Source organism: Magnolia sinica, chromosome 1 (assembly GCF_029962835.1).
Source record: "Magnolia sinica isolate HGM2019 chromosome 1, MsV1, whole genome shotgun sequence".
Classification (NCBI taxonomy): domain Eukaryota; kingdom Viridiplantae; phylum Streptophyta; class Magnoliopsida; order Magnoliales; family Magnoliaceae; genus Magnolia; species Magnolia sinica.
In genome coordinates, this window is record NC_080573.1 from 14637490 (window position 1) to 14740501 (window position 103012).

Below are 103012 nucleotides of genomic sequence, written 5' to 3' on the forward strand. Positions count from 1 at the left end.
GGTTGCCTGACTCAACCCAACCCAACCCGAACCCAATCGACATATAAGTTACTTATAATTATAATTGAGTGTGGATTGTTTATGTTGAAGGCACAGGAAATTATAGTGCCGCCAGGTCTAATTGGTTTACGCCATTTATAATGACTCAAGCTAACAATATATGCCGAATTTCTCTCTCCCAAATAGTATGGGTGCTACACATTGCGACTTTTAAAGGAGTTTTGTCCTATATTTTAGCTTGTTTGTTTAAAACAATAAAGTTCTTTAAGATAAGTAAAAACATATATAATTAATAAAATTATAAGTATAAAAAATAAGATGTGTATTAAAATATAATAAACTAATGTAATAACGAAAATATTAGCATGAATCCACCCGACCAACCTAACTAACCCGACCGAACCCGCTTGGGTTGAGAATTCCCAACTCGAGGTTAGGTTGGGTTGGGTTGGGTTATGGTTGAGGCATAGGAACCTTGGGTTGGACTAGGGTTAAGCACTAACCCGATCCAACCCGCCAGACTTTCAGCCCTAGGTAGCACCCAATCCGCAGCCCCCGTCCAATCGGGGTTGAGCTGGGGCGGTAGATTACCGGACGTGGATTTCCTGCTAAAGCCTTTCTAGGGGAGTTTTTGCGCAAGGATGCTAGATAGGGTCCACCTAGATGTTTGTGAGAAATCCACCCTATCCATCCGTTTTTCGAGATCATTTTAGGACATTAGACCAAAAATGAGGTGTATCAAATAACCAAGTGAGCCATATGAGAGGAAATAGTGGGAATTTAGTGAGCACCGTTGAAGTATTCTTATGGCCGTTAAAGTTTTGTATCAGGCTATCTTTCTGGTTTTTTCACTTCATCTCATTTGTAATGACCTTATAAACAGTTGGGATAGTGTATACACATCAAGGTGGAGCCCAGGAAGGTTTCAACGGTGGGAATTTCTTTTCCCAATTTTCCCTCTCGTGTGATCCGTTTGAGGTTTTTTATCCACCTCATTTTTGGTTGCATTTCCTAAAATAATCTCGTAAAATGGATGGACGGAATGGATTTCTCACATACATTGCAGTGAGCTTCTGCTAAAGGCTTTAGCAAGAAATCTGCGTAGATTACCTGAGCCGGGTTGTGTTCTGGGCTTTGCTAGATTCGGGTTCGGGTCCTTTCTTAATTCAGGTACTTTTCGAACTCGGACCCGGATTGGATTGGGTTGGTGCACATGGATTTTCGGGCCTTGGTTTCTAGTTGAATCAGGTTGGGCCCATTCAATGCATGGGCTTGAACACACGTGTGCCGCATATGCAGGCCTATCCGATTGGGTCCGCACTTGAGACGTAGTCTTGGATCCCCAGCCTTCTACTTGATGGCCTAGGACTTTGCCATCCAGAAGATTAATGGGTCGTGGCATATACGGTTGGAGCCCAATAGACCGCTGGTAATGGGCCCCACTAGTACAAAACTGAAATGGCGTGCGTATTCTGCTATCTTTATGGAAGAAAGGAACAAGGATGACGTGTCGAACGGATGTTTCTCTCATGCTTAGATCAGAAAAACTTTAATACTCTGGGAGAGGGTGATGGATGATACGTACGCACTTTGAACGAACTTACAAATAGCGTATGTTGTATACAAGTTTGTTGTTGCTTGAATTTGGATTGTCAGGGACCCCACTTTCTTGATATACAGGTAGTATACGAAGGACAGTGGGGGTGTTGGTCGTGGCTGAGGATCCTCCGATGCCTAAGTGAGGCGAGTTGAATTGAATTAAAGTAGAAACAGGATTTGAATTAGGATTTTTCGTGTGTACCTCCTCCCATTAACAGTAGACGTATTTATAGGATGCTTAGGCGGCTCTTGAGCTCGCGTATCTTAGAGGGATACGGTAATCTCGCATATCCAGGTAGGATACGTCATGTATGTTGAAGGGTCCCCATTTGGATGGGGATCTTCTTCCAAAAGTATCACCCAGCTCGCCTCGGCTGGTGTGATCTTCAGCTAGGATCTTGTCAGATCTCTCCTTCCTCGGTACGAGGTGGGATTCTTTCTGAATATTCTGCTTCTTAAGTCAGGATTCATTAGGTCAACTCAGCAAGTAAATCATGTTGTTGAGCTTTGCCTTTGAATAGTTCAGCTCAATGTCAGTCCTTCGAAATCAGCTCATCTCGTAGTTGACGCCTCGATAACTTTAAGGAGTTCGTTCAGGTAACTCTTTGCCAGTTCCGGTCTCATACAACATAATCGGTCGCACGTTTTGTATAATAAGTCAATTTGATTTTTCTCATGATATATATATATATATATATACACACACACACACACAGACGCGGAAACGCTCACATGCGAACCAATTCGTACGTAGTACGTATGAACTTTTCTGAGAACCCATCCTATGTAATGTAGATCCAAAATCTGAACCGTTCATGTGAAGCAACACCTCGTGAAACCCTCCAGGCCCAAGTTTTACTTTGATCTAAAACTTTGATGGCCCATGAAAAATGAAAACATTTTCCTCCCTTGATTTGCATTTCTCTTTTCTATGGCCCAACAGAATTTTAGATCAGGGTGAAAATTTGTCACATGAGGTTTCATGGAATTCCGCATCACATGGACCGTTCAGATTAGACACCCATGACACGTGTGCAAAGGTGCGCACGTTGGTAGGTGCACAGGGGAGCATGACTATATATATATACATGTCTTATGGAGAGAAATCCCAGGGGGCCTTCCTTTCGGGGGCTGTCGGGCCTTTCATGGGGAGTCTGTGCAGCACAGACTCCCTATTAGCTTTGTCTCCAGGGGAGCCGTCGCCGGTGATGGCCCCTTGTGTTTGGGAGGCTTCTTCGCCTCAGGTGGAGGCGGCTTACTTGTCTTCTCAGGGGGTGGCCTTATTGGCCAATATTTTTGTGTCATGTCCGCAGCCAGAGGACTTGCAATCCATTCGGTTGGAGTTCAGGATCCCGAGCTCAGTGGGGCTACAGTTTCCACGAGCAGGGTAGCTTCCGGGTTGAAAAAAAACATGAAATAATGCATGCCCTCCTTGCCTCTGGTGAAGAAAAAAACCCGCAAAAAAAATGCAACAAGGCACATCCTGATTGAGCACGACCTGACCATGCTGAGCTAGGGCTCAGGGACTTTTTGGCCTGATTGGAACCAGGGCTCAGTGGGCCGGGGCCTCGCCCATTGCCCCTACCAATTAATGGCAATCCATTTGTGAACTCAAATGCTTGACCATTTTTTTATTTTTTTTTGAACCATCGTTTGAATGGTCGCTTAGGTGTAATTTTTTAAATAGCTTAGACTCATGATTTGGACCGTTTATGTTGAAGTACATGCATGATATGTGTCTGCCATATGTGAATGCGGAAAGACCAACATGTTCCTTCCAAGCGAGGGCGGTATTGGGCCGGGTTTAGGCTAGGCTAGTCTAGGTTTGTGCCTACACATGAGGCCCAAGTCTTTTAAGCTCCGTCAAACCTAACATGGGGTTAAGCACATCAAGGCCAACTTCAAGCTCAAAAAAATTGGTTGGGCTAAAATGATTTGAGCCCAAGCCGGGGCCCATGGGCCCAACTTTAGTGGGAACATTTTCACCTCTTGTTTTACGTGAAGGGATTTGAATTTGAATTTTGAATAGAAGAAACATGTGGACAAATGATCCTAGAAATCAGGAAGTAGACTTTACTCCCTCTGTAACAGTTCCGCATAGCATTTTCCTCTGCATAAATCTAGAAACACTCCTAATTGCAATGGCGTGAGGTAAAAAAAACAATGATCTAATGGGTGAATGTCACTTGGAGGGTGTGGGACAGAGTGATGTTTCATGCCGTACAAACCATACATCAGGCCATTCTTACAAGGTGTAAGTCTCAATGTAGTCCACGTAATAAAATGGAATGTCACATGATCGTCGCACAAATGGCACGTGTGACCAAGCAACGTGCTTAACAAGCTTATAAAGCCCTACTGAGACTGAAAATCTTGTGACACGAGATACATATGGCATGGTTGTCTCACACAATTATGCTAAAAATGATTTTTTTAAAAGACAATTAATGTTTTCATAGAAACTACAACGGGTTAAGAAAACAGGTTCTTCCGAAATTAGAAGGAGACTAGGGCACGCGATGAAAATTTTGGGTTTGGCTAGGATACAGCCTCGCGCCTTTGAGGATAAAATCACATATCAACAAGAAAACCTCGATGCTGCCAGCACCTATCCAAGTTTATACAAACAACACCCGACGAAGAGTTTCCAACCCTTGCCAACACACAATTTTTCTACATAGTGCAATGTTGTCTATTTTGATTTTAGCCTTCCTCCACTTTTGTCCAACCATACTGTAGTAAGTTTGAAGTTTAGTATAACTTAGATCTATCAGCACAATATGCTATGGGAGTAGTGTAAATATCCGTTACTATTATTGTCAAATTCCCAATTAACCGACACCATACTTGGAAGATTAGATAGGTCACATCTTGTTATCCGCACACTTTTGTTTGTGCACATGGATAGTCCACACACTTTTGTTTGTGCACATGGATAGCCGTAGGTAATTTATCTTTTATTTTCTTTGCTTAATTTGACTTTCTTCGCTGATTGTATTGATCTTACTTATATATATATATATATGTGTGTGTGTGTGTGTGTGTGTGTGTGTGTGTGTGTGTGTGTAATTGACTGTTGATAACTAATCTAGGCGGCTCTCCACTCCGACCCAAGAACTTCGAACCGCTTCGACGTCTCAAACCTGCATAGTCATAATGAGCAAAGGAGACCCTGGTTTAGGCAGGGGACCCTTCGATGCCTAAGTCAGGTCAAGGGAAACTGGGTCTAAGTTTGGGTGTAGAGAGAGTGTCAGATGTTGCGTACCTGAAGCAATGAAGTCTCATTGTATTTATACCTGCCTATCAGACGGTTTGGGTCTGTTAATCTTGGCATGATTCACTCAATTAGTGAGATATTATGATCGTAGAGATATTATCCGTATTCTAGGGATTATGTAGCGTATCACGCGTATCTGCAGACGAAACGATCGGTCGTGTCCGCTTAAGGTAGTTTCTTATTTAGCGCATGGAGCGTCCACATCCCACCTCGGCCTCGGCTCGGGATCCTAAGCCAAAGAGGCCCTGACTCCAAGCCTTGGACTTAGACCAGCATACACATGGGCTTTTCCCATTGAGTTGTTAAGCGAGGATCGTGTCCTGAGTCCGAGCTAAGCTCCAGCCTGGACTTATGATGGACCCGGCCCTACTTGTCCGTCGGGTATTCTGGAGGTCTCCCCTCCAAGCTCCGAGGTGAGCGGCGGGCTTAACCCCTTGAGTTGAGTCTCCCCGCTACAAGTGACACAGTTGTGAGTGGTCGAATGATTCATCTCTGGTTGAGCAAGTGGGACGGTCCAAGGTCTCGCAAGTAAGTTCCGGTATGATCTTCATACCGACTGCCTTGATCTCGGATTACTCCGAACAGACAACCTCAGTGCTAAAGCGCAACTGAGGCCGAGCCGAACATCATCCTTCAGATCAATCCAGTTTTATTCTTATGTATCTGATCCGGTTAGTGTGGTGTCGGACCTTGGAACTAAAGGGGCTCAGATCTTCTCATAATAGAAGCCCCTTACTCTCCAAGTTCAGACACGGGCTCGGAGAGTAAATACATATGGTTAGTGTGGCGTACAGTTGCAATTATGATTTCTACATTTGAAGAGATACATCTTCGGGGTTTCTTGTCCACGGGCTAACCTCCAGGGGACACGCAGTGACGGTTAAGATCTCGAATCATTGCTGAACTTATGGCTGACTGCCACTAATGCCATGGGAGACGTTCGAGCGACGTTTCCCCTGCCCGAGCGCTGCTTCCACTACTCTGAGCTCTAATCCAATACCAGAAGCACACAGCCTGGCAGAGCTTGAACCAGTGATCTGCAGCCACGTATGTCCCGGAGTAAGCTCGCGACAATTCGGCTGCGGCCATCATGCCTCGCCATTAATGCGGAGATCCTTCCTAAGCTATATAATTCCTAGCATTTTGGAAACGCTTCTCACTTCTGCATTCTGAATTTGTGTGGCTGCCAGTTCCCTGAGGAGACGATTTTCGGCGAAGGCGATTCCGGCCGATTTGAAGCTTTCGGCGAGACGATTCCAACCGATCAGGGGTTTTCGGCAGAGGCGATTTTCGGTGACCATCCGGTTAGTCTTTCCTTCTTCTAGCGTTTTTCTATCTCTCGTGAGATGTCGTCTGATTTGGATATGTTCCGAGAGGATTATGACGAGTCCAAGCCGGGGAGCTCGGATGATAGGAGAGGGGCATCCAAAGGCCCCTTGGAAGCAGTGCCTCTCTTTCCCCAGCCAAGAAGAGACAAAGAAGTGGGGGCTCCAACGCGCCACACAGGCAAAAAGAGGGTCGCCCGAGCCCCCCGAGACTCTGTGACGGGCGGTGCCGAGATGCCCGCGAGTAAGCGGGCCTCGGAGGTCATCCCGAGAGGCTCCGTGCTGGCGGAGTCCTAGATGGGATGGATCTGATTGGAGTTCGAGATTCTAGACTCTGTGCAGATAAGGGCGCCAAAGCCCCTTGAGACTGCCGGTGCTCCTGCTGATGGGGAAGTCACAATTTTCCTTTACGCTCTGCAGTGCGGACTCTGACTCCCTATGCACTCCTTTGTCCGGGCCCTGATGGCCTACTTGGGACTTGCTCCTGGTCAATTCACCCCCAATGCCTAGAGGGTTTTGATCTCTTCCTTCATCATCTGGCATCAAGTTAAGTCCTTTAGAAGAAAACTTACCTTAGCTATCTTGCACAAATCTGATCTATCTCAGTCTCTCCCCGGCAACGGCGCCAAAAAATTGATTGCTTGCCTCCAAGTGCAGAGGTTCGTAAGCAGTATCCCGTGAATATAGGGTCGATCCCACAGGGAGATGAATTATGAGAAGGAAAAAAATCAAATGCAAAACAAACTAAATTGATGATTTGATTTTGGGATTTTTGAATGGATGTAATTCAACTGAATAAAATAACACCCAAGCTTCAAAGTTCCACATATAGGTTAATGTTCCAAAATCATGATGACTTGGATAACACAACTAAGATCTAAGCACTCTGGTTAGCCTAATCAGAAAATAAAACAATTTAAATATTTTAATAAATGATATAAAATATTAGAAAATTATTGCATTATTGATATATATTCTCAAGCGTCGGTGATTTTAAGAATTCAATATCAATGAGATAATAAAAATCAAATAAATATAACAGGTTGAGAACCTCTCCTATCTAGGAAATCTAATAGATTTATGGTAAGTCTATCCATCAATGTGGATCTCATATGATGGAAACGTATGAATCTCACAAGAGGATAAAAATAAAACCTAAATAATAGATAACATGCATACACCATTCTTCTCATCATTAAAACAATCAATCATCATAATCTTAAAGAATTATTAAACCCATATGCTTCCCTTCTAGCTTGGGCTAGAAGGAACTTAGAAAAACAAAAATAAAATAAGAAATAAATAAATAAGAATAAAGAAATAAATGCAAATAGAAAAGATCTAAAAAAAATAATTTATAAAACTCTAATTAAATTTAAAACTCTTTAAAAATCCTAAATTTTACTTTGGGATGCCTTGAATGATGCTTAGGAATGCCCTACGAAGCCTATTTATAAGTAGGGAACTCCAATTTTCGTACAAAGTTGAAAAACCCTAGAAATCGCTTCAAATATACGCAGTTTTCCAAAATAGACTTATCGCTGCATAGTTTATTTAAAATAGATTCCTGCTGTGCAGTTTTCCAAAATAGACTTCAGAACTTCAGAATACATTTTTTCAGAACGATTTCAGGATTCTTCACTTCAAATATTCGATTTTCTTCATTTTTCACTTAGTTTTCTTGGATCTTTTGGTATGTGAATTCTTTAATTTTGGTCTCCTAAGATCCATCACTTGCCTTGGTGATTTTTTTGCATCAAAATCATGCTCTTAACACCCTTTTTTCAATCTAAGCTCTTAAATTCACCTTGTAACACATACATGAGTAAAATAGAATATTAAGCTGATTCATGTTCATAAAACCAAGATGTAAATGGAGAAAATTATGCAATATTTAAGTCTCAACATTAGCCTCGGCCCACTTGATGAAGTAGTCGACCACGACAATGGCGAACTTGACTTGCCCTTTCCCTGTGGGCAGGGGTCCAATGATGTTAATCCCCCACTGAGTGAACGGCCATAGACCGCTCATGGGACTCATTTCTTCTGCGGGTTGTCTCGGCACAGCCGCGTATCATTAACATTTGTTGCACCTTTGAACGTAGTTCTTTGAGTCTTCCTTGATGGTCGGCCAAAAATATCCTTGTCGAAGTATTTTCAGAGCCAGGGCTCGACCACCAGAGTGATTCCTGTAGATTCCTTCGTGAATCTCTCGAATTAAATAATTTGCCTCATTGGATCGGAGACACCTGAGATAGGGCTTTGAGTGCCCTTTCTTATACAAGATCCCGTCTAGGATTACGTATGGTGCCGCTCTGACTCTCAAGCGCCTTGCCTCCAACTTATCCGAGGGGACCTCACCAGATGTTAGGTAGTTGTAAATCGGGTCCATCCACCTCGGAGTACTGTCTATTGGATTGACCGTTTTCTTCTCAGCCTGGTCGATGCTCGGATTTTGTATGAATTCCATGGGAATGATTCGTGGGATCTTCCCTTCTTTGGCTGATGCTAGCTTCACCAGGGAGTCAACCTAGGAATTTTCTGCTCTAGGAATCTGGCGGATAGTGCAGCTCCAAAATCTTTCTATCAATTTCCTCACCTCGTCTAGGTAAGCAACCATCCTAGTCTCCTTGGCCTCGTATTTGGAGGAGATGTGATTCACTACTAGTTGAGAATCACATTGTACCTGGAGGGACTGAACCCCCAGACTGGCCGCCAGCCTGAGTCTAGCCAGTAGAGCCTCGTACTCCACCTCATTGTTAGAGGCCTTAAAACCAAGTCTAATCGCATACTGGATGGGTGTAGAATCAACAGCGACCAGGACAACTCCCGCTCCGACACGCTTGGCGTTGGATGTCCCGTTTGCATAGAGAATCCATTCGGGTCCCGACTTCGGTACCGATCTGTTCTTCGTCCAGGGTGGTGAATTCTGTAATAAAGTTAGTCATAGCTTGGCCCTTAATGGTTGTCCTTGGTAAGAATTGGATGTCGAACTCCCCAAGCTTAATGGCTCACTTGGTTAGCTAACTTGACACTTCGGGCCTCTGGAGGACCTGTTTAAGCGGAGAATTGGTCAAGATGATGATGGAATGAGCTTGGAAGTACGGGCATAATCTCCGAGCCGAGACAATGAGGCAGAGTACTAACTTCTCCAAAGCCGGATATCTCATCTCGGCAGGTACCATGGCCTTGCTCATATAGTACACGGGATGTTGCTTACCCCCTACTTCTCTAATCAGGGCCGAGTTGACGGCTGAAGCTGAAATCGCCAGGTATAAGAATAGGTGCTCGCCTTCTTTGGGTTTAGACAGTAGAAGCGGCAAGCCTAAATATCGCTTTAGCTGATGAAAAGTCTGCTCGCATTCCAGTGTCCACTCTGCCTTCTTATGACCCTTCAATTGCTGAAAGAAGGGGAGGCATTTATCAATGGCTCTGGATATGAACCGTCTGAGCGATGCTACTCGTCCAGTGAGGCATTGTTTCTCCTTAACAGTCCGAAGTGAACTCATATCGAAGAGTGCTTTGATCTTGTCGGGGTTCGCCTTGATGCCCCTTTGGCTGACTTGAAACTCGAGAAATTTGCTAGAGCCAACTCCGAAGGCACATTTCGCGGCATTCAGCTTCATCTGGTATTCTCGGAGGATGACATTTCTCCGAGATCTGTCAAGTGATCTGACGCCTTGATGCTCTTCACAAGCATGTCGTCGATGTACACTTCCATCGTATGCCCGATCTGTTTGGCGACCATTTGATTTACCAGCATTTGATATGTGGCCCCAACGTTCTTCAGGCCAAATGGCATGACCCGGTAACAGTAGAGTCCCTTATCAGTGACGAAAGTAGTCTTTTGCCTGTCTGGGAGATGCATTGCAATCTAATTATACCCGGAATAGGCGTCCAGGAAAGAGAGTAGTTCATGCCCCGTTGTGTTGTCTACCAGCTGATTAATCCGAGCTAATGGGAAGTTATTTTTCAGACATGCCTTGTTTAGATCCGAGTAATCCACATAAACCCGTCATTTTCCGTTAGCTTTCTTGATGAGGACCACGTTTGCGATCCAATCGGGATACTGTACTTCTTCTATAAAGCTAATGTCGAGCAAAATGGAGACTTCGTCGGTTATGGCTTTGTATCGAATGGTCTCCTCTTCTGTTTCACAGGTCTGTGATCTGGGTCCACATTCAACCTGTGGACTATGGTATCCGGGGAGATCCCAGGCATATCTCCGTGCGACCATGCAAAGACATCCCTATGCTGCCGCAGGAAAGCAACCATTTCGGACCACTGCTCAAAATTTAACGACGTTTCGAGCTAAACGGTCTTACTTGGGTCAGCCTCGTCGAGTGGGACTTTCTCCAAGTCTTCCATAGATGAGTCATCTATAGGTCCTTTGGGATTTAGGACATTGACGGTGAGTGCTTGCTTCACAGACCCCTTCTTTACCGCTATTGCGTAACACCTCCGTGCTTCGCGCTGATCGCCTTGGAGGTAACCTCTTTCGCCCCTAGTGGGAAACTTCATTAGTAGATGATTGGTGGAGATGACTGCCCTCATTACATTGAGAGAAGGCCTGTCTAAAATGACGTTATGCACTGATGGCATATTGACAACGAGAAAATCTACCATAAGAGTGGCTTGGTGTTGTCCTTCTCCCGCGGTCACGGGGAGGGAAATGACTCCTTCAGAGATTACCCTTTTTCCGGTAAAGCCGTACAGGGGGGTCTTCACAGGTCTAAGGCACGACCTTGGAATCTCGATTCTTTCAAAAGCCTCGGAGTAGATCACATCGGCTGAGCTTACGATGTCGACTAGGATGTGGTAAATCTTATAGTTGGCTATAGTCACAATAATCACTAGGGCATCGTCGTGCGGATGCTGGATTCTACACGTATCGTCTTCCGTGAAGGTCAAACTACATGGGGTAACTCGGAGTTTCTTGCTTGGCCGCTCGATCATGTGGATGTAGTGCTCCAGATCGGACTTCTGAGAGTAGGCTTTTCGAGCATGGTTCAAATCTCCTCCACCGGACGAGCCACCGAAGATAGTGCGAATTTCGGCTAGCTCTTCTGGGGTGTTATTCGGCTGATCTCGTTCTTCTTCTTGAGCTGTTTTCTCTTCCTTGGTGTACCGGTGCAAATGACCTTTACGAATAAAGGCCTCAATCTCATCCTTGAGGTCCACACAGTCGGCTGTGTTGTGGCCGTGATCTCAGTGGAAATGAAAATATTTGCATTTGTCTTGATGATCCGGATCGGCTTTCATACAAACAGGCCAATTCAGAAGCCTCTGCTCTCGGATGTCCAGTAGAATCTGCTCGGTGGATGTGTTGAGGGGGGTGTATGAATGGAATTTACCCTCTAGTTTTCTTCTTGAACGACTATCACGGGGGGCGCGGTCATCTGGCCCTTTGCTAGGTGTCTGAGGTTCTTCGTTCCTTGGCCTATTCCCTTTACCAGTCGGCTCTGCCACTTGAATATTTTTGCAGGCATTGGAGAATTCCTCGACGTTAGGATACTTTTGAGCTCTAGTGATGAGTTCGGCTAACATCTTCGGAGATTCTTTCCAATAGAGAAGGTGAACTTCCCCTCTTTTAGACCACTGAACACGGCAGAGAGAGATATCTTATCATCATAGTCCTCCACCTGTAATGCTTCTTCATTGAAACGAGCGATGTAGTCTTTCAATGATTCCTGAAGCCCTTGCTTGATGGTGAATAGATAAGTATTCAATTTCTTATTCTTCTTACCACTTATGAATTGGGTAAGGAATGATCGGTTAAGCTCCGCGAAGGACCCAATGGAGTTGGGTTTGAGCTGGCGGTACCAACTCCGAGCGGACCTCGTGAGCGTGATCGAAAACCCTCTGCACATTATCACGTCCGTTGTTGTTTGGATCTGCATCCACAAAGGATAAGCTTCCACATGCTCGGACGGGTCACCAAACCCTGAGTGTTAGATGACGGGAGGTATTCAGAACCTCTGAAGCATTAGCTCGCTCATGATCGTAGGGGTGAAGGAGGCTCGGTCTCTTCCATCATCGCTTGGACAGCGGCGGGAACTAAAGACGGCTGCTGATTCTTTTCTAATGTCAGGATTTTATTGTTGAGCTCTGCGAACCGTCTTTCCCAGGGATCTTTGTTTTCAGCCACCATCTCTTGGGCGTCTTCTATTTTGGGAGTTCTCCTTCCCCTCCTTCTTTCTAACTCATGGCGTAGATTTGTCGGCGCCAGGGCCAAGGTGACCGAGGCATTCAATGGAACTCGAGTCGTTGCATTCCGGGTCGGAACTCAGACTTAGGTCGGGGGAGGGTTCTGAACCAAAGTTGGTGCCTGACCAGGTTGCCGCTGAGAACCCTTAGGTCTAACACTCCTCGGCGTGGATTGGGCTTCTACTACTGGACCAACCGTTTCCTGAACAGGGTTTTCCTGAACAGGATGTGGCCGCGGCTCCTGTTACTGCTTCATCTGGTTGATTTCGTCACGTAGGGCTTCTATCGCATTTTGCATTCCTCGATACTTACTCGCCCGATTGTGAGAACACTGGGAAGGCCCCGGGGCCGATTTGGCATGAAGTAGTGAAGAGGATCGGGTCTGATCATTTTGCTCTGGATCTATAGTGGTCACCTTCTTCTTCCCTCTTGCCATAATGCTTAAAGATAGGAACCTGACCTTTCGTATCAGTTTCCCATAGATGGTGCTAAAAATGTTGATGACTAAATCTGGGCTGCTCTTCACTTCGACCCATGAACTCTGAACCGCTTCGACGTCTCAAACCTGCACACTCACAATTAGCAAAGGAGACCCTTATCTACGCAGGGGACCCTCCGATGCTTATGTCACGTCAAGAAAAACTAGGTCTAAGTTCGGGTTTAGAGAGAGTGCCAGATGTTGCGTACCTATAACAATGGAGTCTCATTGTATTTATACCTGACTATCGGATGGTTTAGGTCCATTAATCTCGGCACGATTCACTCAATTAGTGAGATATTATGATCGTGGAGATATTATCCATATTCCAGGGATCGTGTAGCGTATCGTGCGTATCTGCGAGTGAAACAATCAGTCATGTCCACTTAAGGTAGTTTCTTAATTTAGCTCATGGAGCGTCCACATCCCACCTCGGCCTCAGCTCGGGATCCTAAGCCATAGAGGCCCTGACTCCGAGTCTTGGACTTAGACCAGCATACACATGGAATTTTCCCATTGAGTTATTAAGCGAGGACCGCGTCATGAGTCTGAGTAGAGCTCCGGCTTGGACTTATGATGGACCCGGCCTTACTTGTCCGTCGGGTTTTCTAGAGGTCTCCCCTCCAAGCTTCGAGGTGAGTAGTTGGCTTAACCCCTTGAGTTGAGTCTCCCCGCTACAAGTGACATGATTGTGAGTGGTCGAATGATTTGTCTCTGGTCAAGCAAGTGGGACAGTCCAAGGTCTCGCAAGTAAGTTCCGGTATGATCTTCATACCGACTGCCTTGATATCGGATTACTCCAAACCAACAACCTCAATGCTAAAGTGCAACTGAGGTCAAGCCGAACATCATCCTTCAAATTAGCCTAGTTTTACTCTTATGTATCTGATCCGGTTAGTGTGGCGTCGGACCTTAGAACTGAAGGGGCTCGGATCTTCCCATAGCATCAATGAATAACCTTTATTTTTAGTCTTATTCGTCCTAGGTCGCATTAATAAGAAACTTGAAGACTGCAATTACTGTTGGATTAAAAAAAAAGTTATAGCTAAAGGTAAAAGGATCCCATTAAAGGACTAAACATCCACTTCTAAATCACTTGATAGGTGCAACATTGGTGGTTGGACAATTAGATAAACCTCCGTAAATAAGATCCTAAGATTGATTTTGCGCCTAAGGTTGCAAGCCTTCAATTAAATTTGAACTGAGTATGAGTCTTGTACACCCAACACTATCCTAATCGCATATGTTTAATTGAATGCAGGTTGTTCGTTAACACTCGTGGTATCATGTCTAATTGAATTATAATAAGATGAGCTGAAAAAGAAAAAGAAAAAAAGATTGATCCAAACTTCTAAAGCCCGACAAACCCTTTAAAGGTGGGCATCCAATCCCACTGTTTCCTGTCGTGTGGCCCAATTGAGTTTTTGGATCTGATTCAGTTTTTTTGGCTAATGCTCTAACATGAGCCAAAAAAATGAATGGATGGGATGGATTTCTCACAAATATCACCATGGCTCTTGTGGTCAGGGTAGTAGGCAATCCACATCCTTGACTTTCACAAATATCATTATGGTAGAGATAGATTATAATATCAACCTACCATAAGAGTGGATTAGTTGCGCCTGGGCCTCACCAAAGAAGGTGCGGACCTTACATTGGGGCTATCCAACATTTTGATAAGGTCACACAAACCTAAATAAAAATAAAAGACAAATATCACCTTAATCCAAAACCTTTGTGGCCCGCAGGAAATTTTTAACGGTCAATCACCATTGTTTCCTATGGTATGGCCCACTTGAGATTTGGATCTACTTCATTTTTTAGATTAGGCCGTAAAATGATTTGGAAATATAGATGGACATGGATATAGAATATATACATCAAGATGAGCTTAGGTAAGGGCCATGACCGCACCTAATCCAATCTGTTTCCCGTGGTGTGGTCCACTTGAGATCTGGATATGATTTGATTTTGAGATCATGCCCTAAAATGATCTAGAAAAATGGATGTACGGAGTGTATAAGACATTCATCCATGGTGGCCCCACAGAGTTTATTCAGTATGCATTCCGCTTCCCTGCTTTGGATGGTTAGGACCCGTTTGGCACACGTCATTGCATCATGTGAATGTGAATGAGATACATCCACCTTTGTTATGTGTTTGGCACTTAACACACTACCCTTGTAGCAAAGTAGAATAGTACTTAGGGGTGCACAAGGAACCGGTAAACCAGATCAAAACCAACTAAACCACACGGTTTAGTTTGATTCTGAAGTGCACCGGTTTCAGCTCCGAAAATCAAAGAATTAGTTAGTTCAATTCGGTTCTTAGTTTGGGGTTCCGTAGAGCCAAACCGGATCGTGAACCGGACTGTAGAACCGAACCCAAGAACTAGACCCCTTAATCAATAAATATTTAAATTTTAATTTTTAAAACATAAAAAACTACCCCATTCATCAAATGTATCACAACACGGATAAACGTAGGCAACAAAATCATTTTGGAAACAAGAGACGGTCGTAAAAACAAACCATAACGAGATTACTCTATGTGAAAATTTTCAGTAGAGGAGCTTGGGATAAATTATATATTAAAAAAATCATGCAATTATATTGGATTATATATAATAATAAAAAACCATGCAATTGGGCTGGATTATAAAAAGCTCATAACCATAGAACTGCACTGAACCGAATCGGTTTTTTACGATCCGGTTCTAATTTGGTTCTTAGGTGCACACGGTCCGATTCTAGTTCTAATTTTCCTGTTGGAAAAAGTTTGGTTTCAGTTTTACCCTAGAACTGGTGATGCGAACACTAAGTCATTCAAAGTATATCACCGCAGGAAGAGTGTGTTACCCTTGTCAATGTGGTTAGATGACGAGTATAAGTTGGGTATCTAGAAGTTGAAGACCTTACACATGTGTTTGTGACATGTGTAAGTTGCTTAAAGGATATATTTAGACCATTGGATTGCGAGGATGGTGTGATCAGACCGTTGGATCGTCACGGCCCACCTTCATTACACCACCTTCACAACGCTACCATTGGGGCCCATCGGACATCTTAAATTTGCATTTAGTTTATGAACATTTGATTTATTTAAGTTTTGAGACAGTTTGCACACAATTTTATGCGAATTTCTTTTTTTTAAAATAAAATTTTTTGTTTTAGTAGGGGTATTTTAATAATTTCATGTAATTACGAATTTATAAGGGTTAAACTTATAGCATGTTATATTATGTTTATGAAAGAAAAAGAGAGCTTTTTTGCTTCTAACGATTTCGTCTTCGACTTCTAGTGATTGGAAGAGAGCGTGAGGCCCAGGGAAGTTATTTCTCATCTCCTACTTCTTTCTCCTTCTTTCTTTTCTCAAGTACTCCTTTTCTTTTACCCTTCCTTTTCTTATAAAATCTTTAGATCTAGAAGCCGATCTTATTTCTTTTTATCTAAATCATTATATATCAAAAGATTTCCATCCCCATATAAAAACCCTTCACCCAAATCTAAATTTGAAAAACCACTAATTCAGACCTATTGCAAGATGAAAGTTCTATCTTTCACCGGATCCAACTAAACTCAGATCTTAAGATTCAATAATTCGTGTTTGTGATAGTTGTCAATAATCAATGTTATACTAATCTTATTTCTTTCTTATGTTTATGATGTATATGACTGATATTTTATTTGTTTTTTAAGATTGCATAAACCTACCCCTTTGAAATACCATGCTCATTTAAAGTTGAATAAAGCTGGCCTACATCAACTGGACCCAACCGAACCGTATGTACTCCTAAATTATTGGCTTCGTTATGCAATATTTCTTGAAATCAAGCTATTTTGATAAGAAAGAGTCTGCTGTGCCCCCACACAGCATGTGGAGGGAGGGAACATGAGTGTGATCCAGACTGTCCATCAGGTGCAACGCCTCATTTTATTTAATAAGCCCAAAAATTAGGCACATCCTAAACCCAGATGGGCCACACCATAGGGAAGGGTCAGAATAGGGGCACCTACCATTATGTTATGGGGCCACGTGGTTTGTATATGACACCCAGTCTATTCATTTGATGCGTCCTACCTGGATGAAGGGACTTTCCAATAATTAAGCCAGGTCCGAAATCAGGTAGGCCCCACCACATGAATTTAGATGGGCATTATTTTCAAGTTGTTACCTATTTTTTGGCCCGCCTGAGTTTTAGGTCAGTCTAGTTCTTGAGATCTTGGTTTAAATGGCTCGGTCCATCTATTGAACCGTGCAGATCATTCCCTCAATATTAGTGCTAAGTGCACCCCTTCTACACGCACCCCGTCTCCCATCTTGTCGAGGGGTTGTTTGGTGCATGGTAATGGATGGGACTGTGCAGCATGAAATTGTATTTGGCCCATGCAAATTCCATCCCATATTTGATAACAATACAAAGGATTGAATTAATCCTGGTATCACTGGTATCACATATTCCAATGGTGGATATTGTAGAATTGTTTATGAATTTCAAATTCTACTACAATTGCAGGCCACACATTGAAGTGTATGTTTTATCCACAATGTCTATCCATATATACCTTTTTGCATGTGACGTTCAAGTTGCATATGTACTTGGGAGACCGACCTAAGTTGTGAAATGTGGACTATTGATTACAATTTCATGGTACTTCATGTATCTTTTAAAGGAAGAATTTGATCGCAAACATTGCATTGGATGGTGAAAATATCATGGTATTTCCGGGCAAGTAATCATTATGTAAGTAACAATATTAATTCCATCTAATACAATATTCCAAACTTATTTTATCTATATAATACCATATACACAAGTATAACATGTACTCCAAATAGGCCCTTGGAGGACCATTCGGGAGCGTGTATTTGAATCGGGATTCATGTGCATTGGAATCACCATGGAATCTATGTGAATTATAGTCACTAATTTGCTTAGTAGCTTACAATCAGAGTCCACTAGAATATGACAATTTGGTAATCGAAATCACTCAATTACATTTCGCAGCCTATGTTTAAAAGAAAGACAATTGTGACTTGTAAATTGGTGGTAATCAAATTTCATGTAAAATAAAATCAAAATAATTTTAAAAAATATCTTTTTAATATATTTAATATAATATAATTTAAAATCCAATTAACATCAACTACACTCCTAAACATCGCAATTTGGACGGATTCAAGTTTCCAAACGACCTACCGTTAGCATCATGTTGCTATGTGGCAACACCCACCGAGTGACTATGTCAAATATCCAATTTTCGGATAAAAAGACTCAAATGTCAATGGACGAGAGTCACAGTCATAAGGGTATTAGGTGATTTTATCTTATTTTAATATTTATTTAGCTGGGTTGTTGGGCACTTGTTTAGTTGACTTTTGGTTCTCCGGAATGTGTCAACCCAACCCATTCAAATCATGGCCTAAAAATCATCCTGATCTGGACCATTGGATTGATGGCCTGATGGACAGTAAATGAAAGTAGTAACAGGTGCATATTGTTGAAATACTCTATTGCCCATTTCTTGGGTCATCTATAATGGGCCAATGGAAGGATCATACAGATTTGTGCCGATTTTGATGAGCCCAGTTACCTAAATGGTCCACATCTAATGTAGAAATCCCTTAGTCGGCCGAGGCCATCTACGGTGGAGAGTGATCTTGAAAATGAAGAACAAACTACGAATCACGTGTACGCTGGGCTGAGCTTGGGTCTACCGTGTTAGTCATATGACATCCGCTCTGTTCATCAGGTACGTTCGATCCAAGACGCAGGTGCGGAACAAACACGAGCAACATAAAGTCAGATGTGAAACAAGCTGCAACGGGTCGAAAGAATATACGGGCCCAACACATGAACCTATGGTTGGCGTCTCTGTATATTATTCTGTGTGGTGTGACCCACCTAAATTTTGCGTGGGATGATTGTAAAAAAATGGTCTAACACGAGAATACACGTGTGGATGGAGTGGATGTCACATGGACGACAGCAAAGTGGAGCACAAGGAACTCAGCTGTCATGTCCTGAGCAAGTTTTAAGAATCTATAATATTATGTTATTAGTGACTGCTTTCCTAAGCATATGACACACATTTAAATAGTTGATCTTGACCCCTTTATTATTATTATAATTAAGTTGATCTTGACCCGGCTAATTTGTTATTTTTATCGGTTTAAGTCACGAAATATATCATCATGGATGTTGGTTTAAGTCACGAAATGTATCATCATGGATGTTGATGCGGAGAACTGGTTGTCCCTGCTATACTCTCGAGTACCTGCAAAACCAAGTGACAATGGGGGCTATGGTTGTAGTCAGGAACCTTCCGATGCCTAAGTCAAAATAAGTACTCTAGATCTAGTCGAATTAGAGTAATAGTGCATACTTCTTTCTGTGGGGTTGAGTCCTTATTTATAACCTTGTTGATGCCCTCTATGTATATGGCAATGCCTCCATTAGCTAGATACATATCATAGAAGGGATCTTCTCCCGAATATGTATGATTATCTCGGCGGGATCCTCGGCGAAAATTTTGAAAAGGTAACCATTTTTGAATGGAATCTTCCAATGGTCGGTATCCGAGAAGGTCGAAGTTGATAATTTACGCCGACCTCTAAGTCTTATTGGCTGAGGTTTTGCATGTTGACCTTGATTAACGATCGTGGTTGATCGGGGTCGAAATTCAAGGTTAGGGCTTTTAATCAGGGTTAAGTCGGTAGTTATAGTTATTCCTTTGTCACGATAGTGAAATGTTAGATAGGAGACTGAGGTAGTCGTCTATGGTTGGTGCTCGAATTAGTCGCGGAGGTCGTTCTCGGTGGTAAAGGCTGAGCTTTTACTGAATCTCTCATCCGAGCTATTTGCCTTGCTGTTTTCATTGAATTCTTGCTATTTGGTTAGTCCTATTTTTATCCATTGTTCAATGGATATAAGTATTTGGTATCAAGTCCGACTTAAAAGCCTAGTCTATAAAGTGGAAGCAGATTGCGTACTACCTCACAAGGACTTAGCTAGAGATGGATGGTCCTATCAGGGGCTCTATGGGCCCACCATGATTTATATGTTTTATCCATGCCATCTATTTTATTTTTTTTTCTGACAGATCATCTTAGGGCTCAAATGAACAACACCACATGAGATAGTGGGATTGAACTCCTACCATTTGCAATGTTAAGACTAGGTTTGAAGACAAAACCCTCACTTTAATCCAAAACCCGATTTTGTGGCCTGTGTTGGCCACCTGCAATAGTTAGTTAAGGTCTTAGTTGACAATTTTAAGGGGACATTTGGATCTGAGATAAGTTACTTATACCTTTAAATAGCTTATCTTGATTTCTACCTATTTAAATTGAAGTGATTAAGTATTTTTAAATAAACAAGTAATTTATAATTGGTCATAAACCAAATGTACTTATCTCAAATAAGTTACTTATTATTACATTAATTAGAAAAAGTAATTTATTTGGTGATATACAACCGGACCCAAAACTGGCCGTTTATTTATTTAAAATTTTTAAACAGCAATTGTGGTATCAACCGTCGACAATTGACACAACTTCCAAATGGGCCCTATCCTCATATTTCATTCACGGACATAATTTGGGTCTTGATGGTAGCGTTGGTTCAGTTGAGTCAGACCCATTTACATTAAATGAGTCACGTTAGGTCTTGCTTGACTAATTTTAGTGGTTGTGGCTAGGATTTGAGCTATAATTCTTTCACATTAGTAAGTGGGCAGGGCTTGGGCTGACCAGACTCACGGGAACCTCACCCATTGCCACTCTCCCAGCACCGAGGAAGGGTTTTTACGAAGAGCTGTACTGATGTAATGTTTTTTTAGAATGTAATCTTATTGTTTGAAGTATTTCTCAACGCTAATCTAGAAATTTTTCCTTGATTAGTACAGATAAAATAGATCCGAACCGTTCAATCAGTAGGTCACCTCATGGGCAAGTGCTGGCCTAAATTTCAAGGCTCCTGGAAATAGAAACCTGTCCGATTCCGATCCATCAAAGATCCTGAAAAAAAAAATAACTAAAATGTCGTAGGTCGTAAACAGTGCCTAATGCAATTTTTGGTCACTAACCCATGCCCAAGATGGCCTACCAACTGGACGGTCTGGATTGATCAAAATGCTAATGGCCCATGTGGGTTATATGGGCGGTAGCATTTTAAACATGTGCCTCACTTTGAGAAGGATCGTTTCAGGCACGCACCGCGCATGATGTGCCCCCGGCGAGCAATGTGTGCGTTCGCGCCATTTCCTAGGCGGTGGTGACTCGTCCACGGGAGATTTGTCACCATATCAGATAATCCAGACCGTCAAATACTATGGATCCCGTGTGGATTGAGCGCTAAGGAAACACACGTGGAGACAATGGTCAATGACATTAGCCAGCTGATGTTGCAAGGATAAAAAATTCACTTTTGCCATAAACTTTTATGGACATCAGGTATGGTTAGGATCATCAGATAATTGTAATGCTTATGATATACTTCATCTACGATGGGCCACACAATGTGGACGGTACAGATTTAATATAGTATGAGCCTAGTATGGTGGATGTGTCATCATTATTTAAGAAATGGTGCAGACGTAGTGGGAGTAATATACAGACAAAAGCGGACGCGGATTAGCTGCGATCCAGCCAGGTGGGTGCGATCCTGACCGTGGGGCCTACCTCGATGTATTTTTATATATATCAAATCCGATTATTAGTTCTGGAAGATCATTTTATGGGATGGTCCAAAAAATGAGGTTGATTCACAATCTCATGTGGATCATACAGTATGGATTGAATTCTCAGAATTAAAAACTTCTTGGGGCCACGAAAGTTTTGGATCAAGCTTCTATATATGTTTTCCCTTCATCCAGGTCTGTGTGACCTAATCAAAAGGTTGGATGGAAAATAAAAACTACGATGAGCCCTAAGAAGTTTTTAATGGTGGGTGTTCATTCACCACTCTTTTCTTGTGTTGTGGTCCATCTGAGATCTGGATCTGTCTCATTTTTAGGACCATACCCTAAAATGATCTATAAACACAGATGGACGCCGTGGATATACAGAAAAAAACCGTTGAGGTACGCCCACGTTCAGGGTATCACCTACCTGGCTAGATCCAAGGTCGCAACTAATCTGCGTCCGACATTCACATGCATTGCACTAAACGGTGGGACCCATTGCCTTACCAGCTACGGAGCGAATTAGGTGAGAACCCATACTCACACAAGACGGTGCGGCCCTTGGGGCCCACCTTGATGTATGAATTCTGTATCTACGCCGTCCATCCGTTTTTCCAGCTCTTTTCAGGGCATAGTCCCAAAAATGAAGCACATCCAATTATCAGGTGACAATAGTGTATGAAACAGTGGTGATTGTTCATTAATGGATCACAAAAGTTTTGGATCAAACTGATATTTGTTTGTTCCCTTATTCCAGGCTCATGTGACCTTATCAACAGATTGGATGGAAAATAAATACCACGGAAACATTAAGTTGTGCCCGATGAAATTTTTAATGGTAGGGCATTTTATCACCAAGCTTTCCTATGGCATGGTCCATCTGGTAATTGCACCTGCTTCATTTTTGGAATAATTATCCAAAATTACATGTAAAAACAAATGGACGGCGTGGATATAGAATACATGATACATCAAGGTGTGCCCCACAGTAAGGGCCGCACCGTCGTGGTGAGGCGATGGTCTCACCTATTCCGCGCCCTTCCTGCTTGTGCTTTCCCCGTGTGGCTGCGCCTGCCACGCGCTAAGTTACGCGCCGTGCGTATTGTTGAGAGTTGAGACGAGAGTGCATCACCGATCAGGCGATCAATATCGGGATGGGTCCATCAGTGGTCCATGTGGCTGCATCGATAGATGATCTTGACCGTCCTTAAGTTGGAATTATGAATGTACCAGCTTCATCTAAAAAAATCCCACTAATAGTATGATCAATAGAAAAATTCACTTCAGGCTGATGGCCCTTGATCCTTTACTGCTAACCATCCATGTAGAATATTTCTTTAGAGATCATGACCTTTCCCCGTTGGGACATTAAGATAGACGGTTTGGATCATGAACGGCTAGGAGCCCTGGTCAGAAAATCCCTTTACAAGTTATCGTGGAATTATTTGATACTCTGGATTGGTACAAGGCTTGATAAGCAGGCACTTGGATATTATATTCGAGTCATATGATAAGCCAAACTAAACCATCTGGATTGTGTCATCCAGTCTCTCCAAGTCATAGTTCCAATATCCCGTTGGTCGAACAATCGTAACCTTTGATTCATGTACTTTTGTTCATTGAAGTAGGACCGTTCAATATTTTTGGTTCTTAACCGCCCATTAAGGGTCCACCAATCTGATCATCAGACAATCAGATAAGCATAATTTTTAGTTCATGATACAATCAAAATCTGATATATAGTTTGGACTGTTTTATTTGAGAATTGAAGTAATCTAAGTGCATGCATATCATCCATCACATTCTACCGGAGTATCAAAGTTTTCCAAGTCATCGGACCAGAGAGTAACGCGTTTCTCGGAATTACCGCAAGCACGCAACTGCCGTCGTATCCGACGTCATTGCATTTTGATTTTCCAGCGCCAATGAGATGGGACGCGGTTTGGCTGACGACACCAGCCAGCCAACTAGTTGCGTCAGTGCTTTGTGGGCCCCACTATGATATATGTGTTTTATCCACACCATCCATCCATTTTTTCAGTTCATTTGAGAGGATGAGCCCAAAAAATAGGAAAATCCAAAGCTTAAGATGACCACACCACAGGAAACAGTAGGGATTGAACGCCAACCGTTGAAAGCTTCTCGGGGCTACGGAAGTTTTGGATTGAGTTTATATTTGTGTTTTCCCTTCATCCAGGGTTATGTGACTTTATGAACGGGTTGGATGAAAAATAAACATTGTGGTGGGCCCCAGAAGTTTTCAATGGTAAGCATTCAATATTTACTGTATCCGGTGGTGTGGTCCACTTGATCTTTAAATCTTCTTTATTTTTGGGATAATACCCTAAAATGAGCTGGAAAAATCGATGGACCGAGTGGATAAAACACATACACAATGGTGGGCCCACGGAGCACCAGCCAAAACGCCTCCTCCAGTTTGGTACTCTGGATAGTACTGATGGACAGTCCGTCGATTTCTCAGTGGCCCAAACAACACATGGGGGGTTCTGTCCTAATTCAGATTCTAACAGGAACCAACTATGTAATAATTCGATAGTTAAAGGATCGGAAGGCCCGCTAATCTGGCCGTCCTTCTTGTCTGATCAGCAGACATTTAATCATTGAATCTCGACCGCTGAAAACATTGAATCTGACCGCCGATTGAATTCTGTTAGGATTACCAACCTGATTTAATTCCACATCTGTGTGACTGTGTCCAAATTCCTACGGTTTGGATTGACACGAATATTTGCCCAGAGTTCAGTTGAGTAAGGATTGAAGGTGAGATTTGGTGCAAGTGCCGGAATAGATGCGTCAGATCTGGACCATTCCTCTGTTAGAGCAAAGATTGGACCAGCCCTGGTCTCAAAATCACATGGCCCACTCATCCACAGATAAGAGGAAAAATAGACGGTCTAAAAAATAGATGACCAACGGTATATTTTTAAGATAAAATGGCACAATCGGTGTATGGATCTTATATTTGGGCGAGGCAAGGAAGGGAAGTGGAGTAGGTGCGGCCGGTGCAGCTCTTACTACGGGGCCCATCTTGATATATGTATTCTATATCCACGCCGTCCATCCGTTTTTTATGATCATGTTAGGTAAAGATAAAAACATTTGAAGCAGATCCAAATCTCATATGTACCATACAATAGGAAACAGTGATGATTAAATGTTTCACCATTAAAACGTTTCTATAGCCTACCCTAATGTTTTTTTTCCCATACAACCTTTTTATAAGGTCACATAAATCTGTATGAATAAAAAAGCAAATATTAGTTTGATCGAAAACATTTGTGGTTCATTATAAGTTGTTAATGGTCAATCAACACTATTTCCTTTGATATGGTCTACCTGACATATGGATCTGCTTCATTTTTAGACTCATAACCTAAAATGATATGAAAGAACGGATGAACGGAGTGGATATAGAATACATGCATCAAGGTGGACCCCACACTAAGAACCGTACCGACTTGGGTGGGTCCGGGGCCGCACCTAATCCGCTCCCACTTCGCGGATCGGATGTAGGGGGGGTGTCAGAGGTCGGGCTCGGGCCTGAAAATAATAATTTAGAATAGCCCCGGCCCGAAACTGTTGAAAATAGGGGCCGAAACCTATACCAGGCGCGGCCCGTTAACAACCCTATTCAGATCCCAGCCATGCATGCTGCCGAGGAAAGGATTGAAGAGATGAATGAGCGATACATGTTTATTTGGCACACATATGAAAGATCTAGGCCATGTATCATGTGGGGCACAACATCAAAATGTTCTGTTCAAAAATACAGGTCGGAATCACGAGGAGATGGGTCACACATACAAATTGAGTAGGAAGATGGTAGTCTTGTTTCTGATCGTTGATTTTAAATACATTTTGTAGCCCAATAAATGGGTGGATTGGCATGATTTTTGGCCCATGGCATATCGTACGGCGGGACATACAGTTCAGATACTCTGGCAGTAGTATCCGTAATTGCCTGAACATGATACAAACTACTCCTCCAGAGCATCGTACAATTCATTCTTTTCTTTAATTAATAAAAAATTAATTACAGAGAAATAATCACATGCAACACCTTTCATGTAACGCTTTTCATTGGAACGTATGATCAGTGAGAAAGGTGGAACATACCATAAAGATCACCTGAAGCAAAATTCAAAACAATCCAATAATCAGGGGGGCCACACATGTTGAGTCAGCCATCGGATGTACATTGATTTTGACGGTGTAGCACGCCCGATGAACGGACCATCCTGATTTTTTCCCCAAATAATCTTTAAAATACACCCCGCCTTTTGCACGGCTCGGATGTTACAAATATGTGAAAGGTCAGGGTAAAATGAAAACGTTGTATGTTAAGTTAACATGCAACGTTATGTACGATCATCTCATTTCTAAATTAAAAAGCTTCTCTCCCTCACTCTCGCACCAGGCCTCGCATTTCGGTCATTCGTTTGCGTGCTCCTCCGCCTACGAACCCGGAACTCCGCTCATTTCTGTCCTATGGAGCCGGTGTCGTCGTCCTCCGCCTCTTCTCTTGTATCCAAAGCCAAAACCGCTTTCCATTCTGCTGCAGCCAGAGCAGAAAAGGTCCTTACAGATATCAAAGCCGATCTGAAGCACGATCGAGGTTTTTCTTTTTCCTATCTTCAACCTCTATCTGTTTCAAATTCGTTTAATTTCAAATTCAAGAGGATTTCATCTTCTGTTTTTGTTCGTTTGATTGAAAGCAGAAGTCGAGGGAGATTCTCACAAGGCTCCGAAGAAGCTTTCGGAGCATGAATGCAATGTCGCGGACAAAAGCCGAGCAGATGAGGTATTTTTGTAAATTTATTACTTTTGATGAAAATTTTAGATTGTTTTCTTCGAATTTATTGGTTTTGGTGTTCTTGTGTTTGGATTGAAAAGCGGCTGTGACTTGTTAATCGTTCAATCTGAACCGTCAGATGTATGGGGCCATTGTGGATGGAGGAGAAGCAAAGAATTGTTCTTAACAACGATACTTACCATCGAATTGTTGACTATTAATGGTCAGTGGTCCAAATTCAATGGGTGGAATAGGATGATTAAGACCGTTGAATCAATGTGATTATTGGGCTATGTGCCATCTACAATGGGGCCAAACGATTTGGACGACTTGGATCACTGTATGCCATGTCCATGGGAATGATTTAGAACCATTTTTATTATCACTGTTGTTTATCCCTTATTTTCTTCTCTCAGTTGGAAATATATTGTGTCGAGGAGGAACTTAAAGAATTTCATACTGGAAATAAAGAAAGATAGAAAGGGAGTTAAGGAATAGTTGGGATTTTCTTTGGAGGGAAGAACGGCCTCCTTGACACACTGTAATTGGGAAATTCAAGATGCTCATTACTGGAAAAGCAGCAAGACCATCCAAGGGCTACTATGCTGCCACGCTGGCAGTGTCCAAAATGGAATAGGATACTTTCCTAGGATACTAAATCTTGAAAATAATAATAAACCAAAACATAATCCCCAAATCAGGCTCTAAATATAACAGCCTAAATCTACCATCCTAGCAAGTCCATGCACCCTAAAAATGCATTTTTATCTTAAAATTATTACTGTAACATTCCTCCTGCCTTCAGACAATCTTGTTCTCGAGGTTGTAATTGATGAAATCTCTCTTGAAGCTGGGATAGGATTTCTCTACTAGTGTGATTTGGTCATTTCACCAATACTTCCGTAATTATTGGTTACCCCTTTTACCTTCCGACATGAAGGATATTATGGAGTCCCTGATAATCAACCCTTTCTTTCTTTCTTTCTTTCTTCTTCTTCTTCTTTTTTTTTTTTTTTTTTCGAAGGCCATTTATTTATTTTTTATTATTATTATTATTATTATTATTATTTTTTGAGAGACAACAGTCACTTTCATTAAAATTAGGAAAAAGAAAACAAAAGAGAGAAATCCCACTAAGATAGCGAGATATTAATTTCCCTCAGAGAACAGATTACACACTGAAGGATGAAAATTAAAAACAGCCCATTCAGTGATGTAATAGTGGATTCTGGTCACTACGGATCCCACCTAATTAGAAACTCCCTTGAAACATCTGTCGTTTCTTTCCGTCCAAACTGCCCACCAAACGGCCATAAGGGCCATTCTCCAAATGATAGTTTTTTGCTTTCCGATGGACACGCCATGCCAAGCTTTTAACAGCTTTCCTGTCAATTGAGGGAGAGACCAAGATAAATCGAACCAAGATAGCACTGTCGACCAAATCTGATTAAGGAAGGGACAGTGGATGAATAGATGATTTACAGATTCAACGTTTCCCATGCAGCAGAGACAGACATTCGTAATCGTCATTCCTTTTTTTTTTTCCTCAAGTTGTCAACTGTCAGCACTTTCTCCTTTCCAACCAACCAACCGAAAGCAGCGATCTTCGGGGGCAGCTTGTATTTCCAGACTGTATCAGTCATAATCTCTTCTGAATCAACACTTAATTTGCAGACTTTTTTTGAAGGCCATTAATTCTACAATTGGCACAACATGATACCTAACTTTTTGTCCTTAAGTCATGGTATGTGAAACACGGGACGTATCTTCCTCCCTTGAGGTAGTTTGAGGTTGTAATCCATGGCCCTTATCTTCTGTATGATCTTGTATGGTCTGTAGTATTTGGGTGCTAATTTTTGTGATTGTTGCTTAGCCACTGACTATTGTTTGTATGGTTGGGGCCTGAGGAAAACCATAACACCAGCCTCAAAAGTCCTCTTTCAGTCCTGTGTTTATCAACTTGTTGCTCCATCTTGTTTTTTTCATCAGATGGCACCATTTTTTTGTGGAAGAATGAAAGTGGTATTATACCACCACTTGGGCCCAGGGTAGCCACTTAATCTGTTGCTTGGCTTGATCACTAACAATGTAGATGTGTCTCTAGGAACCTGTTCACAATTTTAGGCTGTTTGTCAGACTGAGGATGATAAGTTGTGTTCATCTTGAATTGCCTTGTTATTCTAAATGTCTTGCCAATTGGAGAGTAAAAATGGGGAAATCGAGCAGTTATGGAAGTATTAGTGCAATCAATGAATTCAATGCTAGATGATGCTACTTGGGAAATCCCATAGAAGCTTCAAAAAGAGATTTCCTCAAATTCAACCTTGGGACAAGCTTGTGTCGAAGGGGGGATGGCATTTATGGTAATAACTTGAATAAATAAACATTGGAGGGTGTGCATGGAGTTGCTACGTAAGGTAGATTTAGGTTGCTATTTTTATAAACTTCCTTGGGATCAACAACCACTCTCTTTGCAGATGGTATGACCGAGGCATTCTTATGTATAACTTTTGTTCACACAAACAATCAAAAGTAAACTGCAAATGGAGTATGAAATCATCCCAAGATGAGCTATAAATTAGAATATCATCGAAGAAAACAAGAATGAATTTTTGGAGGAAGGAACGAAATTACCTCATTCATGACTCCTTGAAATGTCAAAGAGGCGTTGGCGAGACTGAAGGCCAGCAGAGGAACTCAATAGCACTCATCACGAGTTTTGAAGGCAGTCTTATGAATGTCGTCCGGACAGGCAAGAATTCGATGATAGTTGGACCTCAATATCTTTGAGAAGTATTGAGCACCATGCAACTCATTTAGTTATTCGTTGGCCTGAGTATTCCTACAACATGTATCGATTTCCTCCTTTAACTTGCTAATGTAGTAGTTGATGAAGAATGTTTCAAATATAATCACAGTCAGTGTTCGAAATATCAGTATCGCGTTAAGTATCACACCCTTGGGATACGGATATGTATCGGTTATCGCATGGGATATATCGGTTGTATCGCGTAATGTATCGTTGTTATTGGAAACATGGGGAAATTGGTCGAATTTTTCAATGAAACTTCAGTGATTGTTAAAAAGGACATCAACACACAATTATATATCAAAACATTACAAAAAATAAGTGCACATGATAGGTTTTCTTTGTATGGGGTCCTAATTTATGCGTTGTCTAACTAAATTGATGCAAGTATATTCGAAGTCTATTTATATAATTTATAAATGTAAGAAGATGTGTGGAAACACAAGCAATATATTCAAAAGCAAAAGAAGAATCACTAGATCAAGTTATGTACGTGTTTGATTTTATGTTTGGACATAAGAATTGCAACCGATTTGCAAGAAAGTGGGAAAATTTGATTTTTTTTCAATTTTCCGCCACTCGGCCCATCTCCTCAAAATCTTGAAATTTTATCCATGATTTTTCATGCAAAACATGAAAAACCATGGATTTGTAACAATTTGACACTAATTTAACATGATTTATAGAAAAAAAAGGATCGAAATCGAAAATGCTCGTCGGATCGAATATTTGAAACATATCACACTACTTGTGGATTTCGTATCTCACATGTGGGATACAAGATATATCGTGGGATACATCGGCCGATATCGTTGATATTTAAAACAATGATCACAGTTCAATTGGCTAGCTTCTCAAATTGTCTTTGATAATCTTGAATATCTTTGCTTTAGTTATGCTTCGTCAAAGCACCTATGAAGTCAACAAAATCATTTTGGCAGAATTTGATGCATGGTGTTTGTATAATCATTCCATGGGAGCATTCCCTTTATTTTGACCAACCATTGGTACTTGTGGATTGCTTTATTCTCAAGATGAAATGATGCCAATGTTACCCCTTGATTGTTTGAATTTGGTTTTAGTTGAACAACCGTTCGGTGTGATAGATCCAACTACTCGAATCTTCAATGTTGAATTTAGGGAATTATAGACGTGCCCAATCATCACCGAGATGAGCCAATACCTTCCTTGAAGCCTCCAACCACCCTCACTATGCTTTCTGTATCGTCCATGCTCTATGCTAAACCATCCTTGGCTTCATATTTGTTAATGGTTACTTCCTTCCATAGCCCACTCTTCTAGCCCAAACCTCCACAACCACTTACTGGAGGGGGCCAAATTCATTGATTTTAGCTCTCTAATACCCGCTTCTCCTTTGCTAATCAGCTTCCACACTTTGTTCCATTGTAAGAGATGGAATTTATACCTATCTTTTGCTCCTTTCCGTAATAACTCATGCTTGATTCTTTCCTATCTTGTCAAAACCAAGCCAGACAATTAAACAAGAATATGAAACACAATGGCATTAGACATTATTGCCTTAATGAAGTTATTCTTCCTCCTAATGAGAGGTGCCTAATCTTGACAGCTACCTTTTGATTCTTTCATTCATCTTATCCAACAAATGCTTTGCGAGCTTGTCAACACATAATGGAAGACCCAAATACGTAGAAGGAAGAGAATGGGCTTTACAATAAAAAACCCTTGCCAAATCTTCCACTTGGCCAAGAGCCTAATATAAATCTTCAAACTCAAGAAAGCTTCGAAACTCCTAATAATTTTCCTCAAGTTGTCCACTTGCTCAACCTCCGTACGACAAAATTGAAGAGTATTATTGGCAAATTGTAGGTGCGATATTTGAAATGGTGCATTTCCACTTTAGACCAAGGTATTCAATAGCGGTAACGGTAGCCGTACCTTATGGCCGTTATGATGCAGGCCATAATGGCTGTTATAGCCTTGTCGCAATCAATGTGTGTGTGTGTGTGTGTGTGTGTGTGTGTGTGTGTGTGTGTGTGTGTGTGTGCGTATTTTTTTTTCTTTTCTTTTTCCAGATGAAGAAAATTTATTGGTTTGCCGTTATAGGGCCATCATGGGCCCTTCTTTTTTCAGAATGGTCATTACAACCCTGTATCACGTAACGGCTCCCACTATTATCGTAGGTAATCGTTTTCGCATACTATGCTTTAAACCCATTAACAAGACCTACAACCTAAGGCCTCCACCACAACCACAAACAAGAATGGAGATGGTGGATCACATTGTTGAAGACCTCTTGATGCCTTGAAGAAACCTTTGGGCGACCATTCATAAAAAATGGAAACTTAGCCAACTTGGTGCACTCTTGGATTCACTTCCTCCATTTCTCCCCACAACCCAACCTATCCAACATATATTCTAAGAATTCTTAATCCACATGATCGTAATCTTTCTCCATTTTAAACTTATATATGATTACCTTTCCGCCTTGTGATGTGAGTCAATACACATGCTATCAAAGCTGCATCAAGATTTTGTTTGCCATAAATGAAATCTCCCTATGCGTAAGAGATGCTGTTTCCCAACACTTTTTGGAACCGTAATGCTAGAGCTTTAGCTAGTCTTGTGAGGAACCCAAATCAAAACGAATAGGCTTGTAGTCCTGTAGGCTTTTTGCCCCTTCTTTTTTCAGATTGAGAATGGTAAAGTTGTCCCCAATTTTGCAGAAAGTCGACCTCTATCACTACTATCACTAAACTTCGAAATGAATGCCATCAAGTCGTCCTTCACTTCTCCCAAAATGCCTGATAAAATGCGATGCGATCCCTGTCTGGACCCAGGGCCTTTTCCCTTCCTAGAGGTGAAATGGCATCTCTAAATTTGGACTTATCGATTGGCTTCTCTAAACTGTCTGCATCCTCACTTGATGTCGGATTAAACAACAGATTATCTAGCTTTGGGCAGATCCACTCCTTGTCGAGCAGCTTGCAATGGAAATTTTCAATAGATTCACGTAACTAACTCTTCTCCTCAACCCTTTCTCTATTCACCAACAGGCTAAAATCCTCGTGAAAGAATTTTGTATTGCTGTTCCCTTAAGGTAAACCACCCTAGATTGTTGTCTCCATTTGATTTCCTCTTGCTTGAGTTTATTTTTATAATCCAGAATGAATTGGGACTGCCAATTCTTTTACTCCTTAGAGAACATCCCTCCCTCCTCTTTAATGTCAAGCTTTTGGATGTTTTGGAGAATATTATCTTTCACCTTCTCTATTTCTCTTCCTGAAATGATCTTTTATTCATAGTTATTTTTTCTTTCTTTCTTTAAGACCTTTTAAGTTTCTGAAAAGAGTCTATGGCTGCCCACTTTTCCACCTAAAAAGATCTCGACCATTCCATCACTAGCCGAGTAAACCCCACAACCTCAAGCCTCATGACTTTAAATTGAAATGGATGTGGACCCCAATAATCTTCCTTCACTTCCAAGACAACAGGACAATGGGGGCAGGATTTCTCCATTCTAATTTTCCTTTGTGATCTATTCAAATCAACAAATCACCAAGAAACCTAGAAGAAATACTCAAGAACCAAAAGGAATATTCAAACGGCAATAAATTTCAAAGAAGGAATATTCAAATAAAAAAGATCACCAAGAAACTAAAAAAGGGAGCTTATGGTTGAATTACTAAAAGAGAACGAATCTGGGTTTACCATTGGGAGATTCTCGTAAATCTGGAAGAAACCCAAAAAATTGTCTAAATGATAATGACCAACCCTTATTATTGTTTTTGATTCAACCAAAGGGAACAAATCAGTCCAGAATTTCCAGCAAAACCCTATTGTTGTTTATGGTAAACAACCTTAAATTGTCAAAGACTAGATCAATCAAAGTTTCTAGTAAAAACTTTAATAAGATCTCCAAGAGACCATAGCCATAGGACCACATCTCACAAATCACATACAATAAGTGATTAAAAGGTTAAGACTCTCAAACCAAGAGAGATTATATGAAAAGAAAGCATAGAAGAGATTAGAAGAGAAGGGGAAGAGATCAAGAGATAAGACACCCTAGAGACCTTGCTTTGATACCATTTTAGAGGGATGAAAGAACTTGGGAAGAAAAGAAACTTAGAGAGACTTGGATGCCCACCCCTCTCTCTTTATATATATTAAGTGAATGGCAAAATTACATAAACTACCATTACAGAAAAGGGCAAAAAAGGAACAAAAATAAAAGAAAACTAATAAGAGGAAAATAAGAGGCCAGTGGCCCAAGACAGGGCCAAGTAAAGAGATTGGCCCATGGCCCAGAGGGATATGGCCCAATTATGTCAACATGATTGAGTAAAGTGTGAGGGTAAGTAGAAAAGGATTCCTAGGCTAGAGTAGGAAGCATTGATGTCAACAAGTATTAATGCCTAGCAAGCAGGAGTGCAAACATGAATCCGAAGTGGGGATGGGAGCGACACCCTTGGGTCGAAGGTTCCTACAACTAAGTATTTGACTATCATGCTCTCTAATTGTTTGTTTTCTTTTTGTTATTAAATTGATTTTGGAGCAATACTTCTCATCTTTCAAACCTACTTTCTTCCCTTTGATTAACACCGGAGTTACCCTATTATGACTGTTCTCTGTCCTAGATCATAGCATTATCTGATTTCAGGAAAAAAAAAAAAAACGAATAAAGAAAAAGAAAAAACTCTAGAAAGGTAATGCTTCAAAAAAATTCCTGAAAGGTGGAATTGAAATAAACAAGGTTTAGGGTAAACCACAAAACTTCGTCAACTTATGTCTTATCAAATAAGGTTACTTACGTATTCTTTTTGGCTAAGAATGTGTCATTCTTGTGGTTATTTCAGACCTTAAATCTCTTGGATTTGCATCATGATGGAAGCCCCAGAACTTGGTTCTTCAACTTTTTAATGCGACGATTTCAAATGACTTCAAAACTCACATTTGGATGCCTTAAAAGAATTGAAAAAAGGCCAGAGATCCTGATAGAAGATCTATGAAATGGTACAGAGGCTGAACCGAGACGATTGCATTAGATGTAAGAGTGATGAAATGTTTGACATCAACATTTTGTCAAACAAACAAGGGGGTGCTTCAGTGGAACTCCAGGCTACAATCGGAGATCCTTTTATTAGATCTGAAGTTCTATTGGCTTTGTGGTTAACAATTCAAAAGTTAGAAAATGAACACTGGTGAAATCTAGGGTTTAGGTGTTCTGTGACCATGGTGAAAGAACACAAGAATTTTGGGTTGTTAATCAGTCATTCCTGTTGGCTTATTTCCTCAGTGGGGGTCAAAGAATCATCTGGAGGAACTCATATAATTTTCTTAACATATGTAGAAGGGCTAGACCTTTTGAGTGAGAAAGAATAGAAATTAACTTCAAACACATGCCTCAGTCCTCACTAAAGTCTTGATGGAACATGGTTGTGGTAGGAGGAATAGGCAGCAGTGCCCAAGCAGAAAATTCCTGCTAGTGAAGTCCCTCCTCCTATGCTACTGGTATAATCTGGTAGGAAGCACCCATAGCAGTTTATCATTTTTTCCTATTTTAGTTATTGTTTTTGGACAATTTGTAGACTTTATATTTGAAGCCTTTGCATCACTCACCTACTTAGGGCATTACCTTTTCTGTTTTCTCTAATTCTTATATCTCACTTTAGTTCCTCTTTGCCTGTTGAAATGTAATCTCTCTTTTTATTAGCAAATTTCTTTGTTTATGAAGCAACCACATTATCTCTACATATGGTCGTTTTCATTGTGCTTACAATTGATTTCAAATGTGTTGGATGATTTATCTAGTGTTACAATGAATTCAAGCGTTCAAGATGGAAACCTCCACACTTGGGGATAAAGCAAGAATGGCAGCATCGCTTGAAGAACATAAAGAGAGGAAGAAAAGGTTTTGAAGAGAAGGAGAGACCTGAAAGCTTAACTCCAGATATTTTGGCACTTGATGAATATCTGAATCACATGGACCAGGTAAATATTTGTCAAGTGATGGTAAAAGATTTGCATTTTCAACAAAGAATATATTAAAAAACAATTCGATTGTTTTTTTAACATCCATCCACCTTTTTCTCATACTTGAAACTTATAACCTTAGTTGCAGGATCCTTCTAACCAGGTGCCGCTCCCACTTCAAATGTCTGCCTCAGACTCTTGTTCTTACTCCCATTTTGTACCTATTTATACCTGTTTATATTTTGAAAGAGAACCCTCCCTGCTACTGCACTGGAATTTGTTGCTGCTTCGCTTCACACTTGTGCAGCTATACTTACAACCACATGCATGTAATTTTGCTAATTTTACATGCCTCTTGACACCCCACATGCTGTTACATGTGCACACTCTGCAGGACACCCAAGCTATCCACCAGGTCGACCTTGCCTGTTGATGCTCAGCCTAAAAATTAGGCCGATTTCGTCATAAGGGGTTTACAGTGTGCAGAGCTAATGTGGTCAGTTTGGGTCTTGTTTGGCAAATGTGGAAGTGTATTGAGGGGCTGGGATCTAATATGCAAGGGAATTAGCAAACATCCACATGCATGACTAGTAGCATCACATGATACTTTCATATTAACATATATCCTTGCTAAAAAAAGAAAAAGAAAAAATCTTGCTTTGAAAATTTCATATTTACATGTCTTGCTAAAATGAGAGGACATTGAGTCACAGTCACTTTATCCCTGAGTTCAATTTTTTGCTGACTTTAATCAGGGCAAAGAAGTGAACAAAAATGCATATAGAAATTGCCAAATACTTTCACTAGTCTGTATGTTATGTGCATAATTGCAGTAACACAATGAGTGTTTTTTATAGTACTTCCTTCTAATAACTTTCTGTGCTAAAGCTGTAAACGCATTATTCCCTGACTATAAAACCAGAAAATGATGCCAAAGTCTCGAAAGAGTATTCTTCAACTGTAAATGCTTTCTGAAATGATAGAGGAAACATACAGGAAATTTATGTGAAGCTGAATAGAAGCATTTGGGATTTGTTATAAACATGGTTAAGAAACACATGGGATTTGCTTTAAGCAGATGAAAAATGTTTGGGGTATATTTTAGAATTGGAGATCAAATCTTTGGGTTGTATAACTGGATAAAAATGATTAAGTTTCATTATAGAAGGATAGGAAATGTATCGGATCTGTTTTAGTAGTAGAAGTTGAATGTTTGGTGCATCATATAAATGGTATGGGTCACTAAAACACGGGATCCACTTTTACAGAGTAAAAACTTGTAAAACTCATGCTCACATCATGACAGTGCATCATCAGCTGCGTATTTGTGATGTAGCGCATTGGATCTCTCTTGATAAAATGAGAAGCCATACACCAAACTTAACCCTTGAATACCCCATCAAACCTGTCCAAGTTTATTATATTTTTAGGATTTGTGACGGAAGTTATGGCATAAGTTTGATGCTGGCTGCCAACCCGACACAACCCTCGTTTATCTGGGCTTGGGACCAGCAATGAGGGCACAAAACTCCTGTGGTTGCCATGTATGATTATTACACAGGTTGATTACAATCAAGTGTAAACCTGTCCATGCGCGACCCCCCCCCCCCCCCCAAATAAATAAATAAATAATCTTATATTCCTTTGGCTGCTTCCGTTCTTGAATTTCAGAAGCATAGAGCCCTCTCTTATATTTCATTGGCAGATGACATAACGGGACATGGGAGGGTGTAAACACAAAGCTAAAACTATGGAGTGGTGCCTTAGAATCCCGTCATCATCATCATCAAAAGATTTTTACCAACTAATTGGGACTAGCTACATGAATCTTGTTATGCCATTCCACTATCACAGACCATATCCTCTGTTAAACTTTAATTCCTAAAATTTTTCGTGACTACCTCCACCCAGATCCTTTTGGGCCTTCTCATATTGTCAAGATTCGAGACAAAAGTTGTGGTAGAAGTTTCATGCTGACTGCCAACCTGTTGCAACCCCCTTTATCTGGGCTTGGGACGGGCAATGAGAGTATGAAACTACCACAGGCGCTATGTAACAATTAATTACATAGGTTGATTAAAATCAGTGAGTTCTAAATGTTTTAAAATTAGTAAAACTAAAACAGAGTACATACAGTGCAATTTTAGCAACAATATGAGTGGAAACGAAGAATTAGTTAAGATTGCTGACCAAGTACCCTAAAGGGACCATTTTCAATATCTTGGGTCGATAATTCTTGAGAGGGAGATATTGAGAGGGATGTTTGGTCATAGAATTCAAGATGGGTGGAACAAGGTGGTGATGTGCTTATGGAGTTTTATGTGATCATCACGTACCAATCAAACTGAAGGTAAAATTTGATAGGATAACTATAAGACCAACCATGCTTTATGGGCCAGAATTTTGGGTAGTTGAGGAAAAACATGCTCATAGGATAAGCTTAGCTGAAACGAGGTTGTTGAGATGGATGAGTGGCAAGATGAGGTAGGATGGGATCCAGACATGATGCATTTGAGGGAACTTAGGAGTAGCACCAATAGGTAATAAGATGAGGGAAAGTAAGCTAATTTGGTTTGGCCATGTTCAACGGAGTCCAAGAACTGCACAAGTTATGGGGAGTTGGTTCAAGTTGAAGTCTTTAGAAGGGCAAGGGAAAGGCCCATAAGGACGTGGGTGGAGGTAGTAAGAAAAGACCAGAGGACCAATTGTTGATTGGAATTGCAAAATTGGATTCATGTAGTGAACCCCAAATTAGTGGGGATAAGGCTTAGATGATGATGATGATGATAGAACTTTTTTTGTTGACAACTGATTGGATTTATTGTGTTCCGTGTTAATTACTGTATCTTGCTTGATTATTGAATCTCCAAAATTAGAACTTTCTATTAATTTTCTTAACTGATATTCTATTTTAACAAATTATGTAGAATTAGTTTTAGACGTGTTCTAAAGCTTTGACAATCTGTTAAGAGAACTTGGGACAATATGAGTAATTGTTATGCATTTATGAAAATTTTCTACTTCAATGCCATACCAAAATTTACAGTGGAAACATGGGTATCCCCAGTCGTAAAGATCTTTAAAAAAATTTGACAAATTTATTCTTATTATTTTTCTATCAACTAATAGTTTTGTTATCAATTTAGATAGAATGGTCTTATCTTCTTCTTTAGTTCCCTAGAAATTTAATACAGTAAAGTTGCTATATCATTTCCTATCAATTAAATTCAAAGCTTCATGTTGTGGAGTGTGCCTGACAGTTAAGTCTGTACCAATAAATGTGTAAAGAGAAAGAAAAGAAATCCTAAATCTATGTTCATGTTTTAGCACATAAAATGAAATCTTGAGATCGGACCAGGTCCAAGCTGAACTATGGGTTTATTCATGGACTCTTTCATTAGTATTATATTGATAGAAAGCCTCAACCTGAAGAAATGTACATGAGAAAGGGCACAGCTGGTGCAATTGCAAAGGCTAGTTTTCTTTTAGGGCCTGTTTGGTTTTCCAATTACAACGGTAAATGACTATAAATGGGTAATGATTATTTACTTTTGTAATTGTGTGGGGACATCACTTGCATTTGACTGCAATGATGATTTTGCTAGATTGTTTGTTTCACCCATAAATCGTAAGTGGTAGTTTTTATAATGTGAAAATGTAATAATGATTACAATTTACTTTACCTACTTCCTTTACAAGTGTACTTGACTTTCGTTTTACGAGCCATAATTCATGTTTAAACAGACATCTGAAAATTATAATGACAGCTCATTTACTTTGCATTTCATAGGAAATTGGAAAACGAAACAGGGTCAGGTCCTTAGACTTCTTTTACTAGTTCATTGTGTTGAGGTTATGTTAAATTGTTTCATCCAGGTGGTAACCTCTCCATGAGTGTTTTACCACTAACAATGCAGACCGGAGTTCAATGACAAACTGCTATCCACACACTCTTTGGCTGACTTGTTACTCTTTATCATCACTGGCTAGTTTATGGTGGATCTAAAAGACTTCATGGACTTTGAGGCCGCTTTGGATTCAGAATTTTCTGAAATGCCTTTGTTCAAATTCCATGATTTGCATGGGCCATGCACTGGGACATCAGTAGCACCCTTGTCAGTTTGCTGGTTTCTCCCTGTAGGATGTGAAATTTCGAAGGCAACTTAAGGATTTCTAAATATGCTGACATGCATCCTACTTTTTATCAGGTTGCAGTGAACATTTCTGATAAAGTTTTCATTGTACCTGCTTTTGAAAACTGGCATCCATACTTTTCCAGGGTTTGGAGCAGGGCTCCATTGGAGTAGAGGATGCTTCAATTGCTTCCAATGTGGTTTCTGTTCCTCCAACATCCATTATCAAACAGTTGGCAGTGGCTCTTGAGTAAGTTTGCTGATTAAGATTTTTTGGGACAAAAATGTTCTTTATTCATTTTCCTTCTCTTCCTCTGCATGCTACAATTTTCACATAACTTGCCAAATCTCCTTGTGGCCTACATCTTAACCAAAGAAAAGTTTGCTGATTAAGATTTTTTGCCCTTTGCTTGCTCGCTTGTTGCATAGTATTTTCATCCATTGGCGGGGGGTCCAGATTGCACTAGTTCCGAACTGAAACCATACAGGTTGTATGATGCTGAGTCGTAACACATGATATTTCAAATTATGTCACTAACACAATACGATTGCTATAGTTCCTCATGAAGCATTGCTTTATGAGGCCGTTGTGAACCATAATTCCTCGTGAAGCATTAGCCCTGTTTGGTGCACATGATTGCATCGTGAGCATATAATAATGCTAATTCAAATTATATATTTTCGGTTTGGTGTTTAATATGACATCCACAACAATTTTAGCAAAATAGTGCTATTCTAGCCATGTGGAGGGAGGAAACATGCATGAGATCCACACTTTCCTTAAGGTGCATCCCCTCGTGTTCATTGTGGAGCCTGAAACTCATCCCCATGCTAATGGAAATATTGAGAAAGGGACACCTACCATTAGTTGTTTTTAGGACCCACACGAGTTTGTTCAGTTCAAGTTTTGGGATCAAGGCAAAACATAGCGCAGTGCACCCGATGGACGGTGTGGATCCATGAAATAAGTCATTTTCCAAAGTTAATGGTAGCACATTCCACATGTGCGTGTTAACTCATTAAGTTGGTGGAATTTCCAATTTTACAAGGAAAGGTATTACATGGTTGGTGGAGTATAATGGTTGATATCCATGCACTTGAAAGATTGTACACTTCTCATGGTTATGAGAAGATCCGAACCATTAAATCATACTCAACTATGTTGGAGCATAACAAAAAAATTGCACCAGGCTCTTACACAAGTAGTGATTTGAGAAAGTAATCACCATTAGACATTGTGCACTATCAACACAAGGTTGTGCTGATAGATATTGTAGATAGCAAACACAATATAGCAAGTGTCATCACAACTGTAATCATATAATAGTCATATCCAAATGATGCTATGGACGTAGATGTATGATGTGTGCCAAACGGACCCTTAGTGTTCTACATTGTTAAGTTTTTCTTTTAAGTATTCTATTACTTGTTCTTATGTTCCTGATCCTGTTCATGTTCAACTCTATCCATATAATGCTTTTTCATTAATCATTTGACTACTATTGCTATAGGGCCGGGAAGAAGTTTAAGTCTCTAAAAGATCTTCTGGCTTCAACCAGAGGTTCTTCACCTGTCAAAGAGAGGTCAGGCTTAAGTTTTTCTGCAGTGAAGTCATTGGTGCTTCGTGAAAAGGAAGAGAAACCGGTTCCTGAGCCTGATGACAATGAGGAAGTCCTTTCTTTGATCCATTCTTTATTTGATGCATGTAGAGGTACACTTAGTGATTCAAGGAAATTATTACTTTGCCATGGGTGGATTTTTCTCCCTAACTTTCTACACCATCCCTTGGTGATCTTTCACTTTCATTGTAATATTTGCAAGATATTCGCAGAGGAACATATTCCCAAAATGGAGAATGGATCTTGTTCAACAATCCCTACAACGATGTATTTGCCAAGAGATATACATGGCGCACCCCCAGAAAGCTTTGTTGTTCGGCTCTCTGAAATCATTGGAAGCTTAAAGAGCCCTCAGAGAATGGCATCATTTTGGTACAATGTTGTTGCCGAAGTAAGTATATGGTTTCAAATTCATTATATACGAACTGTTGGAATTTGATTACAAAAGAGAACCAGTTTCTACTTTTCTTATTGTTGGTTCTATGTTCTTTTAACCAAAAGAAAGTAAAAGAAAAGAAAAAAAGTGCTTGCTATGAGTTATTGTAGTAAATTGGACAAGGATAGTGCCTCTGTTAGATTTGATGAGATTAAAAGTTGGTTTTGCCAAAACATCATTGCAAATATCTAAAACAATAAAATCATCATCATAACCTTGTCCTACGGTAAAGGAACGGTGGTGGTTGATTGGAGGGTAGAAAGGGGAGGGCAATGGAACATGGAGTACATGCCCTATCCAGCGGCAGGTGGTAGCAGAAGAGAAATCAACAAAGGAGAGAAGAAGAAATGAAAAAGGTGCTAATGGTAGAGACATTGAGCAAAGGGGAAGGAATGTCCTTAGATTTCAAGCTAGGGATTCCTCTCGACGAAGCATAGAAGAGCGAAGATCTAGAGAAAACCGAGATGCTATCAAATCCAAAGCTCAAACAGTCACTGAAATCCATCACTAGGAACATCTGTTCTGAGCCAAAGAGAGAAGTCTTGGAGGCCATTTCAATGGAGACCATCGTGGTATCCTGGGGAAAGCTCCTGCAGATTTGGCTAGTTTGGAGACATCGAAAGAAGATGGTTTGACACTTGGACTCTTGTCTCGAACAAAAAGAAGGCAGTTATTAAGAAGAGGCTCCCAACTTCCAGATCTGCCAATTTCCCCATGTTAATATCAGATGACCTCTCTAGGTACCGGGTCTGAATACTAGAGGATCGACGGGTGATCGTTGAGATGGTGAGCAATCGCCTGGCCGAGCATGTCCTGGGAACCCTAGAATCCCCTCGCTCCTCCCACATGCTGTCTACCCCCTTAGATTCAGAAGGTCATCACTCCTTCGGGCTGAAAGTTATAGTGGATGGATCCATCATCTCTGAGGCCTCTATATCGTACACTTATAGTTTGGTCATCCTTTGCTGGAAAGGGGCTTCTTTGGTTGACATCAATGAGTGACTGGTGGCAACTTGCAAGCTTCCAGAAGGTAACTTCGGCCTTGAGTCAATGGGAGATTCAGAAGTCCTGCTCAACCTCAAACCAGAGGCTAGCCTGGATCCCATTCTCTCGGTGGGAGCCATGGCCTAGTTTGGCCCAGTGATCTCCATTTGTAAATGGGAGGACTTCTCATTCTTTGGCTCGGTGGATGCCTAGTACCGCTTCAGAGGAATCCCCCTTGAGCTCTGGAATCTCTAATTCTGTTAGTGGGGTCCTGCATCGGAGAGGTCATTCAATTTGATCTGGTGACAGAAGCTGTAAGGGAACTTCGCTTAGCAAGAATTCAAATTCGCCAACGGAGGATTCAACCAACCATCTCCAGCATTTCTGTAGTAGTGGGTGTGGATTATTTGTCTATCTCTGTTTGGCCTGAACCAGAAATTCTAGTGGCGACCAAACCCCATGGCGGTTCCTTGCAACTGGCGGCGATTGAATTCCATGGTGGTTTCTTACTGGTAGTAAGGAGCGAAGGTGGAGGAGCACAGTTAGTAGGGTACTCCGGTGGAACTCCGACTTCGATGCATGGTGTTGATAGAGGACACGTGCAGGGATAGGTGTCAAATTTTTCAGCCCCATCTTTGATCTCAGCTGTTGATCCTCCTTCGAATATCAATTGCCTCGATCATCCCATCTCCTCTTCTTTGTCCTTGCCACATGGTTCTCCATCCAATGACAAAGATTCTGGACTGGACCTGGCGGATCATCCCTGTCGTTCATCCATTTGCATGAGATGCACGTGCCAACTACCATCCATCCCTCTCAATCAGAAGATATTTTGCCTTCTGTCTCAATCGATGCAGTCGATCTCAATGGGCTATGTGGTGAGGGGAGAAAGGAGCTCAATCCTCTCAAGCCAACCTCGTTTGCTAAGAACGATTCGATGGGATCTCTTGATGCTCCTCTCGAGGGGGACTCAGTCAATTCAACAGTTGACAATGACTCTTTGGAGTTGACATGCTGGTTCCTTGAGCAGAATCCCAAGGTGCCAGTTTCCTCTTCGTTTTTCGATCGGATAGTGACATCAGTGAGTTCGACAGTAGGGATGACGTGTCTCTATCTTATCCCTCAAACATGCAATCGTCTAATTAGGATGATCTCCCCCTAGTCTCTGCATGCACAATCCTAGCCCCTTTTCGGACACCAGGCATCTTATGGCAATTTTCTCCTGCACTTGGGCCAAGTAATCATTATATTTGTCTTTTGTTATATTGAACAAGCTATTGTTTCTGTCTTTTGATCAAGCTAAATTTGATGAAACTGGTAATGTTTACTTGGTCTTTACTATAAGACTTTTCATTCTAGAATTGAAATAAAAGACGAACCTAAATGTGATAGGATTCTGTCAAAGCATATCATAAGTATCCCATGAGTATTCAATATTATCATGACATGATAACACACATATACAAGTATCTGGGTCACATAGTCCATGATTGATCCCTTTTTTTTTTTTGGGAAGGGATAGTCCATCTTTGATCTTGAGCACATAATTATTAATGAGTTCCTTGCATGCATGCAGCTGAGAAGATTGTGGTCTGAAGGGCAGCCAGTACCTCACGTGCCATTGGATGAAATTCCAGACTTGAATTATTGTCTTCTGCATCAGCGGTTGCAGGTTATTAATTGCTGTATTGCCAGGAAAAGACGCCGCATAATCTCTGTTGAATCATTGGATTCTGTAATGAAAGAAACCAATACAAACACCGAAGGGTCAGGCGTTTCTGTGTCCAACCAGTCCTCAAGTCCAATCATCTACGCTAGAACTAGCACTGGTGATCTTGTTCTCCGACTTGGAGCTGATCATCCATCTCGAAGTTTAACCATGTTAGAAACTGATGAATCTGTGTACTCTCCAGTTACCCAGGTATGAGTCATACTTTGCAAGAAGATGGTTGCTTTTTTTTTTCTTTGAACTCATTATATTTTAATGTATGTACCTTCTTACATATTCAGGAGGGCCCAATTCTTACAGAAGACCTTATCAGAGAAACAGAGGAGTTTGTGCTGCGAACAGGGAGGTTGGTGTGTCCAATAGATGAAACTTCAATTAGATAGGTTATTTTTGAAAACCACACAGTATATCTTCTCGAGAGAATTCCTGATGAGTTTCTAGAAATTTCCTTTTGTCCTTGATATTCCCGTAAGCCTTTACTGCATTGAGATTTGAATGACAAGTTATCATATCTAAAGGGCTTGTCTGAACCGGTAACTGCTAACAGTAAACTTCGAAAATACTTGGTTTTATGAATCTCAACAACCAGAAAAGTTGACGTCATCAATTTGAGTAGAGGAAACATAGTGACTACCTGCTATATTAAAGGGTTCTTTTTTTTTTTTTTCCCCCAGAGTTGGGTATAATATAATATAATACTAAAATAATATAACAATATAATTATATATAAAAGCCAGATTGATATTTTTATGGATATTGAAAGTTTATTAGCAAGAATAAACATTACAACAGTGAAAGGAGAAATAGTTCCACGGTTTACAGATTTGGAGATTCAAGAAAGTGAGATATTGACCTTAGAGATTCTCTCTCTAATTTCATCGATGTCAGACGGTACTCTCCAAGATTCAGCATCTTCTGATTTCATCCAGTAAAAGTGAACGCAACTTCCTGTAATAATTGTTGGGCCAGGGTTCTGCGCAGAGAGAACATAGCGCAAAACAATTCGTCTTTGTATTGTCATCAAAAGTATCTTTCGCCCTGCAGTGTTGGAGAAACATAAGATGATACTACCATATGAGACTCCAACCATCCCGCTGATACCTGATCTAGTTGGGCTGCTACAAAGTTGCTTTCAAAATCGAACTTCTAGAAACCAGGAGGCTGAGCCAATAGATATTTTTCTCCTGATTGCTAACTGATCAGTCAGATATGATCTTTATGAACTTAACTAAGTCTGCAACCTGCATACCTGATAATATACTGTTTAATTATGGCCAGAAGGCCCTTGGAGAGAAAGACTTATCGAGTAATAAGATATGGTTGTTTCTTCTTCTTATAAAACCCATAAATCATGAAAGGCATAGTTTGCCTGAGATTGCTTCATTTGGAACCAGAATGTCCTCTAGATCAGCTCTCAAGACATGCTATCTTACAGAGGAGGAAAAGGTGATTTACAGATTCCTCAAGAACTATTTTGCTAAGGTGATTTACAGATTTCTCTGAAACTGTCAATTGGAAGAGAGAAATGTGAGATGTTTTAAAAATGAAAGTAAATTGGCAGAGGGCACTTCCCAAAGGGGCAGATTGCTTGTCATAGAGTGGGCTGTCAACGTTTCTAAGCTCAAGGGCTGTAATCTTGATTTTCTCAGGTTATAGCTGGGCCACATCTTGGCGGCTCTGCGTTGCTTTTGTTGTTTTCCTTTTGCTTCGACCTAATAAAAATTTTCATTCTCTCTCTCAAAAAAGAATGCTGTTGTTTTCCTAATAGAAAACAAGTTAAAAAGTTCATGTGTAATATTATAGTGCCACCGCCTAAGTGTAATCCTCGGGTAAAATGTTTTAACTGCTGAATAAGAGCAAGTCCACATCCATAGGGATGATACACTATTCTGTTGCATGGACTACTGAAACGAGTGTTGGATTCTGATAATGGTACAGGGTATTCATTTTGTCGAGCCCTGGTTACAAGATGACACTTGCAAAATTATTATTATTTCCTCTTGAAATGAGGGAGTAGCAGTCTTATAAATTTAATAGGAATTATTTTAAAAATAAAATAAATATAAAGGACAGACAAAAGACAAACATCTAACAAAATTTAAAGTCTTCTGATAGATGAAAGAGAGGAACACGAAAAAACCTTGCTATTTTATGTTTTATATAAATGGTCTAAGTGAATCTGTTAGAAGCTAAAGTTGTTTTATGTTCTAAATTCGAAGTACAAGATTTTATTTGTATTCCTTTAATGCAAAGAATCCTATTAACAAGTGTTTGGTGAGAGTTTTTATTTATTTATTTATATATTTTAACATTCAGGCTTCTAAACGGCTAGAATCAGTTGGTAGAAGAATCCTGGCATGTCACATAATCGATGCAGGATTTTACCGGTGCTTTGTTTTCCCTGCTTTGAAGAGTCCATATAACACAACACATAATGAACTCATTAATGAAGAGCAAGGTATTCCGTAACGGTGGCCACCATAGTTACCTTTACGATATGGGGCATAACGGCTGTTACGGCCCCATAACGGCCGTTACGGTCTCTTTTTTTTTTAATTTTTTAATTTTAATTTATTGAAAAAACCCCCGAAAACCTATATCTGCTCCGTAATGTTGATTAAAAAGTATGAAAAACCTATATATGTCCTATAATAGACCATTACGGGGCTATTATGGCCTTTATAGGGGGTGTAATGTGCCGTTAACGGCAATTACGGGTCATTTTTTTTCATAACAGCTGTTATGACCCCATAACGTGTAACGGTTGCCACCGTTACCTTTATATAACGGCCTTTACGGCGCACAATGTTCGAAGTATCGGTATCGCTACAAGTTTCGCTGGCCAGGAATACAGAAACAATATCGATATCGTCGATAATATCGTTGATAACAGGAAATGCGGGGAAACACGAGAAAAATGATGGAATTTTTAGCGAAACTTTATGAGATGTTAAAATGTACATACTTGCATATTTAGAAATTAAAAAATTGCAAGAAGGGCCTTAAAGGCATTTGTTGTTGTAAGAAATCAGTCCAACCATTCCATTCAGCCTATATAACCATCCAACCTTCTATTCAAACATCTATCAATGTTGCAAAATATCAACAATACTCAATACATGATATTTCGCCAAGAAATCATCAACAATTGGAAAGGAAACGAAAGATTGCGATCTAAATATCACGCATGTTGTGATATCGATAACATCAAAATATTATCAATGACAAATTGAACACTAAATACAACCATGTGCCTATGAAAAAAATTGAAATAACTTTTTTTTTTTCTTCTAATAAACCAAATTTTGATGATGTCAATACGTTGGCGATGTTATTGAAATATCGTCAATACACTTATGATACAAGCATTACCTAGAATTTACATAGTCAAAACTATTGGCGATACATTGGAGATATTGATGAATTGGCAATGCAAGCTACGCTTAGAATTTACATAGTTGAAAATATTGGCGATTACATTAGCGATATTGACACGTTGGCATACTTAGCGACATTGCTAATAACTGGAATTTTTTATACTACCATCGTTATCGGTATCGCTACCAGTGTTATTGATATCCCTGAGCTGGAGATAAAGATAATATCGGTGATAATTCGAACACTAACAGCACACCATGGTGAAGAGGGCCTAGGACTTTCTTTCTTTCTTTCTTTCTTTTCTTTTCTTCTTCTTCTTCTTCTTCTTCTTTTTTTTTTTTTTTTTTTTTTTTTTTGGACTTTAACACTACCAAGGTGTTGTCCGTGCTTCCTTGGCCTTTTCATTTGTGAGCATTTTGAAACAGATGCTTCCCTAAACCAGCACCATAATCTACTTATGGTTCATCTCAAGCTTTCTGCAATTATTAGCAGTCTAATACATTAAATGGGAGACATTATTTCCTGGGGCAAGGATAATCGATTTGGGTTGGTTTGTCATCAAGGGCATTAGCCACAAAATAAAATAATAATAAAAATAAATAAATAAAGACTGGGGAAAGAAAGTGTAGCTTAGTACAAAATTATAGTACCATGAGCATATTGTGTGTAATTGTTGGTGAACATACAACTTCTAAGATGCAAACAATGATAATTAGGAAATGATAGTTATTCCCTTATGAAAATATGCATGCTTTTCTCAACTCCTCTCTGACATGGAGTTAATGTGCTTCAGTCAACAAAATGTTTTTCTAATGTGGCGACTTTTTTAAATGCTCAGTCTTGGTGCTGGCTGTTCTCAACTCCTCTCCGACATGCAGGCTTTCAAGGTAAATTTCATTCATGAAAAAAAAAAAAATCCTTCGACATATATACTTGTTTGCATTTCTGTTCTAGTAACAATATTAAAACAGTCAGTTGATTGAAACTTTACATGACTCCATCCTATTAAATGTTATGTATTAGGCTGCAAATCCTGGGTGCATTTTAGAAGACTTTGTAAGATGGCACTCACCACCAGATTGGACAGAAGCCAAGTCAGACGATGAGACTAAAGATTCCTTTGATGGGGGAGAGCCATCATCTAGAAAAGGTCAACTAAGTAGTAGAATGCAAAAAGAAGGTCAGCTGTTTTTTTTTTTTCCTTTCCTATAATATGAAATGCATCATAAATCTAGAGTGTGTGTAATTTATAAACAATATATTAGGCAATGTCATTCTATCCCTTATTTGGAAAAACAGAACTCATCAAAAATATCATATGTCTATGTTCTACCATGCTCTCCTTTTCAGATATTATGAGGAGTTAGGGAAGATATATGTGTTTTTTCTCCAGTCATTCCCTTTATCCATAGCAGCCTTCTCCATTGGTTCCTTAGGGCCTGTTTGGATACGCGTTTTGGGATGTATTGTATCGTATTAGAAGTTATGATTTGATGTTTACCGTGTTTGGATTGGAGTGAATAGGAGTTGAATCCCATGCGTGTGAATACAAACTCCAACCAAATTTTCGAACCGACGGTAGAGTATTGTCAGTGGGTTCTGTTGCCATCAATACTTCTTATTCATTGCGCTGTATTCAGTAGCGGATGAAAGTTTGAAATTTGTACAATTACAAGATATCTGGTACCTATGTGGTGTAAGATCGGGACCGTTCATTTGGTACATTTCAATGTGAAAATCATCTGGGCTAGAAATCAGAAAGTTCCATACGTCAAACAGGCCACCCGACCCAATTAAGATTGTACAATACGCAGACATAATACGTCCTATCCAAACATTGATCTGTATAACGTATTGTATACTATGCCAAACAATACCTCCTATCCAAACATTGATTAGTATCTAATTGATTTGGATGTATTCTGAAAACCGTCCAATGTATACATGAACAGTACCCAAATACAATACAATACAATACTGTATGCGAATCCAAACAGGCCCTTAATATCTGATTCTGATAAAAATAAGGATGGCAATAGATTGACTGAGTGTTACAAGAAGTTGACATTCATGACTCAAAGTATACTGTTATCTTATATTATGCAATTTAGTGATGCAATGATTGTGTAAGAATTCCTACAGTGGCTTAAGAGTTAAGAGTGATTCGATGCCTCAAACTCAATTCTATTGTTACTTATTGTAGAGGATTTCCACAGTAAAGAAGAGAAAAGAGCAATGGAGAAAGAGAATGAAAGAAAGAGAGGTTGAAAGTTAGGGTTGGACATCCCCCATCCTCACTTTTATTAAGACTAGAACGAAAAGACATTCAGTACTCCCCCATACCACTGAAATACACGGTCATGCAGACGTGCCCACACACTTATTGGTTGATGATAACAGTAGTGGCATGACCGCAAATCAGGCAAGAAACTCCCCTGGGCAACTGAGCTGATGCAAATGGATGAGGTCCTAGTGGATACCATCCTTTGAAAAGAGCGAGCTAGGATTTGATATGAAGCAGAAGGGCCTGTGTGCCGAGACGAGGAAGCAGCAAAAAGCTTAGGCTATAGTCCATGTGGTTATATAGAAAGGAGAGATGATTAGACATGATTCCAAGGAGCATAGTAAGGTTGTTGATTTGAGTGATTAATAGAAAACTCATCTCCTGATTTTCCCCTTTCTCCTTTCACGTTCCAATTCATGTTGTTAACATAGAAAATATCATTTGTAGTGGTCAAAGGATGAAAAGATGAAGCCATGGTAGAAGAGTACATGACTTCTTGTTATAATAGCAAATGTAAATTGTCAGGGACAAAGGTGGATGCATTGTGACTTGTGAGTGATTTTCAAGATCTTAAAGTCTTCCCCAAGTCCACCAAGGACAAAGAGGGCTTTATCCGTATCACCAATAGGATAAGTAATTGTGGCTAGTCAATCAAAATGCCCTTGAATTTTTAACAAGTTGTCTTGAATGGTGGATGCATAAGAATTTAGGCATGCTTATGATTCCTTAGAGAAGGATGTCTCAACTTTTGGCCACAATCATTGTTTAAAATATCATTGACAACTTGATATTATCGCTGATATGATTCTATCGCATCTCTTCTGGAAATCGCTGACATCTTGACAATATTATTGTAGCTACTAATCATTGATCACTTTGCCATGTACCACGAAAATTATCGTTAAATATTTGATGAAAAATCGCCAAATATCGCCAATTGTTGGAAACAGGCCGTGTTTTGCATAAATAGGCTTAATTTTTTTATTTTTTATTTTTAAAAAGGAAGAGAAAAATGAGAGATCTTGTTGTTCTTTCTTTGGATATGAGTTAGAGACTCAATTTCAGTAACTCCTGTTAAAGGTCAATGGATTGGAGCAAATATTTAGGACCGAAATTGAAGATCGAGCGTTAAGTGGGCCCCAAATTTGAAGGTATGAAAAAATGGATAAAAAACCTTATTTTTTTATTTTATAGATTTAAACATGGTTTTCACTTGAAATTCATGTTTGTGCATGATTCCCATGCATTGACATGGATTTCAAGTCTAAAACAAGCGATTTTGAGATCAATTTTGTCCGATTTGGGGAAAAAGGGGAAAATACGATTTTTTTCTCAATTTCTTCTCTAAAATAACTAATTGGACCTCAACTAATTTGGTTTGATAGGTCCTGATAGGGTGATGATGCATCTTCACTGCCCCCTTCGTCGAGTTGTACTTAGTGGTGTGAGACAGGCACTGATATAGGTAGCACCAATAGGGGTGGAGGCGGCAATGGTGAGGGGGTATACGATGGGTCAAAGCCAACGATCTGTTGGCCAGTTCACCGAAGAATAATACTTTGGTCATATCATTCAAGACAATGCCATGGATCTTGTCCACCATCCTCGGTGAGTGCATCGGAGCCTAGTCAGTGTTTCGAGTGTCAAAGGAAGATTAAAATTGGATGTGTTGATTAATCGTTTTTGGGAGAAAATTGGGAAAAATCAGATTTTCCCCATTTTCCCAAAATTGGACTTTCTACCATCGTCATCATCGTACCCATAATAAGTGTTGAATGGGGCTAAAGTCTTATCGTCATCACTTAGTACGACTTAACAACAAGGAGGGTGTTGTGAAGATTCCTCCTCACCTCCAACAGGACGTACTATACCAAATTAGTTGAGGCCCAAATTAGTTGTTTTTGAGAAGAAATCAGGAAAAAAAAAAACCAGATTTTCCCCCTCATTTTCTCCAAATTGAACCAAATCGATCTTAAAATCTCTTGATTTTACATTTGAAATCCACGTTTAAATCTAAGTAAAAATAAGTTTTTAATTTAATATTTTATATCTTTAAATTCCCCACCGATGCTTCAATTTTCGATTTCATCCTTAAATATTTGATCTAATTCATTGATCTTTAATGGGAGTTGTCGAAATTGAGCCCCCAACTTAGATCCAAAGAGACAACAACCAGATCTCTTAGAGTTTTTTTATATTTATTTTAATTTAACCATATTTTTGCAAAACACAGTTTGTTTCCAACAATTGGTGATATTCGTCGATATGTAATGATATTTTCATGGGTAGGTGGCAACAATGACCAGTGGTTGCTAGCTACAAGGGTGATATTATCGTTGAAACTCAATATTATTGTTATCGTGATAATATCATTGGGATGTTGATGATTTCTGAAAGAGATGATAGAATAATATATCGGTATTATTTTATCGACGAGACCGATATTATTAGTGATAATATTAAATTGTTGACGATATTTCAAACAATGATGTGCATATCATAGTCCCAAATGTGGAGGTTCTGATTGTCGAGAACATAGGCTCTAGTGTGCAGCGACAGACGTTGTATTTGGAGTCATGATAGAGGTAAAATGAACTTACTTGTTGCTCAATATCTCTCCCGACTCTATTTATCTCTCCCAAAACCAGATCCCTCAACTCTGTCTATGCAAATCCGCTACTCCTATCCTTAACCTGACCAAATAATGAGACTTGGTCTATACGGGTTACAAACAAAAAGTGATGTTGAAGAAATGATCTTAATTGGTTCATTCTTGTATCATCTCATGGAAGGTCAAAATAAGAAAATTTAGTTTTCATGATTCAATAAATAAACATTTTAAGATGCTCTAATCGATATGATTTTGAGCGCTATACTTCCATCTCTTATGGTTTCAACTATTTCTACGGTTTGGATATCCGTTCACATGGCATGTATCTATGATACATGAGATTTGGAATTTTCATTTTCTAGGCCACACCATAATGGACCATAAACTGCATAACACACTAGTTAGATGATCCCCCTCCATTGATTGTCAATTGTTGAATGCACTTGTTTTCTAACCAACTGTATTTAATTCTCAAAAGTCCTTCAACTAGTGGCTTAGATCACCTCACCCATATGATTTTTTGGGTGTGTCCATTGGCTGTAGGGCCCAAAAGATGAGCTTCTTTTCTCTGGCTAGCCATTAAGAGATAAACTGCTAACCATTGATAATATGAAAAATGCAATCTTTAGATCCCTAACAGATATGTGCTATGCAAAGCCCATGAAGATCTTCCTTCATTGTTCCTTCATGTCAAGCGTTTGAAAATCCTCCTATGTTGATCTCCATCTGTGTTGGACCAAACAGCCGCCGCAGGCAGAGGAAGTGGTATCCTGGGATGGATGTCCATGTCATAAATAAGTAAGAGTGCTGTGGAATCTCATTGTAGCAGCAACCTGTTGGAATTTATGGAAAGAAGAATAGTCGCATTTTCAATGAGTTGTTTCAATTGGCATAATGGATATTCGAGAAGACAGCTTTTGTTTACAGAATGGGCATGGCTATTAAAGCTGGGCATCGAGTCGAGTCGGACTGAGTTAGGGCTGACTCGACTTGATCCGGTTTTGAAATAGGCCTGACTCGAACTTGATCCAACTCGATATCGAGTTCGATCTGGCTTGGACTGATTCGGACCGAGTCCGATCCGGTCAGAAGTATTAAGTCGGGTCGAGTTGACACCGAGTCGAATTGAGAGATGAGGGAGGGAGGGAGTGAAGAGGAGAGAGAGGAGGAGGAAGGTGATGGTGGTGGGTGGTTGTCGGGCTTGGAAGAGGGAGGGAGGGAGGGAGTGGAGAGGAGAGAGGAGAGAGAGGAGGAGGAGGAGGAGGGTGATGGTGGTGGGTGGTTGTCGTGCTTGGAAGAGGAGGATGAGGGAGGGAGAGAGAGAGAGAGGTTGGGATTGGGTTGGGGTAGGGTTAGAGAGTCGGGTCGAGTCGGGTTTTGTATTGAGTCAAGTCTAACTGGATCGAGTTTCAGGTCGAGTCAGATCGAGTTACTGGGTAACTTGAACTCGACTCGGTTTTAGTTCGGATTCGGTGAAGCTTACTAGGTTTGGACCGACTCACCCATTCGGTTCGGGTTGAGTCGGATTGGACTGAGTCGGACGAGTCCAGGTAGCTAGATTGGGTCGTCCTATGCCCACCTCTAATTGCTTTCTCCTAAATTTAGAGGTTGGAATATCCTGGATATATAGAGTCATTGGCACAGGATAGCGTCTCTGGCCGGTGAGGCCCTCTATTGCCCAACCCCCTGGATCCCTCCTCCCCTGGAAATGCTAAAATTTAGTCTGCTACTTGAATGGAACCCTTAATTTGGCTGGTATGGGGGCATTCTTAAGATTAAGACATGTGTTACAGTTTTTTCTTTTTTCCTTTTCCTCTGATCCTATAATTCGGGTAGCCAAATCCTAGCTGAGGCTATGACGTTGAAGGAAGCTATTTGCATCTCTATCTCCTAGAATCTTTGTCCAACAATGATTGAGGAACATGATCCTAATTTGTTGCATTGCATATGAGATAGAGAAGAACCATGGGTGTTGCATCACTCCTTTGATGAGATTAGATTCTATATTTTTAAAGGGGCCATTTGGTAGCAAGAAAAGTTCGAGTGCCTAGACTGCCTTGTCCAGGCTTACGACTATTAGGGTAGTCGAGCATTTATTGAGAAATATCCTAGCTAAGATCCTGAGAAAAACGAGGGCAACTCATCTCTTTTTGAGAGTTTGCCTCCTAGTCTGTTGTCTCTACAAGGAATATGTTCCTAGCAAGCCCAGGCGAAATTCTCTCCTTCTCTCTCATTGACTCCTTTGTTTGCCCATGTGTGGTGACATCCAATCCGTCAATCACATTCGAATCGTGATTTTAAGCCCTCGAATCAAATATAAGCTTGATTCACAACTTGGGTGGGTCACATGACAAGCGACGGTGGAGATGGAGACACATACCTAACATTGTGCATTGGGCCTATAATATTGTCTGGATATTGAATCCAACCCATTAATCAGATTCCTCCCACCATATGATGAAGAGACATACCAACTATTTTGATGATTAAAAACTCATGTGGGTTGATTTAAGGATTCACCTATGATTTTACATTTTTTTTTCTATTGTATAAGCCAACTAAGTTTTTTATTTTTTATTTATTTATTTATTGAGCTGATGTTTTTGTATGGGGAATGTCAGGGGAGAAACCCGATGGATGGAGTGGATTTCACTCTGATAGGTTGATGGGCCCCATAGAGCTTTGAGTGTTTTGAAGGAGAAAATAAGACCTTGCTAGGCCTCAAACAACTAACAAACAAGCTTGTTCTTGCCACACCGAACAGGTTCCAACAAATGGCAGACATGCCCATCTAGGACGGACGACATTGGCCTAGCCAGACAAGAACAAGATAGGCTCGACCTATCCAGGCTATCCAGGCTTGAATTTTTGCTGCTGCCAAATGGGCCATAAGTTAAACATTTTGTTTAATCTTGCTTCTGATGCATCCATGGTTTTGGCTTAGGAAGGCTCCAATTGCCCTTCTATTACTTTGAAACTTAGGTTCCTTTTCTTTTAAGACAAATCTGTTGCTGGTTGCAAAAAAAGAGAGAAAAAAAAAAGAAAATAGATGAAGGGAATGGATCTCATGCTTGCCACATGTATGATTATGGGTGACACAAGGACGGTCTAATTAATTGATATGGACTGTCCAGATTGGACCATCCAATAGGCTCCAGTCTGCACTTCATGGGCCAGTGCACAGAAATTTTCACAGATTGAACACTTCTAACCACTAGATCAATGTCTCGTGAAATAGACGTTCAATATATTTTTTTTTTTATAGAAAAAAGGTCAAGTCAACATTTTGAACTATCCATATGGTGGGTCTCATCATGGTAGTTCACATTCATTAAGATAGTCCTCTTAATATATGGTTAGGATAGCCCGATCAAGGCAACGTTCAGTAAATGGCAAATCAATAGTCGTTGCCTACAGATCCAACACACTTGGATCATCGCATTCACATATGCATCAACTTGAGAGAGGAGCGGCGTTTTTCCTTGACACTCGTTTTTTAAAATTTGAAACGGCATTTTTATGTTAATGAGGTAGCTTAAGGAAAACCTTTAAAAAAAAGTACCAGAGCATAAATTCCATGATAACTATTACAAGAAGGAGATAATCTCCAAATCATTCTTTATCATCTATAGATTTAAAAAAGGCCAAAATGAGGCTAATGTGTCACACATACCACCATCCATCCCTCTCACCCCCCCCCCTTCCCAAACAACAACAACCACGCCCAAAGTAACCCAAGCGTGCCAATGTGCACAAGTGACACCTAGCTTCATGTGATGTGCCAATGAGTCTATTGTGCTATATGTGCCACTATAAAACTTCAATCACCTCACATGTGCCACGTGTGCTGATTCAGGATCAAGTGCCCCACATATGTTCTATATGCCACATTTGCTACTGCCCCATTTCTAGCGTTCCATGCGTGCCAAATGTGCTAATCTAGCACATGCCAATAACTATTGGAAAAAAATTTCCAAGAATTTTCGTCTCGCCACAACAAATTTGAAAATAGGTCCAAATTTTAGGAAAACATTGTTGAAAAAATACAAGAAAAACAATGTTTCCTTTCCCAAAGTTTCCTGGGATATAAGTTTTCCCTACCTGTACTATTTCCATTCCCATGGCCTTCACAAATCTGCCCCTGGAGAGAGATTATTCTCTTACCGGTATATCGCCATTTGTGTGTGTGTGTTTGTGTGTGTTGTGCCATTGTGTGTTTGTATCCTCATGTCTGACACTCCTGGCCATGGGTCATACAAAGAACCCATTTTTTAATTTTAGTTATTATTATCATTTTCCTTGGGGTTCCTTCTTTTACATGTGGTTAATCTAGTTTAGGTCTATTATTCTTATTATTCCTTTTCTTTTTTTGGGTTCTTTTACATATACATAGGTAAAATACAGTGTTCGAGTTGTTGGTATCGCTACAAGTTTCGCTGGCCAGAGATAAAGATATAATATCGTTATCGCCGATAACCGGAAATGCAGGGAAAAAGGGGGAAACATGGAGAAAATGGTGGAATTTTTCAGTGAAACTTCAGGACATGCCTAAATGCGCATATTTACACATCCAGGAATGAAAAAATTGCAAAATAATGCATTAAATAATAAGTTTCCATTTAATTGGGGCCAAAAGGCATATGTTGTCGTAAGAAATCACTCAAATAGTAATCAAAATGAGTTTATATAATACAAATGCAAACTTACAAGAATAATGAGAAAAATTTAAAAATCAAGTGGACCCACCACAGAAAACCGTGGGATCAATCAACCCATCGTTGAAACATTTATAGGGCCCACCATGATGTATTTTTTAGATTCAGCCTATTTAGTTGAAACATTTATAGGGCTCACCATGATGTATTTTTTAGATCTAGCCTATTCACAAGTTAACATAGAGATAGATGAAGTGAAAACAAAAATATAAGCTTGACTGGAAACTTCTGTGGCCCCTAAGAAGTTTTGAACGGTGGATGTCATTGTCTCCACTGTTTTCTACAGTGGAGTTCACTTAAGCTTTATATCTGTCTCATTATTTTTCTCATGTGATAAAACGATCTCTCCAAATGGATGGATGGTATGGATACAACACATGCATCATGGTTGTACGGAGGTGCGCAAAGCGGAAGCGGATTGGTTGGTGTACCACACAACAACTATATAGCTGCTGTAGGTATGTGTCGTGCGGAGACGAGCACTGACGCTCCTCTTGTACGGACGGTTCAAGGTAGATCAAAGTTACATGGGCCTACAGTGATGTATTTATTATATCTATACCGTTCATCTATTTTTATAGATCATTTTAGAGCATTATCTAAAAAATGAATCATATCCAAAGATCATCTAGACTACACCACAAGTAGCAGCAGAGATAATGATTTTCACCGTTAAACAATTCATAGGGCCTGCCATAACATTTATTTTCCATCTAATTTGTCCATAAGATCACAAAGGATAGAATGAAGAGGAAAAACAAATTTCATATTGATCCAAAACTTCTGTGACCCCAAAAACGGGTTTCAATGGTAGACATTTAATCTCCCACTACCTTTTTTTTTTTTTTTTTTAGTGTGGTCTACTTGATAGTTAGATCTATCTTATTTTTCGTCTGAAGCCTTAAGACGAGCAAGCCAAATGGATGGACGGTTTGGATATAACACATACCTCATGATCAGATCCACAGAACTTGTTGACGTCAATACACCAGATATATAGCTGGTGTGAGGTACACCAGCCAATCCGGTTCCGGTAGGAAGCGGATTGCTTACTGAGTTATTCAGTAACCTTAGTGCACTGAGTAAACACTGTGGGGTCCACCATATTTATTTATTTTATCCACTCTGTTCATCCATTTTAATACATAATTTTATGGCTTTACCACAAAACGAAAGAATATAAAATGCTCAAGTGGATCACATCACAGGAAACAATGTGATTGAACCTCTACCATTGAAAAATTCGTGGAGGCCACAAAAGCTTTTGCTCAAACTGATATTCGTGTTTTCGCTTCATCGAGGTCCGTTCAACCTTATGAACAGGTTGGATGACAAATAAACATAATCGTGGGCCCTAACAAGGTTTCAACGGTGGAAATCATTATTCCACACTGTTTCCCATGGTATGGTCCATTTGAGCTTTGGATTTACTTACAATTTTGGATCAACCACTAAAATTAGCAGAAAAAATGAATAGAAGGTGTGGATAAATCACATACATTAACAGTGGGCCCAAATGAGTTGACTCACTACCATAAAAGCATATTGAGTAGCTCAGTACGCAGTCCGATTTAAAGCCTCGCCACTGGTCCATGCTCTGTGGTCCCACCATGATGCATATGTTTAATCCATTCCATCGGTCCATTTTTCTAGATCATTTTATGATAACAGTCCAAAAATGAGATGGATCAAAATCTCAAGTGGACCACACAATGTTGATTGAACGTATATGGTCTACCATTAAAAACTTCTTGGGGGCTACAAAAGTTTTGGATCAAGCTGATATTTCTTTTTTCCCTTCACCCAGGTATTTAAGACCTAATCAACAGCTTGGATATCAAATAAACATTACAGTGGGCCCTAGGAGGTTTTAAATGGTGGACATTTAATGACTACTGTTTTCCTGTGGTGTGGTCCACCTGAGTTTTAGATCTACCTATTTTTTTGTATCAAGCTCTAAAATTATATTTAAAAATTAATGGACATAATGGATACAACAAATGCATCATGGTGGGGCCCATGGAGCACCGACCTGCACCGTCAAAACACAAACCCCCGATTTAAAATGAAATCCCATCCCCAATTTCCGTAAAAACCCTGAAAATCCTCTCCTTCCCACCAAAATCTCTGGATTTTCAACACGAAAATCCCTCTCCCTCATCCCAAAATTAAAAAAAAAAAAACTTTTATTTTCCAACAAAATCTCGAGATTTTCATAGCCCGCAAGCCGATTTTTTCTTGAGAAGCTGTCGGAGGACTTTTCGATGGAAAAACCAATTTTTTTGGGTTGAATCTTACCGGAAAGTTGCCGATCCGCACTCAACAACCGTGAAGCTCTTGAAATTCGTGTTTTCAACCAGATTCGGGCAAAAAACAGGTATTTTCTTGCGTTTTTTGTTTTTGATTTCGACGATTTTATCGCCGAAAACATCTCTTGTTGGCTACAATTCCCACCCTTCGAAAACATCGGCGATATTTGGCAGCGATTCGAATAAATGGGTTTTCAGTATCGCTGAGCTAGCGATACCGATATTATCGGCGACAATTCGATATTGTCGCCGATAATTTAAACACTGGTAAAATATATTATTAAAATGGAGAACTGATGCAGTCACAACTTTTGAATTAACTCCCCCCAATCGTATTTCTCCTGAGATGAAAGAAAAGATAGGCAATCTGTCTTTTCAGAGTTATCGCCCCACTAAAAGAAATATTCTTGTGGTAGGTCCTGTTCCTAGTCAGAAGTATAGTGAAATCGTCTTTCCCATTCTTTCCCCAGACCCTGTACTAAGAAAGACATTCACTTCTTAAAGTATCCCATATATGTAGGTGGGAACAGAGGAAGAGGTCAGATTTATCCTGATGGGAACTAGAGTAACAATACAGTCTATAATGCTATAGCAACATGTATAGTAAGCAGAATAGTACGTAAAGAAAAAGGGGACATAGTTCGTGCATTGGACGGACACGCTAACTTAGCCTGCAACCCATCTTTTCCCATTAATATGTCATTTTTAGGACATCCATCCTAGACAGTGGTGAACCCCGCAGTTGAGATCACCTATCTCAAATATCATTTTGACCGCTCATTAGGTGGCCACACCTGTACATCTAGTCAGACCATTAGCCATCCATTGATTTGATGATGTGGCCCACTTGATGAGTCGACCTGCATTGATTTTGTGTTAGGTGAGTTTCATTTGGGAGGTAATCTTCTCTTTGAAAGCATGAATCAGTGAGTTGTCGCTTTCTCATCTATGGTGGCAGAATATCTCTATATGGCTCATGGCTCCCATGAGATTGTGGATTGGATCCCTTCTTTGGAACATGGGAATCAAGTCTTCTACTCTAGCTCCACTGTACTGTGACAATCAGGCAACTATTCATATTTCATTTTATCTAGTTTTCATGAGATAACAAAGCATATTGAAGTTGATGTCACTTTATTCATGAGAAGATCTCTTTCCAGTTGCTCTGTACTTCTAATGTGTGGTTCAATGAATAATTAGCAGATATTCTGGCCATTCCTTCTTCTCAACTTCAGGTGATTGTGTGTGAGTTGGGCATGTGTGACATCTTTGCTCCAACTTGAGGGGTAGTTTAGGTGATTGTGTGTGGGTGTGCAGGTGTATGTGTGTACCTGTGTGGGGTAGTTGGTATTATTATGTGTGCACTTTTCCTTTGATGGTCCTACAGGACATCGTATCTTTTATGTTTCAGGCTTCACAATAAAAGGATATTAGATGAGAGCAGTCTAATCTCTCTACATCTTTTCTCCTGATGTTTTCTTCTTTTCCTTTACCTCTTGCTACATTACACCATGTGATGTTACAATGATCATTGCTTGTAAGCCTATTGAATTGACATTTTTGGGGCTGTTTCTAGTCAAACCTTTTCTTTCTTTAGACCTAACAAGATACAACTTTTATTCTACATCATGTTGTTGAAGTAGGTGTGAAACTGTATGGTAAATCTGGTTATTTCCAAAATAAATAAATAAATCTGGTAAATTAAGAGGATCTGTGCAATCGGTGTACATTTTCCAGTAATTAACTAATTATACATACAGGAATGGTCACCTACAACATATTGTTCACATACAAGCCAGCTCATGTTTCTCGTTAACGGACATCTGGGCTGTGCCTGGGCTTCATCAGTCATCATGAAGATCACCTGGTGGTCAACTCATCAGGTGGGCAACATCTGTACGTTGATTCAGACTAAACCATTCTCATACAATGGAGCTGGTTTGATGTGCGAACTGATCTGAGTTTTGTGCCAGGTGATCTTTATGGTGGGCACACCTTACACATGGTTCAGATGTCTGGCATATGTTGCACATTGGAACATGAGTTGGGTTGAATGTGAAAGTTACATGCAATGGTTTTAGGTAGTCCCTCTATAAAATACATGTAGTTAAAATTCACCCGTGCATATTTTGAATTTTTTTGGGGCCCCCTTCATTGGCGTCTGGCTGATCTACATTTACTTGATCATGACTAGGCAATTTGTGGCGTGAACTATGGGAAACAGCTAGACCGTTGCCTGCTGTTAAACAAACACCACTTTTTGATGAGGATTTAGCAGTGTAAGTTGGAAACCATTCTTCAGCTACCGTTGTCAGTCAAATATTTCATCTAACAAACACTTTGAATGGTTTAATTTTGTAGGGAAAGCATCTTAAATGTTTTAGAAGACATCTCACCTTCTGAGCTTTTTGAACAGCTATTTGTTTCTGTAGTAAGTTGTCTCTTCTTATCTATCTCCAATGTTGTCATCTCACCTCAAAGACATACTGGTATAACTCTCAAAACACTAACACCAACACTAAAAACACCACCACCAACAGCAGCAGCAGCAACAACAACAACGACAACAACAACAACAACAACATCCACCTCTACTATATATAGCGCGGGCATCTTTTGGACATTTTTGCTCCTGCAATTAGTACCCCGGTTGCGGAGAACTTTAAATATTTTAAGGATATAGGAGGATATTTAAAAAGTATATATAGGGGTATTTTGTGACTTGGAAAATGTGGCTGTTGTCATCTGACCCACCGTTTAGAATTCACTTAAAATCCTTTAAATGGCTTAGAATATACCCCCAAAAGCAAGGAGCAAGGACAATTTTACCCTCTCTATTAGTTTTAGGAGACGTTTAAAATTCTGGGATATGGGAAGGGTTTTTAGCAAAAAGAAAGGATATTTATGTAAATAGACAAACCTTCTCATGTGAGTAGCCTGCACCTCTTGTCCTTGTTGTGGTTATCCTGCGCCAAAAGCATGCATCAGGAGCCTGTGCTACCAAGCCTTATGTGGGACCCGCCATGGTGCATGCGTGACATGTGATCCATGCATCTCTTGCGCCCGATCATATTAAAACATCAGACTGAAAATGATGGAGATTAGGATCCATAGTGGGCCACAAAATCGGAAAAAGTTGGGATGGATCTTCTACTCTCTCTCTCTCTCTCTCTCTCTCTCTCTCTCTCTCTCTCTCTCTCTCTCTCTCTCTCTCTCTGCGTGTATACGACACATCTATGTAGAGGTGGGCATCGAGTCGAGTTGGACCGAGTTAGGGCTGATCTGACTTGATCCGGTTTTGAAATAGGCCTGACTCGAACTCGATCTAACTCGGTACCGAGTCTAACATGCCTGACCTGATTCGAGTTCGGGTCTGGCCTGGACTAATCCGGATTTGAGTCCGACCTGGTCACAAGTACCGAGTCGGGTCGGGTGCAGCGGGTATCCACAGGCTGAAATCACAACTCAAAACGTAGATTCACTTGACAAAATTGCAGCATCTCCATCAGCTACACGGCATCTCAGATCTGAAACATCAAATCTAAGTTTTTTTTTTTTTTTAAAATATATATGTACGAGTTGAGTTTCGGATCGAGTCGAGTCAGTACCGAGTTGGATTTGGGTCGAGTCAAGTTGAGTTATTGGGTGACTCAAACTCGACTCGGTTTGAGTTCGGATTGGGCAAAGTCAACTCGATTTGGATCGACTCACCCACTCGGTTTGGATCGAGTTGGACTAGTCGAGTCGTCCCGTGCCTAGCTCTACATCTACGTAGTCTCATCCTTTCCATCTGTTTCTCTTCTTCTTTTCTCTCACTCATAACCGTCTCTCTTGTTTCCTCTCTCCACGTGTTGTCTCTTGTCCAGCTCTACATCTATGTAGTCTCATCCTTACCCTCCATTTCTCTCCTTCTTTTCTCTCACTCATAATCGTCTCTCTTGTTTCCTCTCTCCACGTGTTGCATGTGCTACACCCCCTTGTAATGATGATGAAGATGATAGTAATTATATCTTTAAAAAAATGATAATGATAATAATAATCTCAAAAAAATTAATAATGATGAAAATGATAATTGTAATCATAATGATGATGATGATGTCAACAAACACCACAACAACAACAAAGTCGTAGATTACTTAAAAATATCTCGGATATTTCTATAGGGTCCTATTAGGATTCTTAGAAAGGAAAGAAAGGAAAGGAAACATTGTTTATCACGAAACTAACTTCATTATTTGTCAAGCCTTTCTTTGTTGAATTTGTGGGAAATATCGTTTCCCGCTTTTTATCTTTGTTGGAAAATAAATCTATTTATTTTCCTACCTCCACCCCTAAGAAAGGCATTTACTATAACGGAAGGAAAATGAGTTTCTCGACGGTTAAACCCAAACGTGTCACCATATATCTTTAATTGCTTCACACGTGCCAATGTGCCAAATGAACCATTGTCCATCATTCGTTATGCTCCACACATGCCACTATGCCACCTATGTGAATGTGCCACATCTGTCACCATCCATCTTCTCTTGCACCCCACAAATGCAAAGCGTCCCACATGTGCCACCATTCCATTTTCTCTTGCACTCCACGTGCTAATGTGCCACATGTACCACCATTCATCTTCCTGGCACTGCACATTTGCAAGGCACCCACATACACCAATGTACCAGATGTGCCATCGTCCATCTGCAATCACTCCCAATATGCAATATGTGCCAAATATGTCAACGTGCGCAAGTTCTGCCATCTAGCTTCACGTGCCCTACCTACGTGTCAAATGTGCCACCTTACAACTTTAAGCACCTCGCATGTGCCATGATTCAGCTTCAAGAACCCACATATGCCACGTATGCCACATGTTCATCGTCCATCTTCAAGCATACCACCTGTGCCACATGCTAATTTTGCACATGCCAGTGACTACCTAGAAAATTTTCCCTAGATTTTTTTTTTTTGAAGAACGACAAAATCCTTTTCTTCTTTTTTTTTTTTTTATAATTTTTTTTTATAAATAGAGGAAAATCCTGTTGAAAAGCAAACAAGGAAAATAATGTTTCCTTTTCCACAGTGGAAATAAGGTTTCTTGAGATACATTATTTCCTTTCCTACGTTTTCCACGAACCCAAACAGGCCCTTAGGAAATTGATTTCCACACCAATTCCTGATGATTTGCATACACCTATTACCACTTGGGAATGGAAACAATTTTGATTTTGGCATTAATGAGCATGTGCAAATAAAAACAGGAAGATGTTAGTGCTTCCCTTTTGGAACTATACCATTATCATAAGATATTTCGAGAAAATGACAATGTCGGGACTATTCACAAAAGCCAGTCATGTCATAATATTTTCTCCCAAATTTTGATGAGCAGTGGGCAGTCCAGTGTGCTCATGTGTAGTTACCCCAACGAAGAGACATCCATAAAATCTTCCTTCCTGTGATTTCTTGCATGCGGATGCCATTTTTTGTTTCTGAAAACGAATATCAATTGTTTTCAAAATTCCTTCTATTGAAGACAATACTAATGTGGAAGTTGTGTCCTTTTTCAATAAAATCCGTACCACATTCTATTTGATATTATGCGTACTAGGACATTTGTCTAGATGGAAATTCATCTTGTTCTTTAAGTTCAAAATTGTGCACCACGTGCATTTAGCTCTAAGTTTCTTTATGCTCTTTGCTTTCTTTCTTTCTTTCTTTTCTTTAAATTTTGCTTTCTTCAATAAAATTTGTTACCATCTAAAAAAAAAAGAAAGAAAGAAAATGTACTGTGAGCATTTTACTCTTTAAATTTAAGAGTAGACCGACTTTAATTCTTTCCCTTTTTCCATTTGTTGGCACAAGTATCCGATGCGTACATCAAGCATTTAGCTTTCCCGTTGTTTTATGATTTTTGACTTGCAGACATTTTCTATTTTATGATGCTGATGGAGCCTGTTTCTTTGAAATTTTCAGCTAAGCTCAAGCTTCGCAATTGCAGAAGCTGCGCTTCCTAGTAATAGTGACTTATCCAAGCTATTCTATGATTGCAAAGACTACTTGATCGCCATATGTCAGGGCGACTTGTGCAGTGACTACATTGATGATCTCTGCCAGGTATGCATTGTACGGAATGGCTATCCACTTTCCAACTGTATGAAAAGATTATGTTGAACTGTTGTTATTAGTCATCCATCAAATAAATAAATAAATAAATAAAAAGAAGAAAAAGAAAGAAATACCTTTGTTACTGTGAACCTCATCGCCTTCTGATCAAATAACAAACAGAGAAAAGAAGCTCACTGCTTTTTCTGACTTATTAGGTGTTGTGAACAAGAGGCCCTGCTTAAAATGGATTCTGATACATAAATAGCGACGGCTAGCTACATGCCAACTTGGTTTGTGCAGGACATATGATCATTACATCAGGTTAGCTGACTATGTAGATGGCAGGGCCTGATAATCGGGGTTATAGACTCATCAGACGGGGCCACTCATACAAAAACAACTATCAGTTATAAAACTTGTCCCCTGATTTGATATACTTGTGTCATGCCTGATGAATGGAGTGGTCTAGTTTTTAGATTAGGTAATCACCCAGTACCATACACCTGATGCATGGCTCGGATGTCCCACACCGGTACCAGATTAGCATGTGTGACTGCATGGAGAGATGTATGTGGGCTTTATTACAACTCTTTTCTAGCTGTTAAACTCTAGATCACTACAATGAAAGAAATGATGATAATTCACCCTTGCATTTTCTTTAAATATGTTTGATTTGATGATGATTTAGCAAAATCCTATTTTACAATACATGTTGCAGGTGTATGAAACGGTAGAGACAATTTTACTTGACCCAGAAGGCCTGACAGTCACAAAACCATCTGAAGAAACAGTCGCTGATGAACCTAGGCGCCGATTTATGAGAATTAGCCTCAACTTTGCTGGTAATGATAAACAAATTCCATCCAAACCAGCCCCGAAAGAACAAAAGAAATCAGACGAGCAACAAACACATGTATTCTCTCAGTTCTTTGATGGGAAATCGTCGCTATTTGGCAAGAAGATGCCAAAACCCAACATGTCGGAGGCTGCTGCACCATCATGTCTGGATGATAATGATTGGACAATAATTGATTAAAGTCGTTTGGATGGATATTATTTATAAAATATTGTATGAAAATTGAGATGTAATCTGTAAATAATTGTCTGCCGGAAATCTCATTAGTTTGTTCATTGATTCGTTGCCCTGTCCAGAAAAAAAAGAAAAAAGAAGAAAAAAAAAGGGAAAGTGGAATTGAAGAGATTTCTGGCTCTGGTGGAATGGCTGAGAGCCAGTCAATGTGGTGGGACATTCTGCTGGTAGTTCATATCATGACAATAAAACTCTACCAAGATTAAAGAAAATTGAAGAATACAGTCTTTTGTTTTATCACAATTTGGAGCTTTTCTTCCTAGCATTCCTCTTTCTTGTACGTCCACTTGAATCAATGCCGTCGGGTTTGTTTCCTTTCTCAGCTTGGGAGGCAATCAACTCCTCGAGCGTCTGTTTTTCGCTGGGCTTCTCTGACTCAAAATCCTTGGAAATCATGTCCGGAACTACGAAATTGGCAATCCAGTAGATAAAAAAAAGCACCGCGCTGAGCCAAAACAGAGAGAATATAAGACTTTGCAAGATTTGAACTGAAATGATAACTTGTTGCCATGGGTACAGGCATGCATGTGGGCCCCATCGTGTACGATGCTATGCATGTGGACCCTGATAGAAGAATTTTAACCGTTCGCGCCAAATGGATTGATGGAAGAGGAATGCCATGCCAACGGTAGATGAGTGCTCTATGTGGTTACTCGCCTCACATTATGGATGATTTGGTACATGGGAGAAAGATCTGAGCCTGCTGATCATGTGGGCCCCATTGTGTAAGATGCTTATAGCCCGTTGTCATTGGATTTTGAACTGTTTGGTCTGGGCTTTTTCTGGGCCTATTTGAAAATTTTGAATTTTCTGGGCCCGAGCATGGCCCATCGACAGCGTTTGTTGAAGACAGAAGGTCAGTTTCTGTCCAAACCTCTAGATGCTGCAGCACGATCTGAGCCATCATTGTAATGGCCACCTACATCTAGATGCCCCACTCTAAAAATCATGCCAGTTGACTCGTTAGGTGGGCCATGGTGTTTTAAACAAACGGATTGCTAAGGCAGGATTCTTTTAGCATTATGTCTGTTTCAAACACAGTGCAGCACCTGATGGGTGGTCTGGATGGTTTTTTGGGCCAATACATCTGCGCCTCATTGATGGCTTGGATGTTCATGCCATCTATTTTATTGGCGCGTTCTCAAGCGTGCACACAAGTCGGGTCTGTACACATGTGGACCGTTGTGGGTAAGATGGTGAAGGGCTCCATTGCGTTCTTGCTAGCTTGCTACATGTGTAAAGAACTTGGACATCCATAAGGTGGACCGTACGCAGGCTCAAATCCACGACCGTCCACTCATCCGATGGGACACAGTTGTAGTCGACGGTGGCAATTCTCATACAATTGTGGCCCACCTGATGATCAGACAAGCCTAATTTTTAAACCAGTGCATGTTTAGGAAGATGTTGCACAAGAAGTGTGCCCTTACATCTCAACCGTCCTCAGTCCCTTATCAAAGAACACAGAGAAGGGCATGATGTTAGAAAAAGAGCGTACCTGATGGGAAGGAAGGCAGAGTAATCCCCAGAAGAGGCAGGGGATTTTAGTGCAATGAAGAGAGAATAAGAGCCGTTGATAGCTTGGAGCTTATGCGAGTGTACCAGAGCTTGTACACCTCTTCTTTGTAGTAGTAGCTGGAGATGGTTGGTCGACCAAAGCACCTGTGCTGTTCTTTTGGTGCAGGAGTGCATGGGAACAACTGGGGTGTACGGAACATTGGTGTTGCACCACCCCATAACTCTCTCTCTCTCTCTCTCTCTCTCTCTCTCAATCCTCCGATTGCCTTTTGATTGGGCAGGGAATGAATAATGATAGGATGTTATGCTTTCGAGCCACTTATATTATTGTGAACATGGCATGTGCCTCTAATCTGACCCGTCCAAATGGTAGGACACACAGTAGATTGTGATATTCATAAATCAATTTGATTGGACTACCCCGAACCTCTGATTACTGGACATTTTCTTGGCTGATTTTGGACGGTCTACTACTTTCCTGTATTAGCGTTGATTATCGGTCAGCCAGTGGGCTAGTTACAATTATACTCTCGGTGTAAAATTTTTTGGGTTTCGTCCATTTACAGTGGTCCAGTGTTTGGACCGTTCTGATTTGAGTAGTGCGCCACGTGTACGGAGGAGGTGCCCGAGCATGGTAAGTGCATTTCAATGCTCCGCACCTACGGCTCGACCATTAGTTTCTTTTTTCTTCGAAGGGTTTTCCTCTGGTTGGTTTCCCATCCACAAATGTTGTGGATAACGTCTGATACATGAGAGGATACATTCCCATGAGCGGAGTTTCATACAACTGTTGTAGGGAGCCCGTCCAACAAAAAGCCCTGTTAAGCCCTATTAGGAGGCGAGCCTAAAATTAGTCAGATCCAAAACTCAAATGGACTGATGATGGTACGTTCACCGTTGAAATCTTCTGAGATCTGAAATTCAAGTGGGCCATACCTGAGGGTGCTTATAAGATAATAACTGCCTGCATTTTGGGTTATGGATTGAGAACCTTTTATTTTTAAACTATTTCTATAAAATCACTATTTTCAATCCAAAATCTCAACTCAGAGACCTTTAATGTTCTCGTGCAACCAATGAAGGTAAGTGGGGCTCACCTTTGTGATGTTTATGATAAATCCATCCCATATATTAGTTTTGCCAAGTCATTTTAGGGTGTGGACTCAAAATTGAGGTAAATCTAAAACTTAAATAAGTCCTACGGCTGGAAAAAAATGGGACTACAGTCGAAACCTTCCAAAGTCCTGGGATGTTTATATACCATCTAAATCATTTGATAATGCTTACCAAACCATTAACAAAGTCATTCTCTCTTATATGAACTTAAAATACAAAAATAATAGCTTGATCCAAAACTTCAAGTCATTCTCTCTTATATGAACTTAAAATATAAAAATAATAGCCTGATCCAAAACTTCAATCCCCTCACTAGTGTATTAATGGTTGGCATTAATTATGCACTTTTCTTGCATTGTGGCCCACTTTGTTGAACAGCATCAACTGTTTGTTTTTGTGTGGCCTGCTTAAGCTTTGAATCTACCTCATTTTAGGCTCCTGTTCTAAAATAGCCTGATCCAAAACTTCAATCCCCTCACTAGTGTATTAATGGTTGGCATTAATTATGCACTTTTCTTGCATTGTGGCCCACTTTGTTGAACAGCATCAACTGTTTGTTTTTGTGTGGCCTGCTTAAGCTTTGAATCTACCTCATTTTAGGCTCCTGTTCTAAAATAGCCTGATCCAAAACTTCAGTCCCCTCACTAATGTATTAATGGTTGGCATTAATTATGCACTTTTCTTGCATTGTGGCCCACTTTGTTGAACAGCATCAACTGTTTGTTTTTGTGTGGCCTGCTTAAGCTTTGAATCTACCTCATTTTAGGCTCCTGTTCTAAAATAGCCTGATCCAAAACTTCAATCCCCTCACTAGTGTATTAATGGTTGGCATTAATTATGCACTTTTCTTGCATTGTGGCCCACTTTGTTGAACAGCATCGACTGTTTGTTTTTGTGTGGCCTGCTTAAGCTTTGAATCTACCTCATTTTAGGCTCTTGCTCTAAAATAGTCCCGTGAAAATGTTCTCAAACTTTACCATGGCCTAGGATTGTTTGAACAGTGGGCATTTAATATCTATTGTTTTCGCAGCATAGCCCACTTAAATTTTGAATCTCCATCCTCTTAGTTATATCAAGCGATTTCGAAATATTAACCATCAAGATTGAAAACTGACGAAGAAGGTTTTAGACTATTGTACGGTATTAATCACGTAACTCCTGTTACATTTGAAAGCTTGTCAAGTTAAACTTACTGGAGATTCCCGTGGATAAAGTGGATTTATCTCAAACATCATGGTCAGCCCACGATCTTGTCAAACATCTACTTTTAATAATGAACGGCTTCCGATACAACCGATTGAGATAGAGAGGTGACTCCAACGGTGAGTGTTCACTTTCCTGCTGTGTGGCCCACTATAGTATTTGATATGGCTTAATTTTTGTTCCACACCCTAAAATGATCTGACTAATGATGGATGGAGTAGATTTCTCACAAAAATCACGGTTGCGAGAATGTTTCAACAGTGGGTGTTGAATATCCATAGCTTCCTTCTGTGTGGCCCACTTGAGCTTTAGAGCTGCCTAATTTTTTGGCCCTCATCCTAAAATGATCCCACAAAAGTGATGGGTGGGATGGATTTCTTACAAACATCATGGAGGGCCGCAGACTGTTTAATGGTTTGGGTTCCGCACAGCACCCATTGTAAGAAACATCATGGTCAGCCCCGGAAGTGGATTGGCTACTCCCCCTGCCACCAGCCTGGTGGCCGGTGGTCGGTGCTCTGTGGTCCCCACAATGACGCATGTGTTTCATCCATTTTTACCTATCATTTTAGGGCTTGATCCCAATAATGAGAGGGATATAAATCTCAGGTGGAACACACCACATGAAAACAATAGTGATCGGATATTCATCATTAAAATCCTACTAAGGCTCACTGTAATGTTTATTTTACATCCAATCTGTTGATTGGGTCATACAGTCCCAGATGAAGGGAAAAAACAAAGATCAGATTGATCCAAAACTTTTATGGCCTCCAAAAGGTTTTTAATAGTCAACGCTCATTAAACACTGTTTCATGTAATATGGTCCACTTGAGATTGGGATATACTTCATTTTTGGTCTCATACCATAAAATGATCTGGAAAAATAGATGGACGGCATGGATGAAACACATACATCATGGTGGTGTCCACAGAGCACCGACCACCAGCCATTGGCTGGTGGCAAGGGGAGTAGCCAATCCGTTTCCGTCAGATCTTGTCAACGGCGTGTCTTTAATAGGCACTGCTATACAACAGACAGAGAGACAGAGACTTCAACGGCTAGCGTTCACTTTCCTCCTGTGTGACCCACTAGAGTATTGGATCTGGCTCAATCCACACCCTCAAATGATCTGGTTAAACCGATGGACGGGGTAGATTTGTGTCCAAAAATCACAGTCAACCACAAGTGTTTCAACGTTTGGTGTTCAACAACCGCAGTTTACTTCCGTGCGGCCCACTTGAGCTTTGTAGCTGCCTCAATTTTGGGCCCACGCCCTACAATGGTCCGGCTAAAGTGATGGACTGGGTGGATGTTTCACACACATTATGGTGGTTCGCACGACTGGTGAGCATTCAATACCCACTGTTTCTAGCCATGTGGCCCGCCTGACTTTTGGATCTGCCTTATATTCGGGCCCATGCCTTAAAACATGACGGTATGCGGACGATCTTGTCAACTGACAGAGATACAGAGGTGAATTCAACGTGACCGTTCACTTTTCTCTTGCACGGCCTATTTGAGTATTGGATACGGCTCCATTTTTTGGCCCGTTCTTAAAATGATCAAGCCGAACTGGTGGACGGGTCAGATATGTCAATCACAGCTGTCTGCAAGTGTTTCAATGGTGGGCATTCCATGCTCCAGTTTTTTTCTCGTGTGGGCCACTTGAGCTTCTGATCTACCTCATTTTTTTGGCTCACTACCTATAATGACCTGTTGAAATTGGTGGATGGGTGGATTTGTCTCAAACATCATAGTAGGCCCCACCAAAGAAATACGTGTTGTCCCATTAAACGCCCACTTATCAAGCAGGCATCTTTTTAGGTTTTCCCTTCATCCCGGTTGGTGTCACGTAGTGAACGGTTCGGATTCATCCTAAACGTCAAGGTGGGCCTTGGGAAGGGTTTAATGGTGGGCTTTTCCACCATCCGTTCCCGGTCATGAGGCCCATATCTAACTCATTTTTGGGCTCATGTCATGACATGAGCTGCCGAAATTGAAGATTCGATTGGATGCCATACGGACATTGAGGTGGGCCCACAGGGCTCTTGGTTGGATGAAGATTGCCTGCCAGGCCTGCCTACAAATATATCCCTGCATGGGACTCACCATGTCCGTGTTTCATCTATGCCATCCATCTGTTTTGCCAGCTGCATGAGCACTAAAAGAGAGAGACCCTAAGCTCAAGTGGGCCACAACGTAAGAAATAGTGGGGATAATGATACCACCGTTGAAATCGTCGTAGGCCTCACCCCGATGTGTTTTTCCGCCGTCCGATCTGTTCATAAGGTCACGCAGACTTGGCTTGAAGGGAAAACACAAATACCACCTTGATCCAAAACCTTTGTGATTACTCACAGGTTTTCATCGGTAGGCATTCAATATTTACTATTTCTATGGTGTGGTCCATCATATTGATGCTTTTATGACATCCACTGCACCCATCAAATTCATGAGCTGATGGAATGGCGTGGGCCCAACAATTAAACAGATCCCTTGCAATAAAAGATGAACTGAGTGCGCCCTGCGAAAGTAGCCCGTACTGGTTGTTTTCCTCTGTCACCACCAACGTGTGAAAGTGCCGTGCAGAACGAGTTAGCTCGGTTAACTCAGCTCAATTCAACTCAGAAAAGACCAGTTCGACTTGACTCGAAATTGGGTTGGAGACGAGTTGAGCTAAAATTTCTGAGTCGAGTCCGATCTAGACTGAACTTGACTCGGTTCAAATCAATTCGACTCAGATACGTGCATTATGGTTGCCAGCTTATCTTAGGGCATGGTTTCAAAAAAAAATAAAACAAATAAAATTGATACGAGTATTAAGTGGACCTTACAACAGGCAACAATGGTCATTAAAATGCTCACCACTAAAAATTTCCTTCACCATAATGTTATTTTCTATCCAACATCCGTGAAGGGAAAAAACAAATATCAACTTGATCCCGAACTTTCGTATTCCACAAAAAGTTTCCAATGATTGATGAACATGAAACTTTCGTAGTACACAAAAAGTTTCCAATGATTGATGACCACTGTTCATGGTGCGGTCCATCTGCAATTTGTAACTGCTACATTTTTGGGACCATACCTTAAAATAAATTGAAAAAATGGATGGACGGCATTGATATACTAGGCATATATCAAGGTGGGCCCCACATAGCACCCCTTGAATGGATTATCTTCAAGCGGGGCAAGACTAGATCTACTTGCCGAATATCGATTGGCTACTGACGGCGTCGGTAGCTATGAAGTGAGGTCACCAAGTTTTGTTGGCCCCACCATGATGTATGTGTTGTATTCACATTGTCCATCCATTTAAAGATATCATTTAAAGGTGGCCTCACCATGATGTATGTGTTGTATTCACATTGTCCATCTATTTAAAGATATTATTTAAAGGCATGATCGATAAAATAAGATAGATCTAAAGCTCAATTGTACCCTGCCATAGAAAACAATAGGGATTGAACCCATGCTATTAAAAACTTCCTCGAGACTACAAAAGTTTTAGATCAAGTTTATATTTGTGTTTTTCCTTCTTTCGTATGTCTGTTAACTTATGAATAAATTGGATCTCAAGGAAGTGGATTGGCTTGTGTACCTCACACCAGCTATATAGCTGCTGTATTGACGTTGGTAAGTTCTGTGGGTCTAATCATGAGGTATGTGTTATATCCAAACCGTCCATCCATTTAGTGGGCTCAACTCAAGGCTTGAGACAAAAAATACCACAGATCTAACAATCAAGTGGACCACACTACAAAAAGCAGTGGGGGATTGAACGTCTACCATTGAAACCCTTTTTGGGGTTACAGAAGTTTTGGATCAATATGAAATTTTTTGTCCTCTTCATTCATGTCTTTGTGACCTTATGAACAGATTAGATGGAAAATAACTGTTATGGTGGGCCCTTCTAATTGTTTAACGGTAAAAATCATTATCTCCACTGCTATTTGTGGTGTGGTCCAAATGATCTTTGGATATGATTCATTTTTTAGGATGATGCTCTAAAATGATCTCTAAAAATAGATGAACAATGTAGATATAATAAACACATCACTGTGGGGCCATTTAACTTTGATCTCCTTTGAACCGTTCCTACAACTCGAGCTCGAGGAGCGTCAGTGCTCGTCTTCGCACGACACGTACCTACAGCACCTATATAGCTGGGGTGTGGTACACCAGCCAATCCACTTCCGGATCTCAAATAAACATGATGCTAGGCCCTTGGAAGGTTTCATTCGTTGTGTCGGTACCCTATTTTCTGGGATGGGTTCAGTTGAGCTTTGGATCTACTTCATTCTCTTGTTCATGCCCAAAAATGATCTCTTTAAGTAGATGGACGGTGTAGATACAACACATACGTCATAATAGGGCTTAAGAATTAGTGACGTCATTTCAACGGGTTGAGTACTAATATGCGTCCTTCTTGAAGCAGATTGGCCGCTGGTGTACCACACACCACCAACCTGACTGGTATGGTTGTGTTGTGTGAAGATGACTGCTAATGCATCTCGATCTCCGAGTTGTACTAATGATTCGAAGAAGATCAAAGTTACATGGGTCTTACAATGATGTATCTATTATATTTAGATTGCTCAACCATCCGGCGAGATCATTTTAGTGCACGAGCCCAAAAATGAGTCGTATTCAAATCTCATGACCCTGGTCCATAGCTCAAGTGGTAGATTGAGTGAAGGATACCTCGTTTCAACACCGAGGTCATCGATTCCCTAGTGGCGGTGGCTAACGGTGAAGTGTGAACGACAGTGGGTGTATTATTAAGCCAACAGAAAAAGAATAAAAAATAATAATAATAAATCCAAATTTCATGTGGACTACACTCTACATAGCTCCAGAGACAATGATTATCACCGTTGAAACATCCTAGGACACGCCATATCATTTATTTTCTAGAAAATATGTTCATAAGGTCATAATGACGTGGAAAAAGATATCATATTTATCCAAAAGTTCTGTGAACCCAAAAGGGTTTCAATGGTAGATGTTCAATCCTCAACTACAATTTTTGCAATGTGGTCCACTTGATCTTTTAATCTATCAAATTTTTTGGCTCAAGTCTTATGATGAAGTTGCCAAGTAGATAGACGATTTGGATATAACACATACCTAATGATGGGACCCACAGAACTTGGTGACATCAAAGGACCAGCCAGGTAGACACACCACCTACCTTTTTCTTTTTTACACACGCGCACACACCCCACACACTCACACCTTAGTGGGATTTCACCACCTATGATACTTGAACCCTTAACCTGGTGTTGAAACTCCTGAGAGTCTACCACCATAGCAAGAGTAAGGATCCAACACACTACCTACCTAGCTGTTGAGGTCACCAAGTTCTACGAGTCCATCATGAGGTATGTGTTATATACCAATTGTCTTTTTATTTGGCAAGCTCGTCTAATGGCTTAACCTAAAAATAAGACTGACCAAAGATTAAGTGAACCACATTGCATTAAAAAAAGTAGGTATTGAATGTCTACCATGGAAACTCTTTCAGGGTCGTGGAAGTTTTGAATCAATATGATGTTTGTTTTTCTTCTTCATCCAGTTAGTCCTGTGTAGCCTTATGAATAGATTGGATGGAAAATAAATGCTATGATGGGCCTTACGTATGCTTTAATGGTGCAGATCATTGTCCCCACTACTATTTGGTGTGGTACAATTAAGCTTTAAATGTGAATCATTTTTGGTATCATGCTATAAAATCATCTCACAAAATGGATGAATAAGTGTGGATATGATAAATACATTATCTTGGGGCATGTAGCTTTAATCTTCTTTTGAGCCTTTGGTACAACTCGAGCTCGAGGGCTCAATGCTTGTCTTCCTCTTCTCATGGGGCATACCCACACCAGCTATGTGGCTGGTGTGTGGTACAACAGCCAATTCGCTTCCCTTGGTTTGGAAACGGATTGGCTACTCCCCCTCCACTAGCCTGGTGTGTGGAGGTTGGTGCTTCGTGGGCCCCACGATGATGTATGTGTTTCATCCACACTGTTTATCCATTTTCACAAATCATTTTAGGGATTGATCCCAAAAATTAGAGGGATATAAATCTCAGGTGGACCACACCATAGGAAAACAATAGTGATTGGATATCCACTATTAAAATCCTCCTAGAGTTCACTGTATTGTTTATTTGTCATTATCCAATCTGTTGATTAGGTCATACATAATGATTGACATTCATTCAACACTGTTTCCTATAATGTGGTCCACTTGAAATTGAAATATACCTAATTTTTGGTCTCATACCCTAAAATGACCTAGAAAAATATATAGATAGAAGGCATTGATGGAACACATACATCATGGTGGGGCCCACAAAGCACTGACCACGGATTGGCTACTCCCCTCTACAGCCAATGGCTAGTGGTCAGTGCTTTGTGGGCCCCACCATGATGTATGTCTTTCATCCATGCCATCCATCTATTTTTCTAGATCAATTTATGGTATGAGACCAAAAACGAGATATATCCCAATCTCAAGCGGACCACATTACAGGAAACATTAAATGAACATCAACCATTAAAAACTTTTTGGGAGCCATAAAAGTTTTGGATCAAGCTGATCTTTATTTTTTTCCTTCGTATGGGTCTATATGACCTAATCAACAGATTGGATGTCAAATAAATAGTACAGTGGGCCTTAAGGGGATTTTAATGGTGGATATCCAATCACTATTGTTTTCCTGTGGTGTGGTCCACCTAAGATTTATATCCCTCTCATTTTTTGGATCAAGTTGTAGAATGATTTGTAAAAATGGATTAACATCGTAGATGAAACAAATACATTATAGTGTGCCCACATAGCTCTGACCACTACCCATCGGACTACAAGAAAACCCACTCTTAATGAAGAAATTATATCTCACTAGATTTTTACCGACGAATATTTTCGTCGGTAATAAATCGGTCATTACCTCAATCGGCGATTCTTTTTAATAGGTAAAAATATGTACAAAATGTTGACCGGCGAAGTTTTTTCGTCGGTAAAAAATTAGTAAAAAACTTTTATAGCAATTTTTTATCCCCACCCATGGCATACGGCGACGACAGTGGCTGTCACGCGGTCTTTTAACAGCTTGTGTACTGGATAAAAGACTCGTGCTGTACCACATGAGAACTCTGATTGAAAGGACAACCCCAAAAGTGATGGTCCACCTTCACGTGATGTTGACCGTTCCTTCTGTACTTCACATGGATGCATCAAAATTTCAACCATTCAAACAGTAGGCCCATTGTTGCTGGATAATAGATAAAAAGGTCATAACAAACTGACGGTCTCAACCATTTGATCATGACAACATACCAATTCTTAACCATCCAGATTATAGACACCTAATAGATGGTTGAGATTGATGAAAAATCTGTTAAACGTTGATGGCAGGCTGCCCAAGTTTTGTTCAGCCGCACCGATCGATGGTGTGGCCCACCACATAAAAAAGGTTAGATGATCATCGTGACATGGACAACAAGAAAGACAGTACTCCAGCAAATACCTCCGGTTGGTTAGCACTCTATGTATAATAAATTTAAGCTTAAAATTTCCGTTCAAACCGTAATTTATTTAAATAGTTTTTGTATTTTCTACTCTATAAATACAAAAGATTTATGCGATCCATTTCAAGGTGAATTTTATTTTAACAGTATACTTCCTTAAAAGTGTATTTCTTTAGTCACCCGAGCTCCGTGGGCCATCATGTTTTATATGTCCACCCATCATTTGAGAATCCTTCTTTGAAGGGTAAATAGTAAATATCAGAATGATGGACTTACATCAATGTTAACAATGTAAAATGTCTACTTGCATCATACTGATTTATCTCTCATTCAAATAAAAGAATTGGATTGTACGTAGAACAGAACATGAAATTATAGTTTCATTAGACTTTTCATGGAAGATGGGTAGATGGCCGGATTTAAAGCGTAAAAGAAGGGACTCAGATGGGCTAGTACTGCACATAGTACCTATGTCCCTGTGCTGGAACAGCTGCATGGGTCCTATCATGATGAGGTATGAATCAAAAAATGAGGTAAATTCAAATTTCAAGTGAACGGCACCACAGGAATCCATGGTGATTAAACGTCCACCATTAAAAACTTCCCGGGGGCTACACAAGTTTTGAAGTTGATATTTGTGTTTTCCTTTTGTCTACTTTTGTATGACCTAATCAACAGGTTGGATGGTAAATGGATATTATAGTGGGCCCTAATAAGTTCTCAATGGCCGCGGTTGAACCGGCATGGTTTTCTATGGTGTGGTATGAGAACGGATGTCAAAGGAGAGTATGCTTCTCATACTCTACCGCAGCCCTATTCACTCCATCCTGCAACCCTCCGACAACACCCGGCCACGCACCCTTTGCATTCTCTCTATTGCAGCCATCGCTAGCCCCTGCTGCTGTTGAGAAACTGAAATTGTACCACCTCACTCCACATCACTCTCTAAGCCCCACTCTCTATCGGTCACTCTCTCTCAAACTCCTTTCGAAACCCCTCTCCGTCTCTCTATCTCTCAAACCCCCTTTCAAAAGCAACAAAAATAACTTACCTTTTCGAGTAGTTTGCGCATACACGTATATCTATGCTCCTCTCTTTGTTTTGGTAATCTGCAAGAGTACTTAATTTCATATTCCTTTATACTTCTTTTTCTCCCTATAATGGCAGCTTCATCCTTATCGTCCTTATCCATTTCTTTATCGATACATTCCTTTTATCATTTAATCGATATTATGTTGATCAAATTAAATATTTCAAATTATCTTATATGGAAGACATAGATTCTTTTATTAATTCAAAGCTTTAAAGTTGAAAGTCTTCTCACTGATGACCTGCCACCCGAACTCATATAGAATGACAAAGGAGAAATGGTGTTAAATCCATTAATCATGACATAGAAGAACTGTGATCTTTTTCTGTGCAGTTGGATTACAGGGACATTAGTCAAAGCTCTTTACCTTATGGTTGAATTTACTACAATATGTGAAGTTTGGAAGGTGTTAGAAGATAATTTCTCACAGGCCACAAAAGATTGTGAGGTCTAATTAAAGCAACATATGCAAGAACTGAAATCGGGTACCCAATCATTATCTGATTACATCAAGGCTTTTAAGATTTTTTTTTTTAAATGGGCTAACTACTATTCAGAAACCCGTAGTAGATGATGACAAAGTTATCTACATGTCTCGTAAACTTGAAAAAATATAATATTATGGTAATTTCTATGCTTATAAAAACTTCATTTAAAAAAAAAATAAAAATCTTAGTCTTAATTTTCACTACAATATAAAGCTATTATCTCCAATTACAAAACATGGAACTTTGATTCACACCTGGTAGATCACAATATGGCCTTTTCGCTTAATGACCTAACGGTGAAGGTCATGGCAGAGGCACCGATAGAGACAGATGAAATTTTAGATATTAGTCCAACTCCAAAGGCAATGGTTTTGCTCTAACCGGGCAGAATTCTAACTATCCAGGGTATCCACCAGGAAATACAGTCCTATTCTCCAGTTCAGAATTTTTAACAAAGTGTTATGCATCCATGAGAGTCATTAAACTAAGGACATAATTCTGGAATTTGACTTCTTCCAAATTGTCCAAACCATAACAATCCTCAACCCAGACGCAGGCTACTAGATATAACAGGAAGGACTAATAAGGACCAATGCAAGATTTGTAGCTGTAGGGGTCAAGCGACCTTAAAATGTTGGCATGGGTTGGGTATGTCGTATCAAGCTCAAGAAGATTTGTCTCTCAAGCTGTTGTACTTCGACAATCAAAGGACCACGAGACTAAAATATGTATGTTGATATTGGAGCAAGCGATCGCATGACTAATGATCTAGGTACGTTAACTTAGTCCCCTAAAGCGGTCCTGATAAGGTGATAGTAACAAATGGTTCTTGGCTAAATATCTTTCACATTGGTTATTTTTTAGTTGTGGCAGCATTAAGCTAAAAGATGTTCTAGTTCTCAAAATTAAGAAAAACATAATATTTGTTTCTTAGTTAGCAAAAGATAATTCCAATATTTTTGAATTTATTGACTCTGACTTTGTGATAAAAATTCTAAAAAGGGGCAAGGTTCTGAAGATAGAGAGTAAATGATGAAATTTATAATATGCCCAGATAAAAATACAGTTGTATCCTTAGAAGCAGTGAGACTAGGAAAAACCCAAGAAGAGATTTGGTATCGGTGTTTGGGACATCCAAACTCTAAGGTACTGAGTAGTTAGTCGAAAAGACTATGTATCTATAGTACTTGATGAAAAAGAACTATAGACTTCCTTTTAATTTAAATAACAAAATTGCAACTACTCTTGTTAAGATTCATTGTGATCTCTGGGGTCCTACATATGTTACTTCTTTTCAGAACATAAGATATTATATGATTTTTATTGATGACTACAATAGATTTATATCAAATAGCTTCCTCAGAAGTACTCTTCAAATAATGAAGGATTCACTTCACAATATTCTAATGATCTTTCCCTGAGTTTGACATATATTTATTAATTGCTCCCACTACTTGCGTAATGTTTGGTCTGGTGTATATATAAAACATAAGACTCCCTACCACCGATGAATATAGTACTTAAGATATATCTACCTTCTCCACCTCTGTACTAGGACACTGATTTGAAGAAAGCTTGTAACCAACATGGAATGGAGTACTGGCTGGGCTAGAATCCTACATGTTGAAGTGGCACAGTACTCTTTTAACATAACCCTTCTGGGTTATCCAAACTTTCCTGTTATTCTCGTCTCTAGCTAAGTATAGTCATCCTATGAATCTAATTAAGGATATGCAAATCCTTCATATCAAATTCTCTAGCCAAACAAGCTTTTAATGTTGCAATAGTATCTCTATTAGTACTTGCAATAAATATGTCATCTATATATAATCACAAGATAATAAAGCTACCAAAGTTATGAATATAGGCATAATGATTTAACTCATATATCTGAAATTTCAAACTCACAATGAATGAATTAAACTGCTTGTACCAACATCGTAGCGCTTGCTTTAAATCGTAAAGCAATTTGTTCACCTGACAAACTAGATTCTTCTTATATTTTTCAATAAAGCCTTCGTGTTGAATTATATAAATTTCTTCATCATGATTCATATATAGAGAAAGAGTTTTTACATTTAACTTCTCAAGCTCTAAGTCAAGCACTACTGTCGTACTTAACACAATGCGAATAATGCTTAAATGAACAACTAGAGAGAAAATTTCATTAGAGTCAATACCTGATTTCTAAACATAATCTTTTACAACTAATCACATTTTGTATCTTTCAACATTCCCTTTAGTATCTTTTTTCAGTTTGTAAACTTATTTGCAATTAAGAGCATTCCACTCCTTAGGTAATTCAACCAATTTTCAAGTCTTATTTTTATGCAAAGCTTCTTGTATAGACACTCTTCATTAGCTAGCATCTATAGATTCACATGCTTCTCGGTTTGAACAAGGCTCGCGCTCTTGTGTCGTACAAATGTAAGCGGTAACATAATCCTTGAGCTAAACAAAAGGTTTTGTAGCTCTCTTTGGTCAACCTTTAGTATTTTGAATTTCATCACCAGGTATCTCATCTGCATGTTTTTCATTAATTTCATTTTTAATGATATCATCAACTTATTGATAATTTGAATTAACGGATTGATTTTGAACATTGTTTAATGATTCTAATTCAAATATCTGTCACGAATCTGAGCTTCGCAATTTTATATCTTTCTGTAATGAATCTTCATTAAAAACCACATCTTGGCTACAATAATTTTTAGGCAATAAGGCCCCACATTTTGTATCCTTTTATTTCATCTACATATCCAAGAAAAATATACTTTATGAACCTTGTATCCAGCTTAGTCCCATGCTCTTTGGGAATCCATACATAAGCGTCATAACCAAAACTACAAATGAACGAATAATTAATAGGTTTTTCAAACCATACCTCTTTAGGGATCTTGCATTCAAGTATAGTCATAAGAGAACAATTTATTAACTTATAAGTTATATTAACAGATTCTATCTGAAAATACTGCTCAAGCATATCCGAATTCAGCATACTCATAGCACAATTAATACATAAGCGTACGATTTATATTTATGTTCTGCAATTCATTTTCACTATGTAGTATCATGGACCATGTAGTGCCTCTCAATTTCATGATCACCATAAAAATTCTTAAATTCTTTCGAGGTATATTTTTCTAAATTATCAATTTTTAAACACTTAATTTTATTTTTATTTTTATTTTTAACCAATACTTTAAACTTAGTAAAACAAGTAAAAGCATTACTTTTCCTTATCAACATGTAAATCCATACTTTTCTGGAGAAATCGTCAATAAAGAAATAAAATACTTCGAACCTCCCAAGGATTCGACTAGAGCCTCTCAAGTATCAGAATGGATAAGATTTAAAACATCCTTACTTTTGGTAATGGATAAGGTAAAACAAGATCCAAGGAAATTTTCAAATAGACAATAGTTATAATAAAAATCTAAATTAATAGACTTTAAACTACAAAGTAAATTTCAATTAAGAAGTACCCTTAGTCCTTACTTACTTATGTGGCCTAACCACCTATGCCAGATTGTAGCAGAGTCTGTCATGGCATTTGCAACAACAATAACACCAACCATGACATCTCGAATCAAATGATATAAGCCGCAAATTAAATCTCCCTTTTCCACCACCATCGCCCCCTTTAAAAATTTTCAATCGACTCATCAAACTTTTCCAATGATATAGGACTCTTCAGCAAGTTCGGTACATGCCGCATACCAAAAATTGTATGTTTGATACCATCAAATATAGTAATTCTGATATCTCTAATCCTCACAATTTTACATGTACCATTATCACCCATATAAACTATACCACTATCATATAACTGATATATGTAGAAACTGTCTCTTTGTCGAGTCATATGGAATGAAGCGCATGAATCTAAGATCCATTGATAACTCGGATTCTCTCATGGAATCACTATAGACAACACTTTCCTCCTCAAATGAATTGTCTTTCTTGACTAGATTTTTTTGGGAACCCTTTGAATTTGATACTTTGTCATGCAAATTAGGTTTGTAATTTTCCTAATTTACTTTCTTGAGTTTATAATTTTTACGTAAGTGACTATTTTTTCGCAATTCCAAACTTACTTGTTTTGTGCCTTTCGACTTAGATCTCATCTGATCTTTTCCACTAATACCCTTCTCAGTAGATCTTCCTCTAACCATCATAGCCTCACTAACAGATTTTTTTTTTTTCCATGTGTTTCTTTACGAGATTCTTCATTGAGTAACGTGGACATGACTAAATCCATAGTGAGATCTGAATTATTTTTAAGATTTATAATCAAACCATTGTATAAATTTTAAATCGGACAAAGCAAAAGTGTGATATTTTTCTTATTGTTAATTTTCACATCAGCCATTGCTAAAGTACTAATAAGGGTGTTAAGCCCATCAAAGTATTCTTGTAAAGAGAACCCTTCATTCATCTTTAAGTTATATAGTTATCATTGGAGAAATGTCTTTTTCGGCATTAATTTTCCTTCGTATTGTTTTGCAATTTGTCCCACGAACCTTTTGTAGTAGTTTAATCAGATACATTGAACAAAACGGAATCATATGATGCAAGAAGGTCTGCCATAAGTAATTGATTTTTCTCCTCAAATACCCCAATTTCATCTCTTAAGGTCTCTTTTCATTTCATTGAATTGCAATTGCACATCCTTCCACCATCAATATTACGTTCATTTTCAATTTTCACAATGCGTAATTTGATTCGTTGAACTTTGATACCTCCAATTTGATAGAACTTGATCTAGCAATTTGAACCACAATTGCAAAATCAAACACCAACATCGATCTTGTCCTAAAACGGTTTTTAACCTTTGGCTCCGATACCAATTGTTGTGTAAAAATACTACACTTGATCAATGTCAACTAATTGAAGTCATAACACAAAAAGAAATGTGCTAAACAAAAGCCAAAAGCATCAAACCAAAACAAAATGATAAGAGAGAGAGAAATTTATGTGTAGTAAAATGGAGCTTTATTCTTCGCTTAAAAAAAGAAAAAGAGGAAAAAAAGTAGAAGGCTTAATTACTTCTTTCCTGCCCATATAAAGAATATCACAGAAGATTAATACTATAAAATATCTCTTTAGACAAGTGTTCTCTTTATCCAGAGAAATATGCCTCGGATAGTAACTATAGGAACGTACACAAGAGCCAGAGAAGAATTAGAGTAAGACGGGAAAGGAGTAAGAGACGTCTTCCATTGTTAGACTCGAACGGCGTTCTCAAGTCCGTGGAGTTCCACCGCCACAACAGAGATTTCGGTGCCATGGACCATTCACGACTTGGGCATTATCATATCAATATCCCAGATAACCAATCGATGGGACTCGCTTGTTCGATCTCAAGGCTCGAGGACGCTATGCATATCTTCTACGTGATCATCATGCCATTCCTTTCTAGAGACACCCACATTATCTGTACTGACTACTGATACGTGTGGTCCAGATCAACCCAAGTGAACTTTCATGGAAGGGCTGTAAGAAAACTCCACTGCTTCCTCAAAAGTCAAAAAAAACCTATCCCTTCACACCATCAAGAGGATCAAGTTGAGTCGGTGGGCCGCTCTTGTCAAATCAGGTGGTTGGCTCTAATAACTCTTCAAACACGGATTGTAGTTGAGAAGTCCCTAACAATTAAAACATTTATTCTCCAATGCTCGACCCAAGAATATAAATCCAACCCTTGATCTAGTGGGCCACATGGTCAATAGACCATAAACTAAAAAACTTCCTAAATGGAGGACCTCAAGAAGTTAGATATTTTACCTTTTTTCTTCAAAATTTGGACGGTTTCTGTATTTTCTTTCTTAACCGTCTATATCCTTGCCGTTAACTGAATGGTTGTGATTTTCCCCTATATAAGAGGGCCATCTACAGTTAGCCTCATCGTATCAAAAGCTTGGATTAGTAAATCATGGGCCCCACTCGTATATAATGAAAACCATGGATACTGTAGATATTCTCTGCCCGAGCATTGTAGAGTATCCGACAATTAAAACCATCCCAACTGTCCCTCTCCATGAGATGTCCTTCCAAATCTATATATAATCCATTCCTCGAACCCGACCTTCATCATCAACGGCTACTCTTCCTACTGGCAAAGATGACTAAGCTTCTTCTCCTTGTTCTTCTCGTGGTTGTCTTCTGCAATGCAAGTGCAAGGCAGCTTGTGAACAAGGGAGCCTTGGAGGAAGAGAAGTGGTGGCACCATGGAGTCGGCGGTGGGCTCGGTGGCGGTGGCGGTGGCGGTTTTGGAGGTGGGGCCGGAGGAGGCCTAGGTGGTGGCGCTGGAGCTGGCGGCGGGGCTGGCTTCGGAGGTGGGGCTGGGGCTGGTGGTGGTGGTGGGCTCGGAGGTGGCGGCGGTGGAGGGTTTGGAGGCGGTGGTGGTGGTGGCGTTGGAGGAGGTGCTGGCGGAGGGTTCGGAGGTGGAGCTGGTGCTGGAGGTGGCGCTGGGCTAGGCGGTGGAGCTGGAGGCGGTGGTGGGGGAGGGTTTGGAGGTGGTGGAGGCGGTGGGCTCGGTGGTGGTGCAGGTGGTGGATTTGGAGGAGGAGCTGGTGGTGGGTTCCCATGAGATCTTGCTTGTTCCACCATTCCTAGCAGTGTGGCTCTAGGATTTGCGTTACTATCTATTTCTGTGTACCCTTTTTTCTTTTTTCTTTTTTTTATCATTCTGTGTGTCCTTTTCTTTGTATCGCTATCTCATGTCTGTCCCAACGAACAAATAAACGGATTCACGTTCCGGGCATTTTTCATGCACACGCCATGCATAATATAGTCGAGGGTGTATGAATAATTTACATGCCGCATTGTCTTTCATGCCAACATGTCAGTTGCATAGGATATCCCATCCGTGCAAGCATTTATCCCCTCAGGGAATATCCTTTGACGTAGAAACCAGGCATATCCACTCATCAGGCTGGCCATGCCATTGAAATCAATGAATGGACGATGGTCTGATATAGAGTAAAGGCATGGCCCATCCAATGAGTGGATGGGCTTAATTTTCGAGATGTATGATAATAAAGGTGTCCACTATTTACATGGCTTGATCGTTCTTTATAGAGATGACATGTTGGTGGGGAACATGGGGCTGCATGCTAAGTTTTGATGCAGCTGGCTGTATGTGATCTTATTGTATGGAAATACCAGTTTTGTCCGAAAGGCTTTAGGTTCAGTGTGGCATCCCACGTGGTGGGTGGTGCCAATTCTAGAATCCTTGATTTGGTTGGCAGTGGCTCAAGACAATCCGATTAGTGGACCACCTCTAAGATGAGCTGTTGTCTGAGTGTGGTGTTTCAGGACAGAAGACTAAAATCATGTGGTTAGAAATGGCCAATTTCTGCAGTTTTGATTATTTTCCCATCTTTGATGTGGTCTACGAGAGGCACTCGTGAATTTTAGAGCACGCGTGAAGATAGAAAATTCTTCTTCTTCTTGTTATTATTATTAAACACGCTCACACCCCACATATACTCACGCACTCACACTACAATCCGTACTTGAACCCATGATGTTGTGTTGAAACTCTTGTGAGTCTGCCAATGCGGTATGAGCAAGGACCCTGTACACGGGCACTTACAAATAGCTTAGAAATTACATGTGGCATACAAGTATATCAAATTAAACCATCTAAATTACGTCGTAATTTAGATCTAAAACAAACAAAAACTTACCATTAAGATTATTTGACCATTGGATTGGTGGACATCTATTGGACACTTAAGATATAAACTACCCAATGGTTAAACAAGCGGCCATGAAGCAAAGTTAGGATTGTCCAACTAATCTCATTTTGTGACAGATACTCAGGGACTAGCTTCCATGAATCAAAGGTTAGGATTGTTTGAATTACTGTAATGTAAAGAAAAAGCACCGTCATTGCCATTTTATTACTGCCCAACTAAACATAGCAATCGTTGGTAGGTTAAATGCAAATGTTTTTGAGGATTATTAAAGAAATTTGTAATTAGTGAAAATTTCTCACATCAAACCAGTTCACAACGGACTCCCCTTTGGTAGTGATCCCTCCAATACACTGGAAAAGCTTTGTGGGCCCCACCATGATGAATGTGTGGTATCCACGCCTTATGCCATGAGCCCAAAAATAAGGCAGATCCAAATCTCAGGCGGACCCCACAACAGGAAAGAGTGGTGATTGAATGCCTACTATTAAAAACTTCGTTTATTTGTTATCCAATTTGTCGATTAGGTGATCACATGGACCTGGGTAAAGCAAAAACACAAATATAAGCTTGATCCAAAACTTTTGTGATTTTGAAGAAGTTTTCAATGATGAGCCTTCCATCACCTGTGTTTTCTATAGTGTGATTAACTGGAGATTTGAAACTGCCTCATTTTTCAAAATCATTTCATAGATGAATGGAGTTGATAAAATACACATTTTGAGTCTTTCACGGCAAGCAACTTGTAATCATTTAACAACTTACGTTTCCTTTTCGTTACAGAGGTAATTGACAATCCAAACAGTACTCTAGTAATGTCTGGGTCGCCTTTAAATTCATCACCTATCAATGTACCACACTCCCGAGGTAGTTTTACACCATTTAAAAAATGGTGTTGATTCATCCTCCTCACATGTAGCATTAATGTACAACTACTCTAGGCCTACCAAATTGTGGGTCTTTTATTTATTTATTTATTTCGTTTTTTATTTTCATTTTCTCCTTGTAGATAGAGCGTATCTCTAAAATTAACTACACTGATCGAGCAATCCTAACTATCCAATTAACGGATGGTACAGATTGCCATCCATGCGATATGTACAGTGAACAGTCACCACTATTTTTTATATGGTGCAAAACATACCGAACCCATCCATGATACGTTCTAAATCTGTGCTTGTGCATCCTTAAGTATGTATTGATAGGGTGCAAATGATTCATTTAGATGCATTGCCGTATTGAGATGCAACCATTTGCATTGCCACGGTCGAGCCTGCAACTTCTGCAAGGACGAATGAATTCATGTGGATGAGATTCATACAGTCCGTCAGGTGCGCTGCCTGTTGTTTGGCCTTGACTACGAAATCACACAGATCCACCATAGTGTACAATCATTTCTCAAACTGACTGAGAACATCATGATTTTTTTGGAAATGGCGACTTCTGAATGGATCGGATGACTTAAATAATCCATAGTGGGCCCCACATTCAACTAATGGAGAGTGTCCCATCCAAACTCTTTCCGTCGGTGTGCCCCCCTTGAGCATTTTACTAGCGTGATTTTTGGTATGTAAAGTAAATATGAGGCAACACCCTGATGGACGGAGCGGATCTCATACACGTTGGCCCGCACGTGCCACACAGTTGGTAGTAGCACGCACCTGCCCGAGCTAGACGTGTACTGAACCTTTAAAATAAAGGGTTTTGCTGAGGGTACGGTGGTAGCTGGTTTTGACTACCTGAGTGCATTTTAAACGATGATTTGAGGGACGCAGATTACCTACCGACAGGTTCAGTAGCGAGGCTCGCTATTGAAGTGACGTCACCAAGCTCTGTGGACCCCACTATTATTTATGTTTTGTATCCACACCGTCAATCCATTTGGAGAGTTCATATTAGAGCATTAGCCAAAAAATGAGTCCAATACAAAGCTCAAGTGGACCCCACCACAGAAAATAGGAGGGAGAGTGACGACTACTATTAAAAACTTGAGGTTTTTCCTACCGTACGGCTCACTTATGAGCCATGCACCTTTCTAATCCCTCCCATACTTAACTTCCAAAAGTACTCCCGTACTTTATGGACGGATATTTACTAAACCAAAATGCCCCTACTTTATTAGAAATGTGATTTCTGAAAGCCGAGATTCCCTATGACTACGGATTATAACTGTAGCCATTGACATTGACCACGGAGTAAATGGTATTAACCACGAAGTGAAGGAAATTCACCGCGAAGTGAATGGAATTGACCGCGAAGTGAAGGAAATTCACCATGAAATGAAAGAAATTTACCGCGAAGTGAAAAAAATTCACTGCGAAGTGAATGAAATTGACCTCGAAGTGAAGAAAATTCACCGCGAAGTGAATGAAGTAAATGAAATTGGCCGCAAAGTGAAGAAAATTCACCACAAAGTGAAGAAAATTGACCGCGAAATGAATGAAATTGACCATGAAATGAATGAAATTCACCGTGAAGTGAATGGAATTGACCGCGAGGTAAAAGAAATTCACTACAAAGTGAATGAAATTGACCGTGAAGTGAATGGAATTGACCGTGAATTGAAGGAAATTCACCACGAAGTGAATGGAATTAACCATGAAGTGAAGAAAATTCATCATGAAGTAGATGAATTGAATGAAATTCACCACGAAGTGAAGGAAATTCATCGCGAATTGAAGGGAATTGATCGTGAAGTGAAGTAAATTCACCATGAAGTGAAGGAATTTGACTGTGAAGTGAATAAAGTTAATATAATTGACCGCGAAGTAAATGAAATTCACCATGAAGTAGATGAATTGAATGGAATTCACTGCGAAATGGGTAAAATTCACCGCGAAGTGAAAGAAATTCACCGCGAATTGAATGAAGTGATGGAATTGATCGCGAAGTGAAGGAAATTTACCCCGAAGTGAATGAAATTCACAGCGAAGTGAAGGAAATTCACCGCGAATTGAATGGAATTGACCACGAAGTGAATGAAATTCACCATGAATTGAATGAAGTGAATGTAATTGACTGCGAAGTAAAGAAAATTCACCACAAATTGAATGAAATTTACCGCGAAGTGAAAGAAATTCACTGCGAATTGAATGAAGTGAATGTAATTGACTGCGAAATGAAGAAAATTCACCGCAAAGTGAATGGAATTGACCGCGAAGTGAATGGAATTCACCGCGAAGTAGATGAATTGAATGAAATTCACCGCGAATTGAATGTAATTGACCGCAAAGTGAAGGAAATTCCCCGCGAAGTGAAGGGAATTCACTGTGAAGTAAATGAAGTGAACAAAATTTACCGCGAAGTGAACGAAATTGACCGTGAAGTGAGTGAAATTGACTGCGAAGTTAATCAAATTGACCGCGAAGTTTATTAGCCATCCAACATGTTGATAGGGTCACACGGACATGGATGAAAGCAAAACATAACTATCGGCTTGACCCAAAACTTTTGTGGCCCATAAAAAGTTTTTAATGGTCATTGATCATTGTTTCCTGTGGTGTGGTCCACCTAGAATTTCATTCACTTCGCAATGAATTTCATTCACTTCACGATAAAGTTCACTCACTTCGTGATAAATTTCATTCACTTAGTGATGAAGTTCACTCACTTCATGGTGAATTTTAGTCAATTTGTAGGAATGTTGATGGACCTTAATGAGTTACATGTTGACTAGGAGGAATGTTGATATTTCGTAGCCAGAATCCTTCTCCTTACCTTTGTGTAAGTTATCATACCCTTATAAGGCCAATGAAGGCCAACGATGGAAAGCACCACCCTGTAGTGGAACTCATCGCTAATTTCGACCCTGGGCATGCTTCCGAAGATTAGTTTGTCAATGTTCACACACTTGTTCGCTTCCTTGAGAAGCTTACTAGTAGCCAGGCTGATTCGCCTAATGGCCTTCCCTTGTCCACTCTTTGTTTCCTTTATCACCGCAAATCTAATGAAATTGACCGCGAAATGAATGAAATTGACCGCTAAGTGAACAGAATTCACCGTGAAGTAAACGAAATTGACTACGAGTGAGTAAAATTAACTGCGAAGTGAATGAAATTGATCGCGAAAAGAGTGAAGTTCACCGCAAACTGATTGAAATTGACCATGAAGTGAATGAAATTGATCGCAAAGTGAATGAAATTCACCACGAACTAATTGAAATTAACCGCGAAGTAAAAGAAATTAACCGCAAAGTGAATGAAATTCATCGCGAACTAGTTGAAATTGATTGCGAAGTGAATGAAGTAAATAAAATTCACTGCAAACTGATTGAAATTGACCGCAAAGTGAATGAAATTGACCGCGAAGTTATTGAAATTGACCGCGAAGTGAACAGAATTCACTGCGAAGTGAGCGAAATTGATTGCGAAGTGAATGAAATTCACCGTGAATTGATTGAAAATGATCGCTAAGTGAATGAAATTGACCGCGAAGTGAATAAAATTGACTATGAAGTTAATGAAATTCACCACGAACTGATTAAAATTGACCGTAAAGTGAATGAAATTGACCACGAACTGATTGAAATTGACCGCGGAGTAAATGAAATGGATTTTTGACTATCGACCTGATGGAATCTTGGAAAATAACCAGGTTGGTTGGCTAAAGTAGCTTCTCCTACCCTCAAAATCATATATGGTACTTCAAGTAACTGATTCTGGTTTAGGAGATATGCTTGTTAAATGAATAAAGAAAGAAATAAATAAAAAGAGAGATTTTGTTTTATATGCTTATATATTCATATTTATATAAATATGTATTAGAGAAAATATAGGGAAAAAAAATTCTCCTCGTAAAATTTCTTTTAAAAAAAATGCACAGACATCCGTGGTTTCGGCAGCAGTCTTTGAATATATATATATATATATATTTGGCAATGTTGCTTTTGTGGGTCCCATCATGAGGTATGTGTTATATCCAAACCGTCCATCTATTTGGTGAGCTCGTATCGAGGCTTGAAACAGAATAAATAGATAGATCTAACTATAAGGGGACCACACTATAAAAGGCAGTGGGGGATTGAATGTCTACCATTGAAACCCTTTTAGGGGTCACAGAAGTTTTAGATCAATATGAAATTTGTTTTTCCTCTTTATCCAGGTCTTTGTGACATTATGAATAGATTGGATGGAAAATAAATGTTATGGTGGGCCCTATGAAATTTTTACTGGTGAAAATCAATTTTCCCATTGTTATTTGTGGTGTGGTCCAGTTGATCTTTGGATGCCATTTTTTTATATATATATTTATATTGCTACGAATGATCTCGAAATCAATTTTCCCATTGTTATTTGTGGTGTGGTCCAGTTGATCTTTGGATACCATTTTTTTTATATATATTTATATTGCTACGAAATGATCTCGAAACATGGATGAACGTTGTGGATATAATAAATACATCGCTTTGGGGCCCTCGTAACGTTGATCTCTTTTGAACCGTTCCTACAACTTAGGAGGTGGAGCTCGTCTTCGTACATCATGGCGGGGGTATTTTGGTCCAGTGAAAAGTCGCCCGTACTCCAGGGAACGTTGTCTGGTATAATAAATTTGGACAGGCGTGATAAGGCTGATGCCTTAAAGGTGACGCATACGGTAGGAAAGCACTCAATGGCCATAAAAGCTTTCGATTAATACGATATTTGTACTTTACTTTATTTCATGGCTGCGTTAACACATCAACCAGTTGGATCTCAAATAAACATCACAGTGGACCTTCGGAAGGTTTCAATGGTGGGCCTCACACTGTCCCACTCTTTTCTTTGGTGGGGTTCACTCCAGATTTGGATTTGCCTAATTCTTTGGGACATGCCATCAAATTCTATCTCCAAATAAACGAACGGTGGGATACAACACATACATCATGGTGGGTCTACAGAACTTGGTGACGTAATTTCAGTAACGATTATGGCTACTCAACCTGTAAGTATCTAATCCACGTTCTGACCTAAGCCTTTCATGCTGCGGAATCAACGCTTACCCAGGCCATGCAGGGTAATAAACATTTGTTTAATGGGTGATTGTATGTGAAGATATTTAATAAGCTCATATATAAATCCAATATTCAAAGGTCAGATACCAATAGAGCATGACTATAGGACTGTAGCTCCTATGTGGTGGTACTCAGAACGTAAACCGTTCAGAGCAATCTGTGATGCAATCCAGAGGATCAAAACCGGCTGCCGCGGATTCAATCAGGTCGTGTTCCTGGGGTCCACCTTGATGTATGTGTTGTATATTCAAGCTGTCGATGCGTTTTTGCATCTCGTTTTAGGACGTGGGCCAAAAATAATGCAGATCTAAATCTCAGTTGCATCATACCATGGGAAACAGAGTTCATTGAACGCCTACCATTAAAAACTTCCTAGGCCCATAGTAATATTTATATGCCATATCCAACCTGTTGATAGGACCAAACAAGGAACAAAAAAAAAAAAAAAAAAAAATACAAATATCAGCTTCATCCAAAAAATTCATAACCCACAGGAAGTTTTTAATGGTCAATCACTACCGTTTCCTGTGGTGTAGTCCACCTGAGGTTTGGATCTACTTTAGCTTTGGGCTCAGGGCCTAAAATTGGAAGAAAAAACGGATGGACAATGTGGATATACAACATATATATCAAAATGGGCCCAGTGTTCCAACTTAACCGAATTAGCCCATGAAACCAGCCACCTGCCATAGCTAAACGGGTAAATCAATGGTGCTAGGCCTGTGACGCACCGATTTAGATATAAGCCCATTTAATAGCCGGACTTGGCTCAGCTTTGTTTAAGAGGCTTAGCCGAGTCGGAGCTTTTTAAAATATAAGTCAAAATTCAATGTAAATGTTAGGGCTGAAAGTTGGGCGGGTTCAACCCGACCGACCCATAATTGACCTAACATTGGGTTAGGCTTGGGCAGGATGTATCAAGGCCGATCTCGAGCTTGGGTTATACAAACACCAACCCGATAAAACTTGGGTTGGGATTGGGTTGAGGTCTTGGGTTGCCTGACCTAACCTGAACCCGAACAATATACAAGTTGTTTATAAATTATAATTGAGTATGGATCATTTGTGTTGAAGGTATAGGAAATTTCAATGTTGTCGAGTCTCATTTGTCCACATCATTTTCGATGGCTCAAGCTAAGAAGATATGCAAGATTTATCTTCCAAATAGATTGCGTGCTACACAACACCACTTTTAAAGGAGTAGTTGTCCTATATTTTAACTTGTTTGTTTAGAAAAAATTAAGTTTCTTACATTAAATAACTATGTATATAATTAATAAAATTATAGATATAAAATATAAGACGTCTATTGAAATATAATATACTAATGTAATAATGAAAATATCAGCATGTATCCACCTGACCAACCCAACCAAGCTTGCTTGTGTTGAGAATTACCAACCCGAGGTTGGGTTGGGTTGGGTTAGGGTTGAGGCATAGTAATCTTGGGTTGTGCTAGGGTTGAGCACCAACTCGACCCAACCCAACCCGCCGGACTTCCAGCCCTAGTAAATGTCCCTCAAATAACCAATTATTACAATTTCACAATGTTTGAAAATAGACAGGAAATTTTGCTTGAAAAAACGGTCCAAAAGGACTGGCTTAAATTTGTGAGCCCCATCGTGATGTATATAATATATCCACGTCGTCCATCCATTTTATCAGAATATTTTGAGACGTGATCTAACAAATTAGGCAGATCCAACATTTAAGTGGCTCACACCAAAGTAAATAGTGGCCCGAGAAGTTTTTAATGGTGGGTGTTCGATTCTCTTTTTTCTGTGGTGTGGTACACTTGAACTTTGGAACTGCCTTATTATTATTATTATTATTTTATCTCATGCCATAAATTCGGTTGGCATAACATATCTATGGAATGGATAATCCACATACATTACGTTAGGCCCCACATATAGTTGGCAGCATCCTTAATTTTATTGTTGAAAAAGTAAAAGTCAAATCAACTTTCAAAAAGGACACGGCAATTATTAAAGGAAATTATTATTAGCCATTTGGTATGCATTCACATCTACTTTAGAAAATCAAACATGCTCAAAAGTGGGTGTTGGGCTTGGGCTCATTTGTTTTTTTTTTTTTTGTTTTTTACTTTATTGTGGGGCTTCATGACCTCAGCCAGGCCAAAGTCCTGCCCATTGATAGCCCCCACGCGATGTCCTTAGAATTAGGGGTGGTACTGGGCAGGGCTAAGGTGGGGCCAAGGTTTGCCCTAGCCCAGCCCACCCTAGCCCAGCCCAAGAGCCCCTAGGGCTCAGCCAAGGTGGGGCTAGGGTCAGCACAATAAGTTAAAGGTGAGTGGGGCCCATGAGATTGACGACCAAACCCATGATCAAATGGTATTTCTTCATAAATGATATGGACAGTCCATTTTGTTGGCTAGTAATCAGATGGCGAGGATCACTAGATGGGAGCAACTGAGAAGAACGGGAAACTACAAGTGGGGCCCACAATATGTATAGTCCAAATCTATGATCACACCTTTATATCATAAATGGCTCTGACCAACCATTTTTGTCGGAAATTTATTGGTGGCTAGCATTATTTGACCAAAGTGCTTCTTTAGATGGACCACCTTATCTATTGTCCACATCCATGATTAAACCTTCTAAAATAAATGATCTGGACCATTCATCATAAAATGAAAGTGAATCTTGAGATGAAGGAAGAAGTAAAATTGCCACCGATATGATGGACACGCTAGATCCATACGTGGTGGGACTTTTTTGTCAAAAATGAATTAGACCATCCATTTTGTCGACCACTGATCAATGGTCACGATCATTTGATCAAAATGATTGGTAGAGGTCATGGACAACCAATGAAGTGTCCCATGAAATTCATGATCCAAAATAACAATTGGACTTTTTACAAAAGAGCTTATGTTAGTAGCCATTCTGTCTAGAATATTTTCTGACCTAAAAATGTTATCTAGCTAATAAATGGGTTGTTCACAATAATAAGAGTTAATGTGGATGTCAAGCCCCTTCCAAAATTTTCATTATTATGGACAGCACTTCAAAGTGGCCCACCTTTAAGTGATCTCGACAGTTCATAATGTGAGCTTCGCTGTGAATGGATGGGGCGGCAAACAATGTTTCTAGCCAATTCAATAGCTCGAAAGCAAATGAATGGCTAAGGAAGTATATAGCAAAGGGTCCAAGGAACAGATGGTACTGATTTTTCCATGTAAGAGCTTTTGCTCATCATACATCTACTATGGCCAGTAAGGTGAATAATCAATCTGGAGAAAATTAATGAAAGAAGGGTCTCACTAGAACAATCAACAAAACGAGTGGCCCAGATGAAATGTCAGGATATGATCAGGCAAATTAAAGAACCGTACAATGCCTCTAGTACTTAAATAATAACAACAAATACATCAATAATAATAATAATAATAATAATAACAACAACAACAAACAAAACTGGGATTGATTAGATTGATGGATTGCACGTCGCTGTGATCATTTGATCGGTGATGATGCTTGGGTATCAAACTACCAATATTGTCCGTTGGTTTTGTTAAGGGACTTGAGTGGATACTCTGGCAGAGTGCGATTGTTGATGGGTCGGCGTTCTGAAATTGTAGGCGTGGCAGAAGTTAACTAAAGCTATACCGTCCAATTTGTGACTCGCGCCCACACTGTTTCGAAGTCAGATTAGTCCAACGGTTGTATGCTGTTATTAATTAAGGGACATTTATTAATTTCTTTAACTTGGACGGTTGACTACTTTTAATTGGACCATCCATTAAATGTCAACTAATCAGCCTGCTGGACGCTAGAATCATTGTTTGACCCACGATTTGGATGGTTAATCTAAGTTACATGCGATCTAACTTCTTACTCACAGTGTATTAATCACACTAATCACCTTTATTATTATTATTATTTCTTTTTTTTTTCAGACATGCATTTTAAAGCAAAATTCTATAAGAACGTTCATTTTACTAAGGGCACCTTAGTATACTACCAAATAAGTAACTTTCTTAACATATGTAAGCTAATAAGTTATTTTTCTTAAATAAGTTGGTTTGTTTAATTATTAAACTTAAATAAGTAAATTATATATATATATATATATATATATATATATAATATTGTTATCAATTTTTTAATTTTATTTTATTTTATTGATTTTCAATTTTCAAAAGTAATTTATTTCTTCCATTTTCATAGGCGACATAACAACTTAGGAAATTATTTAAGGAAACATACTCTTCATGACTATGAACTACTTCAAAGTTCATGAGATTGGAAAATCATTCAATAAATGGATAGATAATCTTATGGGCTTACAGGATAATGGCCCCTATATAGGCGGTCCCATATGATGGATGATCCACATCAAAGGTTCACCCATAATGGTAAATGGCTCACGTCCAAGGCAAGCCTAACATGATGGGCAACCCACATTGAAGGTGGGGCCCACATGATGGGCAACTGGCCACATCAAAGGGGGGCTCTACATGATAGATAATTAATAATAGTGGGCCCCACATGATGGACAGTTCACATCAAAGGTCGGCCTAATGACGAATGACCCATATCCAAGGTGGGTCCCACATGATTGACAACTCACATGATGTAAGGTCCATATCAAAGGTGGACTCCATATAATGAGTAGTGATATTAAAGATGGGCCTCACACGATGGCCAGTAACATTAATGGTGGGCCCACATGATGGATGACTAACATTAAAGGCAGGCCCTACCTAATGAATGTGCACATTAACTATCGGCCCCAAAAGGCAGCCTTACCTGCACCACCTTTGAGAGAGAGAAAAAAAAATGCAGTTGTGTGGTCATGTTACCCATCAGACACATTATTTACGATTTTAAAAAATTAAAGTCATTGTTTGGTAAAATTAGCATTGTTGGAGAACTCTGTATAAAACTTTCTTCCAGATAAACGGATTAGCACCTAATAAATGCCTTTGAAAAATCTCCATCACCAATAGTATGCTGGGACGATGACATTGCTAGCTTGCAAGGTGGTATTTCACAGGGATTTGCTAGGAAGTAACGGAGTTATTGCACTCTGAATTATGAAGTAGAAGTGGGCGACTTAACCACCAAGTACATCATGAATGCAAGGATGGTCTATTAATCTCCCTACACCAACACTGACACATGATATTTTTCTCTCTCCTTCCGTTGAATTTCCACATTTATTACCGGTCTTGAGGGATTTATTTCCTCTTGCAGCTGTGATGGTTCATTTGGGAGGGAGGGGACTAATTAGGTGAGACCCCAACTTCACCCAAGACGGTGCAGCCATTACTGTGGGGCCCACCTTGATACATGTATTGTGTATCCATGCTATCCATCTCTTTTCCGGATCATTCTTCCCAAAAATGAAGCAGATCCAATTATCTAGTGGACCATACCATTGGAAACAATTGCGATTTACCATTAATGGGTTAAAAAAGTTTTGGATCAAGCTGATTTGTGTTTCTTCCCTTCATCAAGGACTTCGTGACCTTATCAACCGATTGGATGAGAAATAAATACTAAAGAAACATTCAGGTGCAACCTAAGAAGTTTTAATTATAGGTTGTCCAATTACCATTGTTTCTTAAAGTACAGTCCACCTGTAATTTTGATTTTCTTTATTTTTAGATCATGCCCTAAAATGATTTGGAAGAAAAAATGTACATTGCGGACACAAAATACATGCATCAAGGCTGGCCCACAATAATGGCCACATCATTTTGGGTGAGGTTGGGTCTCACCCAATCCACTCCTCATTTGGTAAGCAGATTTGTTCCTGCCCCGGCATAGACAATTATCTATCTAGGAAGGGCTATGTGGGCCCACCATAATGTATGGGTTTAATTTATCCACGCCCCATTCATTTTGTCAATTATTTTAAAGGGTGAACCCAAAAATAAAGCAAATCCAAGGCTGAAGTGGATCACAGTGAGGACCAAACGGCCATCATTAGTTGAAAAAGTTTTGAATCACGCTAATATTTTTGTTTCACCTTGTTTTAGGTGTATATGACCTCACGAACAACTTGGATGGCAAATAAATATTTTCACCTTAAGGGTGGGTATCATTATCACCACGTGTCCTGTGGTGTGGTCCACACTTGACCTTTGGATTTGCCTAGTTTTAGGCTTGCAGCGTAAAATGATATGGAAAAATGGACGGCCACGTTAATAAAATCCATACATCATGGTGGATCCTACACAGCCCCTGCCTGTATGGATTATTGTCCAGGCGGAGCGGGAGGCAATCCGCTTCCGTTGATTTGCATGCATAAAATGTTATATGTGGCTAAAATGTAACTTAAATCAAACTGTTCAAGTACTGGGACACTCACTGTGGGTAGGTTAAAATCTAAAATCAGATTGATTGAATGATCCAAACATCTGATTCATGGAGTTTTTTTTTTTTTTTTTTTTAATTTTTGAATAGGACGGTTGCCTATTTTTCAGTGTTAAGCAATCAGCTTATTAGGACCTCCTTTATGTGTAATATTTTGGTATATTGGCCCATCTGAGATTGGGCCCACAGTGTGTACGGTTCAGTTTGAGTTATACTCTCATGTTTTTAATTTGTACGTGCATGTGTACAGAATGTCATTGTCTGTCACAGTATTGTTTCTCACTTCCGGGTGAAAACTAACAATCAGAGGGACTGTAATCCTCTACAATCCGTATTGTACGCAGCCGATACAACACCCGAGTTCCATGGGGCCAGCCTATTATGTGAGAAATTCATGCCGTCCATCGGGTGCAACCCTCTATGTAGACTATGGAACCAATGATCAGATCGATTTCCAACCCATGCGGGGCCACATCTCAGGGAAAATGAGGGAGGGTAGGCCAACCATTGGTTTGTGTATTGGGGCCACCATGGTTTACACATTCCATCAAATCCGTTCATCAGGTTCAAATCGCCAGATTAGATATAAATTACAAAAGTCAATCTCATTAAATACCCTGGCGAGTCATAGAAATTGAACTTAATGGTTTTAGGCGTGAATTTACATGGTTTCCAGTGAGCTGGTCTACCTGAAATTTTTATTAGGTTTATTTATGATTTGTAAGTGAAAATAATAATTTACATCTAATGGACGGAGTCGATATCACCCATGAAACTGCATGGGTCAACGGAGATGGCTTGTCGTGCTATCTGTACAACAGGTATTGTTCGGATTCCGGTCCGGTGCAGGGAAATCGTAGAAACCTCGACCGCGGGCTCTGCAGTGCTCTTGGATTTCCAGTCCGAGTCTTCTGACAAGTGGGCCCCAATGTTGGGCAATCCTAGTCTTTTTCCCGTTGGGTCACATCATAGGCAGATCACTCCCATAAAGATTTCCCTCTCCGAAAGATCTTAGCCATCAATGTTGGGATATTGGCTGTGCCAGATTTATCCTATTAACCATTTACCTGTCGACCAAAAGGCAAGACCTTTGGTCTGTTTAGATGGCGCTTAAAAATGAGTTCATGTCATTTAGTTTAATTATTATTATATATTAGAGATTTTGTTAGGATTTAAAAATATAACTATAATTTCTAAAATATTTACAAGTCAGTATTTGTTGCGGTGAAATCCAAATGTGACGTGAGTGCGTGGAAACCTCTCTTAATATATGTGCGTGCGTGTGGAGGTAAATGGTACTGTAAGGTCCACCTCATGTGAACTTTTCATGAAGTCGAGGGCCTCGTTGTGACGTGTGTCGAACATCATCACTGTAGATTTGATCCGTCTCCTTTAGGCCATGGGATATCTCAAAATTCAGACATGTACGGTACTCAGCTGAGCCATACATTTTAAAACCATGTGAAGATATTCCTAAAATATATAAAAGTACTTGGTGACGTGCCCTTGAGTTTTGGATGCCACTAAAACTAACCCCTCATCCAATTGGGACACACACAATGGATGGGCTGAATTTGTGAACCACATTTCAATGAGCCTAATAAATAATTATGAATGTTTTAATGGGAGGATAATTCCTCTTGACTACTTATATGTGTGTGGAGTGGCCCACCCAAGTCATGGATTGATTTGATTTTTAAGCCCGTGGCCCACTATGGAATGGTGTATCTGACTGATGGGGTTGATGTTAGACACAATACATTAGGCCCACACCACACTTCCCATAAGGTTGACTTCACTTTATAATAAGTTACCAAATCCATGCATGTAACATGTCATTTGAAATGATGTCACTGAAACTACAACCAATCAACTAACAAAATCCATTGCCTCTATTGATTTTTCAAAAATATTTGCTTTTAAAGTCTCAAAGTTTTATTTCAGTTCAACATGCAGCAAGCTTCATTTTTCATTCATTGTAGGATTTTATGATAAGCTCGCTTAATGAATCCTCTCCAATTAGTTAAATGGAGGGGACCTGTCAAAGGCTGATTGAAGTTGAATGCAGATGAATCTGTCAAGGTGAATCCAGGAGGAGGTGGAGTATGCAGAGACCACCCAGGCTCTCTCATTTTTGAGTTCCATAACAGCTACGGCATGGCCACAAATACCTATGCAGAAGCCCAAGCCATGGTGGACGGGCTGCAACTTTGCAAAGAAATGGGCCTTGCCATCATGTTGCCGAAGCGGAATCGAGCTTCATAATAGAAGCCGTTACATCCCCTCTCTTCACAGTATGCTGGAACTCTTGGTACCAATTGGGAGTCATCTTTAATCTCAAAGAAACTATCAACCTCCACTTCACTTATACCCTCCATGAAGGTAACTCAGTGGCAGATGGCCTTGCAAGACATGCTAGTAGTAGTTGCCCAGACAAGCTATACTGCTCGAAATTTCTTCTCCCGAACAACATCAGGGGCTCCCTAGTGATGGGCAAATTAATCCGGCCTTGGGATGATTAAGAGGATAAATACTAGAAAGGGAGTGGGCTGACTCCCTATGGGCTCATCTGATTTAGGATTGCTTCTGCGGTTATCCTCACTCTCTCTTCATTGGTCTCAGTTTTCCGATTTTTCGTATTGAGAGAGGCACCTGCTCTTACCTGCCGAAGGCCATTTCATTTCTTTAATTTCCGTGTGCATCTCCATGTAATCGGTGTGGCAATATCCTCTGTTCAGCCCACCTGAAGTCTTAGTTTGTAATTTCTCATACTCATCCAATACAAGGGGCCTTTCCCACCTTTTCCAAAAAAAAAAAAAGGATTTTATTAATCCCATTCTGTCAAACAGTACGTGTGTATAAGTTGGTTAGATTCTAACCGATGGCTCAATGGTGGACAAAGCATGTTTCAATATTAAGGTCATGGGTTTGAGTGCCCATGTTGTGCGTGTGAAAAGAAAAGTTAGTCAATAGCTCATCTAATTTTCTATATTTACCTTTAATTTAATTAAATTCGACATTTATTACTTATAATGAAAAATTTTAAGAGCTGCCGGATATAAGATGTTGACATCTACATTTTTTACCAGATCTTGACTTGAAAGACAAGGTGAATTCATGGGCATCCTCGTAATGTATGTCTTTTACGTATAATCATTCATTTTACTAGATCATTTAAGGCGTGATAAAAAATATGTAGCATATCTAAAAATTTTATGGCCCCGAGAAGTTTTAAATCGTGGGTGTACAATTTTCACTGTTTTCCGTTGTAAGGTCTACTTGAGCTTTGGATCTACTTCATTATGAGCTTATGTCTTAAAATGAGATGAATAAAACAAATAGATACTAGGGATGTAACACATGTATTATGATGGCCCACTGAGTTTTGCTCAGTTCCCCGAGTCCACCCCTGTGTAATTATGTATTTACCTCAAAGAGACCCTGGATGTATATTAAAGGGTTTAAATATCTTCGGTATTTTTAATAAATTTTAT

General features: G+C 39.8%; 4 protein-coding genes across 5 annotated transcripts; 2 read left to right on the top strand and 2 right to left on the bottom strand.

Moving 5' to 3' along the window:
- Positions 1-9823: 9823 nt before the first annotated feature.
- Positions 9824-11748, bottom strand: LOC131244106 (uncharacterized). The gene is made up of 3 exons (XM_058243766.1): positions 11466-11748; positions 10527-11390; positions 9824-10056 (listed from the first exon to the last, which is right to left on the bottom strand). The coding sequence occupies exons 1-3, from the start codon at positions 11746-11748 to the stop codon at positions 9824-9826; spliced, it is 1380 nt and encodes a 459-aa protein (XP_058099749.1).
- Positions 11749-25991: 14243 nt separating this feature from the next.
- LOC131240716 (uncharacterized) lies at positions 25992-66570 on the top strand. Of its 2 annotated transcripts, XM_058239141.1 has the most exons (14): positions 25992-26206; positions 26310-26392; positions 34986-35165; positions 39427-39530; positions 40792-40991; positions 41112-41290; positions 43896-44240; positions 44330-44394; positions 48265-48313; positions 48450-48606; positions 61540-61624; positions 61707-61776; positions 65304-65444; positions 66154-66570. In XM_058239141.1, the coding sequence occupies exons 1-14, from the start codon at positions 26080-26082 to the stop codon at positions 66469-66471; spliced, it is 2103 nt and encodes a 700-aa protein (XP_058095124.1). In that variant the 5' UTR covers positions 25992-26079; the 3' UTR covers positions 66472-66570. The 2 variants fall into 2 exon arrangements, with proteins under 2 accessions (XP_058095124.1, XP_058095129.1); XM_058239146.1 differs by lacking the exons at positions 61707-61776; positions 66154-66570.
- LOC131240729 (uncharacterized) lies at positions 66527-68330 on the bottom strand. The gene is made up of 2 exons (XM_058239158.1): positions 68024-68330; positions 66527-66970 (listed from the first exon to the last, which is right to left on the bottom strand). The coding sequence occupies exons 1-2, from the start codon at positions 68260-68262 to the stop codon at positions 66763-66765; spliced, it is 447 nt and encodes a 148-aa protein (XP_058095141.1). The 5' UTR covers positions 68263-68330; the 3' UTR covers positions 66527-66762.
- Positions 68331-85550: 17220 nt separating this feature from the next.
- LOC131226148 (glycine-rich cell wall structural protein) lies at positions 85551-86294 on the top strand. Its single transcript, XM_058222149.1, has one exon. The coding sequence runs from the start codon at positions 85601-85603 to the stop codon at positions 86066-86068; it is 468 nt and encodes a 155-aa protein (XP_058078132.1). The 5' UTR covers positions 85551-85600; the 3' UTR covers positions 86069-86294.
- Positions 86295-103012: the final 16718 nt, after the last annotated feature.

What these genes read in the sequence shown, in the direction of transcription:
- LOC131244106 (XM_058243766.1), bottom strand. Translation starts at nt 11,748, where the DNA reads ATGTTAGCCGAACTCATCACTAGAGCTCAAAAGTATCCTAACGTCGAG. An exon ending in GCTTCTGAATTGGCCTGTTT is followed by an intron (nt 11,391 to 11,465) that starts GTATGAAAGCCG and finishes GCCACAACACAG; the next exon opens with CCGACTGTGTGGACCTCAAG. An exon ending in ACTCGACGAGGCTGACCCAA is followed by an intron (nt 10,057 to 10,526) that starts GTAAGACCGTTT and finishes TGCATCTCCCAG; the next exon opens with ACAGGCAAAAGACTACTTTC.
- LOC131240716 (XM_058239141.1), top strand. Translation starts at nt 26,080, where the DNA reads ATGGAGCCGGTGTCGTCGTCCTCCGCCTCTTCTCTTGTATCCAAAGCC. An exon ending in CAGTTGGCAGTGGCTCTTGA is followed by an intron (nt 39,531 to 40,791) that starts GTAAGTTTGCTG and finishes CTATTGCTATAG; the next exon opens with GGCCGGGAAGAAGTTTAAGT. An exon ending in AACAGCTATTTGTTTCTGTA is followed by an intron (nt 61,777 to 65,303) that starts GTAAGTTGTCTC and finishes TGAAATTTTCAG; the next exon opens with CTAAGCTCAAGCTTCGCAAT.
- LOC131240729 (XM_058239158.1), bottom strand. Translation starts at nt 68,262, where the DNA reads ATGGGGTGGTGCAACACCAATGTTCCGTACACCCCAGTTGTTCCCATG. An exon ending in TCTGCCTTCCTTCCCATCAG is followed by an intron (nt 66,971 to 68,023) that starts GTACGCTCTTTT and finishes GTTTTGGCTCAG; the next exon opens with CGCGGTGCTTTTTTTTATCT.
- LOC131226148 (XM_058222149.1), top strand. Translation starts at nt 85,601, where the DNA reads ATGACTAAGCTTCTTCTCCTTGTTCTTCTCGTGGTTGTCTTCTGCAAT.